Here is a 144,179-nt window from a genome sequence, read left to right on the forward strand (position 1 = left end):
GGTATATAGCCCTATTCTAGCTAATTAATTTTTTTAAATTTTATTTTAGACTCAAACACCAGAACACAAATACAAAATTGAGAGAAGAAAAAAATGCATAAATTTAAATATTGGAACTTAGATACAAGTAAGAAAAGAGAAAAAAAGCATGCCATGTGCGTAGCAGAACATAAGAAAGGATTCAAAATATGTGATGATAAATTTTCATTTCAAGAAAGCCTGTATGATAAATCATAGAAGTTATGTTGAGAGGTATCTGCCTTCACTTTCTTGTAAATTTTCTTTTGTTCTCTGTTGTGTACCTTTTGCTTTGTTCTTTTTTCTGCCCTCCTCTCCACCCAAGGCTACATTTAAGAGCAGATATATTCCTATATAAATATAGATATATACATATATGCACATGCATACATATACATATATATGTATATATATACACAAATACTTTCCCTAACAAATTCTACTACTGATCTTCGTTTTTATGTTTGTGCATGTCTTGTTTCCTATCCCTCCTGACTACTCGACTTTACTACTACCTGCTACCTTGCCCTTTTTTTACTTAGCCTATCCCCATCCAAAGATCTCTACCTTATCCTCCCATTCCCATAAATCTAAACATCCTTCTGTTGCCCCCTTTGACCTATTCTTTCCCCCTCCCCTGAAGACACCTCTCACTTGTCCTCTCCCCCTTTTCTATCCCTTTACCATTTTATTTCTTCTGAATTTAGAAGACTCCTATATATATATGTACTGTTCCGTCTTAAACCCATTCCCGATGAAAGTAGGTTACCAAAATTACCTGCCCTCCTCTTCCATCTAATTTCTCTGTATCAACAATTTATCTTTTTAGCTGTTCCTACATGGTTTTACTTTTTACAGTCATATCATACTCAGGTCTACCGCAATCTTTCTTATGAACTACACAATTACTAATAACAGTCTTTGATATATACACATTTTACATATATCAAAAGTAAACTATCTGTCCTTGAATCCCTTTTAACTAGTCTTTGGTATGTACCTCGTGTTTCTCTTGGCTCTTGTATGTCAAATCTTCTATTAAATTCAGGTTCTATTTTTTTTAACAAAGTCTTGAAGGTCTGATAGTTGATCAAATGTTCAGTTTTTTTTTTTTTCTTTCAGGATTATGCTTAACATTGCAGGATATATTTGTGGCTGGAGCCCCAGGTTTTTGCTCTTCAATACATAGTGTGTTCCAAGACCTGCAATCTTTTATTGTCTTCACTGCTAGGTTTTGTGTGATTCTAATTGTGGAACCATCATATTTAAATTGATTTTTTCTTGTTGCTTTGAATATTTAATCCTTAAGCTGGGGCTTTTGGAATTTGACTATAATATTAATATGAGTTTTCCCATAGGATCTCTTTCAAGTGGTGCTTAATAGATTGTTTTCTATTTTTATACCCCCAAACCCTTGTTCTAATGATTCACTACAATTTTCTTCGATTATTTCTTGTAATATTGTAGGAAGATTTTTTTTTTATCATATCTTTAAGTTAGTCTGGTTCTTATGTTTTCTCTTCTTGATCTGTTCTCCAGATCAGTTGTTTTTTCTTATACAATTTTTTCACTCTCTTCTATTTTTTCATTCTTCATATTTTGTTTCATTATTTTTCTATCTCATAACTTCACTGGATTTGCCTTGCTTAATTCTAATTTTAAAGGTGTCATTTTCTTCCTTAAGGTTCTGGATCTCCTTTTCTAATTAGTTGACTTTCTTTTCATAATTGTCTTGTTTTCCTTGGATTATTCCTATTTCTTTTTTTCCTTCATCTCTTTCATTTGATTTTTAAAGTCTTTTAAAAATTTTCATGAATCTTTTATGAATTCTTTTTGGGTAGGTGACCCTTTGGGGTAGAAGTGGGTTTCTTTGCTTCAATATCCTCCAGAAGATGATCCACAGGTCCTCTCTATTCCTATAATAACTTTTGATGGTTGGGTTCTTTCACCATTGCCTGTGCATTTTTTGTAATAATACCTCAATTTTTTAAATACTGTTTTAGATTTAATTTGGAGAAAGTACAGTAATTTCAGAATCAAACTTTCTAACTATTTTGGGGGAGGATAGAAATGTGCACATAAGGCAATTGAGTAGTTCTGGGGAGGAGGGGAGGTCTCTTGAAGCAAGATATATTTTAATTAAATAAATATGCATATTTAACCAAACTGAGCTTCCCTTGCTGAATTATTTCAGCTTGTTTTAATCTAATATCTGCATGGTGAGGCATTCAGGGTGAGAATGAATCTTGGCTCCTTTCACAATTTAGCTAAGGCTGAAGATGACTGACACTCACAGAGATGGCAACAACGTAGGGTAGCGTTGGTGACCTTGATTTCAATCAACAAACATTTATTAGATATTTACCGTGTGCTATGTGCTAAGCTCTGAAGACACAAAAAAGGTATAAGAGGACCAATATCTACTAATGTTCTTTCTCTACTCTCCTTTCCACCTTCCCAATATGGGTTACGCTAGAATTTTGGGGTGAGGAGATAGAGAATCAAACTGTTGTCTCCCTTATAATCGTTTAATTATTGTAATCACCTCTAGCCCTGCGGTATGGGTGATGGTGCTTCTTGTAGATCTTTAGTTCTTCCCTCTAACCAGGAACCAAAGCCAATCTCCCGATTCCTGAAAATGCCCACAGCCAGGGGCATTCTGCCCCACTGCTTCTTCACTCACCTGGGTGTGCCGGTTTCTTCTCACCCACTCTCTGCAGCACAACTGGGTCTGGCTTTTCTTGTCAGCAGAGGTTTCCTTGATCTTTCCTGGCTCAGATGGCCAACTCCCCTTACTATCTCAGGGGTAAAAGTTCAGGTGGCTGGGGTTGAGGTGGCTTCCCAACTCACCAACCTCAAGGGATTGCCTCTTCTTGTTTAAGCAAAAGCTAGTTGTCATTTATTCAGAATCTAGACTGCAGGTGTTTACTCTTCACCTTGATCAAACCTAGTCCTGGGATTTTTTCTTCTGATCTTCTCAGATTGTCCCTGAAAGACCCAGTTGTGCCCCTATTCTTATTTATTTTAACCTGCACTTTGTTCGCCATAAAGTGCTATTTTATCTCTTTTTTGGGGGAAAATCTTGAGAGCATGGAATTTTCTGACTTACTCGGCCTTCTTCCTAGAATCACTAGCAGCTAATTAACCTAAAGCACCTTCTTAGGAAGCCCTTCTCTCTGTTCCTCCTTAAACCTTGCTTAGCTAGAATTCCAGGTAAGGGCAGGAAAGCTTGGCTTTACTTTACTTCTGGGCGTGTGTGATGGTACTTCAAAATTTGTGGAGCTCTCCTTTGATTACATCTTATTGATAATACTGACTCAGGAGCCTATATAGTGTCCTTAAATTGACAAAGATTTTAAATTAACTACTTATCTTTGGATATACTAATGTAATGTTCTCTATCCCTGAGGCATGTCTTCTTTGGCAGCCTTTGAGTGAGGAAAAATACCCATCACTCAAGTCTCCCTGGCCCCTACACTTGGTTCCTTTGCTTCTTTTGTTATTCTTTTTCCTTATCACAGGTAAATGAATATTCTAAAATTCACAGTTCCCAGGGGCCAGTGAGACAGAAATCCATTACAGCTATGTAAAATTTCTACCAACAACCACAGTCCTGAAGCTGGTGGCAGAATTATTTGTTTGTGGAGTAATCTACGCAATACCTAAGTGACTCATATGTCAGTAGTGAATTAACCCCTCAGTGGATTGCATCATGGAAGGATGTAGCTCAGCTGAGCAGGGGAGTGATTCTTCCATCCCCAGTGCCTTGGCTGGAAATGAAAATGGTTTGGATTGTACAAAGTTGGGCCAGAAGTTGTAACACATGCTTACTACATGTGGGCCTCATTAATTTTGTACTTTGTGTTTAATCTGCTCTCCCCAGGGACCTTGAGTGTTTGTCAGGGGAGTGGGTGACCCTCCATTTGGTTGGATTGTTTTGTAACTACTGATCTTTCTAGGCTTTCTCAACAAATATCCCTTTGTAAAAAATACAATTAATGCTGACTGGTTGATTGTTATTGGGGAACAAACTGGATGAAGTTTGCGTGTGGCAGTGTTAAAAAAGTTCAGCCTCTGAGGGTTATCATTTGAATCCTAAGGGGTGAAGGAGTCAGCCGTCCTATATAGACCCATCCTTCCAGTGGAAGTGGAAGTTAGGAGAATGTGCTACAGAGAAATTAAGGTTCAGTCAGAAAATCAAGGGTATTACTTGGCAAACAATTTGCTTAAGTGACATTATTGAAGGAGCAAGCTGAGATCAGGGGCAAAGCCTTTTTCTATACCAAGGAGTCAATTTAAGCAATTCAGATTTCACAAAACTCACAAAGGAAGAACTACTTAGTACTCATACAACAAGGTCAATCTTTAAGGAGATGAGGTAGGCAATAAAGAGTAGTAATGTAATATCTAGGCTACAGTTACAAATATACAGTGCCTAACTTACTGGCGGCCTAGAGAAATGAGCTCTAATGTTGCTGGCAGTGTGGTGCTCAGACGTTGTTCATTACCTCTGGCAAAGGCAGTGAAGCAGAAAGGGCTGAGCAGAGCCTGGGCAGGAAAGGCTGAGTTAGCAAAGTTTCAGAAAGTAAGAAAATGCCAGAGAAGACTTGACTCTAGCTGTCCTTTCAGCCTAACATCTCATGTCTTCCCACGTGGCACTTTGTCATAGGGCTAAAATTTCTGATCTGACCTACAAGGGAACCTCTGATGAAGTGGGAGACCAGTTGAAATCTATGTAATGTGATGGAGATTTGTATGTCCTAAAGGGAATAGAACAAGGGTGGATGGATGGACTAAACAAGCTGTGTGGATCTAGAGGCAAAAGACATATGGTGAAGGCTTCAGATAGGCCAGTTCATGAGAATAATGCTTTACCTTTATGGGTAATATGTCAATAGACTCACCTCTGGCATGAGCACTATGTGACTATGGCTCCTTGGGGGCCTCTCTTTTTGCTTCATGTATAAACATGTGCCCTATCTGTGCCTGGCCTCAGCATCAACATCCCTTTCTTTCATCTTAGCTTATTTGAAATTTTTACCAGTGCTTAGGGAATCAGGAGATTAAATAGAGAAAACTGGCAGCCCAAGACTGTCGAGTTGTAGAGCTCAGGGAATACAATCCTACCATATCCCAACCTGGTTCCAGAGTCAGCTTCCTGGGGCAACCAACTTATCCCCATAGATTTTTGTGTAAAGCAAAGTTGCCAGACATGCAGCCAACAACACTTTCTAAGTGTGATGTGAATCAGATTAAAATGTAATTGTGAAATATTTGACAAAATAAAGAAAAAGTGAGATATAGATAATATTGCATTTTAAAACAAAGTCAATATGTGAACCACAGGCATCTTTATGTAACAGTTGGTGGCCCATTTCTGTAAAGAATCCAGCCTGGAGCTTTAGATGTTGCAGAATTAGCACTTTGTTAGAACTAGTGAAGGAAGAAAGGAAAGAAAGGATGGAGGGAGGATTAACTATCTATATGTGCCAGGCACTGTGATAATCATCAGGGATACAAAAAGAGTCAAAAGACAATCCCTTCTCTCAAGAAGCTTGCAGTCTAATGGGGGAGACAACATGCAAACAAATATATGAAAACAAGCTATATACATCAGAAATATAATGTAGTTCACTCCCACTACTCCACTTTTTTTAATGCAACCTAAAGTCTCATTACCTTTACCCATGGTTCTGTCACACTTTTGCTCATATTGACCTTACAATCCACTAAGACCTTCCAATGTCTGCCATCTAGCTAATGCTATAGTTGCTACTGTAGGAATTACTAGCATGGGAGACAATGGTAAATAACTGAAAATCAGGCAACTTGTCCAATGAAAAGCAACTGTACTGACCCCCAAAACTGAGACTTAAGAAAATATTTCACTTTTCTGAATTATACCTATAACTAAGTATATTGCAATTATACTCATGTTTTAATATATTATTTTAATAATGGACAGATTTACAAAACATTAATTTGGTTTAATTAAAGTGTCCTTCATTTCAGCTTTGGGGAATGTATTTCTGATTTCATTGGTGTAAGGAACTCTTGCTGAGGAAAATCCTTTATCAGTTACATGACAGAGGTCATTATATGATATAACAGAGTCTAGACCTGGAATCAGGAAGATCTGAAGTTCAAACTCTACCTCTATCTCTACTGGCTATGTGAACTTGACCAAGTCTCTTTCCATATTTGTGAAATGAATCTGTAAATTGGGACTGATAATAAATGGCATTTAATTCACACAATTATCCTGAGGATCAAATAAGACAATCTATGTAAAACATTTTGCTAACCTTACAATGTTATGTAAATGTTAACATTTATTATTATAAATGAAGATGAATACCAACTTAACATAGTCTTAGATATTTCCTGGGGACATCGAGAGTTTGTGATCTGAGGTCACATGGCCAGTTTTTGCCAAAGTCAAAACCAGAATCCACGACTTCCTCATTCCCAAACCAGATCTCCCTACTCTGTGACCACATTATTTCTCACATTAATTACCGATGGATAAGATACCAAGGACACATTTATTGCTCTTTATTAACTATTTTGTTCAGTGGTTCAAATTGTTTTTTTTTTCCTCTGAGTTTGTGAAATTATGGTTTAACTTCTTTTTTTTTTTTTCCTCACTTTTTTTTAAACTTTGGGAATAGCACATATTGAGCTGTTGGAAAATAGACAAACTACAATAGTTACAACAGCATGAACACGGCTATGGGAACATGGTGTGGGTGTGCTCAGTTGGAAATAAGCAGACTGGCTTTGTACAGGAGTGTAGTGTACATTAAAACTTTGAGATGAGAAAATCAAAGAAGTCAGATAAGTAGGAAAGACCGTAAGAAAGCAGGACAAACTAAAGTGAAGGAAGGCAGATCGTATGGGCTTGAGGTTTCTATTTTGTTTCCTGTTAAGACTATGGTAGGAGAAGAGAAAAAGGAAATTCTAAAAAGCAGATTTTCTAAAAGGAATACAATGGATAGATCCTTCCCAGAGAATGCTTACAACGATGATTCTGCTTTGTTTATTGATTCCTTTGAGAGAAGGACCCAAGAATTATATTTGTACTCATTCAAATCAAAGGAAATAAATAGTGTTTGGTGTGAATTATAAGATCATTGATCACTGAAGCAGCCAGGTGGCATGAAAAGACTTTAAAGTATAATAGAAAGTAGGATCATAGAATTATATTTGGAAAAGAATTTAGACATCATCTCTTGTCTAATCCCTTCATCTATAGGTGAAGATCCTAGGCCTAGGAAGATTAAATGACTTCCCCAAGATCAATCAGTGTTAAGAGGTAGCAAAATGTTTTAAATCCAGGTCATGTGACTGCAAATCCAAGATACTGTCCACTATACTATACTGCTTGCTTTAATTGGTAGGAATGACACTGACTAGAAAAAGATGTGTAGTACAGACATAGCAAGAGGAAGATGGTTCCAACTGCTTCCTGGGCATTTTCAAATTAAGGACAGAGATGGGTATAATGAACAGGTAAAGTCATGTATAGAAAGGACTAAAGAAATCATTTGCATGTGAAGTTCAACGAGGCAGAATGAATTGGGTATGGAGAACTTCCCACAAATATAGTAGAATGGAATGTAACTCGTGGTAGAAAAATCAATCAGACAAACAAAACAACTCATTTGTGCTAAGTTCTCAATAGTATATAGTAATTGAAAGAGTTAGATACAGCTCAGTCAGTAGCAAGGTCTTTGAAAGAAAGGGCAAAAGGAAAACTGGTAGTAATAACTGCCTGAATGAATGTCTCACTGGCTTGTAAGAGGAGACAGAAAAAAGGGGAACACAGGAAGAGATGATGGGGAAAAATGAAATTCAGATTACAAAGTAAATTAAAAGAAAAAGAAAGCAGTTCACAATGAAAGGGTAATATGACCAGAAATGAGCAGGGAGAAAATAGCTGCTGCTAAAGAGGAGAGGAAATAATTGCTTCATTGTATTGTCTCTTCTCACTCTCAGATGAACTCCAAATTCACCTCTCCCACATATGATGATCTGCCCTTATACTTTGTGGAGAAGATTGAGGCCATCCAGAGTGAGTTCTCTTTTACCCACGTTTTTTCATCTTCATTCCTTAGAATTTCTTGTCATCATTATCCAATTGCCTTGACATTAAATAATTAGTATTTCTACTACTCACTAAAACTCTAGATCTACTTACTAAAGTCTCAGAGTTCCATTGTTAATATATTTGTAGATTTAGAGTCATAAATGATTTTGAAGCAATGGAGTCCAATCCCCTGGTTTTCCAAATGAGGAAGCTAAGATATAGAAAAATTAATTCTGTCAGTTAATAAATATTTATTAAGTGTCTACTCTATTTGACAGGCACTATCTTTAAGTCCTGGTTTACAAAGGCAAAAGATAGCTCCTTCTCTTGAGGAGCTTACAAATCTAATGGGAAAGACAACATGCAAATAACTATGTACAAGCAAGATATTGGCAGTATAAATGGGAAATAATCAACAGAGAGAAGGCACCAGAATTAAGAAAAAAACTGAGAAATGCTTTTTGAATAACTGACAATTAAGAGGAAAAAAAGTAGAGGCATCTATTATAGACAGGTATCTTGTGGAATTTAGCCACAAAAATGAGAGATATGGAATGGTTATTTTTAGGATTATATGGATTAAGTGAGGGTTTTTTGAGGATGGGGAGGCAGTCATATTTGTAGGCAGTAAGGAAGCAGACATTAGACAGAGAAAGACTGAAGATAGGGAGAGGGTGAGAATAATAGAGAAAGTCTGTTGGAGCAGAGACGGGATGGAATGGTATTACTTGTCAGTCAGTTACTCAGTCATCAGCATTTATGAAATGCCCACTATATGCCAGGTACTATTCTAAGCCATGAGGAGAGAGAGTGGGGGAGGGAGAGAAAAAGAGGGGGAAGGAGAGAGAAAGAGAGAGAGAGAGAGAGAGAGAGAGAGAGAGAGAGAGAGAGAGAGAGAGAGAGAGAGAAAAATAGTCCCTGTCTCCACGGAGTCACAAGAAGACAACAAGAAAACAAATATGTATTGAAAAGTTATATATGGAATAAACAGAAATTAATTCAAAGAGGGAAGGTACTAGAATTAAGAAAGGTTGAGAAAAACTTCCTGTAGGAAATGGAATTTTAGATGGTTCCTGTAGGAAGCCAAGGGAGCTAGGAAGAAAGGGGAATGTCGTAGAAGTAAGTAGTCAATAACTACTAGAATTTTGATTAGGTGGTAGATATAGAGTGATGAACCACAAAGGAGAGGCTAATGAACGATGGTGGTAGGGGGAGAACCTGGCAGTGGCAATGGGAAGGAAAAAGTAGTCCAACCTCCCCATCTTGACTAGTAAGTTAAGGGGATATTTTTTGTGAAAGTACAGCCAGTGCTGGAAAGGGCAGTCAGGGAGGTATTATTAAAAGAGAACCAGGTCTCTGTAAGAGCAAAAAGATGGAAGGAGTATTAAAGGAAAAAGATTTAAAATGAAAGCAACTTGACTACAGAACATATACTTCAGAGAACAGAGGAAGCTGTTGGTAGCTTTGGGGTAGAACAATTCATTGGGTGGAGGAAATTGATAATAAAGGATTGGGCAGTGTGGAACAGAAAATGGGGTTTAGATGGTGATCACTGGCATGGGGAAGATATTAATAGAAGGGAGTTTGTTAATTATAAAAGGAAAATTCAGATATATTTTCAATGTCCATAGAGTTTTGGCTTCAGAATGAATTCATTTCAGAGCCTTGGACAGTTCAGGTAAAAGAAAAAAATTACTTGGAGCTGAAGAAATGGTGATACTCTCCCACAAGTCAGGAGACCGGGTTGGAAAGTTTATGGAATGATACCTTCTACCCTCACCACAGTATCAAGAGCCCGTTGTGATTACAACATTCTGCAGAAGAGGCAAGTGAGATGGTATAGTTGACTTTCCCAGGATTGCACAGCTAGCAGTATTTGGGGAAAGATTTAAGTCTAGGTTTTCCTGTCTCCAATTATAGTGCTCAATCTACATAAGACTCTTAGCTACATGTTATACAGCTCTAGCTAGATTTGCCATTGGCCCCTTTTACTCAATATGTTCTAAGCTTATCCCCCCTTTTTTTCATTCTGTTCCTTTACCTTTCTCCTGAGTCTTGTTCTAATAGCCATTTCTGGTTCATACATCTACAATCTATCCCTTCACTGGCTCCTTACCTATATAAATATGCTCAGGTCTCTCAAATTCTTAGAAAGCTCCTCTGGATTCTTCCATGCTACTCAACTAATGCTTCATTTCTGTACTTTTTTTCATTGTTAAACTTGGGAAAAAATGTATACACTTGATGTGTCCACTTCCCATGCCTCCACCTACCATTATAACTGTAAAATTGCTGTCAAAGGTTACCAATAGCTTCTCAATCTCCAAATATAGCTGCATTTGCTCATTTCTCAACTGTTTTCACTTTTATTACTGTAAAATAGCCCTTTTCTGCTGAATGCTTTCTCCTTTTCTGCAGGATTTCTTTTTTTTTTTTCTATTGCTTTGTCTGGCTCCTTTTCTCCTTCCCAATGCATTTATATTGGTTTCCCTCTAGGGTTTATATTTAGCTGACTTTTCTTAACTTTCTATATTCTTGGCAATCACCTTTAATCTCAGAACTTCTGCTACTACCACTTCTATGCAGATGACTGCAAAATCTGTATTTCTAGTCCTAACATAACATGATGATGATGATGATGATGATGTTTTAGACACGTATTTTCTAATGCTTATAATGCACTTCCACCTGCATGTCCCAATGGAACACGATAAACCCAAGCCTATTATCATTTACCCTAAATTTAGTTCTTCATTTGATTATGCTATTTTTATGTGAGGCATGAACATTTATTTACCTAGTCTCTCATTTTCAAAACCTTGGGCTTTGATTTTTCTCTTCAATTAAACTCATTCAAGTATATGCTCTGTCCAAGGTGCTAGGTACTTAAAAGTGGAGGAAGAGTTTGTATATGACACAACAAAGGTCAAAAAACTCAAAACAAAACAGTCCCTGGCTTCTATGACTTTATATTTTATTGGAACTTGAATTTTTCTTTTTAATGAGATTTTAATGAAATCAATCTAAAACTTTTGTTTTATTTTTCTCCCTTTAGCAATGCATTTTTACTATAGAGTCTTTATTAGTGCCAGAAAGTACAAATTTTCTAGATATAATCCTTGTTTAACTTTTGACTTTTCATTTCAAGTTGGGAAAAATCAGTAACTTCTTTGAGCAGCTTCTATGAGCAGTTTCAAAATCTCCCAAGGTGTATTTTCTTCCTCTTTAGGCTTATAGTTTTTCCTTTATAAACTAACAACAAGGATTTTTTTAAAGGCACTAGTAGACATCCATTTTTTGTTTCACAATGGAGACAGGTTGAATTGCCTTGAATGAAAGAATTTTTTTGGTTGAATTCAATTCTTTGTCAAATTGAAAAGAAGCATTCACTGATCTATCTGTGAAACACATTTAAAGAGTCACAGGGAATTTGGAAATATGAGAGAAGATTTTTTTAAAAAAATCATGTGATTATAGGCTATTATATGAATTGGAAGAGCTGGCACCACACTTAAGCAAGAGACTACATTGGAAAGGTGGGTTAGGAAGAAAAGAAACTATGGTGAGCAATCTGACAACTTTACTTTTCATCATGTAGTAATCAAATTAGGTAAGGAATACTTTTTTCCTTAAAATACATAAAATGTCTTAGACTAAAAAGGAAGCCTTGTGTTTTGAGAGGTGATGGTATCATATTTGATATAAAAACATTATTAGCTCAATATGAACAGGAATGAACTTATTTTAAGGAGAACAACTATATGCTAGCTAGATTTGTTTTGGGTTGGTCCCTCCATGGTTTAGGCTGGATGTTGTAGCACAATGAGACACTAGTAGTGCACTAAAATGTGTTTTTAAGTTTATTTACCCATAGCAATAGAAGGATATTCAGTGAGAACATTGTTTATTCAGGTGAGTTCAACTCACTTGTCTCTGTGTTGTCCATGGTGGTCCACTAAATGAACATCAGGGGACATCTGGACCGTCTTCAGTACTTTTAAAGAAAAAAGAAGCCTTATCTTTATGGGAAAAGGCCTTAGGATATTGTCTTCACTTCCTCCCCATCCTGTAAGGAAACTAATCTCCTTCTTCCTTTCTGAAATAGGAGGTTTAGAAATTAATGTGAAGGAGATTATCCAATTTTAGATGGAGAAGCAAGACCTATGGACAGAATTATAAAGTATGATATATGACTTAGAATTTACTACTAGAAGAAATTTGAGATGTAAGAGCTACTCAAACAATTAGATTAAAAAATAATGGTAGAATCAAAGTCTGGAGCTAAAAGTAGATTTGGAAGTTGTTAAATGTTATTTGAAGCTTCATCTTATATACATATATGTGTGTGGCTCAATAAAAAAATTAATAAGAAAACCTAGAGGGGTTCTGGACTGGAAGAAATAAAAACTATCATACATATAGATTACAGAATTAGAGCTGGAAGAGACCTCAAAGGCCATCTTGTCCATATCCCTCATTTTAATGAAAGAGATGCTCAAGAAGTGGTTCATTGTCTGAACTCACATAGTTAATTAACATAAAAAAGAATGTTAACAAAATTCCTTGACTCCAAAGCCATTGTTCTTGTAGTTCTGCCACATAAAAGTCAGATACAGTGTCCCAAATCACAGCTCAGAATACAACAGGCAATAATTGCTGCTGTTAGCAAAAGATCCACTTAGTACAAAGTATCTTGAGATTTTATGTCAGAATATTTAACTGACCCAGACCAGAGCACAATAATAACAAACTCAGACATGCAAACAGTAGAGAGATGGGCTGAACACTTCCACTGTGTTCTCAATAGACCATCATCAGTCAATGCTGAGACCACTGACCATTTACCTCAGGTTGAAGTCAATCCCTCCTTAGCTGAACTTCCAACTAAAGAAGAGGTTTTGAGGGTCATTAGGCTCCTTTCATGTGGCAAAGCACCTGGTACTGATTCTATTCCAGCTGAGATTTACAAGGTAGGGGGACCATTACTCACACAAAAGTTGACTGAAATTTTCCAGGTTATATGGAAAGAGGAGGTTATCCCCCAGGTGTTCAAGGATGCCTCCATTGTCCATCTCTATAAAGGTAAAGGGAATAGATAGTCTTGCAAAAATCACAGGAGGATCTCTTAGTTATTGCTGGCATAGTTCTTGCTAGAGTCCTCCTTCATAGGCTGATCCTTCACCTGGAAGATGATCATATACCTGAGAGCCAGTGTGGCTTCAGAAAGGTCTGAGGAACAGTTGATATGGTGTTTGCTGCCCGACAACTCCAACAGAAATGCCAGAAGCAGAACAGACGTCTGTACACAACATTTGTAGATCTGACCAAGGCCTTAGACACTGTTAGTCATGAGGGCTTATGGAAAATTATGTCAGAATTTGGTTGCCTGGAGAAGTTGATCAATATTGTACATCAATTTCATGATGGCATGTTTGCCAGAGTTCTGGATAATTGACAATACTCCTGTGCCTTCTCAGTCACCAATGGAGTGAAACAGGGCTGTGTGCTTGCTCCCATGCTTTTTAGCATGATGTTTTCAGCCATGTTGACAAATGCTTTCAATGAGGATGAAAATGGCATCAAGGTCAGCTACCATACTGATGGCAAGTTCTTCAATTTGAAAAGGCTACAAGCCAAGGCCAAAGTGGAGGGAGTGTTGGTACATGATTTTCTGTTTGCAGATGACTGTGCACTAAATGCAGCCTCTGAAACTGACATGCAACAAAGAATGGATCAATTCTCCTCTGCTTGTTCTAATTTTGGCCTAATAATTAACACCAAGAAAACACAGGTGTTCCATCAGCCTCCACCACACCATCCATACATGGAACCATCGATTACAACAATTGGAGAAGTTCTGAATGCTGTGGATAAGTTCACTTACCTTGGTAGTGTACTTTCCAGGGATGTACACATTGACAATGAGGTTGATGCACACATTGCCAGAGCTAGTTCAGTGTTTGGGAGGCTCTGAAGAAAAGTTTGAGAGAGAAGAGGTATTAGATTGACTACCAAACTGAAGGTCTACAGAGCTGTTGTTCTGACCTCATTGTTATATGCTTGTGAAACATGAACAGTCTACCAGCGCCATGCCAGGAAACTAAATTGCTTCCATTTGAAGTGTCTTAGGAAGATTCTGAGGATCACCTGGCAGGATAAGCTACCAGACATTCAAGTCCCTGCTCGAGCTGAACTGCCAAGTATTCAAACTATGATTCAGAGAATGCAACTCTGATGGGCTGGCCATGTTGTTCGAATGGAAAAGTACGCTTGCAAAAAAGACTATTTTATGGAGAACCTGCAAGGTGCAGGTGATCATATGGTGGTCAGAAGAAGCAATACATGGACACTCTCAAGGTCTCTCTCAAGAACTTTGAATTTGACTGTGCAACATGAGAGGCCCTGGCACAAGATCGCTCAGCATGGCATGCCCACATCAGAAAGGGTGCTGTGCTCTTTGAGCAAAGCAGAATTGAGATGGCACAAAGTAAACGTAGGATATGCAGATTTGATATATCCACCCCAAATATTCACACTGACTATATGTGCCCAACCTGTCGTAGAGCATTCCGAGCTCGTATTGGTCTGATCAGCCGCAGCTGAACAAACTGAAATTTCACTTTATCATGGTGGTGTTATTTTGTTCCTCTTTGAAGATGAGAAGATGAAGGACAATAACCAATCTATGTCTATGAGAATGGATTCAGGATTAGTCATGGGGTGTAAGTCAGATTGTCTACCTTATTTTGTTTTTCTCCTCTTTTTATCCTCTCAAGAAATTACAAAGCTCATAGATCTCAAAGCTCAGCTCTGATAGCAGAGACAAGATAAAAAAAAAAAACCAGAAAATGAACAGAAATCTTAGTTTCTTAAGGTGTCTGACTTAGGACATCTAGGAAGTAAGTTGTTCCTCTACCTTTACCTCACAAACTGATCTCACATGCAGAATACTCAGAGAGATGACAGAAGATCATCTTGAAGTATAAACCTAATAAAAACAGTATTCACCATCTCCAACTCTTCAAAGGGCTCAGGCAGTAGAGAATCTTTTCACAAATCTCATTGGGATGCACAAGTTTTATGTGTGGATTCCTTTTTTCTATTTTTCTATGTGGCTACTGATTTAATACAAAACTATTCATTTGGGGAGACAGATTCCACCAAACAGAGAATTAAAACGGGCACGCTTGATTGTTTCTATCATTTTAAGAGAACAATCCTATGAAATTTGAGAAATAGCAGCAAGTCAGATTTTCAAGGAAGATTTGGGATTGGAGTATCAATGAAAGATGATTTGCAAAAACTAATTTTATCTGACATACTAAAAAAAGCTCTTAGCAGTTCTCTCATTTTTATTCACTCTCCCATTTTGGAGGCTAAACTAAATCAAGGTGATAGTCTCATAAAATTCTGATCTTTTACTAAGGAGGATACAATACTATTAGACAAAATTGAGGACAATATATGCATCACGTTTACATCTCTATTAAGTTTGGGCAATATTGTTATTTTGGAACATAAGAATAGTCACTTTGATCATAGAATTTACTTGAATGCTACCTTGAAGGGCATTTGTTGAGTCTAATGTTTGGTACTCTTATAAGTTCTCTTGGACCTTGAGAAAATAGAACATAAGAAAAATGAATGGCAGGACTCTGAATGGGGAGGTACAGTTAGGGCAAGTAAATCTTTCAAAATAGTACTCATGTTTTTTGACACATTCAAATGAGTGACAATAGATTTAGAAAATATTCAAGCAAGACCCCACAAATTTTTTTAAATGAACAAATGATCTTTATTTTTTTAAGATTTAGTTTTATTTATTTTTAGTTTTCAACATTCATCTCCACAATATTTTGAGCTTCAAATTTTATCCCCATCTTTCCCTTCCACCCAGCCCAATATGGCATGCCTTTTGATTATACCTTCTCCCAGTCTGCCCTTCCCTTTATCATTCCTCCCTTTTATCCTCATCCCCTTTACTTTCTTGACGGGTGAGATAGATTTCTATACTCCATTGCCTATATATCTTATTTCCCAGTTGCATAGAAAAACAATTTTTTTTGACATTTGTTTTTAAAACTTTGAGTTCTAAATTCTCTCCTTTCTTTCCTCCGCAACCACCCCCATTGAGAACGCAAGCAATTGATATAGGTTATACATGTGTAGTTATGCAAAGCACATCTATAATAGTCATGTTGTAAAAGATTAACTATATTTCCTTCCATTCTATTCCACTCCCCCAATTATTCTGTTTTTACCTTTAATCCTGCCCCTTTCCTAAAGTATTTGCTTCTGATTATTCTCACACTCACACACACACAGTCTGCCCACTCTTCTATCACACACCCCCAAAACCTTCCTATAGGGTAAGATACCAATTGAGTGTGTATGTTATTCCCTCCTTAAGTTGTCTGATTAGAGTAAGATTCACTCATTCCTTCTCACCTCCCACCTCTTTCCCTCCTTTGTGAAAACTTTTTCTTGCCTCTTTTACGTGAGATAATTTACTACATTCTATCTCTCCCTTTCTCCTTCTCCCAATATATTCCTCTCTCACTCCTTAATTTAATTTTTGGATATCATCTCTTCATATTCAATTCACCCTGTGCCGTCTCTCTCTCTCTCTCTCTCTCTCTCTCTCTCTCTCTCTCTCTCTCTCTCTCTCTCTCTCTTTCAACTACCCTAATACTAAGAAAGGTTTCATGAGTTACAAATATTTTTCCATGTAGGAAAAATGTAATTCATCTTTAATGAGTTTATTATGATTTCTCTTTCCTGTTTACCTTTTCATGCAGGTCTTAATTCTTGTATTTGAAAGTCAAATTTTCTATTCAGCTCTGATCTTTCCATTAAGAATATCTGAAAGTCTTCTATTTCATTGAATATCTGTTTTGTTCCCTAAAGGCTTATATTCAGTTTTGCTGGATAGGTGATTCTTTGTTTTAATCCTACCTCCTCTATCCTGTGGAATATTGCATTTCAAGCCCTTCAATCCCTTAATGTAGAAGCTGCTAGATCTTGAGTTATTCTGATTATATTTCTACAATACTTGAATTGTTTCTTTCTGGCTGCTTACAATATTTTCTCCTTGACCTGGGAACTGTGGAGTTTGCCTACAATATTCCCAGGAATTTTCCTTTTTAGGATTTCTCTCCAGAGGCAGTCAGTGGTTTCTTTCCATTTCTATTTTACCCTCTGTTTCTAGAATATCAGGCCAGTTTTCCTTGATAATTTCTTGAAGGATGATGTCAAGACTCATTATTTCATCAAGGCTCTCAGGTCTAGTAATTTAAAAATTATCTCTCCTGGATCTGTTTTTCAGGTCAGTGGTTTTTCCAATGAGATATTACACAGTGTCTTCTATTTTTCATTCTTTTGGTTCTGTTTTATAATTTCTTGATTTCTCATAAAGTCATCAGTTTCCATTTGCTCCATTCTAATTTTGAAGGAATTATTTCCTTCAGTGAGTTTTTGGACCTCCTTTCCCATTTGACCAATTCTGCTTTTTAAGGCATTATTCTCTTCATTGGCTTTTTGGACTTATTTTCCATTTAAGTTAGTCTGTTTTTTAAGGTGATATTTTCTTCAGTATTTTTTAGGTCTCCTTTAGCAAGCTGTTGACTCATTTTCCATAATTTCTTGCATCACTCTCATTTCTCTTCCCAATTTTCCTTGTCCTTCTCTTACTTGATTTTTAAAATTCTTTTTAAGCTCCTGCATGGCCTGCAGCCAATTAATATTCCTCTTGGACACTTTTGATGTAGGAGCTTTGACTCTACTGTCCTTCTCTGGTTGTATGCCCTGATCTTCCTTGTCACCAAAGTACGACTCTATAATCTGAGTTCTTTTACAATGTTTACTCATCTTCCCAGCCAAACACTTGACTTTCTAACTCTTTGTCAAGGTAGGACTCTGCTTCCAGTGGTGGTGGAGGTAGGGGTTAGTGAACTGTCTCAGGCTTCAAGGATTTTGTATTACCTGCTCAATCTCCCACCCTCTGTGGGCCCAAAGCTTCATAAGCAGCCTCTGCTGCTGCTGCCACTGCCAGTGGCTGCTGCCATCACCCCTGCTCCTGGAAAGATATGAAACTGCTCTTATATCTAGGTCCCACACAGTTTTCCCACTAATCTTTTTGATGCCTATGGTTTGAGAAGATTGGAAACAGCCTGAGCTGCCAATGATTCAGGCCCCTGAGGCCTGATCTGGTCTGCCTTTTCTGGTGTTACTCATACTGGGACTCCATTCTGCTTCCTGCCTGGTGAGGTAAAACTTTCCTCTTTACTTTCCAGGTTGTCTTGGACTGGGGATCTGTTTTGTTTTGTCATCCTGTGGGTTCTGTAGGTCTAGAATTTCTTTAGAGTCATTTTTTACAGGTATTTGGAGGGCTTTAGCAGAGAACTCAGGGAAGTCCCTATTTTTAATCTGCCATCTTGGCTCTGCCTCTCCCCCATGAACCTACAAAATATCAACAAAACCGAAGACCCTTCATCTGAAGGAAACTATGCAAAAATTAACATTTCCTCATCAAATGATTAATAGATGTTCATGAGTACATGATCAACTAGATAAAAATTTAAATAAATACTTCTGGAAAAGATTCCACTACACAGAACAGTAGTGAACGCTCACAATAGTGTTGTGGCACTACATTTACAAAATGTAATTGATGGTCATTTACTTTGGGAGGAAATTACAGACTGGTTAAGATGTAAGAGCACAACTAAAAAGTCTTCCATGGACAACACCCATATGACCTCAATCAGCAATATGTTGACTAAGAAGCATTGAATAGATGGTTGAGTCATGCTGACTGATTTATAGAAATGGGCAACTTTCCAGGTTATTGCTATCTGAAATTACAGAAATGTTATTCTGAAGGAATCCAGGACTATTAATTGACATACTTTTGCAAGGAAATTGTATAGTATATAACACCAGGGAGCAAAACTTCCATACCTTCTGAATATCTATAAAAAAAATCAGAACATATTAAGGGTCCAGAATTATACAACAAAGTTTATAATTCTATAAGTTCTATAGCTCTAAGAGCCTATAGAAGAATATCCCAATATTTTTACTCAATAACAGAATAAAAGAAAGTTATTTTAGCCAACTGCACAATAGATGACTTGTATATGAACTCCCTTGGGAAAATATAAAAAGAATGATATAATTATAATGTATTGATCAATGATGAAAATGCAAGTAAAATGGTAGAAATTGTATAACACTGAATATGACAAAGATTTTAAATCAGTAAGATGCCATTTAATGCCTTTAATTTTCTCCCATTAATTAACAGATGACAAATCCCTGTACTATATATATATCAATAACAATTCAACTAATACACTGTTCTGATAACAGAGGATTATCATAGACAAGCCTGTTCTGCATGGTCAACAAGATGTAACACTGGCCCATAACAATTTTAAAACATTTTTCATAGGTATTGCCAAGTCAAATACTCATAATCTCTAATTCACTTGGAATGAAATTTTTTCAAGATATTAGAGACCAAATGAAAGAAGTCAAAGTCATGTAGGAAGAAGATAACATACAAGTTACTTGAGTTTTCTCAAGGATACTTTTAGTGAGCCTACAAAATATGAGTATACATACCAACACATTTATTTAATTGCAGAAAAAGCAATACCTTTACCTACCCATAAAATAGTTCACAAAGTGTCAGATATTTTAAAAAATGAAGGATGGAAACAAGTATTTATTAAGTAGCCAGTATGTGTCTGACACTGTGCTATGCATTTTGTAAATATTATCTAGGTCAAATCCTCACAACAACCCAGGGAAATAGGTTTTATTATAATTCTCATTTTATGCTTGAGAATACCAGGATAATAAATTGCATCAGGAACATTTTTACTTGAACATCATTAAAATGAGAAGAATGAAACTGTAATAATAAGAAACATAGCAACAATAATAAATAACTGAGATTTAACACTTTAAAGTATCATCATCATCCCCAATTTACAGATAAGAAAACTAAGAATTAGAAAGTGTAAGTAATTAGCAAAGGATCACATAGCTGGTAAATATTTCACATGGGGGTTCAATCAGGTCTTCCTGACAACATGCCCAGTTGCTTTCCCTTTTAAATACTGAAATCTATAGAAATGTAGCTTGACTGGACAAAAATCTGACTCGATTTATATGCTTCAATGGACATAATTTGCTGATGATTTCAGAGAAAATTGTCACACATATAACTGATCACACTAAATTTCTACTTCCCATGCTTCATTTTGGTGTGGAGGAGAATTTGACTTCTTAATAATAATGCTAGTAGAACATGAAGTCTGGCAAGAACCCGCAAGTTGGGAAGGCTTTGAATATGGGCTTAGTGGTATCTGACATCTGAAGACCAGATAATTTAAGTGTGAAGAGAACAATTGCCTGGTCAACCAAAAAGTAATTAATTTTTTTCACCAAGAAAACTATCAGAGATTGTCAAGCTATGAAGAGGGTCAAGTTTGCATTAGTGGAAAGGATATACACACATTCACCAAAAGTCTTTGAAGCATTGATAGACTTGACTACCTAAAGCTAGGTTGTATGCACATGAATTATTAATTTCTGAAGCACTGATTGATTCATTATATTTGAAATACTTGTATGACACTTCAATTCATGGGATCATCCATTTACTTCCTACCTAACTAGGTCATGATTCATTTTCTTTTTCCCTTTTTATTTCATTTAAGGTCTTGCAACACCAGTTCCCCATCAAAAGTTAATGCATGTAACTTGACCTTGTTCCTTGAGAAATTGTGTCTTTAGGGACCAAGCTTATCATGGTACGTTCTTTCTTTTTTTTTTCTCATGATTCTTTTGCAAAGTTTCTTTGAGTTTTTGTATTTGGTTATTTTTGATCAACTCTGCTTGGCTTGGTTCTGACTAACATCAACTGACTGTTTTTATCTGGCTTTCATTTACGTCTATACTTTTGGTTCCAACCTATCAGTTTCTCCATCATTCCTGTCACTCGACCCAGCCTCCATTTGACAGCCATGGGCTTGCACAAGCAGTTTCAAGAGAATGCTGGCTTTGGGCCCAATGGCTGGCCACCTGTTATATTCCAACTTGCCTTTGATATTCTTGAACTGTTTATCGTAGTGCCTAAGTGAGAGATTCAGATTCAGATACTTAAAGAGATGGTTAATGTCTGAGTAGTGTGTGAGCTGATGTCAGATCAATGTTGCTTTCTTTCCCAAGTTAAATTAATAAGGTTATTATATAATCTCCTTGAAGCATTACTTAACCTCTTCAGTCCATTGTTTTAAATAATTAAGAATGGACTGTAACTAAGAAATAGCTCAGTAAGGATTATAGAAGGCAGTGGCGCACTGTGGAAAAAGAATAGGATGTGAAAAGAGAAGATCTTGGTTCAAATCTTGACTCTGTCACTCACTACTTTCGTGACATTTGGCAATCACTTCACTCTCTGGGGCTCAGATTCCTGATTTATAAAATAAACTTGTTGGAGCAGATGAACTCTGCCTTTCAGTTCAAATCTATGATTCTGTTTTTTTAAAATAGTACAGTTCAGGGATGGGGAACCTATGGCCTTGAGGACACACTCAACCTCGAAACCACAGGTTCTCCATTTCTGGTGTAGTTCATTCAGTTAAAAATAGCCCCCAAAGGAAGAGGGGCATTTTGCCTCTTTGGAAAAACAGCAGGGGCACCATTTTGATTGAATTATATTTTAGTGCTTTAACACATCCATGATGTATTACATGCATGTACACATTACATGTTACATATGTACATGCATGTATATACACTCAATGCTAACTGTAACTCATCTAGCTACTTTTGTCTTCTCAACCTCTGAAATTCTTGTCCTTATCCTTTAATCACTGCTCTATAGAAAGTCCTCTTAGTATTTTGCTGTCTTATGAGTATTATGGCTGCATATGGAATGTTTATCTCTGTCAAAGATATGTGTACTGACTAGCTCAATGTTAGCACCCCTGATTTAATGCTGTACTGAAATATTTATGATTTTTTTAGTAATAAGGGAGAAGAATAACCTTGTAGGAAAAGGTGCTAACCTCTGAATCATGGGACCTGAATTTAAATGTTGGCTCTACCATATGCTACCTGTCCACCTCTGTAAACTTTTGCAAGTTACTTAATCTCTCCAAGTCTCAGTTTCTTCATTTATAAAACAACATATATAGAGGTAGAAGTGTCTATCAAGTCCAATTCCCTCTCTTTATTTTATTGATAAAGAAACTGAGGCACAGAGATATAAAGAGATATTCTGTGATCCTGATCAAACAATTAGTAAGGCAGGAAGCACTTGCACTGTGATGTTGTGACTCAAAAAGCAACAACCTTTACAACTCTAGCATTCATTTTGTTTGAAAGCTTACTAAGGTGCCTTCTAGCTGTCAATCTGGGCCTTAAAAGCTTGTTTTTCTTCATATTCTAGGTGTTCAGCACGGTGCTTAAGACACAGAAAGCCTAAATACAGCTTCTTGATGGACTATTCAAAAAAACAAGCCCTGTTCCCTTTTCCCATAATGCAGCTGTCATGTCTTAAAGATGCCATTATTGTTTGTTTAGAAATGGCAAACACAGAACCCCTCAAATATCATACCTTAAATAAAACTTCAGTGGAAAATTACAAAACACCCATGTAAGTAAAGTTATTTCAATAACAAGCCAAGCCCTTAGGGGACAGTGTCATACTATAAAGAAAACAAAACAGGTTTTGAAACACAAAGGCTGGTTTGCAGTTTCCCCTTGCTCCCTCCCACAGTTTAATGTAGAATATATGAGGGGAAACTCAAGTATTGGAATTTTTTTTTTGAAAGTTGAAGAGCTGGAATTCTGTAAATGCGGCCATGAGAGTAGCATACTGAGAGGGCCAAAAATGAATTTTGCCCTCAGTGCCCACTATTGAAGTGCATTTCTTGTTCCAGAGCTCCTGCTGGGCTGAAATCCTTTGCATTTGCTAATTTCTCTTAAGTTATAAGAAGCCATACTAATGAATGGAATAAATGCAGCTGGGTGGAGAAAACAAAACCAGGAACTCATCAGTCTTGTTTTATTTATAGCTGTGTGTGAAAGGTCAGTCTGCATTTCCACTTAAAACCCACTGATTTTCAGGAGTTCCTGAGTTATAAAAATTTCTTCCTGGATAAAACTAAGAATCACTCATACTCTCTTGTCATCTGAATGGTTTGGGGCTTTAAAGCGCATTACTAAAGAGAGGACAGGTTAAGTGCTCTGATTTGATTTTTATTCCCTTATGTTCACAATCTTCCCTGGTATAATTGATACACTGAATATATTTAAGGGAACTTAAGCTTCTTTATGGCAACAGTGATCTCAGTTGTACTGTATTTGTATACTCTGCACTTAAATAAGGAGCTTGGTACATAACAAATGCTTAACAAATATGACTGATTGCTTTTACTATGTCTGAAAGGGGGAAAAGTAGATTTACAAAAGATATTCATCTAGGGCCACTAGATTCATCATTATATCTCTGGTATTAGTGTTCAGTGTCAGTTAGTCAAAAACTGAGAAAATTTTTGCATGAAAATTGTGAGGAATCCAAACAAGTTGTGTGCTGTGGATGAATCACTTGCTAACTAATGAAGCATCTTGACACTTTCAAAGTTGTCAAGAATTAACATAAAAAATGAATAACTTTACCTAAACATGTCATTACCTATTTTATGAAATCTCAATCACTAAGTGACTTTCCATGATTTCACTATTTATCAGGTCATTTATATTCACTAAATGAGGTTGAAGTAAAAAAAAGTAAATAGATAAAAAAGAGAGAGTGAGAGAAAGTAGTGAATGATAAATTTTTAAGGGATAAATTAAAGTAAGATGTAAGGAAAGAATAACAAGTACCTCATTTACTAGCTTTTGCTTCAGTCAAAAATATATTAATCTTGATTGAGAAATTAATTACCATTTCTTTGGTAGTATTTAGCATAATGTCACATAAATATAATATCTGGGTCACATACTTTTAACTGTAGACAGGGTGTGTGTTTTTACTAATTTGCTAGCTACCTGATATCACTGGTATGGGTATTCCTGTGACTGTTAAAGGCCAAATCATTTACCATCTTTGGGCTTCAGTTATATTAATAAATAAATATATCAAAACCAGTACAATGAAGGGATTGGATTAAATGGTATCTCATGCTTCTCCCACTCAAAATCTCTAAACCTATCACAACCACTCAATTCACTTCATTTTCATCCATTTTAGTATAATTAAACTCATTTCAATTCAAATATATTGTTTAATTCAGTTCAAAATATTCATTCAGCAATGTGTATATCATGTACAAATGTATTGTTAATGTATTTGTAATCTTTCCCATCCATTAATGGGCTTATGTGACTTGTTCAAGTCACATGGAAGCCTAAGTCGCATGAGTTTGAGTCACAGGAAGCCTGTGGTGGGAGGAGCTTACTGACCGGATAAAAGAGGAAGGGTGGAACAGGAAGAGGCCAAGTGAGAGAAGAGCTGAGAAGAAGCTGGTTGGATTAGTTGGAGCTGGAAGGACAAAGGAAGCAGGTAGCTGTCTGTGAGTGTTTGTGGGAAGGCTTCTTGGTTACTATGTATAGATTTCTTGATTACTATGAGGGATTTCTTTGTTGCTATGATGGATTTGGCTTTCGGGTATTTGAATAAATGTTTTGATTCTGTCTTCCATGTGGAGAGTCTGTTGTACTTTGTGATTCAGAACTGTACTGATATATTCACAGATACCGTAGGTGCTGTGAATATCACATTGGTACTACAACAAGACACTATGTTTCCCCACTTTCACAACCTTTAGATGAAGATAATGACCTCCAACCTTAATAAAATCTTCAAGAATCATCCAAAGTGCTAGAAGCTACACTGTCTTGTGTGTATATGTGAAAAAAAATTAAAAAATATAATTATCTCTTATATGGCCAGAACGTGGCTTCCATAAACTAAAGCTGTTCTGAAATAAACCAAGAGGTCCTCGTTTTGCTATTTGAATTCTGCCTTTTCTGGCTTCCTACCTATTTTGATATGCAGTGTTGCTTTTATCCAAGCTTTGGGTAGATTTACCTGAAGGGTAGCTCTTGTGTATAAATGGAGAGATGTGACTTTTGATTGGATGAGAGAATGATGAGTGTAACACTGCACATGTGTCTAGGGGAGTTATTTTTGACATACATGTTGAAAGAGAATTAGAAAGAGATAAGTAAAGATCTCTAAATTGTGGACTTCTGAATGACTCTTGTCCTATAGCCATAGATATCTAAACCACCTCCCCCCCCCCCCACCTTATGTCCTTGTACTTCCAAAGCCTTCAGGTCTAGAGACTGCTGAGTATCGACTCCCCCTTGCTTAAATCATTTCATCTTTCTTTGAGTGAGCTGATACGTTATCGTGCTCTCAGCTCAAGCTGATTTACTATGATGTATTCTTTTGTCTATGGTAACCAGCATAATTTTGATTTCTGTCTGTTGCTTTCTTCTACAAAAAAAAGCTTTGCAAACTATTCTATGTACTGGTGAGAAGGGATTAAACAAATACACGTAAACCAGGGATCGCCCTAGACATTGAGAATGCGGAGAGAAGTGTCTTTCATTCTGAACTCAGGCTATATGCTTAGACAAGAGACATCTGAGGAATAGAAGACGACTGGAAGTCTTGTCTGGCAAATCTCTTGAAGATAAGAAGAACCACTCCTCCCTGCAATTTCAGCAGGCTTTGATCTACTCTGCTTCTTGCCCCAACTAAGTAGCTGCTGGTGCCAGAACAGTGTTTCTCCTACAAAGGCAAGCCAGATCCCAGATAATCTCTTATCTAAGTTACTATCTATATCTATCCACACATATGTATGTACTTGCACATATATACATATATGTGCGTGCACATACACACATATATATCTACATCTACATATGTGCATAGATATGTATGTAATCCTGTCTAGGCATGTCCATTTCACCTAACATGGAAATACTTTTCAGGGGCCTTTGAAATATGTACATATTGCCTAACATAGAGCTCTCTGCATTTTCTACCTTGTAGGTTAGTGTGACCTCCTTTGATGGGCTGCCTGTACCTTTAAAATTGGTGGGATGACCTGGTCTTTTTTACTGCTTCTCTTGAAACTAGAACAGTATTCTGTAGAAACTGAACTAAACAATAAGAAAATGACCTTTCTGCCAGAGAATGTAGTGATTACTACAGGGGGAGGCATTATGCCTCCTATGTGTTGGAAGAATAAGTTTATTATACTTACTATATTACCTTTTAAAGTGAATATTTCAGTGTAAAAGCTAATGTTAATGTTAGTGGCTAAATGGAACTATAGTGCAGAGAATCATCATCTATGCAGACTAGAGATATCTGTAGAGTCTTGACACCTCAATCAAGCTTTTCAGGGAACCCTGGGGGAGAGGGTGAAATTTAACCTACTTGGCCTTCAGTCAGTGGCAGATTGAGTGATGTGATGGATCTCTCTATCATCTATCTATCTATCTATCTATCTATCTATCTATCTATCTATCTATCTATCTATCTATTTGTCTGTCTGTCTGTCTGTCTGTCTGTCTGTCTGTCTATCATCTATGCCTGTCCCCCTTGTCCCAGGTACCCATATAACTTACATGTAAATTCCTCTGTTTCATTGATTCAGGTGTCATGAATTTTCTGGAAGACTGGAAAGAATTTCTTAGGGCCAGCAGAATGGAAAGAGTAATGACAAAAGTACAAACTGGGCCCAAAGCTCTTTGAATATAGGAATGTGTAACTTGGGTTTTCTTTTTCATCTTACACAATGTTGTGTAAGATAAATGCTTTTTAAATGAATAAATAATATTATCTTTCTTGGTAGTGAGAATGGTTTTTGTGGAGAAGATGATTTAATATTTTTACTGCATAAAATGGCCAGGAAAATTTTATCCACCTGATATCCAATGGATATTTGGGTGATTGACTTGCACTGTAGAAAATTCATTTTAACAAATAGTTCCTCAGCACCTACTTTGTGTTCTGTACTGTAGAACATATACAAAAGACTTGGGAACATATACAAAAGAAATATAAAACACTGCCTCCTCTAATTTCTCAAATTTCTCTACTCGTTCTATGAACCACTTGCCAAGTCCTGTCCAGCTAACTCCACAACAAATTTTTTTGCGTTCATCCCTTCCTCTCAATTGCCATTCTCAGGCCCAGTCAGTACCTCTGTTCCTTATAGTTTGTACTATAGAAACTTATCTGGATTCTTTACTCCAGTCTCTTGCCTTCTTCAAACCATGTTTTTCTGCTTGCTTACTTTTTTCCTTATGCTACATTTTCTACCTCAGATTACTTTTCCTTATTTTGACCTCTCAGAATTTCAACCATCTTTCAATGCCCTGGCTAAGTGCTACCTTCTGCAAAACTTTTTATGATTAGACCATCCAAGAAGCATGTCTCCCTCTTTGAACTCCTCTAGTCCTTTGTTTATGTTTTTCTTATTTTACTTATCAAGTACCATTTTGTATTCTAGTTATTTGCAGACATGACATCTTCCACCCTCTCCCGCCCCCCCCCCCCACTTAGATTTCAATCTTCTTGAGGATAAGCACTTTGTATTATTTTGTCTTTATAACTTTCTAGTGCCTTTTCCAGAGACGGCTGTTAGTACATTTTCATCAAATGTATGGCTATGTACAAAATTTAATTAATAGTCTCATTGGAAAAATTACTGCCATTTTTATTTTACGAAAAGCAATAAAAATATTTCAATAGAGTTGTTAGATCATCCTACATAAAACAGAAGAAACCTCCCTTTCTCCTGAATGTGGATTTTTTAAAAATATGGCACAGCACTGCCAAACTCTTGCCAATACATTTCCTGTTGGAAAAGGGGAAAGAGAGAAATATTTCAATATCTTAACTGAAGGGCTTTTTTTTTTTTTCCATTTAATTTTTCTAGGACACTTTTAATTATCCATAGTAATTAGGAACAACATGGATAAATGAACTCCACAGAGAATCACAAAGCTTCTTTTTAAATCATAGTTTTAATCTTCATTTACATGAAACATTGTTCCATAAGTGCCTATAACTAACCAAATTAATTAATTTGAAGTTCATGCCCCTATCTCCATTAGTTTGAGGTGCTGCCGAGTAATGAAATGATGAAAAGGCATATCTGTTGGAGACAATACCTAGAAAAACTGGAAATGGAATATTAAGACCTGAACAAAGAGACATGATGGTAACTTGGCCAAATACTTTGTTCTTTAAATTATAAACTAAAATAAGGCATGAAAGGCAGGATAGCATAGTGGGTAGAGGGAATCAGGTGGACCTAAGTTCAAGAACGGCTTCTTTCACAGATTGTTTAGTTATAAGGTCAGACAATCACTCTGGGAACTGGAAAATTATCTAAGATTTTAAGCTAAAGAAAATTTTTGTTTATCTTCACTAGTGCAGCAAGTTTCCATACTAGGATTTCCTTACATGAATGATATTAAAGATGTGGACTTTGTCTTGTCCCAACCATGTTCCTACCTCTCTCCTTGGGGTGGACGGAGAGCTGAGACAGACAGGTACAGAGACACAGACAGAGACACAGAGAAAGACAGAGACAGAGCCAGACAGAGAGAAGGAGAGACAGAGACAGAGAGACACACACAGAGAGAAACATGTACAATGGCATATTTTTCTTATACCGTAGCAGGAATACGCTATTTATTTGGCTCATAAGAGATAAATATTCATCTAGAACACATTTGTAATAACGTAAAATTACATATTAATGATTAATAAACATTTTATAATGATTTTTGTTATCTATGGCCTAACTTATGAAGAAGTGATTATAAATGTGGCATAAAATATTTAAATTCTGGTGCTGGGTTTTGTTATTCCATAGCTACTTAAAACATTAATGAAAAAGGAACAGTACACTTCTCAGATATTCAGAGTAAGGCATCAATAGAATAACATACAACAATTCAAATAAATTCAGTAAAGTCTTTTTAAATACATACTGATTTTACTATTGTGCTTTGTAAAGTATTTTTGTTACAAACATGGTTAGTATATCAACACATTTTGTTAAGACAACTAAAAAGTAAATTAAAAATTTTTTTTATATTTAATCTTAAAACAAAGTAAAAACCCTCAGACTTTAAATGCCGTATAAAATTTTATGTTGGATGCAGACATCAGACAATAAGGAAGTATTAGAAAAATTATGGTAGTTTATATGATTTCTATGAGTATTAACAAATAACATTATGTAATACTAATAATTAAATTAAAAATAAATTAAAATAGTAATAATTACTAATGATAAATATTTTGAAAATGAGGAAGTCTCATGAGCAGATTTTATTTAATAATAATCTCCTCCATGTTCCTTTAGGTAATGGATCAAACCATTTTTTATTATTTATTTTATTATTATTTTATTATTTATTATTTTTTATTTATGTATGTCTGTCTCTTTGTGACAAAGGGAGAAGAAAAACATGGAAGAGTTAGGCATACTCTGTTCTAATTATAAGGCCATATGCAATCATTTTTGTGGTTGAATGTTTTGAGAATTTTGATTGACTTCAAAAAACCAAGAATAAATTTCCATAGTGTGACATAAAAGGCCATAACCAGTCAACATGCAAGACTCCCAATAGCCCATATTCAATGAGTACAAATCTTTTTTTCCTAGGGAATTCTACCCATAAACAAAGAATCTATCTACTTGTATCTCCATCCTGAATTTGAATTCCCTTATAAAGGAAATTAACCTATCTGACCTGCATCACATGAATTACACACACTAGAACCAGAAGGCAAAGTCCAGATTCTTGCTCCTTATGATGATTCAGAACATTACTACTCCTCTCTATTTCCAGCACTTATGTACTGTGCCGGCTAGCTGCCCAAAGAGAACATATACAGGATAAATTTGAAGGTAATATCATCAGGAAGGCACTAATATTAAAGGGGAAACAGGAAAGATTTTTTGCAAAAAGGGAAATCTTAGCTATGATTTAAAAGAAGTGATATAATTCAGGAGGTGGAAATTAGGTGGGAGAGCATTCCAGGCCTGGGAGATAGGTAGTGAAAGTACACAGAGTTGAGGGATTGGGTTTTATGAGAAAAACAGCAAGGAGGCCAGTCTCACTGAATCATCAAATATATGGAAAGGAATAAAATGAAACAAGACTGAAAAGATAGGAAGGGATTATATTTTGAAAAGTTTTAAAAATCAAACAAAAAATTTACTATTTAATTCTGGAAGTCATAGGGAGCCAATGAAGTTTATTGAATGAGGGGGAGGTGATATGGTCAGATCTGAGCTTCAGGAAGATAAATTTGACAGCTTTGTAGAAGACAGAAGGGAGTGGGGAGAAACTAGAGTCAGAGGGTGCAACCAGTAAACTGTTGAAACAGTCCACGCATGAGGTGATGATGACATGCACTAAAATGGTGACAGTCAGAGGAAAAAAGAAGTCATGTACAAGAAATGTTAAGAAGATTGAACCAGTAGGACTTGGAAGCTGATTTGATATGAAAGTATGAAAGAGTGAAGAATAAAGGATGTCACTTAGGTTGAGAAGCTTTGATGATTGAGCGTAAGGCTTTTGACATTCTCTTTCCCTTAATATCCAGCTCACTTGGAAGAGGGGAGGGGTTTTTGGGAAAGACAATGAATTAAGTTTTGAAAATGTGGAATTTAAGATGTCAGTTAGACAACCAGTTTAAGATGCCATTAGGCAGATGGAGATACAAGACTGTAAGTCAGGAGAGAGATTAGGGCTGGATAAATAAATCTGAGAATCATTAGTACAGAGATGATAATTGGATCCATGAAAATGAAGTCATCAAACCAAATAGTATAGAATGAGAAGAAGGTAGAGTACAAAGCTTTCAGAGACACCTCCTACAGAAATGTGACCCAGATAAAGATCCAGTGGAAGAGACTGAAAAAGAATGGTAGAAAGAGAGGTAGAAAAAGAGAAAGAGGTAGAGAGAACTGGTAGAGAATAGTGTCACTTGAATCAAAGGAGAAGAGAATATCAGGGAGAATGGTCGATGGTATTAAAATCTGCAAAGAGATGAAGTAGGATGAGAATTGAGAAAATACCCCTGGATTTCACAGTTAAGAGATCATTGGTAACTTTGAAAAAGAACAGTGTTAGCTGACTCATGAGGTCAGAAGTCAGAATGTAGAATCAAGAAAAGAATAAGAGGAAAGGACATGGGAGCATCAATTGTAAATAGTGGGCTCAAAGAGTTTAGCTAAGAAAGAGAGAAGGGATACAGGGCAATAATCAGGATTGATAGATCAAGTCTGACTTTTTAAGGGTTCAGAAGATAGGGACATGTTTATAGGCAAGAGAAGCAGTCCGTAGAGATGGAGGGAATGAAGATTAATGAGAGAGTGGAGATGATAGTGGGAGTAATCCTGGAAAAGATGAGATAGAATGATACTTCTTGTTCATATAAAGGGTTTGTTTTGGCAGGTAAAAAGCTTACCTCTTCATGTGAGTCAGGGGTGAAAGAAAAGATAGTGGGGCAAGATATCTGAATGACATGGAATGAAAAACAAAGGAGAAGAGGGAGTTCATAGTGAATGGCCTCATTTTTTTTTCAGTGATATATTATGCAAGTTTCTCAGCTGAGGGGGGCAGCCATGGAAGTTTTGTGAAGAAATGAAAAGGTTTACAGAAGCTACTTCAGTGAGTGGGATAGCAAATCAATTAGAGATGTACATAAGGTTTCTTGCTATAGTGAGGGCTTAGTTGAGATTATGTAACATAAATTCATAATGGAGCCACTCAACATGGTTTTGTGATTTTCAATAGCTTTGAATAGCAGCACATGAGTAGGAGTGATCTCGTCCTGTAGTGGCAGGACGAGGTCAGAAAGAAAATAAGAGGCAAGAGACTCAAGAATAAAGAATAATATAAGGTTTAAATGGTTTGTCAGACATTCAAGATAGGGAAGTAAGGAGAGTCTATTCAATATAGGGGTAATTGTCTGGAAAAAAACTGAGAGATGGATGGATTAGAGGTCATGATTAGTATCATGAATGGATTAAGAGGTTTTAACGCAAAGGGAAAGATGATTGGTAATAAATATCATTAAATAAAAGTATCTCAGAATATATGGAAGTGAAACATAAGTAGGCAGTGACAAAATCAAGCGTAATACCATGTTATGTGTAGCTGAGTTGGATTAAAGGAGTAGGTTACGCGAAATGAATAAGTTAGAAACTTAGAAAATTAAGGTGTTTGGGGGCATATCAAAATATATATGTTGAAGCTCTCCAGTGTAAGGTCAGGAATTCGGGAGGAGAGAAATACCAACAACCAAGCAATGAATCCATTGCAGAAGGAATGAGATTTTGCTAGAGGTCAGTAGATAGTAGCTGACAGAATCTTGATTGGATGATAAATATGAATGGAATGAATCTCAAAGAAGTTGTTGAGTGATGCTGGTAGAAGGGAGGGTCTGATAGTGTCAGTGGAGAGCAAGGTATATAGTCTTACTTCCATATTAACCATTGAGTGGGTTTGAATAAAAGTTCAACTGGTACTAGAAAGAATGGTTTGGGATCCTTATGATGAAAGGGTGGATCAAATCCTCAATAGCCTGAAATGATGAAACTAACCCTCCCCTAATTTATAATTAATTATCATCCTTCACATGAAAAAGGGCTGTCAAGTACACACATCCAAGAGATACTGTCAAGCCCTTCAAAAAGCTGCCATTTTCATAGGGAGAGACACTCCAAGTCCTAAATAAAGGCTCGCCTTCATCTAACCTCATCAAATTTTTCAGTCTAACTTCGTTCATGTAAAGAAAAACATTCATAAAATATAATAATTATATGCAGCACAGTGGTCTTCTTATAAGGAATAGGATCCATATCAGTGGACATTTAAAGTGGAAACCATGAATACTATGAAGGGTAATATTGTTTATTTATGGTTTTGAAAGGATGTCTGTAGAGTTTCCTTCAAATTCTGGGATTCCATGATGTGCATTTCTTCTCAGCTTATAACATGAAGATTTTTGTACTCTCAAGACCCATGCTTAAGAACTGGAAACCTAGAAGTGTCATAGATGGCACTTTGCCACAGTCCCAGAATTGACATAGTTTGTTCTGCTGGAAAGAATCAAGAATGTGTCTGATGCTTGTTAGGAAGCTAGATTCCTTTATTTTTTGAAACGTCTTCCCTAAGACATCAGGAAGGTGCTGTATAAATGCTGCCCTTTTTCTCATGAATATGACTACTCCATTTCAGTTTTGTTTTACAGGCATCTCTCTATAATATATAATATAATATATGTATAAAATAATATATATAATACATAAGATTTACAGATGGCTTGTCCTTTTTGATCTTCAAACAATATCAAATCATACTAGAGGTTTCCTATATTCTATCAATTATATTTTCTCTAAAACAAGTCCTTTACTTTTACTCATTTTTACTTCTGCTTCACTCTTCATCCTTGCCCTCTTTTTGGTTTGAAGAAGCTTATAATATTCTTATTTTCTCCTTTATAATATTAATTTTAATTATTTCTGACTCACTGACTAAGGCCTGTTGAAGAACATAGTAATTTGATGTACTTTGGGGAAGAAAGGACAAAAGGTTTACCTGAGATTGTGATCATGATCATCATTTTCCATATGCTTTCTCTTTATTATCTAATTTATAATATCTGAGTTATTACATCTCAATCTGGTAAAATTTGGAATGTAAATTTTCTTCATATTTATTGAACTATGATAGTTACAAGTAAAAAAATAAGACTACACCTCTGTGGACATGTGATTTATATCACTATGAATAAATTTTTGCTATTAAATTTATCACTTGATATTTTTTCATTTTTATAAGATAATTCCAAAGTATATTTATATCAAAGTGTACTAAACTGTATTTAATTTGAATTGACTTGAGGATAAAATTTAAACTGAATAGCAGAAACACCTTTGTTCTCTGAAAGCCCTGTCACTTATTTGAATTAATAATTTGTGCATTTAAAATAATATTGCATAGAAATTGTCAGAATGCAACCTTATTTTTTAACAGAATTCTTTTTCTTCTATATTACTATGTGAAAATACTGAAAAAATTCCACAATTAATGACATGTTTACTTGGCTCATGCTCTACCTTAAAAATATTCCCGTAGGCAAAATACTATAGTTACTGAGTATTTGTGACATAAACAAAGTTCAATATAAAGGAAAGCATCAATAAATCCATCTATATAAAATGAAACAGTGATTCCCAAACAGTTCTTATTTGGCAAGTCCGTTCCTTTGCTTTCATCTAATGAAATAACACTTCTCAATTTACAACATATTTCCTTGGTATGTGGACCAACTAAGGTGTATTAGGTAGCTGGATTTATTTTAATCTACTGATTATAGTCTGCCAAGCTTCAGACAGTGCCATCTTATTTCTAATTAGGTGTTTACAGCCAAACCTTGAGCTATAGATTGTCAAATGGGGCTTATACTTAGGGGAAATGATATAGATGATTTGAAAAACTGTGTACTCACTTTTGGCAAGCTGCTGGACAAAAATGAAAGTTCAGTAAGTCCATTAATTAACAAGTATCCTTGGGCTTTTTATATTGATATTACTGTGGGAGGATATAGGAGGGGAAAAGGAGCAGACATGGTCTGAGCTTCTTGGGCCTTAAAATCTAGCTGGGGAGAGAAAACAAGTATGTGTGTATATATATATATGTATGTATATGTATGTATGTATATATATATATATATATATATATATATATATATATATATAGAGAGAGAGAGAGAGAGAGAGAGAGAGAGAGAGAGAGAGAGAGAGAGAAAGAGAGAGAAAGAGACAGAGACAGAGACAGAGACAGAGAGACAGAGAGAGACAGAAAGAGAGACAGAAACAGAGAGAAAGAACAAAAATCAAGTGTGAACATTGAGAAGAGGCCTTGGAGGACCAGCAGTCCAATGCTCTCATTTTATAGAGGAGAACACTGAAGCCTAGAGAGGTTAAATAACTTAATTCTGATTGTAAAGAGTCAGGATTTGAACCTTCCTCTGACTCCAAAGTCAATTCTCTTTCCATTGTACTACAAGGCTGTTCCCTATGAGTTAATTTTCCAGATAATTTATATTTATTTTGTTAAACTGAGGCATGTTAAAATTTTTATAATATTTTTACAATATAAAATAAAGAAATAAATAAATTTATTTGTAATTTGTTAAACATATAAATTTATAAATTAATTGAAATAAATTAGACATAAAATAAATTACATTGTCCTCACCTTCTTAGGTAAATATATTTAATGTGATTTAATATTTTTCAGAAGAACCTGCATCATCACAGTAAACATATAAATAAGTTCAAAGTGATGATGCCAGGTTATAATGATTGCCATTTGTGTTGTCTTTGTCCTTTCTTTTCTAATCTGATACAGTCTGAGAAATCTGAAATTGTGGGGATTATAATTATTTATACAGTGAGTCAGTAAGCTCAGTGATGGCTTGAAAGCCTCCTATGGAGTAATGAGTATATGAAATTTATGGCACCTCATTCAGAGGGCAAAATTATTTCCAGCTTAGAGTCGTAACATTTCAGAAATGGGAGAAATCTTTGAGATCATCTAGGTTAACTATCACTCTTTTACTTTTAGTACTATTATTATTTTAAATTTTATTTACTGAAACATTCTCTTTATAATAAATGGATAACACCTAAAAAAAACCTAAACGTATCATTTACCAAATACATTCCAGGAAAAGCAATTTCTTGATAACAGAAAGTACTGTGCTCTTTAATTTGCATGGTATTTTGCCAACAGAACTTTGTTTTCTTTCCATTTTGACTTTAACTACATTTTGCAGTCATTCTATGTATTATCTTTCTGTACCTTCACTCCACTTCATGTAAACTTCTCATGTTTCTCTAAAATCTTCATAATTATCATTCCTTATCATTGAATGTGTATGTCACCATCTGCTTAGTCATTGCGAGCTAGGTCTTGATTAGTATGAGGAGTGAATACCCTGAAGTAGTCCTACACATTCATACTATTTGAGTTTATATTGATGTGGAATACGGTAAGTGGTTTCAATACAATTGAAATATGCATTGAGATTTAGATGAATTCAGCTACTTCAAAGGATTCATTATTTGCACTAAAAAATATGTGGTTTCCAAATTCTTTGTGATCAGATCCCAAAATTTTAAAGATGATAAAACGGAGGACAAGTAAAATTACTTATGTAAAGTCACAAGGTGTTGTTAGTGACCAAACCAGGATTTGATCTCTAGATTCTTGATTCTCTATATGATCACTTTTCCGTACCATGATCCTTAGCTGTATTCTCAATGGTTAAAGTTGACAGGAGTCAGGCATACTTTGGAAGATGGTAAGGACTGAGAGAGTAAATTCAGGAACAGGGACTGAGGTACACTGCATTGCCTGGATATGTTATTTTAACCTTTATTTATATTTATATATTTATATATATATTTAACCTTTAAAAGGGAAAATCAGTTGGACTAGAACAAAACTATACACATAGAAGCAGATTTTCTTCTGGTCTTTGTTTTCCCAACACTTAGTATAGTACCTAAACGTTCTAAACATCATTTCATCCTAGCAGCGTTATTCTCCCTAACACACTACATTCTTTTGCACAAAGAAGAGTAGCCTTAGGTTAAAGTTGCTGCTTGAGTGTTGAATGATCTCTAGCCTTCCTGCCTTAACAAGACAGCTTAATGAACTGGAAGATCATAGTTCAGTGTCCTGGAGTTTTGAAAGCTCTATCATTCTGCAAAGAGTAGTTTGGATTTAAAATGATTCTCAATGCACCATTCCAAGAATCACACCATCAGATAGGAATCATGTGAATCCCCACAGAGTCACATTGTTTTGTACAACTAGCCAGGCAGTTATCCTGGACTTCCAAGGGCAAGTCAGTAAAACTGATGGCATTTTTGTATGAGACAACCATCAGAATGGTGTGAGATCGGTAGACTTGAGTGGCTAACTATTGCTGTTAACTTCCTCTGCCCTAATCATCTGAAAAATCACCAATAGCAACAACAAATTTTGACCTTTCTAGGGAACATGAATAAAATATCCAAATAGTATTTTGGGGAATAATCAGACATTTCTCTGTTTATTTCTGCTTATAGTCATTCTATAGCTAGGCTACTCAATTTTTTTGACACTGCCTTCTACCATCTTTCTCATCCTTTGTGTTAGACTAAGCTTTCTTTAAAAGCAGGCAGTATTGTTTTCTAATTAGGAAACTTAGGAAGAGAAAGGAAATTCCTAAAGATCTTTCAAAAGAGCTTGTTTTTTGTTTTTGTTTTGAGTCTGTGTCTCCCTAAAGTACTCAAGCTGGAAGTGCAGTGGCTGTTCACAGGTCCCTGATCCAAGAGGTGATCAACGCAGAAGTTTTGACCTCTATTTCAGGCCTGGGCCAGTTTCTCCATGCTCCTGGGGCCAAATCATATCAGTACAGACATAGGACTGATACCTGATGACTTTACTCCTACTAGAGCTCGGAACTGTCAAGTTTCAGCAATCCTCAAGAGATATATAATCCTCAGTGCTCTCAGGAGCAGAGATTATAGGTAGAGTGGAAAGAGCAGTTTCTAAGGGTAGAATATTTTTTGCAACTTATTTTCCCATGTAATCAGAGAGTTGTTTTAGAGCAAACTGTTTGCTTTGAATAAATATGTTTTTCTGAGTAAGGTGCAAGATGGGAACATAACACACAAGAAAAAGGACATAGTGGATAGAGCACCAGGTTTGAAGTCAGGAGTTCAAATTTGACCATAGACATGTACTAACTGTGTGACCCTGGGCAAGTCAATTACCTCTATTTACCTCATCTATAAAATAGGAACACACTGGAGAAGGAAATGGCAAACCACTCCAGTATCTTTTCTGAAAAAAGCCTTGTGAGAAACTCCATGGGCTCACATAGATGTGACTGAATAACAGCAAGGATAATATATAATAAATGTCTGTTTGGATTAGATTAACAAAGGAACAAAGCTTTTTCAGATGACTACTTGACAGAGTTGTTAAGGGAGTCATGAAAAGTTAGCTGAAGGAAGAAATGCAAACTGGGGGTGAAAGAATAGGTATATATATAAGTTTTGAATATTTCAAGAAATGAAGAGCTTGTGTGCACATGCAGTGCAGTTGAAGCCTTTTTTGAGTATGTGATAGCATTTTCCCGTATAATTAGATGCCTAATTGTGCTCTTACCCTTAGTGGACACATTTACAGCAGCCTATAACTGTGATTTATTTCAAAGCTGCTCATAATATGTGCCTACCATTTCTTACATGTCAATTAACAGAGCAATGTGCCGTATTTAATGTTGGAAACTAGATGGACTAAGTTTTCCAACTTGTTCTGCCTTAGGGTTGGTGGGATTTCAAAACAACCTCATATTTTATATCTATACATATGGGTGCAAATATAATACACACAAATATAATATATATGTAATAATAGATAAGGTAGCATGTCATTTATTGTAGAATATGTAAATATTACAAGTCAGAAGAATCAAATAAAAGAAGTAACATGTATCACCAACCTGAGATTTTTCACATCTGATATTTAGCAAAATTAATTGTCAAACACATTGTACTAGTTCCTGATAGAGGAAAAGCATATTTATCCATATTTTATCTTTTTAGAAATGAAAGAAAAGTTAGATATGAATGAATTTTAAAAATTCTAATGGAAAATGCATTAGAAAAAAAGAAGTAGAGGAATAAAGAACTTTGGATTTGCAGAGACAGGATCAAGGTCCAAACTGCAGCTCTGATCCTTACTACTGCATTTACTTGGACAGATCATCTCTTCACTTCAGGTTTGTTTCCTCCTAGGAAAGGTTAAGTGATTCTGTATTGATGATCATTGAACAGAGATCTAGATGTTGAGTGTGGATGGCTAAGTTAAATAGTTTAGACTTCTCCAATGAACCCTTCTCCTTTCCCTTTATTGAGGCCATTTTATATTTTTATTTATTTCATGGATCACCACCATATTTAGAGTCTAACACAGCCCCTAATGTGTTATTTGAGGACATTGAAGAAAACAAAAAAAGGGAAAATCAGTTGGACTAGAACAAAACTATATACGTAGAAGCAGATTTTCTTTCGGTCTTTGTTTTCCCAACACTTAGTATAGTAGCTAGCATAAAGGAGGTGCATGATTAATACCTGGTGACTGGTTGGTTTAGTCTTTGTTATAGGCACAACACAATTATGAGAGTATTGAGAGATCAGTTATCAACTATTTAAAAGAGGAGAGAATAACAAGTGCTTAGGGGGAAAAAAATCACAGGTCCTAGTGACCCTTCTGGGTATAGAAAAAAGAAGCCTTATCTAAAACCCCAAATTTTTTTGATGAATTGCCTAAGTTTGTCATAAGAAAAAGTCACTGAAAGTAAACATGGGCCTATCTATCTAGACCTTAGTAGATCATCTTTATTGTAATTAGGCAAAAGGATGATTGTGTTATGGGGAACATAGACATTATAAGGATACAGTTAATTTCAACAAAGCATCTAAGAGGTAGAAAGGAAATCAGAATATGTGGCAAGAGATGGGATTCATTAATAAACTCTTGTTGAATTTGAAAGACCAAATTTAAGTAGGCCTAGTGAACAATTTTGAAAACTGTTGGGAGCATCTTAATTCACTTAAAATGGAAAGGCAAACACTTAAAGCCTTCGAGCAACTCTATTGTGTACTAACATCACCAACTGGCAAAGTCAAGAATTGGCATGCCATTGGTAGCTTCTTCACCTGTCAAGCAAATAGAACTGTATGCTACAGATTTGTCATTCCCCCATATCATAGTTACCGCCCCCCCCCCCACACACAAAGTAAGGGGTAGTGGAAGAGGAAAAAGAGCCAGTTATTGACTGTGCCAACTTCCTCACCTTGAAAGAGAGCATATTAAGTAAAGGACCTTTTGTTCTGAAATCATAAACAATGCTGGAATTGATATGCACCTTCTCAGAAAAGCACTGTAGGGGATTTTGTGGGGCCTGAGTGACCTTCAGGTTTCTACAGACATTAAAATTCAGTTTTCGACATGGAAGGACAAAGTCTGCACTAATGATACATTACTTTACATAGCTTTTCCTTGTCCCTTCCCCACTGCTAGTGCTTTCCCTTTGAGATTACCTTCCATCTACTTGCATATAGCTTGTACATATGTATGTATGTGTGTGTGTGTGTGTGTGTGTATATAGCTACTACAGTTTTGTTATAGTGATATATCAATATATTAACTATATATTTCATATATCTACATGTCCATGCATATATATATATACATGACTATATGTATAGGTATGTGCACATATATATATGCATAGACATGTGTATATATACACATATACACATATACATACACACACATACATATATATATATATACATGTATGTGCATATATGTATAGTCCATCCCATTAGAATATGTGCACTTTAAGAGCAGAGTTCACACTTTTGCCTTTCTTTCTATCTCTAGGGGGTTAACACAAAATCTGGCACATAGTAACTGCTTAATAAATGTTTATTGACTGACTGACCTATCTTTCCTAAGTTGTTCTGATTTTCCTACCCTATTTCATCACAGACCACAGAAGAATTGATCCAGTTCTCCTGAAATGTTCCTTTCCCAGAAATCTTCTGGATACATAGGGAGAATTCAAGGTTGATTTATATAGTATTACAGGGAGGAATGGTCTTTTTAAGATAAGAGAAAAATATGGCAAAGAAAGTCAGAGGATTGTGGTGGTGAGGGACCTAGGTTTAGCTTCCACCCCTGAAGCTTACTAATTGTGTGGCCTTGGACAAGTCACTTAACTCCCTCCCTACTCTCAAACCTGTTTCTTTATCTATAAAATGAAGCTTAGATGACCACTAAAGTCCCATCCACATTTAGTTTATGATCATCTGATTTTATTATCTTAACCATACAAATAAATTTTGAAGAAAACTAAATATCTATTAAGGAAATCAATTTGAAAAACATAACTTTATTTAATCTTGACTTTGTCATAAGATTACATTTTTTTAATAATCTCATAGGGGAAGCTGAAGAAATTCTATGTTACAGGAAGCCTACATCACCCAGGAAGTGGTGGCTTTCATAGTAACTGTACATGTTCTCCATTGAAGTTAGCAATATAAGTAAAGAATTGAGTAGACACTCCTACAAGAATTTCATGTGCATACAAATGGGATGATTTTATGGAGCAGGAAAATAGCACAATATGAGTTTCAACAAAAGGGACAATGGGAATACATGTAATTTAAATGAAAATTAGATGTCTTAGAGGAGTCAAGAATTTGCATTTTGTAGTCCTCATTAGTGTCTATTAAGAGATAGCATAATGTAGTGAATAAATGATCAGTGTTGGAATCAGGAAGACGTGAGTTCAAGTACTGCCTCTGACGCATACTTGCTCTGCAATGCTTGGCAGATTTGAGTAAGAAAGAATGCCAGATTTTGAGAAGTAGGCATGTTGTCGTGAATATAGAGCTGACTGGAAGCAAGGAAGACTCACTCTCCAATTCTGACTATGGCACCTACTTTAAACTCTCGATGTTGTAGGTGAGTCTCTAAAACTCTAAGTTGCAGAGAATGTACTAACCTGCATTTGTAAGAGTTATTTACTCTTATTGAAGTTCGTTTGTACCACTGAAATAATAAATTCAGTCCCTATTCCTATCTGACCTTGAAAAATGCAAGATGAGAGGACATAATACAGGAATTGGATAGCCTGGAAGAAATCATTGCGTAACTATAATTTGCATTGTCTTGTTCTTGCCTTAATACTTATCTGCCTAAGAGGTATTTGGGGAAGAAAGCACTTTATAAACTTTGAAATGATATAAAAATGAAAGTTATTTTTAAAGACAATGTGGCTCAGTGAAAAGAGAGATGGCCTAGAAGTCTGCAAGACTTGAATTTAAGTCCCGCCTAGGACATCTACTGGCTAGTAAGCCAGCTTACTAGCTGGTAAGTTTGTAAGATTAAGAGTCACAGAGTAGGGGCCAATTTGCATTGGTAAAGGGAATTTATTCACCTGTGAATTCTGAATCCATGAAATTATAGATCTAGTCCTTATCCTTGTTGTTATGGGTTATTATGTAGTATTTTAATAACAGTAATGTAATAATGTATTTTGTTTATTGGTCTCCCATCATTCAGTGTTTTTTTTTTTAAATTTATTTATTTAACTTTTAACATTCATTTTCACAAAATTTTGGGTTCCAAATTTTCTACCCATTTGTCCCCTGCCCCCACCCCAAAACACTGAGCATTCTGATTGCCCCTATCACCAATCTGCCCTCTCTTCTGTCATCCCTCCCTTCCCTTGTCCCTATCTTCTCTTTTGTCCTGTAGGGCCAGATAACTTTCTATACCCCATTATCTGTATTTCTTATTTCCTAGTAGCAAGAACAGTACTCAACAGTTGTTCCTAAAACTTTGAGTTCCAACTTCTCTTCATCCCTCCCTCCCCACCCATTCCCTTTGGGAAGGCAAGCAATTCAATATAGGCCATATCTGTGTAGTTTTGCAAATGACTTCCATAATAGTCATGTTGTATAAGACTAACTATATTTCCCTCCATCCTATCCTGCCCCCCATTGCTTCTATTCTCTCTTTTGATCCTGTCCCTCCCCAAGAGTGTTGACTTCAAATTGCTCCCTCTCCCCATTGCCCTCCCTTCCATCATCTCCCCCACCCTGCTTATCCTCTTCTCCCCCACTTTCCTGTATTGTAACATAGGTTTTCATACCAAAAGGAGTGTGCATTTTATATTCCTTCCTTTAGTGGAATGTGATGAGAATAAACTTCGTGTTTTTCTCTCACCTCCCCTCTTTTTCCCTCCACTAAAAAGTCTTTTGCTTGCCTCTTTTATGAGAGATAATTTGCCCCATTCCATTTCTCCCTTTCTCCTCCCAATATATTTCTCTCTCACTGCTTAATTTCATTTTTTTAAGATATGATCCCATCCTATTCAATTCACTCTGTGCTCTTTGTCTGTGTGTGTGTGTGTGTGTGTGTGTGTGTGTGTGTGTGTGTGTGTGTGTGTGTAATCCCACCAACTACCCAGATACTGAAAAGTTTCAAGAGTTACAAATATTGTCTTTTCCATGAAGGAATGTAAACAGTTCAACTTTAGTAAGTTCCTTATGACTTCTCTTTGCTGTTTACCTTTTCATGCTTCTCTTCATTCTTGTGTTTGAAAGTCAAATTTTCTTTTCAGCTCTGGTCTTTTCATCAAGAATGCTTGAAAGTCCTCGATTTCATTGAATGACCATTTTTTCCCCTGAATTATTATACTCAGTTTTGCTGGGTAGGTGATTCCTGGTTCCAGTCCCAGCCCCCCCAACCCCTGGAATACCACACTCCATGCCCCCTGATCCCTCAATGCAAAAGCCACCAGATCCTGTGCTATCCCAACTGCACCTCCACAACACCTGAACTGTTTCCTTCCAGCCGCCTGCAACACTTTCTCCTTGACCAGGGAACTCGGGAATTCAGCCACAACACTCCCGGGAGTCTCTCCTTTTGGATCTCCCCTAGGCAGTGACAAGTGGATTCCCTGAATACCCATTTTGCTCTCTTGTTCCAGAATACCAGGGCAGCCTTCCCCGACAACCTCACAAAAGATGATGTCCAAGCTCCCCTCCCAACCATGGCCTTCAGGTAGTCCCACAATATCCAAATTGTCTCTCCTGGATCCACCCTCCAGGCCAGCTGCCCCTCCAATGAGATACCTCACATCATCTTCCATTTTTTCATTCTTTTGGTTTTGTTTTGTGATTTCTTGGTTTCTCATAAAGTCATTAGCCTCCATCTGTTCCATTCTCATTTTGAAATAACTATTTTCTTCAGTGAGCTTTTGGACCTCCTTTTCCATTTGACTAATTCTGCTTTTTAAAGCATTCTTCTCCTCATTGGCTTTTTGAACCTCTTTTGCCAATTGAGTTAGCCTATTTTTCAAGGTGTTATTTTCTTCAGCATTTTTTTAGGTCTCCTTTAGCCAGGTGTTGACCCGCTTTTCATGCTTTTCTTGCATCTCTCTCATTTCTCTTCCTAGTTTTTCCTCCACCTCTCTAACTTGGTTTTCAAAATCCTTTTTGAGCTCTTCCATGGCCTGAGCCCATTGAATATTTATTCTGGATGTTTGGGATATAGAAGCCTTGACTTCTGTGTCTTTCCCTGATGGTAAGCATTTTTCTTCCTCATCAGAAAGGATGGGAGGAGATATCTGTTCCCCAAGAAAGTAGCCTTCTATGGTCTTATTTTTTTCCCTTTTCTGGGCATTTTCCCAGCCAGTTACTTGACTTCTGAGTGTCCTCTCCACACCCACCACACCTCCAGATCTGCCCAGCCAGCCCTTGGGGTCTGAGATTCAAATGCTGTTTCCCAGCCTCAGGGCTTTGGGCAGGGGTAGGGCTGCTATTCAGTGTGAGATTAAGTTCAGGTGCTTGGGTGGGGGCAGGGCCACCACACGGGGCTCAGTTCCCTCAGGGAGTTTATGTGGAGACCTTCAACAATGGATCCAAGCTCCTGCCTACTTTGGGAGCCCCTGTCTGCTGCTGCCTCCACTGCTGCCTCCCGAGGGGGCCTGAGCCATGGGGACACCCAGCTCCCCTCTCAGCCAGCCAAAAAGACTCTCTCACTGACCTTTAGTGCCTGTGGGTAGAGGGACCTACGCGGCTGCTGGAGATTCTGTCCCTGAAGCCTGCTTGGATCTGATCCTCTTAATGCCATGTGGCCAAGGCAAGGCTGGGCTCCACTCTGGGTCCAGTGCACGACGGATCTTTGGTGTCACTTTTTCAGGTGTCTCTAGAACAGAAATCTCCTCCACTCAGTTGTTCTGTGGCTTCCGCTGCTCCAGAATTTGTTGGGAGTTCTTCTTTACAGGTATTTTATGGGCTGTGGGTTTGGAGCTAGCATGTGTATCTTTCTACTCCGCCATCTTGGCTCCTCCCCCCATGTCAGTGTTTTTTTTTAAAAAAAGTTTCCTGTTCTTTCTGCACTCATTTTCTATTTTTATTAGTATGCATATGCACATATGTAAGTGTTGTATGAACAATTTATTTCACTTATTCATACAGCATTCACTTCCCACAGAAATCAACCTCCAACAATCTGAATCACAATAAACACTCCATGTTATTTATTTACAATCTTCTTTCACTCCAAGAATTTAAAGCTAGACCATTAAGAAATGTTTACCAAAACTACCATGCTTCTGACACTGAACTTGGATGTAAGGAGCATAAGTATTCCATTGTAGAGAAGTCACTGGGGTTTTAGCCAACCTTAATCATCCCCAGGATGATTTCATGCAGAAATCTTAGAAAGAACCACTCAGATTCCTCTAGGTAGCCCATCTGAGCATCTCCTCTGTTCCTTTCCAAGGGCAGGAGAGACAAGGGAGCCTTAACAAGATTAAAAACCAGGTCAGAGGTGGGGGTCTGTTTTAAGTTAAAATCTTCTTAGAGACAGATGCCCACAATTTGGTCTCCAAAAATGGATTTTGTCTCTTGGTGCTTTATAAGGACCTGAGTTAGAAAAACGGACCCACTTGGACTTAGTTTTGATATTCCTGAGATTCCAGATGTGTAGTATGGAGAGTGAGTCAAAAACCCCTTTTTACTTAAAACCATTTTTACCTAGGATCAAAGGAACTTTTGACTCAGTTTACATGTGGAAGAAGGACATTTGTGAATAAAGCTGTTAAATGTGTGCTGCCCAGTTTGCAAAGTTTTGTACCAGAATGAAGAAAACTAAAACAGCACAAGAATACACAGCTTTTGCACAAATGAGGGCAGAGATAGACATGGAACACATAAAATAAAATTGCTTGAGGAGGGGGATTTTCAACTGTAAGTCTGGTGTCCCCAAATTCTAGATAATTCCCTTATTGTTATAGAAGATTTAGAGATGAAAGGAGTTTTAGTTTCTTTGTCCAACTGCATAATTTAGCAGATAATAAAAAGGAACCTCAGAGAAGAGTGACTGGCCCAAAGTTACACTGGTAGAAAGTGAAAGAGCCAAGATTTGAAATCAGGTCCTTTGACTCCAAGCCCAGTGTTTTTTTTTTTTACTCTGCCATATTTCTCTCTCTCTTTTTATGCACTTCACAAGTATTTCTCTATCCTCTTTAATGCTCCTGCATGCTGGCTCTGGTCTCACCTTGGTTTACCTTTCCTTTGAAATTCTCCCTGTTCTCATTTTCAAGTTGCTGGCATCTTTTGTACAAAATTCATTCCAAAGATACTTATTAGACTGACACTATGTGAAAAGCATTTTGTTAGCTTCTATGGGAGCATTTAAAGATATACATATCACAATCCTTTTTACCATGTAGGATTATTGAGAACAAGGACTGTCTCATCTTTCTTGTTATCTCTTGTGTATAGCATAGTGCCTTATACATAGCAGATGCTTAATAAGTTTTCGTGGAATTGAATTTGGTTAGCTGAATTGTTCTTGAGAATTTTGTAATCTATTCAGAGGAATAAAAAAGTAAGAGAGCATCTCATAATTTGAAAGGAAACTCAGAACCATCTAGTCTTACCTATACCTGGCCAAGAATCTACTTTACATATCCAACAAATGATCATCAACATCCACTGAAGACTTTTATTGGAAAGACAATTTCCTACTCCCTTTCGGAGGTCCACTCCATCTTTCAATTGCTCTTAATTTTCCTTATATTCTTGAAAATGGCCTCCCTCTGACTTCTGCCTATTGCTCCTAAGTCCTGGTTTGCCGTGATCGCTTATCTATTCTGGCACAATTCCAATATTATTTCAAGATAAGAAATACACACAACTAAATAATCTACTTTCCATTTAGAGAGCACGTTGTAATTTAAAAAATCACATATCAACAGATATTGAACATATATAAGCATAGATATATGTTGATATGTGATTTTAAAAATTAATATGCTTTCTAATTGGGAGCTATGATTAATTTTGTTGTAGTTAGTTGTGTACATGTCTTATCTTGAGACAATATTGACCCAGTGTATGTGTGTATGCACACATTTAATATGATACATATATATTGCAATATTGGAGATATATGTGTGTATATATGTATATATGTGTATAAATATATATATATATATTATATAATCTACATCATCATCATAACATGATATAACAGTCCAGTGGAAGGAGAAGCCATTTGTGAATGAGAGGGATCATAGAAAATTACATGGAGGAATTGACATTTATATTGGATCTTCAAAAATATGTAGGATTTTGATTAGTTGAAAGGGGGAGCAGAGGGGCAAGGTGAGGCAACAGGTATTTATTAAGCAATTACAAGGTGTCAGTTAACACCAAGAAAACACAGATGCACCATCAGCCACTACCACACCATTGATACATGGAACCACATCAGTTACAGCAAATGGAGAAGTTTTGAACACTGTGAGTGTTTACTTTCCTTGGTAGTGCACTTTCCAGGGATGTGCATATTGACAACGAAGTTGACACACACATTGCCAGAACTAGCCCAGTGCTTGGGAGGCTTTGAAGGAAAGTATAGGAGAGAAGAGGTATTAGACTGACTGCCAAACTGAAGTTCTACAGAGCCGTTGTGCTGACCTCATTGTTGTATGCCTGTGAAACCTGTTAAACAGTATACCAGCACCATGCAAGAAAACTGAATTGCTTCCATCTGACTTGCCTTAGGAAGATTCTGAAGATCACCTGGCATGATAAGGGACCAGACACTAATTTCCTCACTTGAACTAAACTGCCAGGCATTCAAACTGCTTCAAAGAGCGCACCTCCTATGGACTGGCCACACTGTTCAAATACAAAATGAATACTTGCCAAAAAGACTGTTTTATGGAGAACTTACACAGGGTAAGCATTCACATGGTGGTCAGAAGGAGCGATACAAGGACACTTTGAAGGTCTCTCTCAAGAACTTTGGATTTGATTGTGCAACATGGGAGACACTGGCACATGACCACTTAGCATGGAGTGCCCGCATCAGAAAGGCTGCTGTGCTCTATGAGCAAAGAAGATTGAAACAGCTCAAAGGAAATGTAGGATGCAAATTTGGAGTATCCACCTTAAAGGTTCACATGGACTATTTGTGCCTGCCGTGTGTTAAAGCATTCTGAACTTTTGTTGGTCTGATCAGTCACAGTTAGACACCCGCAACTTGACTAGCATAATGATGTCATTTTCATCCTCTTTAAGATCAAAGGACAACAACCAACTAGGTGTCAAGAACTACAATAAATGGTAGACATAGAAAGATAAGTAAAAGCAAAGAGAAAGTCAGTCCCTGATCTCAAAGAGATTATGTTTAATAGGGGAATGCAATACAGTACGTAAAAAGGACCTGAAGGGGCAAGTGTGGGTCACAAAGGAAGGACACAAGCATTTGTTAAGTACTCAATGTTTTAGGCATAATGCTAAGAGCTTTGCAAACATTGTCTCATTTGATCATCCCAACAATCTTAGGAGGAATATGCTATTTTTAACTTCATTTTATAGTTGAAGAAACTGAGTCAGACAGAAAGTAAGTAATTTGCCTAAAGTCACAAGCTAGTAAGTATCTGATGGAAGATTTAAATTCAGTTCTTCCTGTCTTCAGGCCCAGGCCTGTAATCACTGGGTAACCTAATTTCACAAAAGCATAGTGACAAAATCTGGAGTACCTGAAGCACAGTTGCTAGGGGAATGGTGGCTGGCTGGCCTGGGTCTGTCCCTAAAATGGAGATTCATAGAAACAAACCAGTGGGAGAAGGGAGCCTGGTCTGGTAGAGAGATAACCCAAACTGGAAAGACATTTGATTTATAATGGCAAAATCCAAAAAATCAGAATGAAACATGGCAAGGTTAGGCCTGTCCTGAAAATAGAGGCTCCTTGAAACAACTTATCAATGAGAGAAGGGGTATGGCAACATGGAGAGAGGTAGTGACTTTTGTTAAAAACAAAACAACAGCAACAAAAAACCAATGAACAATTCAGTTTTATAGGGTTTGGAATGGGAGGAATGGGAAATAAGCCTAGAAAGATAAGATGGGATCAGATTGTAGAAGGATATAAGTGGTAATTAGGAGTCACTGAATATTTTTAGTAGAGGGACATGAATAAAGCTGTACTTTAGAAAAAATATTCTCTCCATAGTGAGTAATATTGTTTGAAAGAAGATAGATATGTTAGTTAGGAAGCTGTTTTAATAATTCAGGAAATAAGTACTGCTGGGGGTGGAAACAGGTAGAAGTGGATGGGTTGAAAAGAAATTGTTGACTTTGTACTCAGCTAACAATAGTATTTAGTAATTATGGAAATAATGATATCTTGTTCCATTCCAGCTGGCCTTGAAGAGCAGGATCTGCCAGTGTAAATGTGTAAGTGAAGGAAGAACTCTGTGAGGTCCGATTGTATTGGAAAGTTAACTTTTAATGCCAAATGGGGAAGAATTCTTTTGATTTCACTGAGCTTTCCTTGTAGTATGCTTCAAAATATTCCTATCAAGGAATTCAAAAGAGTACAATTTCACCTTCAACTGGTCAGTAATGGCAGGTCATGGAAAAGGAAAACTTTTAATTTGCAAACTGATACCTTACATTCAGGGCCTTGACTCACATGAAAGAAAGAAAGAACTGTTCTGTTATTGACCTTTATAGATTCTCAGTCCCAAAGAAAGGAGAGTTGGTCATCAGTGCCAAATATCATAGAGAGGTTGAGGATGATGAGGAAAGAGAACACTATGGAATTTAAGGATTAGTTTTTCATTGATGACCTTTAATGGAAGACTAGAATGGGAGACCAGTTATGAAGACAACAAGGTGTTAAGAAGCGAGGAAGTGGTAAATAATTGGAAGTCACACATGTAGAATTCTCTGGCAATGTCTATAATATAAAGAAGAAAGTGATAATGGTCGCTTCTATACGTAGAAGTATTGTACCTCCAGCATCTAGCACAGAGCTTGGCATTTAGTAAATATTCAATAAATGTTTATTGATTCATCCAGATAAAGGTTTTTTGTCTATAATTAATACAAAACTTTAGACTTCAATATTTTCATAGACCAATAAGAAAGGAATGTATGGTGACAGTTCAAGACTTAAAACCAGGGTTAATTAACGTAGCAATGTCCTGGAATAGGTACGAGGACCTAGAATCATGATTATAGAAAAAGGGGAAGAAAGAGTATTTTTTCTCTGAGAAAGCAGGATACAGTTGGAGAAGATGCTCCAAGAGAAAGACAGTTTTTGAGACAGATAGAATGAAATTTTAGTGAATTCACATCTGACAGTCTTGAAAAGGATAGGACTAAGTATGCCAAAGTTCCTTCCTCTGAATGAAGACCAGTGACAACTCTGAGATTTGGGGTGTGATGTCATTCTTCTGAATTCCTTATAAGTGATATCTTGAGTCATACTAAAACAAAGCCAGTGGGGACAGAGGGGGCATCTGTGGCCAGTAATATCTTGGATTCCAAGATTGGATTTTGGGGTAGGAACCACCCAAAAAAGCCACCCAGTTATAGTTCTCCTTTTCTTCTCTCTCATCTTTTTTCTGTGCTAATTGGAGGTGGGAGGATGAGAGAAGGAGTGAAGGAGACAGATGGGGAGAAGAAAGAAAACACAAATTCCTACAACTTTTTTGTTTTACATAGAATATTTTGTCATCTTTTCATGAAGTCTGTTTTGGATGAGTAGGATTATTGAACTGTAGAATTTTAAAACTGAAAGAGACATTAGAGATCTGCATAAGTCACAAATGAGTTGGTTCTGAATAAAGTTTGTTAAAAAGAAGGCAGAATTGCTTATTTTCATTAAAAAGAGTTGGGAAAATAGTCATATTAAATACACTAGGAAAAAAGATGAAATGAAAAAAATTACTTTCTATGCGGGTGTTGCATCCTTTTCCTGGCACAAACACAAAGAGAAGAATTAAGACCTATTGATTTTGCTTCTGATTTCCAGTGAAAGATTCTAAGGTTCTGGCATCCTTCCAAGTGCTTACTTATGGCTTCAAGTTATCAATACAACTCAGGTGCCTTTGTACCAAGTTTCAGTGCCATATAAATCTGGTTGAGTCAAGCATGGTACCCTTTTCTAGAGGGGTGGAACATGTCAGCACAATCCTCCGTATAGCTGGAAGCAGGTTAAAATATAATTGGGAAATATTTTTAAAACAAATTAAAATAAAACTTAGATAATGTTAATTAATGCCCATGTTTACTAAGTCAATATCTCTCCTTAGGGTTCCTCTAGGGTTGAGTGGCCTCAGTTTCTATTTGGGTTTGACATCGCAGCCCTGTCCAATTATCCAAGAGCACATGGTAGCAACACCAGAATGCAAGGGATATTATAGGTATGTTGAATAACATCTGGGCAAACTGAAGGCAGCAATTATCCACATGAGGACTATATAAATTCTTAGAAGGAGCTAAATGGTGCAGGGCGTAGGGTGCTGGGCACAGTGTCAGGAAGGTCTGTGTTCAAATCCAACTTCAGACACTGATCAACTGTGTAACCTTTACCAAATCATTTAACCTCAGACTACTTCAGTTTCTTCAAGTATAACATGGGGATACTAAGAGTACTTACTCTTAGGGTTGTTATGAGGATCAAATGAGATAATATTTGTGGAAACACTTAGCACAGTGCTTGGCACATTATAAATGCTCATGGTCTTTCTGTAATTTGCTTCAAGGCCTAGTTCAAGGCCTACCTCCTTGAGAACCCATTCCTCTTTCTTCTGGTTCTTGAATTACAGTGTGCTTACATTCATGTTATACGTCTTTCTCTTTCTGCTTCTTATACTCTTCCCCTTCAGAATATAAGCTCTTTTAGGGTGGGGTTCGTTTTTGTTCTTTTTTTCTGTTTTGTCTTTTTATAGCCTTGCTCATAGGGAAAATAACTGGACCCATGATTTTATCAGTATATGGAACTTCCAGGTAACATAGCTTCCTCTACCAATCTGAAACTCAAAACCTTTTGTTTGTCTGAAATTTCTACTTAGCATTTGTTAGAGTATGGAGAGTTTAAGTGACTTGTTCATGGACTTACCATCAGTATGTTTTGGTGGCATGGCTTGAATCCAAGTCGGCATCTTCCTGGTTCTGATGCCAACTCTCATTTGATCATCGTAATACTGTGAAGTAGGTTCTCTTATCTCCATTTTACAGATGAGGAAATTGAAACTGAGAGAGGTTAGGGGACTTATCCAGGGCTGCACAGTTAGTAAGGGTCTTGAAGTAGAATTCAAACTCAGGTTTTCCTGATTCCATTACCTATGTACTCTCCCACAGAAATGAAGTTTAAACCATGGACAACTTGAGAGGGATTTGATCTGAGGCCTCAGTTTTCTATTATTATCGTTTCATAGCTTTAGAGCTGAAAGAGACATTAGAGTTAATCTAGTCTAAGTTTCTTGTTTTCCAACTGAGGGAACCCAGTGAAGGTACAAGAGATTGAGGGACTAATATAGGCATTAAAAAGAAAATGATAATAATAGCTAGCATTTACACAGGTCTACTATGTTCTGAGTACTATGCTACATACTTTGTAGATATATTCTCATTTGATCCTTTCAACAATGTAGGAGATAAGGGTTATTTATATCCATTTTGGGGAAATTGCAGCAAACAAAGGTAAAATGATTTGCCCAAGGTCACACAACTAAGATATGTCTGAGACTGAATTTGAACTCAAGTTTCCTTGTCTCAGTGCCCAGAGCTCTAACTAGTTTGTAATTTAAATGCCCAAGCAGCTAAGGTATAAGAAAGTGTAATTACTCAAGCAAGGAGAAGAGTGGGGACATTCATCCAGTATCCAGAGCTTCACATCTGGAATACAATAGAATGTGAACAGAATGTGAAGAGGTTACTTTGGAGAACTTACCTTTTCTTAACTATTCATTTGGAGAAAGATCTATAGTCTTCCTTAAAAAGCTGTTTTAGCAAGTGTTAATGGTCTTACATCTGGGAATGTCAGTACTAGCTTTAGTGGGATTTCATTCTGTTCCTGCCCAGACACATGGAAATGTGAGAGTTGACATATTAATGCTTTTTTATATCTGTGTCTTGACTACACATTCAACATGTCTATAAGAATAAGAGCTTTTCCATGAGACCCAGAACACACATTCAAGTAGCTACCATGCTATCAACAGTAAGATATATATCTCTCCCCTTGCAATCTGATAATTGCAGAAATCAGGGATTCTCCAGGATTTGCCTCAATTTTGCACTTACTTTAGTGAGCATTTGCACATCAAAGAAAGGAAAGCTTTTACAATATATGGTCACAATAAATTTGTCCTCTAAGCAATATAATACCATTTTTTTTCCCAATGTACTTTTCAGTTCCGATAGTTAATCAAAGGTGGTACAGTGAAAAGAAGAATACAAAAGAAGATTATAACTTCATATTAGTAGTTGGTCTCATTTTCTACTCATGTGCCATAACTGGTCTAGTAACTTTGCATTTGCAGTCAGCTGAGATTCTGTTTCTGTATTTTGTTTACTTAGATTTCGTTAACAGAAAATCCAGATAGTTTTCCTTTGGTTTGACTCTTATTGAGCACTTAAGAAAATTTACCCATAACAATCATTCAGATTTTCAAATTCTATGAATTTATATTGGTTGAAAAAATTAGTTAAATAATGCACTTATGTAGGATTATATTGACTTCAACATTTCTTAAGTGCTTGCTATTGTACAAGGCTCTGGAAAAACTAGTTCTTGCCCACAAGAAGATCATGCTCAACTGAAAAATACATTCTACTGCACTTTACATTCCAGGAAAATTACAGTGAATGCCAGGCCTTTTACTCCATATACCTTGGTTAGTGAACTGTCTGGGAATACAACTTCTTTATAATAGGCACAACCTGTTAAAATAAGCAAAGCAAAACAAAATTCATAAAGCGTACATGGCTCAGTTGCACATTAGCATTTGTATGATAAAAATAGTTACTCTATATGGGCCTAATGTGGTTTATAGTGAATATTATATAGTGAAAACAGTAATTTAAGTTGTTAAAGAAGGAGTTTGTCTTCTTTAGCCTGAGTTCTCCTTCTATTGTCTCCTCCTCCTATCTTAACAACCTAATAATGCCTTCTGGCTCTCTCCACCTCACCCCTCCACCAAAACAGTAAGGGATCTGATAGGTATACACCATTTTTTCTGTTGATTGCTTGAATGATTTTCCTTTAGTGGGAAGGAGTTCTAGTTAATGTTTAACTTGAACTACAGTTTGCATTTTATCTCTAATTGTGGAACAAAAGGTATTATCTCCATAAAAACAATTTTAGGTAATAGCTTAAAGATTTGAAGGAAGATTTTGTTTGTTTGTTTTTAAAGAAAAAAAGGGCCAGTAGGTGGTCTAAGTAGCAGCAAGCTGTAGTGAAAAGAGGACAGAATTGGGTCCTCTGTTGGCCTAGTTTTGGATCCCTGGTCTACTATTTACTGACTATGCTTTGACCAATTCTCCAATTTTCAGCAATTTAAAAAATCCAAACTTTTTTGTTGTCCTTCAGGGTTCCCCACCAGTCTCAGTGCATTCTAAGCATTATTTTTTGGTTCTGTTCTTTTTTATTTTTTTGAAAGCAACTGGGGTTATGTGACTTCTCCAGGGTCACACAGCCAGTAAGTATCTAAGGTCACCTTTAAACTCAGGTCCTCCTGCCTCCAGGACCACTACTCAATCCACTGCACCACCTAGCTTACTGGACTGTGCAAAGATTGTGTACTCATCCACCATTACTTGCCCTTGTTTCCATATTCCTTCTGAATATATCTTGTAAGTTCATAATGAAGTCCCTGTGCATCCACATCTCAATCAAAGGAGAAATACTGCTTAGGGTTGTTTGGATAATGATGACAGGGGATGAAGGGATGACAGAGCTTCTCAGTTCTTTCTTGTTTTCTTTGTTAAAGAGAATCAACTTCGGACTGAAAAAGAAAGAGCAAACAGGGCTAATATAGATTTGATACCTAAGATAAATTGGGAGATTTGACCAGGATGAACCACATCCTTTTGTATTGAAAGAACTCAACAGATATCATTGATGAACTAGCTTCCTTACCTCACATGATTCTGTCTTCTTAAAGTACAAAGCTACTTTACCCATTCACTCCCCTTTCACCTGTGCTGTTTCTTTGGAATAAAGTGTACTTTTTTAGTCATTTTAACAATGATGAATGTAACAAGCATTCCATATAAAGCAAAACAAAAAAAAAAGCTTTGCCCTTGAGTCATGCCTGTACCACAGATAGCTTGCTTCTGGCTCCAAGAATACAACAGATTCAACATTTTATTTTCAAACTGTCCTGCTCATCTGTGTTGCCTACTAGTATTTCCTCTTCATTTTTATAATGTGTAAATGACTTTTGTTCCCATTTGGTAGACCTACTAGTAATCCTATTTTAAAACTGAAAGAAAAACAACATCCTAGTTACCAATTATGCATAGTCAGGCAGAGCAAATTGTTTTTTATTGGCATTGTTTGGAAATGTCTCCTTCTGTACCTTTAATTCTAGGTCCCTGCCCAAGCTCCACTTAATGACTGGCATAGAGTGATTATCAATAGCAACAGTTTCTCTTTCCCTTCCTGCTTAATTTAGTTATGTTTTTCTGCTCATTAAAGGGGACATTACCTGGCCACTTCTTAAAGAGGCCTATTCACTGAAAGGGAGTTATCTCCCTCTAAGTGAGTACCTGAAAAGGCCTACCCTAAAAATGCCAAGGTCTCCCATTGCATCCTGGGCCATCTCCAGTCATCCTGATGAATATCTAGTCACTGGATCCAGATGGCCCAGGAGGAGAAAGTGAGGCTGGTGACCTGCACAGCACTCCCTCACTCAAAACCAAGTCAAGTTCAGTTTATGTCATCATTTCTCTGATGTCATGGTCTTTGTCGAAAATAAATGATGAACACACAACAACTGACTATGCAATATGGGACATTTAACATTTATGACTCTCAAGTTCCTCCTCTGTAAAAAGAGGAGATCGCCATGTGTGATCTTTCAGGCCCTTTCCAGGTCAAACCCAAATCATTTCCTAACTGTAAGATGGTCTTTTAGTATAAAGCAAATTTAAGTACTTAGGATGACTATAATGTATGTGTCAAGGGATAGTAATACTGAGTATTTATATTTTTTTTAAGATTTATAAAACACTTTACATGTATTATTTAATTTGAAGTTCAACAACCCAGGGAGATATCTTCTTTTTCTTCATCATCATCATTATACATCTTGATTTAGCAAGTGGGTGAGGATTTTAACGTATCTTCCTGTCTCCAAGTCTAAAACTCTACACCACATCACTGCCTCTACCTGGAGAAGGGTCAGAAGGAACTATCTGTTTTCCTAGAGAAGGTAGGTTTTTGTTATGGAGAGTAATGGGGCAACAGTGGCAGGACTTGTACAGTTCATTCCAGGGAGAGTCACTCAAGTACTAATGAAAACTAGAAGGTACCTGAAGAAGGAAAGGAAAGAGCATAGGAAACTGTGGAACATTTGTGGAACTCAGGATCATTGTTGCTCTCTTCCTAATGTTGAACCACCCATATCTCTTCACTCACCACTTCACCACCACCACCCCCAACACCCAAGTCTGTTTTTGACTCTTGCTTGTAATCCAAATACTTTCTCTGATCTTCTTAGCATAGCACCCAATATACAAAGCCACAAATTTGAACCTGCTACATGAAACATTCAGTAGTTACTTGGCCACTAAGGAAAGTATGGATGCTTGGTTCATGTTCAAAATAGAGCTGGTACAGTGATGATTGGGGAATCTGAAGAGTCCACAGGGTATCCTACTCTGGCCAGATCCACATGGTGCAGCCTAGTGCTACAGACATCTCTTTTCACTATATTGTGCTGGTAAATCCATGCTAACGTACTTGACAAAGAAAGGCTTTTCCTTCTGTAATTTCAGATAAGATTGGGCAGAAAATACTAAGTGCTGTGCTGAAGTTACTGCCACTGTAAACTGATACCTGAGATCTCTTTATGGACACAATTCTGATTTATGGTTATACTTAAATTATGATGTATTTCCATAAAGCTAGAATAATTCCATCATATATAAACTGAATATATTTAGTTAGATGGACAAAAAGGTGCTTTCCCCATCAAATTATCTATGATATTAGAGCTGTTGCCTGGGGCAGTGAAAAATGTCCTCTTTGGAGTCTGAAGACCCAGGTCCAAATTCTTTGTCAGCTTATTACTAGCTTTATGACCTCAGTCAAGTCATTTTCATCTGTCTTGCCTCAGTTTGCTAATCTGGAACTGGATGATGTCCAATTCCACAATAAATCTATAATTTTATGAATCAAGATAAACATATTTGTAGGACTTGTTGACCTGCATAGATAATGTACAATTTGAAGACTTCTAAACGTTGAAAGAATCCCTCTTGAAATAATTTGCCTTAATATATTATATTACATAGTTTACATTAAAGTGTCACAAATTTAAAAAAATAATCAACAATTATGTATTAAGAAATAACCATATGTCAGACACTGTACCAGGGTGCTGGGGATATGAAATACAAATGAAACAGTTCTCACTCTCATGGAGATAATCTTGTATTGAGGGAGACAACATGTACACATATAAATACATCCACAACAAAAGCAGTGTAATTTGAGAGGAATTACTAACAACTGGAGATGGAAGATCAGGAAAAAACTCATGTGGGAGGTAGTATCTGATTGCTCTTTGAAGGAAACCAGGGAACCTAGTAAATAAAGATAAGAATTTCTCTATAGATAGTTTTTGACCCTTAACATACTTTATAATAGATAAATTTTTCTGCTTTTCATTTTTCATCAAATTATTCTGTTGGTGAATGGTATCCATAATTTCTTCCTTAGTCCTTCATAAGTTTTCTCCTTTTGACAACTGGATTCTTTATCAACAGCATCTAATAGTGCTTAGCATATAGTAAGCATTTAATAAATGCTTGTTGATCAGTGAATGAGGAGCTCACCATATCTAGACGATGATCTGGTTTATTTACTACCAAATGAGATGTATCTTAAATTTTAAAGAGTTGTCTATTTCAAATAGAGCAGATTCCCTTCATATCCCAAGAAACCCATGGCGGAGAAGTCAATCAGCCTTTCTGCTAAGCTCCCCCTGCCACACACAAAAAGTTCTGCCTTGTTTATTTTTACTTTTCAGCATTTCCTCCAACCTGCTTGTTCCTGCGACTGTTAGAATGCAAGATTAAATATGAGATTAGGCCAGCTGCTCAGGGCTTGCCAGTTTGGAGTCTCTAGACTTTATTAAACTTCCTGCAGAACTCCAGTAAAGTGCATCTGCTTCCTCTGACACTCAAGCCCCAACCCCCTTTACTCAACATTGCTACTTCTTAGCAGTTTCCTCCACAACCCTTTAAGACATTTCCCTCTGTGTGTGCAGGATTCAGCTTGCAAACTGCTGCACAGGAAATCCTTTTTGCCATTTTGCCTTCCTCTGCTGATGTGATGGATGGGTTTTATTTTACTTTTTTTGCAATCAATTTTATTGCTGATTTGAAAGTTACACATTGAGTATCTTATATGCTTAAAAAGGGAAGCAAGTTGTTTGTAATTGAGATTTGCAGTTTCATATATCATCTTTTCCTGTTCTACTTTGTATATGAAATGCTCAATTCATTTACTTCTTAAGTTAATAATTTTTAAATGAAAAAAGATGACTGAAAATGGATTTCATTTCCACAACCCCTCCTGTTGATGATTTCTCCCCTTTCTTCTTAGTTTTAAATATTCCTCTCCTCCTATATTGCATTTTTCACCATTCATATTAAATTTTTCACACACATATGGGATCCTTCTGTATCTTTCAGGAGTTTCTATGGAAGAGAATAGTTACAGGAATGTGAGGTTCATATATAGGATATCAATGCTGTATACTTAATAAGACAATATTTCAAAATACATTTTTCTCAATAACTATAGTAAAAGTCTTAGTAGTTTCTTAGTTTAAGAACCAGAAGGCTTCATAAGCTCAATAGATTCAGAGAAAAAAACATCTCAGCTTCTCAGCAGTTCACCCTCTTTTTAGGGCATGAGTAAAGAATAGATCATTCAGATGATCTACCCAAGATCACAAGGGTAGGAAGTGATAGAACTGGGATTTGAACTATGGTTTTCTGAGTCCAAATCTAGGATTGTTTGTATAGAACCATGGATCTAGAATATTAAAAAGCTCTCTTTAAGTAGGCAGTTTAGTCAGTAAGCATTTATAAGTGACTATTTTGTGTCATATACTATGCTAGACACTAGATGTAAAGAAAGACAAAAGTTAATCATTCCTCTCAAGCAGTTCCAAGTCTAGTGAGGGAGAAAACATATAAACAACTCTACAAACCATATACAGGATAAATTGAAAATAATCCATAGAACCCAGACACTAGAATTAAGGGGGAATCATATACCAGCCGCACCTTCCTGTAGAAGCAAAAGTTTCTGGGACTGTTACTACAAAAGCACATCTACAACAGCTTGCTCAGTCTTTTTTAACAGGCAGGTACTTGGTACCCTTTAAATAGCATTTCATCACTTGTCTGTGATTGAAACAGCACCGTCTTTTCCCCTGGAATACAAATGTGTGCTGAGAACTTCTCCTTATATTACTCAGTCAGAGACTCATGTTAATATTGCCCAATAACAGAAAGTTAGTTTACAAATGAGAATTTATCTGTATCGTTCCAATGGTAATTGATGTCAAGATCAATTTCTAAATCTGCAAATTTGCCTTCCTTTTGAAAAAGAAAACCCAGAGCATCTTTTTTTCAGCATGCTTTACTGAGTTGGAGGGTACACGAGATAGGTTTTCCAGTATTGGAAGTACTGTCACATCAAAGAGGAATTATTTTTGCTCTGTTTGGCCCCAGAGGACAGGAGTAGGAGCACTGAGTGGAAATTGCAACTTGATGGAAGGGGACAAAAACAAAAAACAAGCTTCCTAACAATTTGAACTATCCAAAATTTCAATGGACTGCCTCAGAACAATTTCTCTTTTGGAGATTTTTAATCAGAGTTAATGGACACTTGCAAGGTAGATTTTAGAGGTGATACTTGAAAAGGTGGCAGCTGAGCTATATGGCGTCAGAGGCTTCTATCATTTAAATTCTGTAGTTTGATCTCGTCCCTTTACTTTGACCCTTCTAGAATATCATGGTGATTATGCCCTTTGCTCCCTATAGGGTTATTATCATTTTTCTGGCTTGAAAAGAACACATGGGGATCTTGGGGGATCTGAAGTGAACTGTGTAAAAATGAATTGTATTTTTTAAAATGAGTTATGAGGAGGAACATACACACACATTCACACCTCATTATTGTTTTTCTGCTACAATTTTGTTATTAGCATAGCTCCTCAAGGCTATTGGGTCAGATAGATGAAAAAAAAGTTCGATAAGGTAATGAATCAAGATCTCAAAAACAAAATAAGAAAGACTCTAAAAAGACAGAAGAAAAGTTTTCTTTGGGCATTTCAGCTGGCCACTATGCCCAGCCTTAAGTTCACATTCTAATAATCAAAGGAAACCTACCAATAAAAATGAAATTACTGGTCACTTTCAGGCATAGATCGATCTCCCCTTTGGTTTGATATATTGTTCTTTCATTATTTATATGAAACTGTTTGGAACCATGATTCGAGTTTTGAGCCAGAAATGAGAGACCAAGTGATAATCCTGAATTTTCCATTTGCTATATGTGTGATTCTTTTTGAGGATCTTTTTTTGCCCCTACAAAATGAATAAATAGAAAAGGTTAGACTAGATCATTTTTAAGGTTACTGTCAGTTCTAAATCTCTGATCCTATGAATACCTTGCCTCAAATACAGGGTTTTCCAAAAACCTTAGTGAAGTTGTAAGCTACTTCAGCTTATGACTTTAGGAATACCATGTATTTGTCAAGTCCACGTGGTGTCCCAAAAGTTTTAGTGCAGTTTTAGACTTTTAAACTTTATATCACACTAAGACTTTTGAGACAGGATGTGTGTGTGTGTTTGTGTGTGTGTGTGTGTATGTGTTTAAACATGTATATATTCCCCAAAGTATCATATGGTGATGCATAGAAGTTAGGACAATTTTCAGTTAGATTTTTTTACTTCAGAAGGAAATAATTTGCTAAGTGGAATCTATTGGTATAAAATTGGTGATATTTTTCAGAAAGAATAAGAATAGCTAACATATATGTTGTGCTTTAGGGTTTACAAAATGCTTTAAAAATATTATGTCATGTCATCCAACGTGAAGGAAGAGCAATTATTACCATTCCCCTTTCATAGAGATGAAGAAACTGACACTGCTAGAGGATAGAGCTTGCCTAGAGCCACATCTTTAAGAATCAGTCAGGTTTTGAATGCAGGTCTTCCTGATTTTCAGGCCAACACTGTACCAACCATGCAAATTTTCACGAAAGTACTGCTTATGTAATGAATAGAGCTGAGAGAAACTATAGAGATCATCTAGTCAAAGGTTCTTTCCAGGCTCTCAGGGTCCCTTCCAATTCTTAGTTTCTGTTTATCTATTCTTGATGTGATTATTTAAGACCATGACAGCAGAGGTGAAATCTTCTGATTTGTGACCTAGAGTTTGATATATTACCAGGAGTGTGGAACCTGCAGCCTGGAGGCCACATGTGGCCTTCTAGATTCTTGGGTATGGCTTTTTGACTGAGTCCAAGTTTTACAGAACAAATCTTTTCAAGGGAATTTGTTCTGTGAAGTTTGGATTCAGTCAAAGGGCAACACTTGAGGACCTCCAGTGGCACATGTGTCCCCAAGGTCACAGGTTTCCCTACCCCTGCACTAGACAGAGGTACTGTCACTCAGAAAGCATCTGTTAAACATTTATGGCTCACTGTAGCTACCTGACATGCCAAAATACCAGTTATCAAAAACAAAAACATAATGATGGCACACATTTTGCTACGTCCTCCTTTTTCTCATGTTTGCTGCAGGTAGGTCTGTATACTGCCAGCCTAGTCTCATTTTGACATGCATACTTTTTCCTGATTTCAAGTGTGGAGAAATAAAATGATCATGCCATACTTTCCTGTGACTTCTCTTTTCCAACTTCTCTTTTCCTAGTTCAATTATCTCTGCTTAAGACTGCATAATTATTAGGCAATCTCTGCTTAAAATTACACATTATTATTACCGCTCATCCTCTTCACCTCAAAGACAAGAAATCCATAAGGCTTAATTTTATTTAAGAAGAATGTGGCATTTATATTTACATCTCTAAACCTCCCAAAAGGGCTTGGTTTTCCCTTCCACTCTAGTAATGAATACTCCCAGAGTGCAGGTAGGGATTGTGTTTTTCAATTCTTATCCCCAAGACAGGCTTATACTTGGCTCAAGGAGAAATATGCCTCTGGCTCAAATACTTTTACACTTGGCTAAAGAAAAGTTGGAGCAGAGACCAAGAGAATTCCCAGGCATACATGATATCAACCTTAGTACACCTGTTGACTTTCATCTTTGATTCGTCTTGTACTTAATCGATACCAAAACAACAATTCTCTCATGTCAGATCACAATGACCTTGCAGTGAGTGTACTTTTGTGCTAGAAAAAAAGTAGAGCTTATAAAATAGTTGTTTTGCTGCTTTGCTTTCAGAATGCTCTTGGGTGATTGACTTTAAAGAGAGTGATCCTCAAAGGCTAGCTCAATTCTTTTTGAGCTTTGATTGATGAATAAACTTGAGCACGCAATGATTGGAATTTCTGCTTTATGATTCTGTAGACTAGATATGAAATTCTGAGACACATGGCAATAGGAAAAGTAATAATAGTTTGGAGCTGAAGAAAAAGAATGTGTCCAGGAGTAAGGAGGTGGATAATTCCACAGTACTCTGCCATGATTCCATCACATTAGGAGTACTGCGTTCAGCTGTGAGTTTCATAGCCTAGACTGTCCATTGGTGACCTAGTCGGAGTAGAGAAGGGTCTTGAGAACATGCTATATGAGGACCAGTTGATGGAACTTGAGGTACTTTTGCCAACATAGTTATCTTCAAGTAGTTTTAGGTTTATTGCCTGATTTAAAAAGGGATTAGATGTGTTCTGTTTCTCCCTTGTAGGGCAAAAGAAGGAGCGATAGCTCTATACTTGCAAGGTGGCAAATTTAAGCTTGATATAAAGAAAATTTATGAACAAATTAAGAAATATACCAAAGGGAAATGGGCTACATTTGTGATATCTTTATACATTCATCTTCTCATTATAGATGTGTTTCTTTTGAATTTTTCAAAACTATATGGTGTTTCATTTTTTACAGTCAATAAAAACAATAACAATATTTACTATCGCCCTTTAGCTACATGAGTAGGCAACAGATTGCTCTTTCTGTCATCCCCAGTCTTTCACTTATTTTCTATCTCTCCCTATCTGCTATACTCCCTATTACCTACAAACAGATTCATACCTCCTTTACCCTGAAAAAAACCAAGACCTTCTTTGACCCTTTTACCCCTGCTACCTATTGTCCTATGTCTTTTCTCCCCTTTGTGGCCAAATTCATTGAAAAGGGCATATAGAGTATGTCCCTCTACTTTCTTTCCTCTTGGTCTTTTCTCAAACCCTTTTAATGGTTTGCCTCATCATTCCATTAAAGCTGCTCTCTCTAAAGTTATTAATGATGCTGTGTTCACCATATCCAATGGCTTTTCCTCAGTCCTCTTTCTCCATGACCTCACTGCAGCCTTCGATACTGTTGTTCATGCTTTCTTCCTTGATATTCTCTTCTTTCTAGATTTTTGAGGCATCACTCACTCCTAATTCTCTTCCGAACTATTGAATGGCTCATTCTCGATGTCCTTGGCAGGATCCTCATCCAGATCATGCCCTCCTACCATAGGTGTCCTACAGGGGTCTGTTCTGAGCCCTTTTCTCTTCTCCCTCTATACTTCACTTGGTGATCTCGTTAGCTTCTGTGGATTTTAATACCATGTCTGTGCTGTTTTTTTTCTAAAATCTACCTATCTTGCCCCCAAGCACTCTGCTGACCTCCAGTCTCACATCTTAAAATGAACTGCCTTTCAGACATCTCAGATTGGATGACCAGTATACATCTTAAATCCAACATGTCTACAATCAAACTCATTATCTCCTCCTAAACCTTCCCCACTCCACTAACTTCCCTTTTACTGTAGAAGGCAACATTATCCTCCCAGTTCCTCAGACTGATAGCCTAGGAGCCATCCTGAATTCCTCACAATCTCTCATCCTCCATATCCAATTTGTTGCCAAGACCTATTGATTTCACCTTGGCAACATCTGTCAAATCTCCCTTCTCTCCTACATTGCTGCCACTCTGATTCAGGCCCTTATTACCTCATGCGTAGCATTGCAATTACTTATTGGTTAGTCTACCTGTCTCAATTCTCTCCCCATTCCAATTCATCCTCCATTCAGCCACAAACATGATTTTCTTAACATGCAGGACCAACAATGCCACCCCCCCATTCAAAGCCCTTGACAATCTATCTCCCTCCTACATTTCCAGTCTTCTTATACTTTAGTTCTTACCATAAACTGTTCAATTCAGTGACACTGACTTCCTTGTCATTTCATGAACTAGATACTCCATCTTTCAGCTCCCAGAATTTTCTCTAGCTATCCCCCCATCCATTGAATGCTCTCCCTCCTCATTTCTGCCTACTGTCTTCCTTGACTTCCTTTAAGTCTCAACTACAATTCTATATTCCACAGGAAACCTTTCCCAATCCTTGATTCTAGTGCCACTTCTCTGTTATTTCCTGTTTGTTTTCTATTTAGATTTATTGTCCATATTTATTTACTCGCAGTCTCCAAGATCTTTGAGAGCAAGTATTATCTTTTGCCTCATTTTGTATCCTCAGCTCTTAGCACATTTCATAGCACATAGTAGGAACTTAATAATTTTTTATTGACTAAATCACTGAGGACCATCTTATAGCTTAGATGTCATCCTTGACTCCTTATTATCTCTCACCTATCTCCCTTCCCATATCCAAACACTTGTCAAAACCTATTCATTTCATTTTTGTAATATCAATATGCCTCCATCTCTCCTCTTATGTGCCTCCCTCTCTCCTCTTATACTACCAACATCAGGGTACAGTCCCTCCACCACCTTTGGTGCTAAGCAAGATCAGTAGTCAATCACTGACGTGCTCTGACAGAATTCCTTTGCATAGTGCTGTAGAACTCCAGAGGCCCTCAGAATATAATGCTAAGTTAAAAGATTACTCATGCTTATTAGAAAGAAAGTGAGATTTTTGTGCTACTACTAACTGGCTGTGGTGGTGACAACAAAGAGCTTGTCCCCAGCTTTAGACAAAGGGAAAGGAGGAAGGATGCACATATTTATTAAGCACATATTATGTGATAAGCACTGTGCTAAATACTTACAAAATTATCTCATATGATTTTCATAATAACACTGGGAGGTAGTTGTTATTTTTCCCATCCTAAAGTACAAGAGACGCAGTGAGAAAATAAAAAGGAAGATGGGAAGGAAGGAAGGAAGCCTAATGACAGAAAGAGTGTGGTAGAGAGGGAAGAATACATACTCTGGTGTCAGAAGACATCAGTTGAAATCCTACTGTAAAGTCAATCACTCACAGTAGCACACCTGAGGACTGCTGCTGTGAATGACTTCAAGGGTCTAATCACATCATATAATGAACTCTCTATTCAGTGACAAACTAAACATTGTTCAGTAAAGTAAAGCATAACATTCATAGCAACATCCTTAAGTAAAACATATTATATGTGTATCTATATTTATATCTATATATCTATAGAACAATAGTAACATCCTTAATCAATACTAAGTATCTGAGTAAAATCCTTTTTCAAAATACATCCACCCCTAGGTCACAGTAAGACCAATCTTCTTAACCAATACACAGTCTCCAAGTAAAGCCCTCTCTCATCTTGACTCAAGGCTGACTTCCAAACCCCATGGATCCTCCTCTGTGGACTGACCACTCCCAACTCTTGCCTGGGTTCACACACAGGCAACTCTCTGCTCCTGTTCCTTGTGTCAGCTCAAGGTGACTGTTCCACTCTAAATTCTTCTCTGTTTCTAGGAAAACAAATCTTAATAGGGCTATAACAATATTTGCACACGTTACCAGTGCCATCTTCTCTATCCAGTCATAAAGACAGACCGATCTTCTGTCTGAGAAATTAACACAGACTAACAGTCAGGGTTTCTGTCTGAGAAATTAACACAAATCAACAGAGAGAGTGCCAACATCACAAACGTTCTTTCTGTTGGGCGTCCCCACAAACAAGTTCCTTTAGCTTGCTCGTGGTTGCCTCTTCCTCAACTCTGCTTCTGTCTCTAATAGATGTGTGTGTGTGTGTGTGTGTTTATATAATACCTATATACGTATTATATATATATATTATATATGTATTGTTTCTACTCAAAGACTCTTGATTGATTCAGTCAAAGGCACTTGATTGACTAAAATTTAAACAGCAAAAGATCCTTCTTTGCTTGCTGTTACACCTACCTCTGATAAAGTTTTTGTGAGATAAGTAATTCATTTCTCTGGGTCTTAATTTCTGTCTCTGTTAATTGAAGGGGTTGGAATAGAGGCCTATTATAGCTCTAGAGCTATGATGCTTCTCTGATGTAGAGCTTAAAGAGAGCTTTAGAAATGCAGGGTTTACCATGCCACTAGAAACTCTGCATGCTAAAAGACAGTATAGGCTGACAATAGAAATACTTAACAAATGGTTTAGAAAAATTTGCTGACATAATGAGTTTTTAAAGAAGCATGAATACTTGGGGGTTTGGGTGCTTTGTTGCTCACAGTGGTAGGATAAACCAGATTTTTTTCCACAATAATTTATTTGGTGACATTGTAAAGTTATAAATTTGCATGGAGGGGATCCTGGGTCTAACTTAGCATGTCAACTAATTGTAATTTAAAGTAGGGTGTTTTTTGTTTCCCTCTATTATTGTCCACCCTTTTTGAAGTAGAAATATCCATGACCTGTGGAACAATCAGACCTTGCTGACCAATCCACAGTCACTCCCTGTTTGTCATCTTAAAGGTAGGAAACTGGTCAGTAAGCCTTGATTGAGACCCCTTTTTTCTGACCATAAAGCCTCTGGTTTGTAACTTTGTAGTTGTTGCTCTGAAAAGTGAGAAGTCCCATGCTGCCGTCATGTGTAGATTAGCTTAATATATAAACACGGTAAGGTTATGTTATCAATTGCCCTAATCTTGGAGGTACCAGAAAAGCCACACTGGGTGGATATATTTCTTGTGTCTAATTATTGTGGCAATTTATCACTTACTCTTCAGTTAAGTATGTCACATTATAGCAAAATATATAGAGCACCTGATATATTAGACTATTAAAGACTGCTACTTTGCTAATGTAATTCTAGCTATATTATAATTTTATAATTTATTCTTTTTCCTATTTAATATACATGTCACTTAGTACCTTATTAAAAATAAATTGAATTTTGGCTTATGAAATGTGTTACTTCAATTTAAAGATTATTTAAAAAAATTAAATTATTTTCTTCTGCAAAGGCCAAAATAGGTTATTGTCCATTTTAGTTTAGATAAAAAAATTTTACTGAGGTGTCATAGCAGAAAGAACCGTCTTGAAATCATTCTATAGATTGTTATTCTTCTCAGAAGCTTGCAATGTTTACCAATTACTTCAAGAAACAAATTAAAATTTCTGATCCTGAGAATTCTTTCAAGTTGTCTTCTCCTAGCCTTACTTTCCCCTGCCTTGCTTCCCTGCTCTTCTGTAGCTTGGAAAAAAGCATTTGTGGTTGTATGATTTCAGTTACTGCTGGTGACCCATTCTCTTTTTTAAAATTTAAAATGAATTTTTAAAGGTCAGCTTCAGTGATACATTTTGTTTTTACATTTTAGACTTTCTTGGCTATCACTGTCAGTCCCCACATACCAAATGAACCTTCTGTTGTAAGAAAGAAAAACTGTTCATCAAAACAAACTTCACATAATGACTGAGTCTGGCAGTGTATACAACATTCCACAGCAGTTGCCACCTCCTATTTTCTCTCCTGCATACAGGCTGGTATTTCCATGTCTTCTCCTGGTCTAAGATTAGTCAGTTTATTTGTTCAGTGTTCATTTTAGTAATCCTTTTGTTTACATTTTTGTGGTCATTGTAAATATTATTATTCTGGTTCTGTTTATTTTACTCTGCTTCCATTCATATGCTTTCACGTTTCTTTGAATATCCTTTTTTTTACGGCACAATAATATTCTGTGATCATATACCACAATTTGTTCAGCCATCCCTCAATAAATTGACATCCATTTTTGTTTTCAGACTTTTACCTCCACAAAAATGTTGCAGTGAATATTTTGGTATATATCTATTGACTATTCTTTTTTCCAGAAGTACCTGCTTTCCTGCTATTGAGACCCATCTTCAACAGTTCATTCATCAATTGAGTTTGCTAAAAAGGGAATTTTTTTCTCACATATGGATTATAGCTCATAGATTTGAAATAGAAAATGCCTTCAGGTACCTCATCTAAGAGGCTGGATCCAAGTTTCTCATTTACAGAAAAGGAAACTGTGACTAAGAAAGGTTAAGTGACTTCCCAAGATCACCAGATTAGTTAAGTTGTCTCAGTTAAGATTTGAATTTATATCTTCTGTACTCCAAGTATGGTGATCTCTTTATTGCATTATTTAGCTGCAGAATTAGGACTTATATAGATGCTCTTATATAGATATTTCCTACCAACTGTGATGTTCTGTAAATTAAATTGTGTAATGGAAACAGTCTTTAACTGAGCCTACTTCTTTGGTATAGAATTTGAGAAAGTAAGATCATCTCCTCAACATAATTTGGTCTTGGAGGAAGATGTTAAAAGATGTGAGCACTTAGGTATCAGTATAATTAGTTAGTTGTGTTTTTTATTTCCTTTTTTTGTTCAGATACCTTTTTAAGTTCTGTCCCTCTATTAGATGATAGGTTTCCTGAAGGCAGGGTTTATGATTTGGGAATTTCTTTTAGCTTAGCATAGGGCTAAAAATGTAATTGATGATCAGTCAGTATTGACTGGGTAAATTTGTTCATCACTGACCAAAGAGTCCTAACTTGTCATTTTTCTTTTTAGCAAAACAGGATATTAGGAGTTAAATGTGATGTATAAACATGATCCCAGGGAATTGAGAAGCAGCTTTAGCAGCATAAATTCTGATCAGAAAGAAGTCATTCAGTGTTCCCAGTGTTAAATTATGTCACTGGTAGCTTGGCAAAGTTAATATAGATTCCGTAAATGTTTACTCTCCTCATAAGCAACTGAGTCTTGTAAAAGGTAGATGAAAAGCTCATTGTTACAAGTTAGTGAAAGTATACTTTTATCTGGATAATAGAATTTAATATGATTATAACTGGAAAGCACCTTAGACACTATTTAATCCAGCTTCCTCACCGTTCTGGCTGTTGTTCAGTCATTCAATTGTGTCCAACTGTTACTGCCTCTATAGATCATACTGTCCATGGGACTTTTTTGACAAAGGTACTGGAGTGGTTTGTCATTTCCTTCCCCAATGGATTGTCATTTCCTTCTCCAATGGATTAAGGCAGACAGAGGTTCAGCGAGTTGCCCAGGGTCACACAGCTAGTAAGTGTCTACAGATGAGGAAACTGAGGCCAAGGAAGAGTGAATGCTAGTAAAAGAATGATTCCTAATTTTTAATCTTTAGTTCTATGTTTTGGGATAAGGCTCACGTAAATTTTTGACAACAAATAATTTGGAACAAAGTATAGATTCCACTTTGTTCTAGGTTCTCTAAGGGATATCGGAGAAATGTAAGACCATCTTTGCTTTGAAGTTAAAACTATTAAAGAGATAAGGTTTACAAAATAAATACAAAGGATGATAAATAGCTTTTTGGAGACAAAACTGTGCACAAAAAATGGCATGAAAGACGAAGGGCCTTGCTCAATCTTTCTTAGGGAATAAAGAAAATAATTGAGAATCAAACTTTTGTTTCTTAAAATTCTTAGAAAATTCGGTGCTCAGCTCAAGTTCTACCTTCTAACAGAGCTTTTTCTGGGAGGAAGGAAATAAGTTTTATTAAGCTCCTACTATGTGCCATGACAGCCCTGGGAGGTAGGTGCTATTATTATTTCCACTTTACAGTTGAAGAAACTGAAGTAGTTAGAGGTTAAGTGATTTGCCTAGGGCTATGTCTGAGGCAGAATTTAAAATCCAGTCTTGTTGAGTCCAGGCTCATAGCTTTCTATCCACTGTGATACTAAGTTTTGATCTCCACTCCCTCCCATAATTACTTTGTACATGTTTTGTTTTCGTTATCGATTATTCCTCTCAGTTTAATGTAACATTCTCAGTGGAAGGATCTCTCTATTTCTGTCTCTGTCTCATTTTCTCTGTCTTTTTATCTGTGTCTCTCCACATATGTCTCTGTGTTTCCATCTCTCTCAGTCTCTTATCTCTATTTCTACATTTTTACCTGTCTATTATTTATTAATCTATCACTATTTTATTTTTTTCTCTACATATTCCCAGGTCCTAATGCAATGTCTGACACAGATTTTTAATAAATGCTTGTTTAATTGAAGTGAATCAAAGACATGTATGCCAGAAAAGGAGGTCATTTTATCACAAAGGAAGATTGAGAGGTGACTAGATTGCACTGACAATTATCCACCATCAAGAGATCTAAAGAAAGGTCCTGAGTGCTGTGTAAAGGCATGTGTTTCCTTTGCAGAAGATTTATGGATGTATATGGACAAAAACTGCACTGAAGGAGATAGTGAGGATGGCTTACAATTTGCAGTATTGATGAAAGTCATCACATGGATGAAGATGGCAAATTCAGTGGAAGTAGTGAAGTCAGGCTTGAAGCTGTTGACAAGAAAAGAGTTCAGAGAAAAGATGTCTTCTAAATAAATAAGCAGTCTTGTTGTCAGTTTTCTGGATTGAGCACATAAGTAGGGTTCCACAAGAAAACACATTAAATGGCACCATTTGTTCTTACTGACCGAAAGAATTTTGCATGAATAGGCAAGTGTTACTTGCTCTAGTTCCTAAATCACACCCCCGCAACACAGCATCTGGGTGGGACAGAAGCACAATTTCCTTTCCTTCATGAATTATTAGTTGAAAAAAAAATTCAGCAGAGAAACAGAAAATTATATTTCTGTTAAATCCCCTTCTCCCACAATAGCTCCAATCAGCTTGTGAAAAGTAAAAAATCTCTAAGTCCCAAAAGATTTGAAAATGCCTATTTTGGATTTGTTTTATACTTTCATTTATTTTTCCTCTTTCCCAAGTCAGTGCTCTGATCAGTCAATTGACAAACAGGAAAAATTTCTTGCCTTCCCATGGTCTTGAGTGAAAACTAAACATTATCCAACCTAATTTCATGTAAATCACAAAAAAAATATTGAATTTACCATTATTTAGGATAAAAATATTTTGGAGATGTTTACAATAACTACTCAAAGGATTCTGGGCTATTGGTATGCTTGCAATTCTCCTGACTAGAAGGTAGGGGTTGAATAGATTGGCGGAGGATTCACATTTGTATTTGGTCAGTTTTCTAATTCTTGCGATGTTTATAGACTTTCTAGTAATTTCATTAAAAGTTTTGTGCCCATACAATTTGCAAGCAGGTAAATTGTACACATATGTAGTTAACTTCAAATATAATCACACTTTTAGTAAATTAATTTATGTCTGATTGGGATTGAGTCTGTGAAATTTTACCTCTACTTAGCTACTAGGACAGGCATTTTTCTGGTTAACCTCCATTATGAATATTCTCTCTCTTCATCCTGACCTCTTGGTTTCCCAAGTTTCTTTCACTTCCCTCAAATCTCATCTTCCACAAGAAGCCATTCACAATCTATCTTTATTCTTCTGTCTTCCTTCTCTGTTTTCCTGTTTGTTGTTTGTACTTTTAAAAAAAATATTCTCTCCCGTTAAATTATGAACTCCCTGAGGTAAGAGACTGTTTTTGCCATTTTTTTTATTCTTAGTGCTTAGCACAGTGCCTGATATATAATGGTTGTTTAATTAATATTTATTGAAGGGCTTTAGTAATGAAAGATTGGTTTATGGTGTGCCTTCAGCACTCTTAATACGCTTACCTTCAGTTGGCTAATTATTCCTTTCTTTATTTCACCTGTCTTGGTACTGAATCAGTCAATTACAACTCTCTCCCCATATACTTTATCTCCTTACACTTCCATGTTCCTGTTGGTTAAGAGAGATTTCTATAACCAATTAAGTGCGTGTGTGTATGTGTGTGTGTGTATGTGTGTATGCTCATGCACATGGGTAATTATATGTATGCATTTACATATGTGTGCATAGGTATGGATAGGTGTATTTTTTTCCCTCTTTGAAACAATTACGATGAAAGTGATTTTCAGCCATTGCCCACCACACTCTCATTTTTGATCCACTATAAAAGTTCTTCCTTGCAATCTACTTTGTGTGAGAAAAATCACCCTATTCTACTTCTCTCTTCCCCCTTCTCCCAGTGCATCTCTCTTTCTTACCCCTTCATTTTTTGGAGATCATTCCAACATAATCAACTCACATCCATATCCTCCGTGTAAATTTCTTTTAACTGCCCTAATAATGTTAAAATTCTTAGGATGTACATGTATCATCTTTCTATATAGGAATATAAACATTTTCACTTTATTGAAATCCTTTTAATTGCTCTTTTTTATTTACTATTTTATTCTTGAAACTTGTACTTGAATGTCAAATTTTCTATTCAGCTCTATCTTTTCTTCAAGAATACTTCAAATTCCTCTATTTCATTAAATGCCTGTATTCCCCCCTGAAGGATTATACTCAGTTTTGCTGCGTAGGTTATTCTTGGTTGTAATTCTACCACCTTTGCCTTTTGGAATGTCTTATTCCAATCCCTCAGCTTTTTTTAATGTAGACATTGCTAAATCTTGTGTTATCCTGACTGTGGCTTTATGATATTTTAATTGCTTCTTTCTGGTTGATTGAAGTAGTTTCCCTTTGACCTGAGAGCTATGCAATTTCACTATAATATTTCTGAAAGCTTTCATTTTGAGATCTCTTTCAGGCAATGATTGGTGTATTCCTTTAATTTCAATTATATGCTAGGATTCCAGGAAATCAGGCAGTTTTCTCCGATAATTTCTTGAAACATAATATCATGGCTTTCACATAGTCCAATATTTCTTAAATCATCTCTCATTAATCTATTTTCCAGCTCAGTTCTTGGTCTGATGAGATATTTCACATTGTACCCTATTTTCCCCATTGTTTTAGCTTTGTTTTATTGTTTTTTGATGTCTCATAGAGTCATTAGCTTCTATTTGTCCAATTCTGATTTTTAAGGAATTATTTTCTTCAGTGAGATTTTGTACCTCATTTTCCATTTGGATAATTCCATTTTTTAGAGAGTTCTTTTATTCAGTGAATTTTTGTAATTCCTCTTCAATTTGACCTATTACTTTTAATGAGTTCTTTTCTTCAATGTACCTTTGTGTTTCATTTACCATTAGACCAACTCTTATTTTTTTTTTATTTAACTTTTAACATTTATTTTCACACAATTTTGGGTTACAAATTTTCTCCCCTTTTATCCCCTCCACCCCCCCAAACCCGAGCTTTCTGATTGCCCCTGTGACCTATCTGCTCTCTCCTCTATCCTCCCTCCCTGCCCTTGTCTCCGTCTTCTCTTTTGTCCTGTAGGGCCAGATAGCTTTCTTGACCCCTTAACCTGTATTTCTTGTTACCCAGTGGTAAGAACATTACATTTGGTCCTAACACTTTGAGTTCCAACTTCTTTAGCTCCCTCCCTCTCCACCCCTTCCCCTTGGAAGACAGGCAATTCAATATAGGTCATATCTGCTTAGTTTTGCAAATGAATTCCATACTAGTTGAGTTGTATAGGACTAACTATATTTCCCTCCATCCTATCCTGTCCCCCTTTACTTCTATTTTCTTGTGGTCCTTTCCCTCCCCATGAGTGTCGACCTCGTATTGCATTTTCCTCCCCATGCCCTCCCCTCCATCCTCCCCCCCACCCTGCTTGTGCCCCTGTCCCCCACTCTCCTGTATTATGAGATAGGTTTTCCTATCAAAATGAGTGTGCATTATATTCTTTCCTTTAGTGGAATGTGATGAGAGTAGACCTCATGTTTTTCTCTTGCCTCCCCTCTTTATCTCACCACTAATAGGTCTTTTGCTTGCCTCTTTTAGGAGAGATAATTTGCCCCATATAACTTCTCCCTTTCTCCTCCTAATATTTCTCTCTCACTGCTTGATTTCATTTTTTTTTTTAAGATATGATCCCATCCTCTTCAATTCACTCTGTGCACTCTGTCTCTATGTATGTGTGCGTGTGTGCATGTGTGTGTGTGTGTACTCCCACCCAGTACCCAGATACTGAAATGTTTCAAGAGTTGCAAATATTGTCTTTCCATGTAGGAATGTAAACAGTTCAACTTTAGTAAGTCCCTTATGACTTCTCTTTGCTGTTCACCTTTTCATGGTTCTTCTTCATTCTTGTGTTAGAAAGTCAAATTTTCTTTCCAGCTCTGGTCTTTTCATCAGGAAAATTTGAAAGTCCTCTATTTCATTGAAAGATCATTTTTTCTCCTGAAGTATTATACTCAGTTTTGCTGGGTAGGTGATTCTTGGCTTCAGTCCTAGTTCCTTTGACTTCTGGAATATCCTATTCCATTCCCTTCTATCCCTCAATGTAGAGGGTGCCAGATCTTGTGCTATCCTGATTGTATTTCCACAATACTTGAATTGTTTCTTTCTAGCTGCTTGCAATATTTTCTCTTTCACCTGGGAATTCTGGATTTTGGCCACAATGCTCCTAGGAGTTTTTCTTTTTGGATCTCTTTCATGCGGTGTTCTGCGGATTCCTTGAATATTTATTTTGCCTTCTGGTTCTAGAATCTCAGGGCAGTTTTCCTTGATAATTTCATGGAAGATGATGTCTAGGCTCTTCTTTTGATCATGGTTTTCAGGTAGTCCAAGAATTTTTACATTGTCTCTCCTGATTCTATTTTCCAGGTCAGTTGTTTTTCCAATAAGATATTTCACATTATCTTCCATTTTTCGAATCTGCGCGGTATGTTCTGAGATATCTGTCTTTCTCGAAAAGTCCTTAGCGTCCATCTGTACCATTCCAGATTTGAAAGATCTATTTTCTTCAGTGAGCTTTTGAATCTCCTTTTCCATTTGGTTAATTCTGCTTTTGAAAGCATTCTTCTCCTCATTGGCCCCTTGCACCTCCCTTGCCAGCTGAGTTAGGCTAGTTCTCAAGGTGCCAATTTCTTCAAGATTTTTTTGATTCTCCTTTAGCAGGGAGCTGATCTGCTTTTCATGCTTCTCCCTCATCCCTCTCATTTCCCTTCCCAGTCTTTCTTCCACCTCTCTAACTTGATTTTCAAAATTCCTCTTGAGCTCTTCCATGGCCCGAGCCCATTGGGTCGGCTGGGACACAGAATCCTTGATTTCTGTGTCTTTGCCTGATGGCAAGCATTGTTCCTCCCCATCAGAAAGGAAGGGAGGAAGTGTCTTTTCTCCGCTAAAATACCCTTCAATAGTTTTATTTCTTTTCCCTTTTCTTGGCATTTTTTCCAACCAGTGGCCTGACCTCTGAATGTTCTCCTCACACCCACCTTGCCTCCTGGTCCTCCCAGCCAGCGTTTGGGGACTGAGATTCAAATGCTGCTTCCCGCCTTAGAGTTTTTGGCGGGGGCAGGGCTGCTATTCAGTGTTAAATTAAGTTCAGGTGCTGAGGTCATGGGCAGGGCCGCCTCTCTGGCTCAGTTCCCTCAGGGGGTTTATGCATAGACCTTCCACAATGGATCCAGGCTCCCGCCCGTTTGGGGAGCCCCTGTCTGCAGCCGCCTCTCAGCTTCCATCTCCTAGGGGGGCCCGAGCCATGGAAGCACCCCACTCCCCTCTCAACCCGCCAAAGAGACTCTCTCACCTACCCCCGTCAGTCACCTGTTGGTGGGGGGGCTTGTGCCACTGCTGAAGATCCCGTCTCTGGAGCCCTCCCAGATCCGTGTCTCTCGGAGCCGCTGCCGCCGCCGCCACAGGTCCGGGCTGGGCACCGCGTCTGCAGCGCGATGGACCTTTTGCGAGAGGTTTGCAGGTCCCTCTGTGGGTGGGGGGACCCGCGTGGCCGCTGGAGATCCCGTCCCCGTAGCCCTCTCGGATCTCTTCCCCTCGGTGTCGTGGCCGCGGCAGGACTGCACTCTGCTCCCCGTCCCGGCGCCCAGTCCACGGCGCGAAGAACCCCCCGCGAGAGGTTTGCAGGTCTCTCCGGAGCAGAAATCTCCCTCGCTCCAATACTCCATGGTCTCTGGGTGCAGAATTCGCCCTGGCTTGGTCCCCTCTAGCCTCTCTGTGGTTTGTGGGCTCGGAGCTGTGTGTATGTGCGTCTTTCTACTTCGCCATCTTGGCTCCGCCCCCAACTCTTATTTTTTAAGGTGTTATTTTCATCAGTACTTTTTTGGTGCCTCTTTTGCCAAGCTGTTACTCCTCTTTGAACAGTTTTCTTGGATTACTTATTTCTTCTTTCAGTTTTTCATATACCACATTTATGTCTTTCTTTAACTCTTCAAGGAATTCCTGTTGGGCTTGCAAGCACTTCATATTTTTCTTTGAGGATTTGTAGCTGTTTTCGCATCATCTTCATTTGAGTTTATGTCTTGGTCTTCAATGCCTTCATATTAGCTTTTTGTGCACAAATTCTTTTTTGTTGTTTTGATAATTTTCCTAGCCTATTTCTTGACTTTGAATTTTAAAGTTGGGATCTGCTCACCTGGAGCTTGGAAGGCACTGTCCCTAGCTTCAGGCTTTTTTGTAATTTTCTTTTTCTTTTTTTATACTTAATAGTGTTTTATTTTTTCCCAATTACATGTAAAGATAGTTTTCAGGTTTCATTTTTGTAAGATTTTTGAGTTCCAAATTTTTCTCCCTCCCTCCTTTCTCTCCCCCCTCCCCAAGACAGCAGATAATCTGATATAACTTATACATATACAATCATATTGAGCCTATTTCCACATTAGTCATGTTGTCAAAGGATAAAAATAAAAACCATAAGAAAGAAGAAAATCAATAAAATAGTGAAAGCAATATACTTCGATTTGCATCAAACTCCACAATTTTTTCTCTGGATACGGATAACATTTCCCATCATTAGTCATTTGGAATTGTCTTAGATCGTTGTATTGCTTAGAAGAGCTAAGTCTATCATAGTTGATTATCATTCAGTGCTGCTCTTACTATATACATTGTTCTCCTGGATCTATTTACTCAGCATCAGTAAATTCTTTTAGGTTTTTTTTTTTTTTTTCCCTGAAATCTGCCTGCTCATCATTTCTTATAGGAAAACAGTATTCAATTACATTCATATACCACAACTCATTCAGCAGTTTCCTAATCAATGAGCATCCCTTTGATTTCCATTTCTTTGCCACCACAGAAAGAGCCACTAAATATTTTTGCACATATGGGTCCTTTTCCTTTTTTGTGACCTCTTTAAGATACAAACCTAGTAGTGGTAGTTCTGGATGAAGGAGTATGCACAGTCTTACAGCCCTTTGGACTTATCTCTTTTAATTAGATCTATTTTTGCTTTTCATTTGTCTTAGATCAGGACTGCTACTTCTGCTTTTTTTTTTTAACTTAAGCTGAAGAATAATATATACTACTCCAGCTTTTTAACTTTACACTATGTGTATCTCTCTAATTCAAATGTGTTTCTTCTAAACAATATATTATAGGATGCTGCTTTTTAATATACTCTGCTATCAACTTCTGTTTTATGAGAGAGTTCATCCCATTCACATTCATAGCTATGATAACTATGTATTTCCTTCCATTCTGTTTTACCCCTCATTTATACTTTTCTCTCTCCTTTCACCTTGTCTCTCCTCACAGGTATTTTGCTTCTGACTACCACCTCCAATCTTCCCTCCCTTCTATTAGCCTCCATCCTTTCCTTTTATTTCCCCTTTCCTCTTCTACTTCCCTATAGCATAAGATATAGTTCTATATCCAAATGAGTGTATTTATTTTTTCCTTTTTGAGCCAATTCCAATGATAGTAGGGTTCAAACAATGCTCACCCTCTCCCTTCTTTACCTGAGTTGTAATAGGTCTTTTGTGCCTCGTCATGTGATGCAATTTATTCTATTCTGCCTCCCCTTTTCCTCTTCTCCAAGTACGATACTTTTTTCACTCTGCAATTTTTTTTTATATCAAAGTCAACTTATACCCATACCCTCTGTTTATGCATATGCCTTCTAGCTGCCCTAACAGACATATAGTTCTCAAGAGTTACAAGTACCATCTTCCCATGTATGGATGTGAATAGTTTAATCTTATTTAATAACATGTGTTTGTTTTAGTTTTTTCTTTCCTGTTTACCCTTTTATGTGTCTCTTGAGTCTTGTATTTAAAGATCAAATTTTCTGTTCAGTTCTGGTCTTTTCATCAGGAACATCTAAAAGTCCCCTATTTCAATGAATATCCATCTTTTGCCCTGAAAGGTTATGCTCAGTTTTGCTGGATAGTTGATTCTTGGTTGTAATTCAACTTCTTTTATCTTCTAGATTGTGTTCCCAGCCCACTGATCCTTATATGTAGAAGCTGCTAAATCATGTGTAATCCTGAATGTAGCTCCTTGATATTTGAATTGTTTCTTTCTGGCTGTTTGCAGATAATTCTGGAATTTGGCTACAATATTCCTTGAAGTTTTTATTTTGGAATTTCTTTGAGGAGGTGATTGGTGGATTCTTTCAACAACTCTTTTACCCTTTGATTCTAATATATCAGGGCATTTTTTCCTTGATAATGTCCAGGCTCTTTTTTTTTTTTTTTTATCATGACTTTCAGGTAGTCTAATAATTCTTAAGTTATCTCTCCTGGAATTACTTTCTAGGTCTGTTGTTTTTCAAGTGAAATATGTTAAACTTTCTTCTTCTTTTTTTCTTCTGATTTGATCAAAACTGACTCTTGATGTCTCATAGCCATTAGCTTCCTCTTGCCCAACGCTAATTTTTAAGGAATTATTTTCTTCAATTGGCTTTTGTACCTCCTTTTCCATTTGGCCAATTCTACTTTTAAAGGAGTTGCTTTCTTCAGTGAAATATTTTTTTGGTCAATTTGACTGATTTTATTTTGTGAGTTGTTTTCTTCTGTTAATTTTTGTGCTTCCTTTTACAAGCTGTTGACTCTTTTTTCATAATTCTGTATAACTCTCATTTCTTTCCTCAGTTTTTCTTTTATCTCTTACTTCATTTTAAAAATCCTGTCTGAGCTCTTACAAGGGAAATTTTTGCACTTGAGACCAATTTATATTCCCCTGTGAAACTTCACCTGTAGGCATTTTGACATTGTTGATCCCTTCTGAGTATGTGTTTTGACCTTGCCATGGTAGCTACCCATGGTCAGGACTCATTGTTTTTTCCCTCATTTTTTAATAGTTGAGTTCTGCTCCTACCTGTTTTGCTGTGGTTCCAGAGATGGCAATTTGCTTTCTCTTTTGGGCCTGGAGGCCTTACAGAGATCTTGCTGTGTCATTAGCCTGCTGAAGCATAACAGGGGATTCTCCTGATCTATGCTGTGGCTAAGAGCCTCCCACTGGTTTGTCCAGATACTGTATGCATGGCAGAGGGGGGCTATGCTCACCTTTTGCCCAAGTGAGACAGACCTCTCCTGAAATAATTCTAAGTTATCTCAAGCTAGAAAATTGTTTCACTCCATCTTTTTGTGAGTTTTGTTCCTCTAGAATTCATTTAGAGGCTTTATTTAACATTGTTTCCAAGGGAAACTCAGGATAACTCAGGCAACTTCCTGGTTTCTCTCTACCATCTTGGCTCTACTCTCTTGTGCTGTTGTTTTCAAAGCCAGTTTTGGGGGTTTGCAAGTTTTTGGTGCTTCCAAGGTGATGTGGTACTGGAAGAGATGTATTCACTGCTCTCCTGGTCTGTATTATGGTCTTTATCCAGGAAGTGCCCTAGTCTCTTGTAGCCTCAAGCACTTGCAAGCACTCTCTTTGCCTTGGAACTGAAATTAGGGCCCCTGCTCCCTTGTGAGTGATTACAAGTGGTCTTCTCTGCCTTGGAACTATGACCCAGAACTGCAGATAGGCAATCAAGTTGCCAATTGGTACCAGTTGCACCAATACTTTTCTAATTTTCTGACCCTCTTACCTTATCTGGGCTGAGAACTCTCAAAGATTCTGTTATTGATGCTACACTGTTTTGCTTCATGTGTGGGCTTTGGACACACTTCCACCTGGGTATCACAAACTTCTACCAACCTTCTAAATTTTCTTGGGTCAGAAAGCCATCACCCTGAACTTCTGTTGTCTTTACCACTCCAAAATTGGACTTGAGATGTTATTTTAAAGTTGCTTGTAGGAAAACATTGATAGAGTTCAGCTGGGTTGCCTCTAATTTGCCATATTGGTTCCACTGCTATAATTATTTTTTCTATACTGGCACTTACCATTGGCTTATAAAAATACTGAGGGCTCATGTATCTTTAAAATAAAAGACAAAATAATCACTTTTGTTTACAGCTTGTTTGTATGGAATGCCTTTTCTGCTTTCTCTTTCATTCTCTTCCTTGCCCAACTACTGACTGCTTATCATTTTGCAATATGACTTTCATCTCTATCCTTATAACAAATCTGCTCTCCTAAAGTTCTCAAACCACTTGCTCTGAATATTTCCAAATCCAGTGGCTGCTTCTCAGTTTTAATCCTCTGAGACCTCTCGGTGGAATTTGACGTAATTGACCACCTTTTGTTATACTTTTGGTATTGTTTTATTGTTGCCTTGGATTTCCAAGATATAATATTCTCCTTTTCCTCCCATTGCCTTCAGTACCAATGCAAGTCTCCTCAAATAGCTCCCTGTGCATTACTGGATGTGTTGGCATTCTCCAAACTTCTATCTTCAGTTACCGTCTTTCTATATATACTCTCTCTCCTTTCAGAATATTCTGCCTTATAGCCTTCAAGAATCATTTCTGTCTAGGCAGTTCCAAAATCTAGATAACAAGTATGAGCCTCTTGATTTTTTTTTCTAACGTTTAAAGCTACCTGTTAAATATAATCTACCTTGATTAGCATCTCTTGTTCACTATGTCAGAAATGAATTCATAATCTACTAAAAGGCATTCCTCTTCCTGACTTCTCTATTTATGTAAATGGTAACACCCTTCATGCAGTCACCCAAAATCAGAATAAATTTTTCTTCTTGACACCTTCATTTTTACATTATATTAATTCAGTCTTCATAAATTTCCTTTCGCTCCTTCTTCCTGTGCTTATATACAAAACCATAGCCTAGCCTCTCATGAAAAATCTCCAAGGGTATAGAAACTGTCTCTTAATAATCTTTTTTTTTCCAATCTATCCTCCATGCTCTTGCTGGATTAGTGATTATTTGCATAGATCTGATTAAGTCTTTAGATATATAACACATGTATATGTATGCATGTACATATATACATACACATGCATATATATGTACATACTACATAAATGAATAAAATAGATATATGCATATATCATAAATATTCATATAGGAATATGTGTTTGTGTATATATCTATGCATATACACACATACATGCATAGATATGTAAATATGCATACACATACATACAAAAAGATTAAGGAAGGGGTCAGTGGATTTGATATGTTGAGGGGGGCAATTTGTGAAAGTTGAGAGAACAGTTTTAGAAAATTAATATTTATGCTTTGAGTGTGTGTATATCCATACACATGCACACACACACACATTTAGATATACATACATATCCTTGATTGACCCTAACTCTCTTTTCAGTTGCATAATGTCCTTCCCTGATATGGATAAATTTTATGAGCATATCGTCTACTTTCACTTCTCTGTTCTTTTTCACCCACATTTTCCTTAGCTTCTTCCTATTCTGCTTCCATCACTGTCACATTAATGAAATGATCCATTTCCAACTTGGCAACTTTTTATGATCAACTCCTTTTTTTTTTTTTTTTACTTCTTTGTCAATTTGAAAACATTTGTTTTCTCTGTCTGCTTTGTGTATTTCCAAATTGTTGTCACCTGATTTATATTTTCCTTATTTAAAAAAATTCAAAATAATTTTATGATTATCTTGACATGTTGTACATTCTAGCCATGTGTGGTGGTATTTTACCCTCGTTACAAGTTTGTAACCTCTTTGAAAGCACAATGGCATCTTAGTTATACCTGTTATCTCCTCCTTGCTTTGTACTGAGCAATTGTCTATGATCTTATCTTGTAGCAACAACATCACCACCATTACCTTTCCTTGGTGTAGCTGAGCCAAATATACTATACAGTTTAGAATCCAAGGCTCTTACAGCCAGAAGGAACGATAGATATCATGTAGTCAAGTTGTATATAACTCAAATAGAAATGGAACACTGTGGGTCTCTTTTCAACTCAGAAAATCACAAATTAGTATTTATCTCTCTTATCATATATTTTAAAGATTTATTTTGCTAAATGTTTCCCAATTACATTTTAATCTGATCCAGGTAGCATTAGGAGTTTTGCAGCCCCATGAAGCTAAAAGCACGAAAATTTGGTACCTCTAATCTATTTTCATTCAGCTGTAAAAAACTTATCTTTTGAAAATACATGTCTCATCAAGTCAAATTCCTAATCAATAAATGCCAAATATCTCTACATTGCCTCCAGTATCAAGTAAAAGAAGATCCTGTGTTTGATATTCAAAGTCCTTATAACCTGCCCCTTTTCTAGCTTTCCAGTGTTTTTATACAGTACTCCTCTGTTCCCACCCCACCCTCACTCTGTAATTGAGAGTGTTTTTGTTGTTTTTGCTCTTCCTTGAACAGGGCACTTTATCTCCTGACTCTGGACATTTTCACTTGAAGGCTCTTTCCACGCTGGAATCAATCTCCTTATCTATGCAACCCTTCCTTTTATATGGAAGTAAAATGAAGTTCAGTAAAATCAATAAGTTCCTAAAATCATAGAACTTGTAATTGATAGGACCAGGACTTGAACCCAGGTCTCTTGATTAATAGTAATGCACTTTTTACACAACATGACTATAAAGGAAGTCATTTGCAAAACTACACAGATATGGCCTATATTGAATTGCTTGCCTTCCCAAAGGGAATGGGTGGGGAGGGAGGGATGAAGAGAAGTTGGAACTCAAAGTTTTAGGAACAACTGTTGAGCACTATTCTTGCTACTAGGAAATAAGAAATACAGGTAAAGGGGTATAGAAAGTTATCTGGCCCTACAGGACAAAAGGGAAGATGGGGACAAGGGAAGGGAGGGATGATAGAAGAGAGGGCAGATTGGTGATAGGGGTAATTAGAATGCTCGGTGTTTTGGGGTGGGGGGAGGGGACAAATGGGTAGAAAATGTGGAACCCAATATTTTGTGGAAATGAATGTTAAAAGTTAAATAAATAAATTAAAAAAATAGTAATGCACTTTTTCAATTCTACTTCACTGACTTTGCCTACAGTTCTCTTTTGCTTAGGATGTTCTGGTCTAAGTTTTGGCTGCTTTCCCACTTTTTTTGGAAGGGAAGATAAAATTGACAAGTTCTATCTTAGATTCCTTTTGCCTATGAATGGATAATTATTGAGTATAGTTTTCTGCCTCAGATTTCTAGCTAATTCAATGTAATATTGTCCTGAGTACTTCACTTTACCTTCAAGAGTATAAAAGTGAAGATTCAACTTTTCTTTTTCTTTTTATTGTACATTTTCCTTTGCTGTAATTGTCTGTACTATTAAATACTAAATAGTAATTGTTTCTCTTTTACCCACGAACCCTGAGGATCTTTTCCTCCCAGTTTGATTGTTTTTTTTAATTTTTATTAAAGGCATCATCCCTTGAGCAACTACTTAAAGAAGTCTATTCATTGAATGAGTGTATCTCACTCAAAATGAGAAAGCTACAAGGGTCTTAGCCTGAAAGGGCCTTAGCCTGAAAGGGCCTTACCCTGAAAGAGCCAGTTTCTCACATTTCATCCTGGGCCATCTGCAGTTGTCCTGATGAATATCTGGACACTGGAACCAGATGGCTCAGGAGAAGAAAGTGAGGTTGGTGACCTTGCAGAGCCCTCCCTCACTCAAATCAAAGTCAACTGCAATTCATAACATCAGATGATATCATGGTCCTCTTTGAGAATGAAAGACAAACACAACAAAAACAATTGTCTGTACAACCAAACAGTGCTTGGATATATTGGAATGTAACTGCTGATGCAGTACTGTCTGGTTCACTCATTGTTTCAAGTATGTGTGCCTTTTCCCCTCAAATGGATTATAAAGCCCTTTGATAAAGGAGACTGTATCTTTGGGTTCATTTGAATTTTCTAGCCCTTAATGCAGAACTCTTCTAAGGCCACGCAGATGCTGGTCCCAGGCACAATTTAATAATTTTTTTTGAGTCAACAGATCTCATCTGTTGTCAAGGCCTGTCAACTTTGTCTTCTTCAAATATCTCATATGTGCCTTCTTCTCTCTTTAGACATTGCAACAACCTGGAACAGGTCCTCATTGTCTCCTGCGTGGATTATCACAATTATCTGCTGGTTGATCTGCCTGCCACAAGTCTTTCCCTGCTTCAGTTTATTCTCCATTCAGATGTAAAAGCTGCCTTTTAATTTTTTTTTATTTTATTTTTATTTTTTCAGAATAAAACAAGCATTTCCATAACATAGTATAATAAAAAGAATGCAAGTGAAACTGCAAATCTACTATGTAAAACTTACTATTCCTTTTAAATATATAATAGTTACCATGTAAATTTCCTTTTTTCCTTTTTTCTCTTCCCTTTGCCCACTCCAGAGATGGTTACCATTAGTATGTGTGTACATACTTATATGTATGTATTTATATGTATACATATATATGTATTTTCTATTTTTCAGTTCTTTTTCTGGATGCAAATGGCATTTTTCTTCATATGCCCTCTATGGTTAATTTGGATATTTATAGCAGTCGAAATAACATTCACTCAAAATTGTTCTTAAAACCACATCTCTGGTATTGTATACAGCATTCTCTTGGTTCTGCTTATTTTGCTCCTCGTTATTTCATGCAAGTCCTCCCATATTTTTTAAGTTCACAGAGCTCATCATTTCTTATAGCGTGACCATATACCATAATGTTAATTTTCTTCTGAAAACACAGGTCTCATCATGTTAACCTTCTAATCAATATATGTCAGTGTCTCTTTATCACCTACAATATCAGATGCAAAATCCCCTTTTTGGTTTTAAAAGCCCTTCATAACCTGCCCCCTCCCAGACTTCCCCTTTCCTTAAATCTCATTCCTCTGTCCCCACCCCTGACTCTGTGATCCAGTGACACTACTTTTGCTATCCTTGAATAAGACATTTCATCTTTTGATGCTGGCATTTTCACTGGCTACTGCTCACGCTTAGGTCCCTCTCTCTCTCTTCATCTCCACATGCTGGTTTCCTTCAAGTCCATAGGTTTTGCATTTTCCAGATATAAAAGTTAAACATTCTATCCTTATGAAGTCCCTTGTAATTGGTCACTGGTATGTGCCTTATATTTCTCCTGGCTGGTGCATGTCAAATCTTCTACTGTGTTCAGGATTTTGTGTTTTTTTTAACACTCCTGAAAGGTTGATCAAATGTCCCTTTTTTAATCATTCAGAATTATGTGTAGCTTTACTGGGTATGATATTGGCGACTGGAGGCCCAGTTCTTTTGCTCTTTGATATATAATTTTCCAAGACTTAGAATCTTTTGGTGTCATCAGTGCTAGGTCCTTTGTGATTCTAATCATGGTATCATCATATGTAAATTGTTTTATTCTTGTTGCTTGTAATATTTTGTCCTTAATTTCAGGTGTTTTGGAATTCATAATGTTCCCGTGAGTTTTCCTTATATTATCCCTTTCAGGTGATGATCAGTGGATTTTTTTCTGTTTCTGCATTTCCTTCTTGCTCTAATCTTTCAGGATCATTGTAAAAAGTTATTTCTTGTGTTATTGTATCAAGATTCTTTTTTTTTTTTTTTGATCAGAACTTTCAGTTAGTCCAATTATTCTTATATTTTCTCTTCTTGATCTGTACTCTAAACATTTTATTTTTCTTATTAGAGGTTTCACATTCTCTTCTATTTTTCCATTCTTTATATTTTGTTTTTTAATTTCTTCACCTCTTATAATTTCACTGCCTTCCCCTTGTATAATTCTGATTTTCAAGGAGTCATTTTCTTCCTTAAGATTCTGGATCTCCTTTTGTGGGTTGACATACTTGTTATAATCTTCTTGTTTTTCTTTTATTATTCTTATTTTCCTTTTTAATTTTTCCTTAATCTCTCTCATTTGATTTTTAAAGTCATTTTTAAGTCCTTCAATGAATTCTTTCTGAGCAGGTGACCATTTGACATAACTCTTTGGGGTACAAGATGATTTTGTTGTTTCAGTATCCTCCTCTGAATACAAAACCCTTCTTCTCTATTGCTACAGTAGCTCTCTATGGTTGGTTTCTTTTTCCTTTACCTTTGCTTTTTTTGTAATAATTCAGTTTTTATAATCACCTCTGGTCCTGGGCGATGGGGGACGGTGCCATTGGACTCTGATCCTCTTCAGTTCCCTCTTCTGACCTTGAACTTGAACCAAGATCTCCAACTTCCTGTAATTGTCCATAACCAGCAGAGTCCCTGTCCCACTGCTTTTGCACTCACCGGGCACATGCTGGTTCCTTCTCACTCGTGCTGTGTCTCCACAGCACAGCTTGGTCTATCATCCCTTGTCAGCAGAGGTTTACTAAATCTTGCCCTGGTCAGATACCCAATTCCCCTCATTGTCCTGGGGGTAACAGTTCCTCTGGCAGCTGAGGAGCCCTCCCAACCTACCTAATCCCAGGGCTTCCTGCTTGTTGTTAAAACAGACTCTAGCCTGGAGTTGTTTACTCATTACAGGGAGGAAATCTAGTCCACAGATTTTTCTTCAAGTCTTCTCCGGTTGGCCCTAGAGGACGCCTGTTCTTCCTCTACTTGTTTGTTTTCACAGCTCTATATTTGCCCAGAGACAGTATTTTATCTCTTTTGTGGAAGAAAATCTTGAGAGCTTTAATTTTTCTGACCACTTACTCTACCATTTTCCCAGAATTCTCTCTCTGTTTTCTTTGAAAGAGTAACTATATCAGGTGACTATGATGGACAAAGTTGTGTAGTTGGCGCTATTAGTGCAGGAACAAATACAGCTGAATAGTCTGAGGACTGTGAGAGTACAAGAGATAACTATAAAAAAGAGAGTAGGGAATATAGAAAAAAATACATGAGAATAGATTGGAGGAGAATACATGATTAAACATCATAATTGTGAATATGTATGGGATGATTTCACCCATGGGGGCATACAGTAGAATATCTTAGAGAGCAAAATTCAACAAAGAAACGTAAAACAAAAATTACGAGGAGTTTATAAAAAGAATTGGAGCAAAATATGAACACATGCAAAAACTGGAATAACAGTTATAATTTCAGATAAGGTAGCAGCAAACAGAATTATTTAAAAGAGATAAACAAGGAAAATACTATATCCAACTATATGACAACAAACCATGGCTATCTTTAGCCATAGGACAAAAATGCTCCAAATCACAAATGGCTAGAGAAATGCAATTTAATTGTAATTCAGTAGTACTTTTTAAAAGAAAGGTACTACTGACAATTGATGAATTTCAGTACTTAACATATATGCACCAAATAAATACCATGGCATTTAATTACTTAAAATAAAAACTAAATTAGTTACAAGGGGAAATACTAAAATTATAATAGTTGGGACCTTCTTTCAGCCCTGGATGCAATTAAGTAAAAATAAACAAGAAAGTAGAAGCTTAATAAATTTAGATATCATGGACTCGAGATTATTGAACAGGAGTAGACAGAAATATGGATATTTCTCAACTATATATGGCACTTTTACACAAATTGATTCTTTATTATTAGGACAAAAAATCACTAACAAATGCTAAAAAACAGAAATATTAAATATATCCTCTATCGACCTTAATACAATAGAAGTTTATTAAACAAAGAGATGCTTGAAAAAACAAAAACAAATGAGTAATAGTTAAATGATTTTTAAAGTAACTTTTATCCAGCCATATACAAATAAATCCAAATATATGACAATAAACAATGGCTATCTTTAGCCATAGGGAAAAAATGCTCCAAATAAACTGACTAGAGAAATGCAATTTAACCCTAATGCAGTTTAAAGGAAAATGATAAATGTTGGAGAAGTTGTGTGAAAGTTGGCAGATTGATAAACTGATGGTGGAGGTGTCAAATCATTTTGGAAGGCAATTTGTTATTATACAGAACAATTAACTGAATAGTACATTCCCTTTCATTGAATTATATTACTTTAAGGCTTCTAGCTCCAAATATAGCAAAGAAAGCAGACATGAAACTTTATATACAAAAGCTAAATATATAACAGCTCTTTGTGGTAGCAAAACAAAACAAAACAAATCCTGAAAACTAAGGGATGTCTGTCAAATGAAGAATGGTTGAACAAATTGTGGTATTTGAATGTATGATATAATACTATTTTTGCTATTAGAAATGAGGAAGAGGATTTCAGAGAAACATGGAAAGATCTGTATGCACTAAAGTGAGTATGGTGACGAGAAGCAGAACGATTTGTAGTACAAAATTGATAGAAACAATTTTAAAGAACTACATCAACTGATGAACAACGAAATGAGTAGAACTGGGAAAGCAATTCATATTCATACAACAGAAACACTCTAAAAACAAATAACTTTCAATGCCCTAAGTTCTCTTATCAGTGCAATGAGTATTTATGATTCCAGTGATGAATTATATAAATACATTCTGATAGAGAAATAATGGACTCAGGTTACAATGTGAGACATACATATTTTTAGACACATTCGATAAATTTGTTTTGCTTGACAAGGATATTTATTACAAGGATTTTTTTATATATAGAGAGAAAACTTTCTGTTCATTAATTTTTTTTTTTTAGTTTTAAAGGAGGGTATAGATATGATATGATTTGATAAATGGTTCTTTTTATTTTATTAATTTCATTGAAGAATAAATTCTTTTGGCCTGTTTTCTTTGCTTTTCACTCATTCATTCTTATCCCCACCTCAAATCCTTCAAAATTGCTAGGTAGTTCTCCAGACTAGTTCATGCTACTTATAATTCCTTGTAGTTTACAACATTGCACAGGGGCTAGAGCACTGGAATTGGAGTAAGGAAGTCTTGGCCTCAAAATGTCAACTCTTACCATTCGGGTGATCTGAGGCAAGGCACATAATTTCTCTGAGCCTCATTTTCCTTATTTTTCTTGAGGGCAGGGACCATATATTTGGTCTTTCTTTTTATCTTCAAGCATCTACTTTGTAAGTCCTTTATAGATTCTTGACAAACCTTAATGAATGCTTGACCAGCCATAAATTGATCATGGAGGTGTGAGCTAATGTAACATATTTTTCTATACTCAATTCTCTTATGTTTTTAGCTAGACAAATAAAATAGTTCTCTTGACTGCTGTCATTAGAGCTCACTTAATTATCATGAGCTCAGATTGAAATTCATATAACTTCAGTTTTTAAATACTTACTTAACTATGGTGGAACCAGCCTATGAACTTTCCTTGGAGGATGTGTAAAATAATACTATTGCATTGTTGTTCAGTTATGTCCAACTCTTCATGACCTGCTAGACCCTGGACCACATCATACTAGATGATATCTATGGTGTTTTCTTGGCAGAGATACTGATTTGCCATTTTCTTCTCCAGTGAATTAAGGCAGAAATTAAGTTAGTTGTTTAGGGTCACACAGCTAATAAGTGTCTGTGGCCATATTTGAATGCAGGTCTTCCTGACTCCAGGATCCATGTTCTATCCAGTGAGCCACATAGCTGCAACCAGATATTAGTGTAGCATATTGATAATATTTGATTATTAAAATAGCACTTCCTTTAAAAGATTTCTATGCAATGTTTCAATGAGAGATATACTTTATTACAAATGAAAAGGAGACACCTTAACCAATGACATCCAGAATACAGAAAGTTGCTTTATTATTTTACTTATTTCATTTTTTTTGTAATTTGCACTACTATTTTTCCTCCCCTTTACAGTAAATTACTTGAAAAAAATTTATCTGCATCAGCTGCTTCCACTTCCTCTTTACCCACTCTTATGAACCCCTTAAACTCAGATTTTCATCACCAATATTCTACTGAAACAGCTTTTTCTAAAATTGCCAATGACATTCTAATCAGTGGATCCAATGTCCCTTTTATGGGTCTCATTCTTTTTGTCCTTGCCCCAGTTTTTGACACTGCTGCCACCCCTTTCCTCCTTCAAGAGTATGCATTCTGAATTCTCTCACTTTTAAAAATCTCTATTTCCTCTGCTAACTCTTCATCCTCTTTATGGTGACTTAATGTGAATGTTTCCAAAGTTTCTGTCTTTGATCTTCTCTCTTTTTTTTTCTACACTCCCTTGGGAACCCCATTCAGACCTACAATTTTGACTACCATGCTTGTACAAATGATTCCCAAATCTGTTTCTCTTTCTGAACTCTCCTGTGATCTCCATAGGTACATCTCCACCTACTTATAGGATATCTTCTCCTGGATATCTTTTAACTCAAATATCCCAAAGTGAGTTTATTTTTAAAAAAATACTATGATTTACTGATAAGCTGGAATTAATAAATGTGAAAAAAATTTTAAAAAAAGTGTTTAGAGTAAGAAGAGACCTTAGAAGTCCCTTCCATTTTATAGCTGAGGAAACTGAGCCCCAGATAGGTCAAGTGATTTGATGAAGATCACACAGGTGGTAAATATCAGAACTAGAATTTGAACCTGGGTCTTCTGGTTCCGAATCCAGTAATATTTCCTCTGCTGTGTACTGAATCCTCAACACTAAAGTTATAATTCTTGTTGGGGATTGGAAGAAAACAGAGAGTCATTTGGAGAATGGATTGTTATGAATATAGGTCTGTGAACTTGACCAAAACATATATAACTGCTATGAATGTGGCGTTCCTCAATCATAAGTGTGATTTGATTCAATTATTATCCACATCCAATCAATTTCCATGTATTATTGATATAACATCAATGTAACATTTTTAACATTGTCATTTCTTACATTTATCCTTTTCTTTCTCTTTCCACTGATACCATTCTAGTGTTTGCACTTATTAACACACACCTGGACAATTGCAACATCCTCCATGGTAGTCTTCTCAACTCCATTTTTTCAGTGTTCCTTAATAAACTTTTTTCTACAGCCACCAGAGTAAGCTTTTTTTTACCCATATGGTCATGTCATTCTTCAGTAATATTCAGTGGTTCCATCTTGTCTAAAAACTAAAGTTTATATTCTATTTCACATGCCAAGGTAGTCACATACTTTATGTTTATTTAACCTTATCTGGGTTACTCTCTTGCATAAACACTACAATCTAGACAAGTTGAATAACTTTCTAGTCCCTAGTCAAGCGCCATATTTTTATACCTCTTTGCCTTGGCTCAAAGTATTCTCTATCCCTGGGATGTTGTGATAAGCTGTAGCTTGGCCTATATTACAAGGTAGTGTTGATGCTGGATAGCCTTGTGGAACGATGAAACTTCAGTGGAAAAATCCCTCGGCTGTGGAGTAGATAAGATTACAAACCATTGACTTTTGAACACAAGAATCAAGAGAAGCATGAAAAGGTAAACAGAAAAAAGAAATCATAAAGGACTTACTAAAGTTGAACTATTACATTCCTACCTGGAAAGATATTTGTAACTCTTGCAATTTTCTCAGTATTTGGGTAGTTGGAGGAATTATACACACACATGTATATATAGACAGAGGAGACAGGGTGAGTTGAATAGGAAGGGATGACATCTAAAAAAATAAAATAAGAAGTGAGAGAAGAATATATTGGGAAAGGAAGGGATAAATGGAATGGGGCAAATTATCTCTCATAAAAGAGGCAAGAGAAAGCTTTTTCAATGGAGGGGAAAAGGGGGGATGTGAGAGGGAAAAAGTGAAGCTCACTCTCATCACATTTGGCTTAAGGAGGGAAAAACAAGTACATTCAATTTAATATGAAAATCTATCTTATACTACAGGAAAGTAAGGGAGAAGGGCAAAGTGGGATGGGGGGATGGTAGAAGGGAGGACAAATGGGAGGAGGGAGGGAGAAGTAAACACTTTAGAGGAGGGACAAGGTCTAAAGAGAGAATAGAATAAATAGAAGGCAGGATAGGATGGAGGGAAATATAGTTAGTCTTTCACAACATGACTATTATGGAAGTCTTTAGCAAAACTACACATATATAGCCTGTATTGAATTGCTTGCCTTTTTAATGGGGATGGATCAGGGGGGAGGAAAGGAGAAAAGTTGGAACTCAAAGTTTAAGTAATGAATGTTGAGAATTGTTTTTGCATGCAACTGAGAAATAAGAAATACTGGGATTGGGGTATAGAAATCTATCTTGCCCTACGAGAAAAGAGAGAAGATGGGGATAAGGGAAGGGAGGGGCGTGATAGAAGGGAGGGCAGATTGTGGGAAGGGGTAATCAGAAGACATAGTGTTTTGGGTTGGGGAAGGAGAGAGATAGGGAGAAAATTTGGAACTCAAAATCTTGTGGAAATGAATGTTGAAAACTAGAAATATATAAATAAAAGTTTTTTAAAAATCTTCTCTCATGGAGATGTCCTCAGCCTCCTCAAATCTGCTAAATCCTCCACTTAGTGTGTACCTCAATAGCCACCAATTTTATCTATCTATCTATCTATCTATCTATCTATCTATCTATCTATCTATCTATCTATCTATCTATCTGTCTGTCTGTCTGTCTGTCTGTCTGTCTGTCTGTCTGTCTGTCTGTCTATCTATCTATCTATCTATCTATCTATCTATCTATCTATCTATCTATCTATCTATCTATAGAGAGACAGACAGACAGACCAGAGGAGTTTGATCTTTGACAAAATGAGAATCACATCAAATTCTGGGACTTGTGTACCTGCCCTGTGTATGACAACTCTATTCATGTTAGCTAAGTAAATTTTTACACCATTTTGTTACCTGAGTTTAGAGTGCCTACTAAGAATCTTCCTAAGGCAAGTGCTCTTCCTTCTCATATTCTCATGATGAGCTTCTGCTTGTTCTTTAAAGAGAAAATGTTATTGTGTCACATAGATTAGTGGAGAGAATTCTAGACTTGGGTAAGGAAGACCTATTCAAATCTCACGTCTGGCACTTACTAGATTTGTGGCCATGGGGAAATCATTTAATCTCTCTTAACCCCAGTTTCCTAATCTATAAAGTAGATATAATAATACCTGGAGGATCTACCTTCCAAATATATTTTGAGGTTCAATCAATCAATCAACATTCATTAACCACTACATTCTAAGTATTGCACCAAGCATTATGATATGAAAAAAAAGTCAAAATTGTCCTAGTTCTAAAGGATCTTATATTATAATTTGATTACATATAGACATAAAGTAATAGCAACAATCTTTACAATTATAACTAATATTTTATATCATTTTAAGGTATATGTATGTGGTATATATTTATATATACACACATACACACAAATATATTCTTATATATATGTGTATACACATACATATACACACATATACATATATACATATGTACATACACATATATGTTCAGTAAGCTGGACTCAAAAGCATGGAGTAATCCTTCTCTACCAACAGGGAGAATTTTATGGAAACTGTCTTGAGTTACATTCCTTTTGCGTTACATTCCTTTTGATCCTCAAAACAACTTCATGATACACGATATGTAACATATGTATACAAAATAATCTTAGGGAAGAGGACACAAGCAGGTGGTGTGAGAGATCAGGAAGTGCTTACTTTGGAAAGGGGTATTTGAGATGAATATTTTAAAATAATATTTTATTTTCTTCAATTATATGTGAAAAAAATTTAATGTTCATTTTTTTTTAAAGTTCTAGGTTCCAAATTCTATTGTTCCCTCCCTTTCCTCCCTTCTTCTTGAGATGGTTAGCAATATGATATAGGTTATGCATGAGCAATCATATAAAACATTTCCAAATTAGTCATTTTATGGGGGAAAAGGTGAATAAAACCAGGAAAAACAAAGAAAGTGAAAAATAATAGTCTTTGGTCTGTATTCAGATGCTATTGGTTCCTTCTCTGGAGACATAGCATTTTTCATTATGTGTCCTTTGAGATTGTCTTTTATCATTGTATTGCTGAGAATAACTAAGTCATTCACAGCTGTTCCTTGTATAATATCGCTGTTACTGTGTAGATTGTTCTCCTGTTCTGCTCACTTCACTCTGTATCAGTACATGTAAGCTTTTCTAAGTTTTCCTGAAAGAATCCTGCTCATCATTTCCTATAGCACAACAATATTCCATTAGAACCATACACCACAATTTGTTCAGCCATTCCTCAATTGATGGTCATCCCCTAAATTTCCAATTCTTAGCCACTACAAAAAAGCACTGTTATAAATATTTTTATACAGATAGATTTTTTTTCCTTCTTTTTTTAAAAAAATGTCTTTGTGATAAAGACCTAGTAGTGGTATTACTGGATCAAAGGGTATGTACAGTTTTGTAGCCCTTTGGGCATAGTTGAGATGAATCTTGGAGGGAGTCAGGGATTCAAAAATGATGAAATTAGGGAGAGCAATGCAGATATGAAGGACATCCAGTGTAAAGGCTCAGAGATGGGAGATCGAGCGTTATGACAGAAGATATATATAGCTAGATTGTATAGTATATGCAGAGAAGCAATGTGTAAGAAGACTGGAAAGGTAGGAAGGAGTCAGAGAAATTTACATTTTTTCCTAGAAGTAATTGGAGATACTGGAATTAAATTTAATATGAAAGAGTCATAATCAGACCTGCACTAATGGAAAATCACTTGGCAGCTGTGTGGATGATATATTAGGAAAAGACATGAGGTAGGGAATTTTCATTAGGAAGTTATCACAGTAATATAGAAGGATTGAACTAGGATGTGATTGTGTGGAGAGAAGATGTATACAAAAGATGTTATGGAAATATAAACAATAAAGTTTGACAACCGGTATGGAATGAGTGAGAGTCAGGAGCTGAGGATGACTCATTGAGAGAACTGGAAGGATGGGGGTGTTCTTGACAATAAATGGGAGGTTAAGAAGATTTTTGGGCAAAGATAATGAATTAAAATGAGACTGATATGATATAATGTACACAGAGGACTTTGCCTACTTTAATATGTTATACAAATGCCAGTTATTTTATTGCCATTGTAAATGTTATACTGTACTGTTTTAAAGTTTTGTTATGTTTTACATAGTCATTGACAGCATTCATTCATCACCCTCTGCATAGAGGAGAAAGACCACTTATTTTCTCTCTCTCTCTCTCTCTCACACACACAGATATACATAGAGAAGATACATCTGACATCAAGCAACTCCTCAAATATTAAGGAAAATAAACTCATGAAGAACATGAATCATTTCTAAAAATTATATGAATAATTAAAAATCAATATGGAAGACTGAAGAACAAGAACTAAAAGTAAACAAATTCATCAAATCAAATCTTTTAAAGTGGAAAGATATTAAATTTGAAGTTAGAGGTTACAAGTTTCAATTCTAACTCTCTTGTTTACTATTTGTACTATCTAGGGAGAGTGTTATCTTGTTATCTTAGCCTCAGTTTTCTCATCTGTAAAATAAGGAGGTTGAATCTCTTAGTCTCTAATGTCCTTTTGAGATTTAAATCTAAGAGCTTAGTATCTTATAAGCTCCAATAATAGAAAACTCAATGATTTCTGAAACAACCAAATTTTACCTTTAGTTATCAACCCTTCTTTGTCTTTTGGAGTCATAGAAATTGTTTAACCTCTCTTATGTGTCAGCCTTCTAGATAATTCATCAAAATTATAGCTCAATATCCCCAACCATTTTCCCCATTTTCACACTCTCAGTTTTTGCAAGATATCTGCATATGACATGATTTCTCCCTTTGACTTACTGAATCCCATTTGTGAACACTCTGAATTCTCACCGTTCTTAAAATGCGGCATCCTTTGTTGAAACTCTTCACGTTATAGTTTTCAATTGACTACTTACTAATAATTTGAAATAGGTGTAATGATATGTCCTCACTCCAAGATTTAGCCAGAACAACAGGAAATGAGGCAAAATAGGTCATGTTACTGAATGGGGAAGGTGGTTTCTGTTGCCAATAATCAGTAAATCAGTATCAGTTCTTGCATCAACACTGAAATTCTTTAGGAAAAAAAAAGAAAGAGAAAAAAGGAACCCCAATGCTTCCAGCTTTGGCATTGAATTTGAAAGGATATCTGGTTACTATCTTTTACATTATCTCAACAATTCCTGAGAATTGTCGGCAAAATTTAAGGTTAGACATTTTTCAATTGACTGCTCCATTCATCATCCTCTGACTCCTTCAAACACAATTTCCTTCTTTGGCCATCATTCTACTTTATGTTGTCTCCTCTTCTTGGAATGTAAGTTCTACAGAGATAGCCTTAGCAGTATTATTAAGTCAAAAAGAACTAGTTTCAAGTCTTGCCTCTGATATATACTGTTTGCATAATAGTAAACAAGTCCCTTAGCCTTTTGTTAACCGTATTTCACTCTCTAAAACTTTAAATCATGGCGAAATTTTTGATCTGCCTTGGTAGAAGAGTTTCACCCTCTGGAACTCTCCTACTCTAGGAAAATCACAGATCCAGGCCACATCCCCCTATCCCTAGTGCCTAGCTAATACCTGGCTCATTGTAGACAATTTTAATTCTTTTTTGTTCATTTTCTCTCCTTGCAGGCAGATCAGAACTTGATTATACCTTCTATACTTTTTCTCCCCTTTTCTCTCTGGTTCTGTTGTTGCCATATGAAATCAATAAGAGTCACTTCACAGAAATGTCTCCATGCATCTCATTTTAGTTCTTTGCCTCTAATATCTAGACAAACTACCCGTCAAGCGACATTTCAAAGAACATAAAGTCGTTCTGTCCTGATTCATTCTTATTGAATTAATGGTTGCAGTGTAATGCTGTGGAGTGGAATGGACTTGAAATTAGATGACCTTGGTTTGCTTCTAATATTTACTAGTTGTGTGCTTTCAGATAAGTTTTCTAATTCTCTGAGATTCACTTTCCTTATCTGTAAAATGGGTGTAATGATACTTGTTTCTACTGAACAGAGCTGCTGTGAGGATAAATTTAGGTAAAGTATGAAAAGTACATTGCAAAACTGAGTGTCATGTGAAGTTCAGTAATTATTACAAAGATCATCCATGCCCTTTGTAAATGATTGCAAACCATATTATTAGTAATCTATGATGGAGTTTTAAAAGGAAAGAAGTAGATTTTACTGATCTATAGTTTGAAGTATATATCACCTTCCATATTTGAAAATAGATATTTCTTTCTAACTCTATAGCTATACCACTTTTTGGACTTTCTTTAATTCTTCCAAAAGACCTCATAGTACTTCATCAATAATAATCACAAATTCTTATTTTACCCCAGGATATTGTGTACCCTGTCCTGCTTATGTAAGCTTATTTAGGGTAGTCAATAAATCTCTAACCTCCTCATTTGTCTTGTGCTTCTGTCCCCAGTATCATTTTGTTCCATCTTTCATGATCTGAAAAAGACTGTCCTTTAAAGAGAGGACAGAAGGGGAACTGAGCAGAGTATTTCTTCCTTCTCTGTCATCATCCCATTTTGTATTTGATCATACATTCAGACCCCACAAAACTTATAAGAAATCTCATTTTTTGTCCTTAACACTTAATTGAATTTTGAGCAAAAAGAAAACTACAATAAATGATTATCTTCATTTAATCATGGAGTTTCTAATACGACCCAAATTTTTATAGAGTGAACATTCTGTATATTTTTTAGCCTGTAAACTTGCAAATTATTTTCAATTTAGTTTAAATCTAAAATAGTTTATTTTCTAAGAGAATAACTTCTCAGCTCAGGCAGATCTCAGTGGGAATTGACTGTCTTCTTTTTCATTTATTGTATTTCTTTCAGGAGGTGCAAGAGTCAGAAATGAATTATAACCATCGTAGTCTGCTACAGGGTTTTATTGCTTCTACTAACCACGTAGGACTATGGAGGAATGCAATTAGCAATATTATCACTATGCTATATTAAACCTAGAAAAGTTGGTGTTTTGGAAACGATGATAGTTGTGTGATATTGTAAGAAAGAGCCTGGGATTCCATGCAAATAAAGGACATTTTTTTAGTAAGACATTTTGCTTGGCTTTGCTCGCCTCTTCCTAGCTTTCATTATCTTTTTATTTATCTATGCCAAACAAGATGCCTTAATTTGAAAGTAAGTGGAAATGTAATTTTGTAACGCATTTAAAAAATTTAAACCAATTCAAGCCAATTAGACTCGATAAACATCATTATAACACTTTTCTGTGTGAGACATTCTTTTATATGTTAGGGAAAGATAAAGGAAAGAAGAGAAAGGAAGAAAGGAAAGAGAAAAGAGAGAGAGGAAAGAAAGAAAGAAAGAGAGAAAAGGGAAGGAAGGTCAATAATTTTGAGGGGGAGTAATGCTATAGTCCATAGAAAACTAGAGCCTGATGTTTGAGTTTTCATTTTGACAACTGGAAAGCTACCTTTGGTAGTCCTTAGTGAGCATTTGCAAGTGTTAATATGAGAATGAGAAACCACATGAGGTAAGAAAGCCTCTATTTGGATTTGAATAGTGAAAACTTTCTGTCTTGGACAACTTCAGGCAGATTTCAGTCTGGATGTCCTTGCAAAGTCTGACTATAAATGGATTGTAGATTGTAGTTACTCCCCTGAGTGGCTTCATCCTCAGATAAATTTAGAAAAACTCAGAATCTCTTCCTGGAGTTAACAAGCGAACATCAGTAAGCCTGGGAATTTTTCCAAGTGAGCATTGAGGGACTTGTCCAGAGTCTGAATTTCTGTTGCAATAAGAATGTCAGATAAGTATTTATACTAGGAACATTATGGTCAGTTGGTTCACTGATCTCTATTGTGAATACTCTAGCTGCAGGATGCATGTGAGAATTATATGATCTCTGGTCAGAGCCCTAGTGCCAAAAAGACCCCCTACATTTATGCAGAAAAAGTCATTTGAAATAAATATTATTTGGATTTTGTAGTCTTTCACAGCTGTGAGACATTGAACGTCAGAGTCCTGATTGACATCCAGGAATAGAAAATTAATTGAAACCCATGGTTATGTGAACACTAACTGGTTTCTGTTAAAACTTTGTAATATCTTGTGTTCAAAGGTAAAAGGAAAAGTTGTTTTTTTTCTGATTACTTGGAAAAAGCAATATAATAAAATTGAAAGACATTAGCTTAAAAACACACATTCAAAAGCAAAACATCATAATCTAAGACCAAAATTTGTTGCTTATCATCAACTGTCTTACAGTCACATGTATGTGTATAATGTATGTACACATATACCCATAAGGCCAGGTGATAGAGAAGGGGACTGGTTTTCACTGGCATAAGAAACCCTTGGACAATATGAAAACTTTCTCTAATGATGAAAGTTGATAGTTTTTCTTCAATTTACAGCATTTGAGAGTTGCTTAGATTAGTGAGGTTAAGTAATTTGCTGTAGGTGTTACACATATTACAGGTAGATCTTGGACTTTATTGTAGCTCTTTCTGGCTTCGGAGTTAACAGTACTTACTATGCTGTGCTGTTTCTCTGTATATGTGTGATTATGTATGCATATACACATATATTTGTATATAAACATAAACATATACATATGTTCTTTTCTTCATCTATCTCTTCTTTTTGATGATCAGGAAATTAAAATGCCTTGAGGGCTGGAGGCATTCTAGGCCTGACCAAGGTCTGTTTTAGATCCAATTATAGAAAATTTGTACCTTTTGGACTAAAAGAAACCATAAAATCTCTTCTTCCATTTACCTCTTAACAAACCTTGCTTTCCAGAGAATGATCTAACATTCCAAGGACTGAATATAGTTTATTTGGGACTAGTATAATAATTTGGTTAAGCTTCTATAGTTGGAGACATTTATATTAGGGGAAGTAAGGATGCTATGTAATGTAGGAGAAAGGGATGTTGAAAGAGGATGATGGAAAGAAGGCTTTTAGGTACTGCCAAGAGCTAAGGTAGGATGGGGTAGTAGAGATGGACTTGGCCAAAGTATTAGGAGGAAAGAGTTAATGTGCTCTACTTCGAGACTCACCTTGGAGTGGTGTTACTCCATATTGGAGACGGACTAAGTAAGTCTTTGCCTTAGCTTTCCTGAGACTAGATTTCCTCTCATCTAGTTAGCCATTGGGATACTAGTGCTCAGTCATCATAGGCATCTTCCCAGCTACCTTACATAACATACCCCACACATTTGACCAACATTTTCTCTATATGTTATATCTCCCATGTAGAAAAATAATTGGTGAGAAACTGTCTCAGTCAATGAACATTTATTAAGTATTTACCAAATGCTAGACACACACATATTATATAAATGTATATATACATGCAATGCATATATGTATGTGTATGTGTGATATACATACACACATGTGTGTATATGTTTGTATATGTATGTGTGTATATATCTCTACATCCATATATCTATATAGGCAATGAATCTGTCTATCTTCATTATATTGATATACCTGTATATCATTATAGATAGATATAAGCATATCTATCTATATTTAGTCACTACACACACACTATATATATATGTATATATGTGTCTATATATATGTATACACACATATACACACACATATGTGTATATATTTATAGCACCCCAAAATAAATATATGTGCATACCTAACTGTTCAATATATGTGCGTGTGTGTGTGTGTGTGTGTGTTAACTAGCTGGCACAGTGGATAGACCACTGGGCCTGGAGTCAGGAAGATATGAATTCAAATCTGATTTCAGACACTTACTAGTTGTGTGATCCTGAGCAAGTCACTTAACTCTGATTGCCTTAGTTTCCTCAGATGCAAAATGAGCTGGAGAAGGAAATGGCGAACCACTCCTGCATCTTTGCCCAAGAAAATCCCAAATGGGTGCAGGAAGAGTTGGACATAATGAGTAACTGAATAAAGAAATATATGCATATTTAAACCTATATATACCAGATAAATATAGAGTAGGTAGCATGCATCTTTAGAAAGGAAGGCACTAGTAGCAGGTGGCACTGAGATGACCTCCTGCAAGACATTTTTGAGTTGAGTCTTAGAGGAATGCAAAAATTTTATGTTTCAAAAGTTAGGAGGGCCACCATTTCAGGAAGTACAAAGGCAGAAAAATGGCACATGGAACAAATATTATCTCTGCGAAATATTAAACAGGTCAGTAAATTGTTGCGAGTATGGAAGGGAGTGATATGTAAAAATCTGGGACTAGTAGAAAGGGGCTGGTTTCTGAAAATCTTTATAGGGCGAGCACAAGAGTTTCTATTTAATCATAGATGTCATAAGGAAATATTGAAGTTTATTGAACAAGAGTTGACATGGTTAAAACTGTGCTTTGGGAAACTCATTCTGTTAGTTGTGTGTAGCCTGGAGCTACACAATTAGTATAACATTAACTGTAACAGTGACCAGTATAACATAACATAGTAGATGCTTGCTGATTTATTATCAGAGGAATTATAAACTTTGTCTTTGCTTTTGTAAAGGGCTTCTTTCACTTTTTCTTTGAATACTACTGATTTCTATGCTAGTAGAGAGCAGTCATAATTATGGTCAATCTTATATAACTAATTGAACCTTACATTCGTTGCCCACACATAGTAGTCTATCCCACCTAATTGATCTTAGCAGTACTGTCCGCATTGCTGGGCAGTGGCGGTTTGTTCCTTGTTCTTTTTTTTTCTCACAACAATCAGGATAACAAAGGGCAACATCTGGACTGCACAACCCAAAAGTTCTTCTGGGATAACATGTTTGGAGATTTAATACTGGGCTTGGCAAAAGGCCATAGTATACCATTTCAGGCCATGGACTAGCATTAGGGGATCTTAGCATATGAGCTGAGAAAATTCTCAAAAGAAAGGAGTTTTTCTGTAGGGTTTGAGGCACAGAGATACTTTGTGGGTCTCACAAATCCATTAATCCCTGATAAAACATTCATAGGGGCATAAATGGGAGTAGATGTGGAGGAGTTGTCCAACTTCAGCATGCAGTGTTAAAACAAATGCAGTATAGTAATCATTTTATAGATATCTTCTGTATGCGATATAGTTAACTGGTCATTTGGGGGGATGCAGCATTAAGATAAGATTGGTTTCTGTCCTTATGGAACTGATAGGACAAGTGGAGGGATAAGACACCAACGCATTTCTAGTACATAATCTCAGGGTAAATGTGCACTAGAACATGACACAATACAACACAATCTGAAGTGTGAGGGGGAAGGTCATTGCTAACTAGGAAGGTCATGGAACACTTCAGGGAAAAGATGATCTTTGATATGGGTTTTAAAGTTGAAGGAACTGGGCATGGTGAGAAGACTCAGTGTGGACACAATTGTTTTCTATCAGTATTTGGATGGTTCACATGTAGAGAAGGGATCAGATTTGTTCAACTTGGCCCTAGAAGTTAGAGAACCAGGAACAATTGGTGGAAGTTTCAAGGAGAGAAATATAGTCTGAATTTAAGGAAAATATTACTAACAATTAGCTGTCTAAAAATGGAATGGACTTCCTAGAGGAATGGCTGGATATTCCTTTTTGGAGATCATCATGCGGAGACTGGATAATTACTTTTAGGGTATGTTACAAGGGATATTCTTTTTCTAGATGGATTGAACTAGATACATAATTCATTGGGTACATACTTGGTGTCCAGCACTTAGGAGATGTATAGATGTATATATATATATATATATATATATATATATATATATATGTATATATATATATATATATATATATATATATATATATATATAAAATATAATATAAATAAATATGGGCATTCCCACTGTCAATGAACTTATAGTCTAATGGAGAAGAAATTACTTAAAGGAGATCTAGAGAGAGTTGGGGGAGAATTTGGCCAGGTGGAATGGCTGGCAAAGAGGTAAAGAAGAAATCTTATTGGGATTCAGGAGGGAAGTGCCTACTATGAGTTCTCTACCTCAGGCTGCCATCTGTTTCTGACTTGGTGTCCATAGTGGTTTTAGAGACACTGATGAGCTTCTGCAGGATGTGCACTGTAAGAGAGAGCCCTGGAGCTTTTATATAAATAACATGGTCGTATTTATATAGTGTAGTGCTGGGATAGGGAGGAGGGAATTCCACGTCCTTGACACATTCACTATCAGGTTGTCTGCAACACTTACATTACTGGGTTGAATAACTTTCAAGAGTGTGTGCTATTATTTGTGCCACAACATTCTTATCTCCTTTTAAGCCCAGTGCTACTACAGGAGAGAATACTGAATGAAGGTCAGTGAGGAAAGCTGTCTTTTACTGACCCTTCCATGCCTGCTTTCTGATAGGAAATCTCTAGATATCTGATTTAGGTTCTAGATATAAGAGGAAGCACATAAGACTTATTAAGCAAATTATATGCATGTGCATTTATGATGTCTACTCACATACAGACAAACTATCACACTCTCTCTACATGTGTATGTGCACAGATTACATACAAATGTGTACACATATGACCATATAAGTATATACATGTAAACAAACATATAAACCCTTACCTGTATATATGCATCTGTTCACTTTCCATTAAATAGAAGCTAATGACACATTTTTAAAAAGCAATTATTTTGTTTTATATGCTGTCTTTAATTCTCTGTGGTAAACTTAAAAGCTTACAAATACCTTCCATTTCCTTCTTCTGTGATTAAAAAAAATCTCCTAAAATGCAAACTATTTTTAATAAGCTTTACATTTAGGTCTGAAGCAAACTGGTTGGAAACTTAGTCATTTTCCATTCATAAGTTGAATTCTCTGTGAATATTTCCTTTCATAATGAAACCATTTCAACTTAATGAAGTGCTAGTTGCTGGAAAAAAAAATATAGCCTCAAATGAATTAGTAGCCCAACCAATTCAGCCTGGCTCTAACCACAGTGCTGTTGGTGGTAGGGAGAGAGAACGAGGCTTTGAATGAAGCTAAGTTTCTGTATAGTTTATCATTCCCATGAGTCTCAGAGCTTATCCATGCTAGAAACACAAAGTAAAGGTAGACATTAACATTGAAAAAGGCATGGTTCTAGTTTCCCTAGCCCCTAAAGCTAGCTATAATTTGGAGGAAAACACAAATGTGGCAAGTTTACTAGCTTTGAAACCTACAATGGAATGAATTACAGTTGAGCCCAACACCACAAACTTTTCAGATGAGAAAAATCTGCCTCTTGGATGTGGAAGATCTTTAGGGAAAAAAGCAAAACTGCTTATTTCATGTTACTTTCTGTTCTGCTTGGTGTTTGGGATCAATTTTTTTTTTCTGATTGAGGAAAAAGTCTCAAAAGTATCATCTACTGCTGGTGAATCAATGAAAATCAGAGATTTCACCCTTTTGTTTATTTATGGGTAATGTAGAGAAAAAAGCAGCTGTTCAACAAGTCTAGGTTCAGAAAACTAACAGTAAATGTAGAAAATTCTGAAAACATTAAAACTCCTATAGTAAAGAATGAATAGATTAATAAAAACACACTTAGTTTCATCCAGCATAAAATAATAGAGTATTAGAGCAGGAATTAACCTAAATCATCGTCTAGCTCAACCACCTTATACTACAGATAAGGAAACTGAGGTCCAAAGTAACTCATCCAAGGTCATATGATGCATTAGCAGCAGAATTGAAAGATATGAAAATAAGAGATAACAAGAGTTATGAATTTTTAGAAAGTGAATTGGTATTTGTTTATTTAAAGTGAAATGTTTGAGGGATTGCAGCCTGCTAAGCACAGGCGCAGCTATGTAAACTAATCTTAGGTTCTGGAAGTAGAAAGAACTTGTGAAAGTGTCACCTAAATATTTCATATCTGACTTTTAATGCAAGTGAAATTGAATAATGTGGTTTTACTTTATAGACTTTTCTGGTATAATGGTGGAAATATGAAATAAAATTGCAAAATATTAGAAAATTAAGTCAATAATGCAAAGTTACATAGGAAATAAATGAAAAAAGATTTTAAAAATATTTGGTATTTAATAAATAAGCAAAAATATTTTTAAATATCAAAACAACCTTACTTCTAAAATATGATTCGCTGGGTTTTTTTAGTACTCTATAATGTTTCCCTTTGTGTTGAAAGGTGTCACAACTGTAGTTCAAAGTATATTGAACCTAGAGGCAGAGGACTGGGTTCAGATATCCCTTCTGACATTCACCAGCTATGAGAACATGGACAAATCACTTATCCTCTCTGAGACTAAATATATTAATTTGTAATGGACATAATATTAGCACCTACCTTGCAGAGTTGAGGATTAAATAACAGAATATTTATCTAACATAGAGCCTAGCCAGGTACTGCTAGATTGAGGCCAAAGGGCCTAGTGACCTTTGCCAATTCCTGTCCTTTACCTGCTCTCATAATTTGACTTGGGTCTAGGTCTAGGATTGCCTTTTCTTCTCAATAAGGGAACTAAACTCCCCAGGGCCCCCAATTCACCTCCTCACTCAGATCCCTGATGCATAATTATATGTTTGCCTCCATGCTAAGTGGTCCTCTGCAGGGAGTGAGAATAGGGTGGATTTAAAAAATCTCAGAAGGCAAATGTGAATCAGGTATGAAACAGGCAGTTTGTATTCTCATATAGAAAAGGGAATGCTAAACAATTGCTGAGGTATTTGTAATAGGACTTCTTGTTAACTCTACTACATATTTCTTCCTATGAGTATAGCCTGAGTGCTGCAGAGTGAACTCTTTCTTTTAGTGGTATCTCTTCAGATCCCTTCTTGAATAGTCTGCCTGTATTGCTGCTTCTACAATAACAGTTCTAGTCTCACTTCAATGCTAGGATGCTTGAGCAGAGAGAAAATGCTGGATACTTTTTGAGTTCTCATCAGCTGCTGTATTAAAAGAAAGAAGATACAAACATGGTGGCATGGGAGGCCATTAGCTCCTGGCTTGCAATCAGGTGAGAGGAAGCAAATCCTTTTTAGAGTAGACTGGTCCTTTGAAAGTTGTCTTTCCCTTGAGGCTAGCATTAAGAGGAGGCAGGAGGGTTAGTATTATGAGTATAGTGCTGGTCTGGTGAATATGCAGATAGATAATATTTGCAAACTAGTTAATAAATGCAAAGTGCTTGGCACATAGTAGGCACTTAATAAATAATTTTCCTCTCCTTTCCCTTCCTTTCCCTTCCATTCCCCTTGCTTTTCCTTCTGCTCTGGTCCCTTTCCTTTCCCTTCAGCCTGTTCAGCTATGGCAATATTTGTACCTAGAGGATGCTAGGAAGCTTGCTTCTGGGAAAATATTTATGACAGGTAAGTGAAGTACCTTAGAGAGACTATGGAGAATGCATGGACATTCTTGACCCCTTCTCCATTCTGACACTGCCACCAATCTAGTGAAGTCCCTCATTACCTCACGCCTTGATCACTTCAATAACCTGCTGGTGGGTCTGCCTGCTTCAACTTTCTCCCCACTCTAATCCATCCTTTATTCAGCCATCAAAGTGATTTTCCTAAAGTGCAGGTCTGATCATGACCCCGTACCTCCAAAGTTAATAAACCCCAGTGGCTTCCTACTTCAGTTAGGATCAAATACAGAATGCTCTGTTTGGCCTTCAAAGCCCTTCATAACCTAGCCCCACCGTACCTTTCCAGTCTTCTTAACACCTTACTCCCCTACAAATACTCTTCCATCTAGTGACATTGGTCTCCTGGCTGTTCCATGAACAAGATATGCCATCATTGGACATTTTCTCCAGTTGTCCCTTTACTTCCACTTGGATTACTGATCTCCCTAACTTCCTTTAAATACCAATAAAAGCCCACCTTCCACAAGAAGACTTCCTCAACCCCTCTTAACTCTAGTGACTTCCCTTGATTTTCTTTTTCTCTTATATACAGCTTATTTTATCCATGTTTGTTTGCATGTTGTCTCTCCAGGAATTTGTAAGTTCCTTAATGGTAGGGTTTGTCATTGACCTTTTTTTCCCCTCACACTTAGCACAGCACCTGGCACATAGCAAACACTTAACACATGTTTATTGCTTGCTTTCTTGGTTCTCTTTAACTGCAGTGAAGGGGATGCTCTTTGTCTTCAGAGGCATTTAAAAAGATCTGTCAGCATCAACTACTTTCTCTTTTATTACATTCTTGCAGGGTCTCAGTGACATTTTTACTCATGGCCTCTGGTGAAGACCTTGTTGTGAGGGCAGAAGTTTTAGAGTTTCCTCCACTGTCGGGCCATGTGACTGAGAAACAGGCCTTTTTGTTTATTCTTTTCTCTTTGGGGAAAGAAGTTGAGTTTCAGTGACCTTCTGTGTTTGGAATGGCTGGAATATTCCTTGGCATCCTGGTATTCTAATGACTGGGTGACCAACTAGGTATTTTAGCTTGATCAGCATCAATGCTCTAAGCAAAAAGAAAGAATGACCTTTTTCACTCAAGTCAGGGGGTGGTGACAGGTGGATTCATCTGGCAGTGATAATGGTTTTGGATATGAACTTTGGGGGCCCAATACTATACACAAATTGAGTTAAGCTTTTAATCTTTAGATTAAAGAAGAGTGTCCCCATAAGGTTTTGGTGAGAGAGGGTGGAATGGTTGGCTGTTTTCTTGCTATATTATTGAAATAAATATCCAGTTTAAAGAGCTGATTGATGTTAAGTAGTTAAAAGTATAATTGAAGAGCTAGTCAATGACCCCTAACAACTAGATTAGAATATAGCTAGTAGCCATTTCAATTTATAGCAGTGGAGAAGAGACATCCCAATGCCTTGGGATATTTCAGAACCCAGAGAGGGAGATGCAATCTGCATGGCTCTAGGACAGGTCCAGAACATACATATGATGATGCTTCTGTATTACGTGTTTGGATTTCTGACTAAGAAACCAGATCCTAGACAAAATCCTCATGTACCATAGAAAATAGCCAGAGAATACTTGTGCTAATTCTGAAGCAGAGGGGAAGAAAATCTTTATCACAAATCTCTTAAGAAGGTGTTCCATATAAAAGTGCTTTGCAAACCTTGAAGTCCTGAGTAATTAAAAAAAGATAAGTATAAAGATGAAATGACTGTACCTACAGGCATTTATAATTCCAAACATTTATTCACTGTCTGCATAAGAATCTACTGTACAGGAGGCAGTAAATAAATGTTTGGAATTATAAATGCCTATAAGTTCCAATTTGCTCCATTATATCTTCCTATGTCTCTTGCAGTTTATATGGAAAATTTCTTTTGCTAAAAGATAAATTATGAGTTTCTGTTCTGAAACTGTGTAAAGTTATTAATAATCAATCACACAACATTTATTACAAGAAGTAAACTTCAATCTGCTTGGATGCCTTGTTACTTAAAATTTTTAATCGCAGCTAATGGGAGAAGTATCTACGTACAACTAATCCTCTATCACTGTTCATTCTTTTATTTTTGATCACATTGATCTGGAATAAATATACTGTTCCCTCTCATCTGTATTTTTCATTCAGAATTTCCTTCTGAGTTGAATTGTCTGACTGGCTGCTGCTCTTTTCTCCCACAAGCCTAATTGTCTATTACATTCAAGAATATCAAGATCCCATTTCTTCCTGCTAACGCTGGTTTTCTCTCAGCTGGTAGTGCTTTCCAGTGGAGGCTGTTCATCTGAATTTTGCTTCAATACTATGTCTTAGCTTTGTTTATGCTCAGCATGAAGGTGTGAAGATCTGAATGAAGGATAGTTAGAAAATCCTGGAGATATATTTAGATTTGTTATGTAACTTTCATTTAGGACTTTTGTCATCTGTGCAGAAAGTTACCAAATGTTCTTGGAGTTTTCAGGATATTGTCTTCAGGAATTATTCCAAGGCAAGAAACTAGGAACCCAAATGCATCAATGGCCCAGAAATCCAAATTTGCTGCTAAAAAATTCCCTCAAATGCATGTCACCAAAGTAACATGAAAAATAAATTATTAACAACATATTTTCATATTTGAAAAACTGATTGGGCTTCTGTGAGTGAATCTAACTATAAAGACTAATTTATGACCAGATGTATGTTCATATTTTTGTACACTTGTGCACGCACTCACATGTACTACTGCAGCTGAGATTTTCACAAATGATTCTTTGCTAGTAACTATATGTTACAGAAGACATTTCTCTTAATGTTATGGTAGTTTTTAGATCTTGCTGTCGATCAACTTGGTGAGTGATTGATTTGATTAGCTCACTAGGAAAACTCAAATAATCAGAGCATCAACAGCAGTTTTCTCAGGAAATTGATTGACTACTCTCTGAATTAATAGTTTGACAGTCAATTCATATTGTGGGTAAAATGATCATGATATTCAAACTCCCTTGATTCATGAGACATCTTGACTCTATATTGACTACATTTTATAGCTAGATAAAGAACCTTTTAATTTCTTATTTGAGGGCCAGACATACAGGAAAAAAATGAACAATGGTGCTGGACACAAAAAGAAATCAACTCCTCCCTCTCCCCCCAAAACAGAATATGTTCAACTTACTTGCTTTTAAATTAATAATAGAGAACTTAAAAGCTTTTTAAATAAACATAACTAATACTGAGACCATATGTTTCAATTTATATTATGACTGTGGGGGCCACAGAAGGGTGTAGATGAGAAAGGGAATGGAAACGAAAAAAAGAGAGGAATTGAGAAAAACGGGGAAGAAAAATGAGGAGGATAATAATAAGAGTTAACATTTACATGGTGGTTAATTATTTTCCAAAGTAATTCATATGTATTATCTTACTTGAGAAACACTCAGTGGGAAGCAGGGACACAAACAGTGGGAAGGAGCAGAAGGCAAGAAAAGATATAAGGGATGTAACAACAGAATTAAGCAGAAGTAGATTGGAGGAAAACGATTAAAGACTTCTAAGGTGAAATGAATATTCTTTGGTCATCAGATTGTTTTTTCAGGCTGCTATCCTTTACTTTCCCCTGACCTTTGAAATGTTAGCTGGTTAACCATAGCTCAAATCTTTTCAACTGTTCTGTTCTTTAAAATGTCAGCTGCTGTACTCTAAATAGGATGATTGAACCTCACAGGTTAAATAGATTTTAGCACTTACAGTACACTTACTTAACCTAAACTTAGTGAAATGGGCAGTACAAGTAACTGCCTTTTCTCAAATGAAGAAACTGAAACTCATAGACTTAAGTGATTGACCAGTGTTATACTGTGAGTTGTAGAATTGGGATGTGAATCAAGTTTTCTTTCCAAAATCATTCTTCCTTTTGCTCCATCATACTGAGATAAATTAGTAGAGCACTTTCTAGGGTATAAGTCACCAGGAATGGGCTGAAGAAGTGGAGACCAGAATGATATTCTTGTGGTGGCCAGGTGAAATAAAATTTGAGAGGGTAAGAGCCACCTCTGTTATTTAACCACATTTCTGCCTAGAATGTTTGCTTAAAAAGAATTACCTTCTTTACTATAGTGAAGGTTCCTCTGGAGACAAGTATCTATTAACTGTCCCCAAATTACTTAGTTCTGTGTTGTGATTCAAAAGAAAGAGGATTGTTAAGAATAACCCCACCCTTGAGAAGCCCATTTTCCAAACCAGGGGACTGGATAAGGACAATGAAAATGCTAACACATACATGAGGGGATGGAAGTGAAAACTGATACAGTGATGCAGAACTAAACCAATGTATGCTGAGGAAATACAGGAAGGAACTGAACGACTGTAAGAAGAGGTAAAATATAAATCAAATTAATTTACATCAGATCTTCTGTACCTGCTCTAAATTGAATAAAAGTAAAGAGTGCAAAAGTGAAAAAAAAGTAAAAAAAAAAAGTGAAATTGAAAATTGAATAAAAGTAGAGTGAAAAAGTGAAAAAAAGTGAAAAAAGTGAAAAAAAATCTTTCTATCCCCTAAAAATCTTCCTTCCTTCCTTCCTTCCTTCCCTCCTTTTTCTCTACTTATGTGTGCATTTATTCATTTATTTATCATCTGGCTATATAATATCGGACATTCCTTTTTCACAAAGCATTTCTCAGACCCTTACTGTTAGTTAGTAAGTCCAAGATCTTTGGAGATTTTCTCTTTTGCATTTAACTTTGGCAAGGATGATTGTTAAAAAGGAATGAATTGGGCTTTAGTTAGAATTGAATTATAATTGTGTGCTAGACTTTAGAGATCAATATTTTGTGTCCTGGAAACTTCTAAAGTTATAAATATTTTAATTCTATGTTGCTAAATGCTTTGCATAGCCCAAATAGGGGAGAGTGCAGGAGAGTGGGGGATTGAAAATTAGGAAGACATGAAGTGGAAGTCAATTCATTTTCTTTAAAATACTGAAAGAAATGACAAAAATACCCAGAGAAAGTCAGATTGGTGGGTGGCATTAGCATGAAGGCTAAATAAGACCCTCCCTTTACTAACATTCCCTACCTATCTGCAAATCTCTCTGTTTCCTAACAGAGAACCCTTTTTTTAGCATAAGATGGGAGTTAAATCAAGAGGTCAGCTCTACGGACTCTTTTGCTTTTTTACACACACAAACAAACATATGGACTATTAAGTGGTGCAGTGAGTAAATTGTAGAGCCTAGAGTTCAGGAAGACTTGATATTATTTTGGTTTCAGACACTTCCTATCTGTGTGACCCTAATCAAGTCACTTAGTACTGCTTGCCTCAATTTCCTCCTGTATAAAATAAATAAATAAACAAATGAATGAAAGAATAAATAAATGTTTCAAATCCCACCTCTGGTGACTACTTCATGTGACCTTCAGCAAGTCATTTCATCTTTTTAGGTAGGCCTCAGCTTGTCACTGGTAAAATGAGGAATTTGGGCTAGATGGCTCATGAGGTCCTCTTTAGCTCTAGATCTCTGATACTATTATTGAAACAATAATATTAAGCCTGTGAGTCAGGGAGTGATTATCATTGTAATGTGTGCAGTGAAAGGGAAAATGGGAGTTCATTCAGAGAATTCTAGACCAGTGCTCAATAGGATGATAATTATTGAAGAAATATAATGATGACTCTAGAAGTTAATATGGATAAATACCAAGGTAATCTTGCTGTCATACTCTTTGGTTTTTCTCCTAGCTTCCCTTATCCCCTTGGTCACATTCCTTAAAATCCTCAGTTTCAAATACTCAGATTCTTATCTGACACATCCCCCTTCCTTAATCCCACATCTAATCAATGACAGGTCCTGTTCCCTCTAACTTGTATAATTTTTATTTTTGAATATGTCATATCTCTCTATGCTAGAAACATTAAGCATGGTTAGCAGGTTACCCAGTGGTGGTCTAACACTCATGAGTACCAATGTAGTGAAATTAAAATTTAATTGAGAAGTATTTAATAAAATAAATAAAAATATAATAAGGCATAGATAACATTACATTTTAAAGCTATCAATATATGGCCAGCAGAAATTCTTCTGCATGAATATGTTAGCTGAGTTTGACACCAATGCTTTCCTAGATTGTTAATTTCTAAGAGATTAGGGTCTATGCAATTTTTATTTCTGTCAGTTCTCCATGAAAATTCTCTCTATATGTTCTCTTGATAAAAGACATGAATAAAAAGAACACATAATGCAAAGGCATAGATCCTTTCATCATAGATGTCTATCATCTGAAACATCTGAAGAAGCAGCTTCTATGGGCCTATTGAGAATTGAACAATGTATATCTCTATCACCTAGCACAGCATCCTATATAGAATAAGGGCTTTAAAGAGAATTTATTGAATTGAATTTTGTTGTAATGTCTCTTCAGAGCGAGTCCCCAAGGACCTAGACTAAGGTGGTAGCAATGGGAAAAAAGAAAAAGGAACTGATTTATAGTACACACATGCATTTATGTTAAAATGAATATAACACGATAACTGACTAGATTAGGAGTGACAAACAAAACAAAATATTTTCCAAGTTTTGAACCTGGATGATTAAATTAAAACCATCTATTTTATCTGTTTAAATGAATGCTATTTCTGTCACTTCAATGCATCTTTATTTTAATTGTTTAAAAGCCAATGAATCAATTTATCCAAGCTGATAGCAAACAAATCAGAGAAGTAATGCATATGAGAATATACAACAGGGCACCCAGAGAGAATAAGCTTTTTCTCTGGGAACAAGATAATTCAGTTTAGCTGAGTGAAAGAGTCTCACATCATAGCCAAAGGGACATTCTCTGAAATCTCTCATGTAGTAAGCTAAGGATAGGGTGACTATTCCTCTACATGCTGGTTACTTTTAAGAGTCTTTCCTTTCAGACCAGGGATCTTTAAAGGAGAGGGAGACATGCACAATTCTCCTATCCATCTGAACTCTAACATTTGTGGGCAAAGAACTCTTCTTTTTAAAAATTTTAAAAACATTTTATTTCAACCTTAATAAGGGCTAAACGAGATGAGTATTTTCATATGCAAAGCTGAATAAGAAATGATTGCCCATGCAGGACTGAATCTTTACCAATATCCAGCTTTTTTCTCCTTCTAAGTAACCAGCAAATTCAACATATTTTCAAAACTGTCCTGCTTATCTGTTTTCCCCATAGACCTTACTTCCATTCTCTTGTGTACATTAATGGACAAAAAAATTCAATGAATTTCTTTACTTTTTTTTTGAAAGAATATTTTGATGACCCTGTAACCAACTTCCCTCTCCTCTATTCAACTCCTCCTTTACCCCTATAATTGAAAGATAAAAAACTTTACCAGATATAGAAAACTGAGTAAAATAAGTCCCCACATTGGCCACGTCAAAATCTATCCCTCATTTTTTCACCTTGTGTTCATTATTTCTCTTTCTGGAGGTGGATAATTTGTCACTTGTCTTCCAGAGCAATACTGGAACTTCTGTGTCCTCTTCCAGATGTACACCTTCAGATTTTTAACATTGTAATTAATCAGTGACTATATTACCAGAGTTTCTAATTCTTAGTTGTTTTTCTTCATCATGATGTTTTTGTATAAGTAGTTCTTCAGATTCTACTTCTTTCTGCATCAGTTCCAACAGTTCTTCCCAGTTTTTCTTAAAGTATAGCTGCTGATATTTCTTGTGGCACAATAATATTACACTGCATTCTTATAGTATAATCTATTCAGATATTTAGTGAAAGTTTGTTGATTGACTACTGGACTAATGATTCATCTTTAGCTTGTAGTTCTTAGCAAAGATCTCTTCAAATTAAGTATAATACAATCTTAATAAATTAGCTTAGGCAGCGCTGTTAATTTTATTATATTGGCTTGATCTTTCCATTGCAAGTAATGTTTCCTTGATTATTTAGATCTTTATTTTACACCTTCTGTAGTAATTTTGAGTGGAGTTTCAGAAGCTGGGAGTTGTAATGGATAGAGCACTAGACCTGGAGTCAGGAAGACAAGAGTTCAAATCTTTCCTTAGACACTTTCTAGCTTTATGACGATTGACAAATCATTTAACTTTTCTCAGCCTTTGATTCTACATCTATTAAATGGCGTCAATGATAGTATCTACCTCATAGGGTTGTTGTGAGGATCAAATGAGTTAATGAATTATACTTTGTATACCATAAAGCTAGCATTTATATGCTAGTTATCACATAATATCAATAATATTATTATTATTATTAGCCACAGTGCAGAGGAATATTATCAGTAGCTGCAGTATGGATGAAAAAGAAAAAAACACATAATTATATGTTCAAATGAGATTTATGAAAAGACATACTTTACATCTAGTTGAATATGGACAGGACGCTATAATCCTCCAAATCTGCATCCACATTGGGGTGGTGGTATGGCAGTGCCAAAGATGACTTCTCTGTTTTTCTCTATTACACTGCAGAAGTTCCACCTCTCACATACTAGGTATTGTGAAAATATCTCCCATATGTTAGTAATGCTCCTTTGCTTTTTGAAGGCTCCAGGGTGGTTATTGGTGATAAAGCAAGGCATTATCTGTGTCCTCCATGCACTTTCATATGTACATCTTCAGATTTTTGAACATTGTAATTAGCTGAAAAGAGTAAAGAGGGCGAAATAGAAAAGAAGGCTCACTTCATGTCTGACTTTGGGCCTGCTTTTGTGTAGAGAGGAGCCTGTTCTTCATGGCCTTAGCTGGGATTCTGAGAAACTCTTCCATGCACAAGTGACCATGAGCTCATACAAAAGAACACAATTTTTCACATTTTGTTCGATGACCTGAATTTCTATTTTAACTTGATTCACTTGAACCAGTCTCTAATTACTAAGGCATGTTATAGGTATAATGAGCAAGATACCATTTAATATGAGAATTTTGTTCATGGTTTTACATATGAGAATGATGTGCATCTATGACATGGGCCAGCAGGCAATTAACAGTCAGTGGTGGTGCTATTGACTCACAGGGAAGTTAAGAGAGTGACCTAATCACATGAATTACTCAATACATTATTGTTTAGCAATAAAGCTACAAATGACCAATCTGGGTAAGTCCCATACATCTGGTTTCTATGAGGCAGATGTAAATGATATTGGGGAGTTAGAAGGAGCATTCAGTGAACAATGCCTCTTTTCTCTAATTAGAAAGGAACAACCTTTATAGAATCTATAATTCCAAGGCTAGATATACCTCCAAACTAATGATGGTCCCATGAAAATTGATTTTTCTTCTCATGTCCTCAAGAATGTACTTCATTAGAGTATAAGCACTTCATTCGAATTATCTTTGTTTTTTGTTTGTCTTTCATTTGTTTATGGATTTATTTTTGCTTACACAAGATGGTGTTATTTTCAGTGGGTTCTATTTGTCATCTGCTCATCTGTGGGATGAACAAGCTCTCTTTTCTCTATTTATCTAAGTCTGACCTTTGCCAAATCAATTCCAGGTGTAATGTATGATATGAGCCTTGATCAAGCAATTCATCTACACTTATTCTTTTCTGTTGCTTTATCAGTGGGTATCATCTATCTTAGCACCTAATTCTCTCTCTTTCCATAGTAAGAATGATCATTTGAGGTATTTTTGCTTGATTGCATGCACTAAGACCAAGCCAACTTGAGGTGGCTCAGGATTAAAGGAGGAGAGGATAGCCTCTTTACAATCCAGGCCAAAAATTCTTGAAACTTTCCCCAAGGAGTTTAGTTTGTAGTTATGCTGGAAAGGAACTAATGTTAATCGTTACTGTGATTTTCTAATGAGTACAGCATTCTCTTTATCTCCTTGTGTCTTCTAGTTAGATACACAAAAGCAGGAGATTTCTCAAGTTATTTGGAGACTTAAAACAAACCATATAAATACAGTTTGGAGAAGGACTGACTAGGCATAAGAAGAGAAGAAAAAACCTGGGAGACATACTTGCATAGAGTAAAATTACTAATCTGATTAAATATGAGTTGGTGATATAGTGCCATTGTGAGAAAAGGGCAACCTAATTTAATATCTTAAAAGAGCATAGGGCATATAAAAGGTGGTGAAGGCAACTTTAATACTTGGCAATAATCTGATTTTAGTAGAATATTATGCTTTTTTCAGCATAATCTTTGAAAAAAGATGCAGTTACAGGATCAGTCAAAAAGTATTTATTGAGCACTTACCCAGGCACTGTGCTAAACTCTGAGAATACAAAGTAAGGCAAAAAATGATCCCTTGCCCTTGAGAAACCTTCATTTGATTGTTTATGTAAGATGTGTGTGTGTGTGTGTGTGTGTGTGTGTGTGTGTGTGTGTGTGTGTGTGGTAGAGCCAACTCATACCAGCTCTTGAGAGATGATTGTTAAATTTCTTATATGAGGATCTACACTTCAGAAAGCAGCTAATGCTACAAATTACATTTGATTTTTTGCTTTGTTGATTATCTATGCTTGAAAATACGATGGAGAAATCATATATATATATAAATATAATATATGTATATATACACATATACACATGTTTTATATATGCATGCATGTTATATATATGTATATACATATATATATTAAAGAGTTTCTATCATTGGCAATTTTTAAGAGAGGATAGCTATTTGTCTTGGACAGTCTTAAGTATTCACCTGTGTGAAGAAAGAGGGCTGGACCAGGGAGTCTCTAAAGTTTTCCCAGTTCACTTCTGTGACATTCAGGGCTTTTATAGTACACATTATAATATTATGACATAGTATTATAGTATAATATATTCCTGTCTTATGTAAACATGATCATATAAATCAACATATGTATATACATATATACATGCATACATATATGTGTCTGTACCTCTCTGTATTTTTTTGAAAGTTTTCAAGGCATTTTACAGAAACTATCATATTTAATCCAAGTATCATAGATGTTAAGTGATTTGCCTATAATGGTATTGTGTGTTAGGAAAGATTTGAACCCATATCTTCCATATTGGGGGCAAGCACATACAATAATAACAACTATGATTATCGTTCGTACTTTAAAGTTCAACTATAAAGTTTGCAAAGTGGAGTACTTGTTATTTCATTTGTGTGAAGACAACTCCTCCACAAGATAGATCTTCTTAGCCTTGTTTTATAGGAGAGGTAACTAAGGCTGAGATAGGTTAACTTAAGAGACTTGGCTAGGATCACACGGTTAGTAAGTGTCTGTGGTGGAATTTGAACTCCAAGTACAGCTCTCTTATGTGAAGTACCACCCAGCTGGTATTACAAATCATACCCTACCACGCTGTCTAAAAGACTGAGTGGCAGGAGAATACCAGAGGACTATTGAAAGAACTTTCCTCAGTTCACAACATTTACTGGTCATCTCAGAAGTACTTTGACACCAATTCAAGTTTTGGCAAAGGAGAGAAAAAGTGTTAGAGAAGATTGACTTTACTCAGCAGCTGTGTAGCTTCCAAATAGAGCACACTACAATAGTTCCATCTGGAGGAAACAAAAGACAAGAATAACTGTATTGAAGCTCCTATCAAAGAAGAAAAGCTTCTGCGTTTGTGCTATCACCCTGCAATAATTGTCCCCTGCTTTTCATAGTAACTTTAAAGGGCCATATCTCCTCTAACATAGACAATCTTCCATTATGAAGTGGTAGGATGCAAAAACTAATTGTGGGGGTGGGGTGCTATCTATGCTCTATTTAAGACACATTGCTTCAACTAGACACAGTGGAGGACTGAAGTCATTTCACAACTCCTTGATCAATCTGAGAGGCAGTGGAACAGAATGGGTGGTGAATCTACTTCAAATCAGGTAATTGTAGATTAAAATCCTAGATCTTATGCATCCTGGTCCATGACTCTTCCTCCTCTTCCTCCTCCTCATCCTCCTTTTCCTTCTCCTCCTCCTCCTCCTCCTCCTCCTCCTCCTCCTCCTCCTTCTTCTTCTTCTTCTTCTTCTTCTTCTTCTTCTTCTTCTTCTTCTTCTTCTTCTTCTTCTTCTTCTTCTTCTTCTTCTTCTTCTTCTTCTTCTCTCTCCCTAACTTTCTCCTTTCATCCCTACCTTGCTCTCTACCTGCCTCCTTTCCTCCCTCCATTCCTGCCTTCCATATCTTCCATTTGCAAAGAGAAGATGAATAGGGCAGAAGAATCTGGAAAAGTAGATAAGGGATTTGGATGTCTAAGGAATTCTGTACTTCTTATGTTCTCATGGAAAGGCATCCCTTTTGCTTAGCAAATTGCCTGGTTGTGGTAGGTGCTTGCCCAAGGAATAAATGAATTGAGTATGTTTTGATAAAGAGAAAAAAATGAATGAAAAGAATACATATGAAAAGAATTAGAGTTGGCTACAACTTTTAGTCCCTGGCTTCACAAGAGAACTCTTTTCACAGCAAGGGACTCAAATTACCAATATAATTTTGTGGTACAAGGCAAAATACGATTTGTGAGGTAGTTGAAAGGAGGGGTAGGATTTTCCTAGATAGCATTTTTCCTGTGACCTGAGGGCCTTTGCTGCCCTACTTTTAAAGCAAGGACAAATTCTCTTGTTCAAAATTCTCAAGCAATTTCTGAATTTGAAGTTATCGATTCCCAATTTATTTTCATCTCAGCTATTGTATCTTTTGCTGAATAGAATCGGACTCCTAACAAGCTGGCTCCATTGTGGTTTCTCCGGCTTCCGGCTTTTTCCTCATTTAGCTACAACTTGCAGCTGATGCCCTCGACACTTTCCATTCTCTTATTGATCCCTTCCAGGCTGCTTGGCACCAAGTAAAGTGTGGTATGTAAAAGATTTGACACTTTTTTTTACCCTTTTAGGTCTAGTGTATCAGGCTGTAATGAAACACTTCAAATGAATGCTTCCTTTGTAGAACACCAAGCAGCACCATTCCTAGATTTTCCCTGGGGCTTAAAGGGAAAATCTTTACAATTCCCTTGTTTTGATTTAGACTTTTAGTGTTCCTGTCTTCACTCAAGAAAATTGGTGCAATAAACAAGAGAATAAGGTCTGTCTGTTGGTGGTATTCACCTTTTAACAGCTACCTCTCTAGAATTGTTCTCCCTAGTCCCCCATGTCATTTGCCTCAGTGTCTTCAGTTCCTCCCCCTTTCTTTCTCCCTAGCCCTGATCCCCTTAACAGGACCTGAAGATACAGAAATGGGAACTACTCCCCTGAAAATGCAATGCAATGCAATGTCAGGCTTTATTTCTGGCTTTGATCCCTGCAGCAAATTTAAAGAATTTCTCTGTTTTTGGTGTCTTCTTTCCAGGCTATTAAAGGACCAACATGGTAAAGGCATTTTGTGGTGTTATGAAAATTCTTTATTAATATTTGATAGTGTTGGGAGGTCTGGGACTTTACCCCTTGTTACAGTGGTGAACTGGCTAGAATGGTCTTGAAGGAGGAAGAAAATAATGTTAAAATGGAATCAATGGTAGAGGAAAGGGCAAAATGAATTTCAGTTTTTGAACTTTCCTATTATGACTTGAGGCCTTGTCCCCTCTTAAAGTGTAAATTAAAATGACTAGAAATATGATGAAGTTAGATTTTAATCTTGGAATTTTAGATGTAGAAATGAGCCTTTATATCTGGGAATACAGAGAGGTCAGAAGCAGTTAACTGATAGCCCAAAGGGGGTAAAAAGATCCATCATTCAATAAGAATTTAAGTGTCTTAATCTGTGTAAGGTTCTGATGAAACAAACTCAAAAATGAAAAAAAATTCCTACCATCAAGGAGTATACATTTCTCCAAGGAATTCAATAATCATACATTTAAGTATGTATGAACTATACTTTCCATAGGGTTAAACAGTCTTCTCAGAGAGAGATGAATTATACTGCTGGTAAATCCTGTGGAGGTTTTTTTTTTGTTTGTTTGTTTTTTTTTAATTAGCAGCTTGAGAATCTTCCCATCATTTTCATTAATCCAGTTTTGATGTTTTCTAGCGTTCTGGCACAGATGAATAAATGTGGTGCTATATATCAAATCTTTGAAAGTTGCCCACTCCTTTTCTGCTCTATTGCCAACCATGTGTTGGTTCAACTTTCCCTTCAAGTTAGCAACAAACTTCATATGTGGAGAAATGCTTAATGCCATCAAATGTAAAGTACAAATGAAACTTACAGAAATGTAGGATTTTTGGCTCAGGAAGAAGGCAGATGAAATTCAGTTTTATGTTGATATTAGCAATCCAAAGGGCTTTTATGATGCCCTAATGGCTATTTGTGAGCCAAAGACCTAAGGTACATTTTAACTATTAGCACTATCACATTTATTAGTGATAAGGACATAGTTCTGGAGGAAAGGCCTGAACACTTCCATAGCATTCTCAACAGACCATCATCAACCAATGCTGAAACCATTAACCATATACCTCAGGTTGAAGTAAATCTCTCTTTAGCTGAACTTCCAACTGAAGAAGAGATTTTTTGAATACCATGAAGCTCCTCTTATGTGGCAAAGCACCTGGTGCTAATTCTGTTCCAGCTGACATTTACAAGGCAGGGGGTCCACTGCTCATACAAAAGCTGACTGAAATCTTCCAGGTTGTATGGCAGGAGGAGGTAATCCCCTAGGAGTTCAAGGATGCCTTCATTATCCATCCCTCTAGAAGAAAAAGGAAATAGGTTATCTTGTGACAAACACAGGGGTCTCTCTCTTAGTCATTGCTAGCAAGATTCTTTCCAGAGTCCTCCTTAAAAGGCTAATCCTTCACCTGGAAGATGCGTGTGGCTTCCAAAAAGGTCAAGGAATAGTTGATATGGTGTTTACTGCTCGACAACTGCAGGAAAAATTGCTTGGAGCAGAACAGATTTCTGTACACAATGTTCATCAAAATGATCAAGGCCTTTGATGCTGTTAGTTGTGAGGGCTTGTACAATATGATGGCTAAATTTGGCTGCTCCAAGTTTATCAGTGTTACATGTCAGTTCCAGTCACCACTGGAGTGAAGCAGGTCTTTGTGTTTGATGTTTATAATAATAATAATAATTATATTGATGTTATTATCATGCTATTTAGCATTATATTTTCAGGGATGGTGTCAGGTACCTTCAATGAGAATGAAAATAGCATTAAAGTCAACTTCTGCACTGATGGGAAATTATCGAACCTGAAAAGACTACAAGTCAAGTCTAAAGTGGAGGGTTAGTGCATAAACTTTTGTTCACAGATGATTGTGCCCTTAATGCAGCCTCTGGGGCTGAGATATAATAGAGTATGGATCAATTCTCTGATGCTTGTGTTCATTTTGGCCTTACAATTAACACCAAGAGAAAAGATTCCCCACCAGACAATACTACTCATCCATATGTAGAATCATCAGTTATAGCAAATGGAGAAATATTTGCATTCTGTGGATAAGTTTACTTACCTTAGCTGGATACTTTTCAGGCATGTACACATAGATGATGAGGTTGTCCCACACATTGTTGGGTCTAGCTTAGTGTTTGTGAGACTCCAAAGGAAAGTGGGAGAGTGGGATAGAAGAGGTATGAGGCTGTCTGTCAAACTAAAGGTCTATACATATAGAGCCTTTGTGCTGACTATTATATGCCTGTGAAATCTGGACAGTCTACCAGTGCCACACCAGGAAACTGAATTGTTTCCATTTAAATTGTCTTAGGAAGATTCTGAAGATCACTTGGCAAGATAAGGTATCAAACACTAAGATCCTTTCTTGAGCTTAACTGCCAAACATTCAAATTCTATGGCAGAGTGCAACTCCAATTCGCTGGCTATGTTGTTCAAATGCCAAGCTTGAATTTGCTTAAAGAACTATTTTATGGAGAATTCACACAGGGCAAGCACTCACATGTCATTCAAGGATATTCTCAAGGACTTTCTGAAGAACTTTGGAACTCATTGTGGGACATGGGAGACACTGGCACAGGCTCACCCAGCATGGTGTGCCTATATCAAAGAAGACTTTGTATTCATTGAGCAAGGCAGAATTGCCATGGCTTAAAAGACACATGAGATGCACTAATTTAGAAAAATCTCCATTCCAAGCGTTCTTTGGAATATTTGTGCCTGTCCTGTGGTAGAGTCTTCTAAGCTTTTATTGGTTTGATCAGTCACAGTTGGGCACATTGTACCTCATTACCAACATAGTGATGTAATTTTGGTTTTCTTTGAACATGGAGGACCAATCAATGTAAACTACATACAGAATAAGTTAATTTGGGGGCCAGAAACCATGGAATTGTCAGTCATAAAGGTCTTATGTAGTAGGTAGTGCCTGAGTTGAGATCTGAAGGAAACTAGGGATTCCAAGAGGAAGAATTGTGAAGGAAATACATTATTAGCTTAGGAGAAAGTCTATGCTTTGCATAGAGACAAAAGAAAGTATGCTATGTGTTTGGAACAGAAAAAAGGCCCGTTGGATTAGCCCACAGATTACGTGAAGGGAAGTAGTAAATATTAAGGTTGGAAAGACCTCTGTCTTCCTTCAAGGCACAATTCAGCTTCCATTTCCTGTCTGAAGCCATTTCTCATCCTCCCACTCCTTCCCTCTGGTTTCCCCCTCAGTTTTTAAGACTCTTTCCCTCTGGAAATCACTTTGTATATAAACTATATTTACTAAACTATGTACAAATAATATCATCTGTCCTCTGATTTCACTCATCCCCACCCCCACCTCCCACTCCTTTAATATGAGCTCTTTGAGGGCAGGAATCATTTAATTTCTTGTTTTGAGGCACATAATTTCCACATAGTGCTTAATACGTATTTGTTAAATTCAGTGGAAGCCCACAAAATTAGTTGCAGAACTGAATAAAAAGAGACTACACTAATAACCAAGAAAAAAATAAAGGATTATATTTGGAGTGTAGGGGAAGCAATATTTTAGGAGTCAAAGGCAAAAAGATATCAGAAGTAAAGAACTATTTCTTAATGCTGCTTTCTATGATCTGTAGTTCTGTGCTTTGTTTTCTGATGTTCAGTTATGTCTGACTCTTCATGATTCCATTTGGGATTTTCTTGGCAAAAATATTGGTGTGGTTTGCCATTTCCTTCTCAAGTTCATTCTACTGATAAGGAAGTTCAGGCAAATAGGGTTCAGTGACTTGCTCAGGCTTGTACAGTAAGTGTTTAAAGGCAGATTGGAACACAGGTCTTCCTGACTCTTAAGTACAGAGGCCTATCTTCTGAGCCACCTACCTGCCTCCTAACTATGTTTTCAAAATAATTGATAGTCAATGAATGTATCCTGGCTCCAATAATGCACAGTTTTGTTTTGTTTTGTTTTATATTGCAGCTACATAAGTTAGGGCAACTGACTGGCACAGTGCCAGGCATGGAGTCAGGAAGACTGAGTTCAAATTGGATCTCAGACACTTACTAGCTGTGTGACCCTGGGCAAATCACATAACTCTGTTTGCCTCAGCTTTTTCATCTGCAAAATGAGCTGGAGAAGGAAATGGCAAAGCACTTCAGTATTTTTGCCAAGAAAACCACAAAAAGGGGCCATAAAAATCAGACACTACTGAAAACAATTAAATAACAACATATCATATAAAGAAATCTTCATATTGGTAGAGAGAATGGTGATAGCAACATGAAGGTGGAGATATCTTTGTGAAGAGTGAGGCTTTCAGTGTAAGAACTTCCAGAATGAGATACTTGCAGCATGGTGAGAATGTTCCAGACTTGGGGAATAATGCCAGGAACAAACATTTTGGAAGAGAAGACAAAGAGGAATCCAGCTCCCCAACATACACTTGATCTCCTCTCCCCCTTTCTCCTCTCTCTCTCTCTCTCTCTCTGTCCCTTTCCCTTTCTTCTCCACCTCTCTCTCTTTCTCTCCCTCTCTTTCTCCCCCACCTCTTTCTCTGTCTCCCCCTCTCTCCTCTCTCTCTCTCTCTCTCTCTCTCTCTGTCTCTGTCTCTCTGTCACATACATACATACACACACACACAAACTTTTTCTGGGATATTGTAATTGCTATATAACTTTTCTGATTTGCTACTGGTTTTGCTTACATAAATAATTTTACTCCCTATTTACTATTTGTGATAGTCTTTTGTGTATCTAGCCTTTGGTGGGAAGGGGCTAAGCTTGGTTCTTTTCTCTCTCCTTTAGGAATAGTGTCCATGAAAGCAACTTTTGTTTTGAGCCTCTTATACCTCTAAACCCCCAGTATTGCAAGGAAGACGGTGTTAGTGGAGATAGTTACAATGCTAGTCTAAAACCCTTCTCAGAGACTACAAAAAAGGACATCCAGGCTCATGGCCCTTCTATTCATTTCATGGCAGGAATGCCTTGGAAAGGGTTGGACAAGATTCCAGAGATATCTTTCAATGATTCTCTACAGCTGCATTTAGGCAACCATCCAATTTGAACATGCTTATTTTAAATGAATATATGTATATATCTATGTATGTATGCATGTGTATATGTGTATATATGTGTGTATATGTACATGTACACACATATATGTGGAGAGAAGAAACATTATTACAAACAAATGGAAAGTTCCCAAGATTTATACACATACATATATGCATACATGCATATATCTACATATATGCACACGTGCACATACATATTATATAAATACACACATATATATAGCTATATATTTCACTTTTTATCTAAAATATTATTTTATATGATGCAAAATAAATTAAAAATGATTTTGAGGTGAGGGGCTTAGAATTGAACTGAGATCATTTGGAGAAATAGCCATTTTTGGTAGGATGAAAAAAAAGCTGTAGAAAGGGAGAAAGCAGACTAAAGGAGAATGAATAGAAAAGGGTGATCAGAAGAGAAAAAAAATGCAACTAGTTTGAGTATGTCTTAAATTTTGTTGGAAACCTATATGAAAGTTAAACTCAATCTTTTAGGTAATCTGTTTCTATAGAAACAACTTTGTATGGCCCAAAACAGAAACTCAAATCACTGAACTTTGAGTCAAGTGACCTTGGTATTCAGTATGATTCCAATACTTATGACCTATATGACAGGGTAGGAGGCAAACTCGCATGCCATTGAATTTAGTCAGTGGTGTGCAGGAATCAGCTCATAGTGTTCTCTAAAATCTATTAAATTTTCAATGTGAAGATTTACATCTTGGAAATTAGCAAAATAAACAAATCAGGCCTTGATTTATTATTTTGTTGATTATCTAGACTTTTAAAACTGATGGAGAAAATGCTAGTAATGAAGATTGAACTTAACAATGTGTCCTGGGAGCATTTTTTTTCAGTTAGTTATTAAACATTTACCTGAGTTCAACCCTTACTTGAATAAGAAGCCTGTCAGCAGCATACCTGACAAGTGGTTGCTTAGCTTTTGCTTGAAGACCTCTACTTAAGGAAGGGGAAACCCATTAATTACACAGGCAACTTTTCGCTTTTGAAAAGCTCTAATTGCTGGGAAGTCTTTCATTATTTCAAGCTGAAATTTTTTTCTTTGTGGCTTGTACTCATATTTCTGTCTCTGAAGCCAAGCAGAACAATTTTAATCTATCTTCTTTATGACAACGATTCAAAAACTTCACAGCATCTCAAAATCAAAATATTTACAAAGTGTAAGAACCTCAATTGTCAATTGACCCAAACTTTACCTGAAAAAAAATACTTTTTCATACGTAATGAGTAGTCATCCAGCTTTTGATTAGAGATGAACAGTGAGGGAAAACCTACCACATACCAAGACAGCCCTTTGCACTTTGGGATCGTTCTCATTGTTAGAAAGATATTAATTGCACCAAGTTTAAATCTGCTTCTTTTGAACTTTCACATTCTGATGCCAAGCAGAAGCTTAAGCCCTCTAGGCCATGAGAGTTATTCAAATATTTGAAGAGAGCAATTATGCTCCAGCTCTTCTCTATGCTAAACATCCCCATTTCTTCCAGTCACTACTTTTACAACATGAGTTTGAATCCCTTCATCATCCTGGTTGTTGTTTTTTATGTTCAAATAGCTCTATAGTTATATTTTTAGGTTTCTCAAAAGGCCTACTCTTCCTAACAAACTTCCACCTATCAATTAAGTTGATTGAGATTTTATCTTGAGAGCTTTAATTATTTGGTTTAAGGGTTTCTCTCATATCCAAATGCAGTTATCAGTTATTCATACCTTAGTGGAAATCTGTTATGTTAGACTATCCTGAAGACACGTTTTGATAGTGAGGCAGATGAAGAAAGCATGATGACACTAAGAAGTTATTGGAGGGGGGATAGAGTGCTACCAGTGAAAGATAAATATGTTGAAACAGGAGTCTGGAGTGTTATAGGTGAACTTCTTCCATTTTGCATGCATGTTAAACATATGTATGGCTCATTATACCTATCCAAATACTAAGATCCAATTAAATGCAAAAAATATTTAAGTGGATATCATGTGTAGGGTCCTATATTGCACATTGGATGATGCTAAATATTGAAGTTCCAAACATGACATCCATTGATGAGCTCAGGTAACTGGCTTCCCATCATTTTTGTTTAGTTTATTTGGCATGTAATATGCATATCACAAATATGTTACCAAATGGATTTGTTTTTTATGGTCAATCACATGTTGCTAAACTGACTGGAGAAACTAGCTTGTTGGACTGGACATTAACATTTACTGCCGAGATGCACTGTTGCACACTATTTCTGGGTTCATTAAAACAAGTTCACATCAAAGAGATAGCTCTGGGGAGTAAGAATAAGACTTTTATAATGAATTGTTTTGCTAAATTATTGCCTTTAGATGGGGATGTTTTATAATGGAGGCATATACCAATGGTACTTTTACTTACAGCAAAATTCCTGAAAACCTTTAATGACTGACTCCTGATTTGGACAGAATTTCAGAGCAGTAAACAATTTTCATTGTACAGCATTTTTATCCACTAACCTCCTGAGATTCTATACTTTTTTTTTGCTGAAATATTATGGCAGACTAGGGTAACACAAATGTTTATTCCTTTCACTGATGGTGAATTGGACAAGAATGGGAACAGTTGGAGACTAGCCCATCTCTAGCCACCATCTGCTTGTTATAAAATGGCTGAATGTTGTAATTTTTTCCCCATTTTTTATTACTGTTATTAACACACTATAAAAATGCATTTAAATAGCATTAAGGTTGTAACACAAACCAACAAAATGGAGACACTCAATCTTCAACTTGCTCTGTTGGACATTACTTTTATTTCTTCTTTTAGACATTGTTTGGAATTGTGCAGTTATCCTGCTGTTCAGTTACAGTTAAAACAGGTGTCTGGGAGAGGTAATTATCAATTTTCTCTCTAGTGTTTTCTTTCCTTTTTGATTCAAAGGTGGTTGCTCACTTATTTTAAAATTCCTAGTAAATCCCAGTAAAATTCCTTTCAAGTTAAGAGATACAAGAGCATTTCCAAAGTTGACCCTTGTTGCCGATGATTGTGCCGAGTGAATTCAATTATTGTGGAAGACTTGCACTGTGGATAAACATTACAATGACCTTTCCTCTCCCAGGTGAATCCCTCCTCCACAATCAAGGATATTAACCTGTCATATTGTTTAAAATGTATTTCTGATGTATATGAACATCTACTTAATGTAAGCACTGTAATAAATGCAAAATGTAAAGTTATATAAATCACCATATTCTCAGGATGTTTGTGCACATAGTTTTAAAACCTTAGCAATATAGAATTGTTTTTAGCCTATAAGGAATGCTAAACATGTCTTTAAGATTTCCTTTAGTAAATAATAAAACCAAAAACTAAAATGTTTACTAAGTTCTAGATAAGAGCTCTATAAACCTAGACATGAATCTGAGCTATGTTATTTAATAAAGTCAAGACCTTTGGCAAAAAAAGTAGTAGTAATGGTAATAGAAGTAGTAATAACTACTTTTTCCAGCCTCTATTTCTTCATCTGTGAAATAAAAGTGCTCAGTAAAATGACTTCTAAAGTTCCTTTACTTCTAACTCTACAGACCTATAAATGCTTTAAGATTGTGGGTTGTCATTTTACTGCAGACTGAATGTTTCTGTCCTGTGTCAGGCCATAGCCATAAGATATTTGAAGGACTGGTGGATTAAAAGGCTCCTGTGTGATTGATTCTGTGGGGCAGAAGGATGTTCAGTGCCATCATCATCAATAGATATTTTTTCTGTGCATATTATGCTACATCTAAAGTCCTGGATAGCAGCTGAACATGAAAGAAACACAAGGCATTGTTCCTTCCCCCAAGAGCTTACATCATAGGTGAAAAAAATGACAAGTACCTAATTGTAAGCTAATTTCTATTATCTCTTCCTCCGTTTTTGTTTACCTTCTGACCTACCAGATTATTAAATGTTTACTGACTATATGGAAATATTTTGTGATTAAATTCATAGAGAAGGGAAATAATAAGGAAAGTCAGTTGAGATTTTCTCATTTTTTTCCTTTCTTCATTTTACATTTACTATGTTGGTAAAAATTTTTCATTAATCAATTAATCAATAAGAATTTATTTAGTGCTGACTATGACAATGAGAATAAAAATGCAAAATTCAAAAAATAGAAAAATTAAATAAATAATTCTTATTTTCACATTCTGTCTGAATATGTCTAATTGTAGCAACCCCTCTGGCCTACATAGAGGCATCTAGTGGTTAGAATGCTGATCTTGGAGTCAGGAAGTCCTGATTTTAAATCCAGCTTAAGACAATTGCTAACTATGTAGTCTTGAGCAAGTCACTTAACCTGTTTGTCTCAATTTCCTTAATTGTAAAATAGGTATAATAATAGTATCTATTTCTCAGGGTTATTTTGAGGATCAAATAAGTTAATATTTAAAAAAAAATTAAACCATATTGCATAGTCCCCAGCACATAGTATTCCTTATATAAATACTTATTCCCTTCTATCCTTTTTCAGCTTACCTTAGCACTCACAATTTGGGTCTTCTGAATTCTGGTAGTTCTTGTTACATCAGGTTCTTTTTTTTTTTTTTTTTTTTTTTACATCAGGTTCTTATGATACATTTTGTGCACCCACTTCTAAAACAATAACACAAGACTCTGCAACCTTATTGTTGTGCATCCCTATTAACACTCAGTATATACAATTAGGTCAAAACCATGACATTTAGTAAGAGCGCATAGCAAGAATAGTAGTTACAAAATGATTGACATGGGGTATGTTCACTCACAAATATACACAGTGTCCATGGGAAAGGTAGGCTCAAATTTAAAGTACAGTGGTAGTGAGACACACATGTAGATAAAACATATCCGAGGTAGCCTATGGCTTTTACATTATATTGTCCTGATTCACTTTTATTTATCATAGAGTCCTAATGAATCTCAACCCGGGGTCATACCACCTCTCTTAGTTGTGCTACCTAGTTGGGCTCCATGCTGTGCTCTATTCCAGTACTTGGATCTTGATTTCTAAAGCAAACTCCCTCTTAAATTGATAGCATACAATTAAAATTCTTCAATCCAGCATGATGATCCAAAAAAAGGGATATGGACATAACATTGACATCAATTATAGTAATTTTATACAAAAATTTAACCAGGCAAATTATAACCAAAACAAGGAGACCAAAAAGAACCTGAAATCACCTTAGCAAACATCTGGCTTTCTCAAGAGTCAGAGAGATAGCCACAAAATTTTGCATTGGATTAGGTTAGGATATAAACTCATTCATAAAATCTAGATAAAAATTGATGGAAATTTATGATCAATAGGGTCTCAAAAAGCTTATATAAGTAGTGGAAGATAAAACCAATTTAAACAAAGTTTTCACAAGATCCAACTAAGACTAAGAAAAGTTATTTTCAAGTCATTGAAGGACAAGAATGTAAGTAGTATAACAATAAGAAAAAAACATAAAAGAGCTGCAGAATTGCTATAAAATTATCTTCATCCTTAAGAAAAATGGAATGATTATACTTGATGTTAACATCATGATTCAAATGTCTTCATAGTCAATGTAGAACTAATGAGCAAAACTAAGGGAAAAGCTTTGGATTTAAGTAAAGTAAAGTACAGAAAAGATCCACGCTTCAGGTAACATAATTGTGAGTGATCATAGAAGAGATCTGAAGTCATGGATGAGACTAAAGTAAAGGAAAAATGTAACAAGAAAATGTCAGTAAACCATTAAAATTAATTAATGTTATAACAATTATTTATACTTAAATAAACGGTATTCTCGATGAAGGAATTAGTATGGAAGAATAATAATTTCAAGCCATGTTCATGAATGGGCTGTATCTATACCATGTCAGTTTACTGCTTATTTTTTTGTTAAAAATACAAAAATACGTGTTTTTCATTGGGCAAATTGCTGCCTTAAAATCTCTTTTCCATCGACATGCTTCCTGTCAGTAGGTGAAAGATTTCTGAGATTCCTTGCAAGATATAACCACAGAAATCACTTTATTCAGACATTCTGATTATAAAATCAGGTGTGGAGTAATATAAGTAGATGTATGCTAGCCAAAGCTATTTTTCAATAGCTTTAAATTGATTTTGACAATTAAATTAACATTTATTAAGCATCTAGTCTTGCTTAGGTACTTGCTAAACACTAAGGATACAAAAAGAAGAAAAATAGAGTCCTTGCCCATCCTCAAACAGCTTACAATCTAATGGGAGACATGGCATGCCAGAAGATATATACAAAGCAAGCTGCAGACAGAAAGATAAATAGAAAATACTTAAAAGAAGGAAAGAACATAAATGAAGAGGTGTGACGAGAGGCTTTCTGTAGAAGGTAGGATTTTAGTTGAGACTTAAAGGAAGCAATAAGAGAACATAGAGAGGCTTCCAAGGGATAGCCAGAGAAAATGCTGATAGCTGAGAGACGGAATATCTTGTTTGTGGAACATATTCAGGAGGTCAGGATGGAAGAGTATATGTTGGTGAGTATGGTATAAGAAGAATAGGAGAGGGGTGGAAGCAAGATGAGTGGGAGACAAGATGGCAGAGATGAGGCAGCAATTAAGCTAAACTCTCCCACCATTTACCTCTGAACAACTTTAAAATAATTCCTCAAATGGAATTTTGGAGTGGCAGAACCAACAAAAGGTTGGGATGAGACATTTTTTCCAGACCAAGACAACTTAGCAGCTTGGCAAGAGAATTCTGTGATGCCTGGGTGGGGCTTAGCGCAAGCCATGGCAACATCAGCATTAGGCCCTGGAGGAGTTGTAACAGTGGAAGAAACAGCTTCAAGATTTCTCAGCCCACAGATAGTAAAGGGGTTTGACAACTGGTCAGAGATGACAGGGGATCCATTGCTGGATCGCGGTATAGGACCCTGTTGTATTGCCCATACACAATTCCAAGTCAAAGAAGAGCACTACCACTTGAAGGCACAAGTGAGCAGGGGCCCAGGTCACAGTTTCAGAGTGAAAACAAGGGCTTATGGTTGCCCCAAAATGAATAGGGGCACTAGTTTCAGTTCTAAGGCAAAAGGGAGCACTAGTGCTTGAAAGTGAAGAAAAGCAGAGGTCCAACTAATAGTTCTGGGACCAAAAGAAGTGATAGCACTTGTGCCTAAAGGGGAATAAGGTCCCTTTCTAGGTAAAGACTGGGGCATATTCTAGAAAAGCAACGACCATACTTTCTTGGATCATGCCACCTTAGAAGCACTGAAAAATTGGCAACCCCTAGAATGATCTCTGAAAACAGCAGCTCAAAAAATTTATAAACAACCCCCCACCCCCACTAAAGCTTAGGACAGTATTCCCTCAATTCCATGAGAAGAGCATAATGTTAGCTGATAAATGAGCAAAAAATAAACAAAAAAAAACCCTGACCATAAAAATTATTATGGTGAGAGATCAAACTCAGAAGACAATGATGACAATGATATCAAGGTAGCTACAAACAGAGCCTCAAAATAAAATGTGAATTGGAGAAAAGTCTAACAAGAATTCCTTGAAGAGCTCAAAAAGAATTTCAAAATAAAATAAGAGATAATAACTCTAGACTGTAATATACCTGGGAATACAAAATAAACACAGGGACTATATAAATAAAATTGTTAGAAATCTTTATGCAAATAACTCCAGTTTTAATAATTAGAAATATTAATTGTTCATGGGTAGGCAGGCCCATATAATAAAAGTGAGTTTTACCTAAATTAATTTATATATTCAATGCCACCAAAAACTGTCTTACTGAGTTAGAAGAAAATTATAACATCCCTTTGGAAGAGCAAAAAGTCAAGAATATCAAAGAATTAATGAAAAAAGTATAGGATAGAAGTTTAGCAGTACTAGATCTTAAACTATTTATAAGGCTGTAATTATCAAAATTATCTGGTACTGGCTAAGAAATAGAAAGGTGGATCAGTGGAACAGAGTAAATATGCAATTTACAGCAGCAAATAAATGTAATAACTTCATATTTGACAAGTTTAAAGACTTAAGAATTTCAGATAAATACTCATTTTTTGGTAAAAAATTTTGGGGTATATTGGAAAGCAGTAGAGTAGAAACTGGGCATAAATCAGTATCTTACACCACTTACTAAGGAAAGATCAAAATGGATACATGACCCAGATATAAAGAGAGACATTGAAAGAAAATCTGAAGAACATGAAGTATATGACTTAACATTTTTATGAATCAGCAAACACTTTAAGAATAAAAGAGATAGAGAATAGAGTAATATACAAAACAGATAATGTAATTACATTACATTAAAATATTTTTGTACAAATAAAACAAATGTAGCTAAGATTAAAAAGAAAGCAGGAAATTGGGGGAAATGTTTATAAACAGATTTTAAAATAAAGATCTCATATCTCCTTATATCTCTAATACATAAAGAACTTTGTCATATCTATAGGAATACAAGTCATTCCCCAATTAATAAGTGGTCAAAGGATATAAACATTAAGTCTTCTGATGAAGAAACAATTTATAGTGATAGAAAAATACACTAAATCATTATTGATTAGAGAAATGCAAATCAAAATAATCTTGAGATACCATTTTATACTTATGAGCTTGTTTAAAATGATTGAAAGGGAAAGTGACACATGTTGGAGACTATAAAAAAACTGAAACACTAATTCATTGTTGGTGGAATTGTGAACTGATCCAACAATTTTGGAAAGTATGCCAAAAGAGTTATTAAAATGCCTATACTCTTTGAACCAGCAGGTATGTTTCCAAAAATAATTAGGGCAAAAAGGAAAACCTTTATGTTCTAAAATGTTTATAGAAGCTCTTTTCTTAGTGGCAAAGAGCTGGACATTGTGGGAATACTTCTCAATAAGAAAATGGCTGAACAAATTGTGGTGTGATTGAATACCATTCTGTTACAATAAATGATAAGCTCAATGATCTTAGAAAAAACATGGATAACTACTAGCTGTGCATCCAAAAAGAGATTTATAAAAAGAAAAGACCTATATGTATAAAAAAAAAATTATAGCAGCTCATTTCTGGCGGTTAAGAATTAGAAACTGAGGGGATGCCCATCAACTGGGAAATGGTTCAGCAAGTTTTGGTTTGTGATTATGATGGAATACTGTTATACTATAAGAAATGAGGAGCAGGATGTTCTTAGAAAAACCTGGAAAGACCTGCATGAGCTGATGCAACAAAAATGTATTGTGTACAAAGTAACAGCCTTATTGATGATCAGCTATGAATGACATAGCAATTTTCAGGAATATAATGATCCAAGACAACTTTGAAGGATTTATGATGAAAAAATGGCATTTATCCCCAGAGAAATAACTGCTATCTGAATATAGATTGAATCATACCTTTTTGTACTTTATTTTTCTTAAGTTTTTTTATTCATGTTTTCTCTCACAACATGAATATTATAGATATATTTTGCATGACAACACAAGTATAACCAGTATCATACTGCTTACCATCTCAGTGGAGTTGGGGAAGAAAAAGGGAGAGAATTTGGAACTACAAGTTTTAAAAATGAATGTTAAAATTGATTTTAGATATTATGGGAAATTTTAAAATTAATTAATTAATAAAAAGAAAAGTTTGAATAGATTTGCATGAAATGATGAAGAGAAAAATGAACACAACCAAAAGAACATTACACACAACAACAATAATGTTATTTTAAGAAAATCTTTGACTAAGTCATTTTGACTACGATAAATATTTTTTAAATTATTGAAATTAACTCTAAGGAATATATAAAGGAAAATACTATCTGAATTCGGAGAAATAACTGATAAATAGAAGTATGTGTAGTATGATTTTACATATATTTGTTTCTAATGTTAGTTATATCTAAGGTGGGAGGGAAGAAAAATAGAAATTTACACAATAACTTTATTATATATTGAAAAAGAATAGCAAGTTGTACATAATAGATTTGTAGTTTCATGTGTAGTATACTATGTTATGGAAATTTTTGTTTTATGTCATAAAAATACACGTAAATAAAATTAGAGAGGTAAAGGAAAAAAATAGCAAAGAAATGAGAGTGATACAAGAAAATCATGAAAAGAGAGTCAAAAGCTGGATAAAAGAGTCACACAAAGTATTGAAGAAAATGGTAAAAGAAATACAAAAGCTCACTGAAAGAAATAATTTTCAAAATAGATTTGTACAAGTGGAAGTTAATGACTACATAAGACATCAAGAAGCAATAAAACAAGATCAATAGAATGAAAAAAATAGAGGAAAATGAGAGCTATCTCAAAGGGAAAACAACTGACATGGAAAAAATAGTGAGGAGACATATTTTAATAATTATTGGACTAACTGAAAGCCATGATAAAAAAGCCTAGACATCCTATTTTAAGTAATTATCAAGAAAAACTTCTTTGATATCCTAGAATTGAAAGAATCTACCAAGAATCTGCTGAAAGAGGTACCAAAATATAAACTTCCAGGAATGATAAAAGTTACATTTCTGACCCTCCAGATCAAAGAGAAAATATTGCAAGCAGCCAGAAACAATTCAAATATCATGCAACCATAGTCAATAACAAAATCAACAATTACCTTGATTACAAAGCTTTTGACAAAACACAACACTCATTCCTGCTGAAACACTAGAAAACATAGGAATAAATGAAACTTTTCTTAAAATGATAAGTAGCATATCTCTAATGCTACCAGCAGTCATTATTTGTAATGGGGATAAGGCCTTTCCGATAAGATCTGGGGTAAAGCAAGGATGTCCATTATCACCATTATTTTTCAATATTGTACTAGAAATTTTGCCTATAGCAATAAGAGAAGAAGAAACTGAAGGAATAAAAATAGGCAATGAGCAAATAAAACTATCAATATTTGCTGATGACAAGAAGGTCCTAATAACCCTAAAGAATCAGTTAAAAAACTAGTTGAAACAATTAGCTGGAAGAAATAAAATAAACCCACAGAAATCACCCCCCATTTGGCATATTACCAGCAAAGTCCAACAGGAAGAAATAGAAAAAAGAAATTCTATTTAAAATAACTGCAAGCAATACTTGGAATTTCCCTGCCAAGACCAACCCAAGAGTTAATATACACAATTACCAAACATTTTTCACACTAATAAAGACAGATCTAAACAGGGTTTGGAGGGTGCAGCTAGGGGGCAAAATAAATTAGTTCCTAGTCCTGGAGTTGTGAATTGATCCAATCATTCTGGAGAACAGTTTGGAACTATGCACAAAGGGCTAGAAAACTGTGCATAACCATTGACCCAGCAATAATGATGCTAAGTCGGTATCCCAAAGATATCACAGAAAAAAGAAACAGACCTCAATGGACAGCAATATTTATACCAGATCTTTTTGTGTTGGCAAAGAATTGGAAATCGAGGGGAGATGTCCATTAAATGGAGAAGGCAGAACAAATTGTAGCATACGATTGTGCTGAAACGCTGTTGTGCTATTAGAAGTGATGAGCAGGATGATTTCACAAGAACCTGAGAAGACATATATGAACTGATGCAAAATGAGTTGAACGGAAACATAAGAATGTTGTCCATGATAATGATAATACTGTAGGATAATCAACTGTGAAAGACTTAATTATTCTAATTAATACAATTCAAAATAATTCCTAAGAATTTATGATGAAAAATACTAGTCACTTCCAGAGAAAAAACTGATAAAGACAATGCAGACTGAAGCATAATTTTTTCACTTTATTTTTCTTCCCTTATTTTGCAACATTACTTATATGGAAATCTGTTTTGCCTGATTTCATATGTATAATTATATCAGATTTCTTGCCTTCATAATAGGGTGGGAGGGAAAAATTTGAACTCAAAAAAAAATTTTAATGAATGGTAAAATAAATAAATAACAAATTTAAGGGGGAAAAACACTTCCTTAGGCTAGAATAGTTCTCTACTGTGCCAGTCTTCTTGTCCTTTTCATGTCTTTCTTCTGAAGCCTCCCGTTTTAGATGAGAGGAAAGTCCATTAAAATTAATTCTTTTTTTTTTATTTGCTGTGCTTCTTACTTTACAGGTTTTGACACCATGGGAACCCTAACCTTGACCCCTCTCTTTTAAAGCTTTCTTTCGGTATTATCTTCCCTCATTAGGATATGTCACTTGGACTGAAGGGACTTTCTTTTGGTTGGTATTTTTATTCACAGTTTTTAGCAGAGTTCCCGTCACATTGTAAGCTTAAAAAAAAAAAAAAAGCATGTTGCCTTCCCTTTTACCCTTGCCTCTCAGTTTTTCTTTCAGATCTATGTCTATGATCTTACATAAAAGGGAAACCCAGGGGATCTATTTTTATTAAGAAGCAACCTGTTTTTTCTGTTGATTATCCTGAACTTTTAATAACTAGCTTGCAGCGTTCTGATTGCTTATTTCTGTCCTGGGCATTCTATTGTCATTCAGTATGAAATTAGATTAACTTATCTTGGTTCCTGTCTAGCATCTATTTTTTATGCTTCCTTCAACTTACTTCCCTATCCCCTTCCCTGACACTGGCTCCTCCCACTAATATTAAATTAGGCCTCCAATAATTTATAACAGCCATCTAATAAGCATATAAAATGTTTCAGGCACCATACTCCCTAGTTAAGTGGTACATTGAATTAGAAAACAGGGCCTGGAGTCAGGAAGATCTCAGTTCTAATCTGACCTGAGGCTGTTATTGTGTTTGTCCTTTGTCGCTGAAGAAGATCATAACATCAGAGAAATGATGACAGGACTTGCACTTGACTTTGTTTTGAGTGAGGGAGGGCTGTGCAGGTCACCAGCCTCACTTCTCCTCCAGAGCCATCTGGATCCAGTGACCTGATATTCCTCAGGATGACTAGAGATGGCCCAGGATGCCCTGGGAGATCTTGGCCCCTTCAGGCCAAGGTCTATTCAGGTATTCACTTAAGGTGAGGTAACGCCCATTCATTGAATAGGCCTGTTTAAGAAGTAGCCACGGGGTGGCCTTTTTAATGAGGCAAAGAAAAATGAAGACATAAGACTGGGAGTGAAACAGCCACAGTCACTGGATAAATAACCTCCATTTGCCTCGGTTCCCTTATATATAAAATGGGGACAATAATAACATTTCCCTCCAAGGGTTGCTGTCAGATTGAAAATGAGAAAATGTAGAATGTGCTTTGAAAACCTTAAAGTTCTCTATAAATGCTATTATCATCATTATTATTGCACTAAAGATACAGTGACAAAAAGTATCCCTTTCCTTATGGAGCTTATATTAGGAAAAATCCTTTTTTTTTTTTTAAATTCCTTCCCCAATTTTATCCTGTTCTCTGCTTTTGGCCTTTTGACTGTTACAAATCATTCAATTGAACTTGAGAAATATTAATTGTGACAATAGCTTTAAATAAAAATGATAAAATTTATAGATCTTAGAGCTACCTTTGGGGAGGAAGTGAATCATTTACAGACAGTCATTCATAAAAAAGCGTTATCCCTAAACCTTAAATGCAGATATGTAGTACAAAGTCAAACCTCAGTTTCTCTAGCCATATTTGACCTAACAGAGTAGGTTAAGTGTAACATATGGTGTCAAGAAGATTTGGGATCACACTGTGCCTCTGATACTAACTTTGTGTCTAAGGTCAAGGTGCGTAAACTCTTCAAGACTTTCCTCTTCTAAAAAAACAATCTTAATACCTGTTATACCGGCCTTGGTGGTTGTTATAAGGACCAAAGGAGACAATGATTGTAGAGGAGTTTGCTGACTTCAAAGCAGTACAGAAATGTTAGTTATTATTAGAAGTGAGAATAAGAAAATAAGTTTCTGTCTCTCCCCTTGTTATCACCTAAAGCAACACAGTTAAGACTATTTCATTTTTGTTATTGTTCTCTTTCACTTATTTTTCCTTTATATCTGAATCTTATCTCCATTTTTTACTCATTGATATTGTCCTATCATTTGCAGGTTAATTTGACAGCCCCATTGTTACTGTCTAAATGGGTAAGAGAAGCATATTTATAAGAAAGCGACTGAATTACCGAATTATTGTTTCCTCTGGGGAGCAAAGGTCTTCTAAACATCTCTACCATTTTAGAGACTAGGCAGTAATAATTGCATCATGGCTCAATTTCAATTTTTGTGACTTGTATTACATTAACTGAGATTACCTGAATTTATGAAGTGCAAGGTCTATTAATTATGAAAGTCAACCGTGAATTGGCATTTCAATTATGTTACATTCATTAATGCATATGCTGTAGTACATACCAGGTGTTGGGGAGAACTGATAATTAGCATACTGCTAACTCTTTCATAATCAGTCTGGACCTTACATTCTATTAACTTGATCAGGAAGAAGTTTTGAGCTACCCAATAATTGGGGAGGACATATTTTATGATATTAGCTTTTTAATATATACATACATTTTATAGATATAGATCTATCATCATAAGTAATATATGTGTTTATACATGGATTTATACACATACGCATATACATACATATATGCACACATACACATATACATATATACAGAAAAACATGTACACATATATACCTGCACATAGAAAGATGTGTGTATATGTGTGTGTGTATAAGAGAGACAGAAATGATGATGATGGTGATGAAGATGATGATGAACAGATAGCTTTAAAGTTTACAAAGGGCTTTCCATATATCATCTCACTGAAACCTAAGAATAAACTGATGAACTAGCAACTGCAGGTATTATAGCATTGCATTATTGGCCGAAGCAGGTGGGAAATACATCAGAAAAGCAACACTACTACAGAAGAATGTCAGTCATGGAAAGGGAATAGATGTGTGTGTGTGTGTGTGTGTGTGTGTGTGAGGGACACAGGAAACATAGAGAGGTTTTCTCTTTTTCTTTCTTTTTTCACTCTTTCTGTCTCTACCAAGCTAATATCTTTTTATATGCAATAAACTATGAACTCCAATCCAAGACACCAAGGCACTCAGAGTTCAAACATATAGAATTGAGGCAGAAAGTTGACATGGCTCTAATAGGAGAATGTTTCATCAATGGTAAGCTATGGTACTAGGGTACTCTTGGAACACTGAAATCAAGGTATTTGGGGGGTTGCCTAATAAAGAACAAGCGATGAGTGGATAAGGACTCAGGAAACTACTCTAACTGACCCAGGAAGCAAGTGGATAGACAGAGGGGCAGTACTTGGTGTTGGATTCAGGGAGCCTTAAAATTCATATACCTTGGATGTGAATGCTGTATAAGTAAAACTGATTTTCACCAACTCAATATTCTTTAAACATTTAAAAAAAGAGGCTCAAAGAAGTTTAATTACTTCCTCTTAACACAGTTGATTATCACAGGTAAGATTTGAACTTTTATCTTCCTGACTTAGATGTCAGTTTTAAGAGCTGTAATTATTGACTAAAGCAACAAAATGTGTAAAGTTCTTGATTATCTTTTTTGAAAAATCTGTGTTTTAGAGTATCTGTAAAGGCTCTAAGCTAGTTTATTTCTTTAACACAACTTAATTAGAGGAATTCACCTTCTGTTATATTTTGGTTCTTAAGAAAATTGAAATATAATAATAGCTTAAGAAAAAACATAATTACCAAGGTAAATATACTTTAAAATCAGAGGATATTTTGCCTAAATAAATAGAAAGAACCATTGGTTATTTCCTGTTTTAAAATAATCATTCTGTTTCATAGATAATGGAGAACTTGACTTAATATACAAATATACATTTACTTCCTCCATTAAATCCTATGTTGCTAGCTTACTGTGTTGTGCTATGCCCAAGCACTGCAAATTGTAGAAGATATTACCAAAAGGAAGTTCTCAGAATTATAGAATTGATCAAGAGGCAGTTTGGCATAGTGGGTAGAAACCCATTCTAAAAAGAGCAAAGGCTTAGTTTTACATTTTGTCTCTGACATGCACAGTGTATGTGTGTCAGTTTACTCTCCCAATGCTCAGGTATTACATTTGGTCCGCAGAATTTCAGGGAGAAACCCTGAGAATGTGGGGCAACTTTTCTCTAATGGCATTGGCTTGAGTGCCCAATAATTCAGTTGTTCAGAATCTCCATCATATCTGTCCCATCAAGTACATGTACAGAGATAACGACTATTTGATGAGTTTTTGACTCAGTTACCACCATACAGTGGTTCCAAAGGTCAGTTCTCAATCCTTGTGGGATGTGGGATCAAAGCTAAATTAATTCTGAGGTCCTAATTCTGGAATATTGGGATGCCTTTCTATATCACAAGATCAAAAGTTCCATTCTCTTTACCTAATAGGTAAAAGAACAACAACAAAAAAGACTAAGGGCCAAGGCCCTTCAAAAAGCCATCCATATGGCCTCAATGGAGAGAATGTCTAAAGGCCTTCATCTTATCAGATGCCAGCAGTGAAGGGCCTATTGAAAGAAATAAAGTGAAATGATTAATGCTGACTCAGGCCTTTTTGAAGGTGCCCTCAACTCTGACTGTGTTATTAATTGAAAAAGTTCCCCTCCGGCTAGACAGTTAAAGAGATCAGAATAAGTTGCAGAAGGTCTATACGTATTCTGAAGGATCTTCAAGACAATTCACTTATATGTCATCATGATTCCTTGTGAAGCAAGTTCCTAATCTTTCAACATGAAGAGATGTTATCCAAATACTCCATACATGCATACTGTATTTCCATTATTGGTAGTGTGATCCTGGGCAAGTCACTCAACTCCTAGAGCTCCAGACAACTTCCTAAGTCTATAAATTGCAGAAAACTTGCCAGTCAGCATTGGTAGAAGGTTTTTCTACACTGGAAATTCTTGATATGAAAAACATAATAAACCTGAACCAAAACAGAAATAGAATTGGACTGACCATATCTTATCTAAAGACCAAGCTGGTTAAATGCAGAGAAGCTAATCATAAGGCAATCAGTTTTTCCCACTCCAAAAAACATCAGTTTCACAAAAGTTTGCCATCCAAATTATTGAAAGGTTGTGTTTGTCCTTCGTTTTTGAAGAGGACCATGACACCAGAAAAATGATGACATGACTTGCACTTGACTTTGTTTTGAGTGAGGGAGGGCTATGCAAGGTCACCAGCCTCACTTTCTCTTCCTGAGCCATCTGGATCCAATGACCAGATATTTATCAGGGTGACTGGAGACAGCCCAGGATGCAATGAGAGACCTTGGCCTTTTAGGCTAAGGCCTTTTCAGGTAGTCATTTAAAGTGAGGTAATGCCCATTCAGTGAATAGTTCCCTTTAAAAGGTAGTAGGGGGTAGCTCCTTTAATAGAAAAGAAAAAAAATAAAAATAACTAAATCACTCTGGGAGGGGCAGGAGCCTCAAGGTTGTTGTTTGGAAGAGAAACTGTTACTACTGACATTCTCTAAGCCAGGAGAGTTCAAAACCAGCCATTGAATGGAGGTTGGGCAGGGACCCTTCCTGTTCAATCCATGTACTTCAGAGTGCACAGGGTCCAAGACTTGAAGGGAGACAAGAAGGGAAAGGAAGGGAAGTGAAGGGAAGGAAAGAGAAGGGAGGGAAGGAGAGAGGAGGAGAGGAGAAGAGAGGAGAGGACAGGAGAGGAGAGGACAGGGGAGGACAGGAGAACAAAGGAGTTACCCAGCTAGCTGGGTCCCCATTTAGGAAACATAGTCTACTCATGAGTTGTGTTTGTCCTTCCTTGCAAAGAGGACCATGACATCAGAGAAATGATGACATGACTTGCACTTGACTTTGTTTTGGGTGAAGGAGGGCTGTGCAAGGTCACTAAGCTCACTTTCTCCTCCTGAACCATCTCTGATCAAAAGGAGTGTCTGCCCAAATGCAATGAATCAAACAATTAATCAATATATATTTATTAAATACTTAACATGTTTCAGGCACTGGTGATACAAAGACAATAGTGACATAATCTCTGTCCCCAAGGAGCTTACTTTCTATCCAGGGTACAATATGTTATTGATTCTGTGATCCAACTGAAGTGGGTACTCCCTCTTTTAGAACAAACTGTACCCCAAATATGCTTTCTCACATTATGACTTTTGCCCAAGTTTTCTCATTGCCTCTTCATAGAGGATTCACATATTGTGCTGAAACCATTATTTTAGGTCTTTTTTTCTTACATTTTGAACACTTTATCAATAGAACAGTAAGGCTGTCCATTTGTCATTCCTCATTGGTGCCACATATACTCATGCTGACAAAAAACAACCATCTGTTTGCATTCCAAGGAAGAAGGCTCATGATTTGAAGTGTCACTCTTGTGTTTAGAAGATTTTCCTTATGAAAGAGCTGCAAAAGTTCTAAATTTTGGCCTGTTGAAGTCAAGGTAAATGAAGAGTAGTCTGAGAGCTAGTGGCAGGACTAGTATTCCAATTCTAAATACAAGGACCTAGGATAGTAAGAGAGAGAGAGAGAGAGAGAGAGAGAGAGAGAGAGAGAGAGAGAGAGAGAGAGAGAGAGAGAGAGAGAGAGAGAGAGAGACAATATTAAATAGGTCATAGCATCATGGCTAAGTTCAGCTCTAAAGTATGCTTGCTATTGTGCTGGACAGAGAGAAAATCTTTGCAAAGACCACAAAAGTTCTGGTTCAGATCTCTGTTCTTGTAATGTAAAGGAGACATAAGCAAGAAGTTCAGCTACCAGATGGGGACTCTTCTAATTAGTTAAGTCTGCTCTAATTTTTGGCGACCAGTTGGCAGATGCAACAGATGCCAAGGGAGTAAACAGAATATGTTGGCAGTTTTGAATCCTAAACCAGTGTATCATAAATAGATTCAATTTAGATTTTAAAAAGTCCCTTTGATCATATTTTCTAACTTAATTTTGTCAAAGGCTGGTCAGATAGTGATATGGTATGAAGAAGGATTATTTATTTTCACACATTTTATATTTTTAAATATAAAATTTTGGTCATGAAAGTTATGTCTCTAAGCATCTTTTATAAAATATCTAAGCAGTAGCAGTGATGTTTATGTTAGAATGATGTTCTATCATAAATACAGACTTGGACCTTGC

This window comes from Notamacropus eugenii, chromosome 4 (assembly GCF_028372415.1).
Source record: "Notamacropus eugenii isolate mMacEug1 chromosome 4, mMacEug1.pri_v2, whole genome shotgun sequence".
Lineage (NCBI taxonomy): Eukaryota > Metazoa > Chordata > Mammalia > Diprotodontia > Macropodidae > Notamacropus > Notamacropus eugenii.